General features: G+C 44.7%; 3 protein-coding genes and 2 long non-coding RNA genes across 7 annotated transcripts; 2 read left to right on the top strand and 3 right to left on the bottom strand.

Annotated features, from left to right (window-relative positions):
* Positions 1-20,185: 20,185 nt before the first annotated feature.
* Positions 20,186-24,049, bottom strand: LOC125108854 (uncharacterized). Its single transcript, XR_007130024.1, has 3 exons — positions 23,784-24,049; positions 22,247-22,415; positions 20,186-21,587 (listed from the first exon to the last, which is right to left on the bottom strand). It is a non-coding gene; the product is annotated as an uncharacterized LOC125108854 (long non-coding RNA).
* GAREM2 (GRB2 associated regulator of MAPK1 subtype 2) lies at positions 23,180-37,958 on the top strand. 2 transcript variants are annotated; one of them, XM_047745208.1, is made up of 6 exons: positions 23,180-23,397; positions 26,310-26,450; positions 31,948-32,078; positions 32,788-33,825; positions 34,948-35,117; positions 35,605-37,958. In XM_047745208.1, exons 1-6 carry the CDS (start codon positions 23,286-23,288, stop codon positions 36,617-36,619), a joined length of 2,607 nt encoding a protein of 868 aa, XP_047601164.1. In that variant the 5' UTR covers positions 23,180-23,285; the 3' UTR covers positions 36,620-37,958. The 2 variants fall into 2 exon arrangements, with proteins under 2 accessions (XP_047601164.1, XP_047601165.1); XM_047745209.1 differs by lacking the exon at positions 23,180-23,397 and adding an exon at positions 28,249-28,331 and having other exon boundaries at positions 26,348-26,450.
* Positions 37,959-39,167: 1,209 nt separating this feature from the next.
* On the bottom strand, positions 39,168-87,422 carry HADHA (hydroxyacyl-CoA dehydrogenase trifunctional multienzyme complex subunit alpha). The gene is made up of 20 exons (XM_047745210.1): positions 87,269-87,422; positions 77,726-77,767; positions 77,562-77,632; positions 75,164-75,297; positions 72,651-72,789; positions 71,562-71,681; positions 68,020-68,122; positions 57,123-57,245; positions 56,565-56,683; positions 55,077-55,133; positions 53,786-53,895; positions 50,395-50,529; positions 47,999-48,170; positions 45,430-45,516; positions 42,619-42,759; positions 42,141-42,209; positions 41,195-41,390; positions 40,417-40,531; positions 39,733-39,878; positions 39,168-39,649 (listed from the first exon to the last, which is right to left on the bottom strand). The coding sequence occupies exons 1-20, from the start codon at positions 87,333-87,335 to the stop codon at positions 39,504-39,506; spliced, it is 2,292 nt and encodes a 763-aa protein (XP_047601166.1). The 5' UTR covers positions 87,336-87,422; the 3' UTR covers positions 39,168-39,503.
* Positions 46,312-47,992, bottom strand: LOC125108853 (uncharacterized). Its single transcript, XR_007130023.1, has 2 exons — positions 47,818-47,992; positions 46,312-47,409 (listed from the first exon to the last, which is right to left on the bottom strand). It is a non-coding gene; the product is annotated as an uncharacterized LOC125108853 (long non-coding RNA).
* Positions 87,423-87,551: 129 nt separating the features above from the next.
* Positions 87,552-121,120, top strand: HADHB (hydroxyacyl-CoA dehydrogenase trifunctional multienzyme complex subunit beta). 2 transcript variants are annotated; one of them, XM_047745211.1, is made up of 17 exons: positions 87,552-87,709; positions 95,239-95,313; positions 95,422-95,466; positions 99,900-99,999; positions 103,013-103,057; positions 106,241-106,340; positions 109,381-109,476; positions 110,292-110,379; positions 111,914-112,101; positions 112,428-112,608; positions 113,725-113,846; positions 116,536-116,615; positions 116,693-116,740; positions 117,539-117,626; positions 117,950-118,024; positions 118,434-118,598; positions 120,571-121,120. In XM_047745211.1, the coding sequence occupies exons 2-17, from the start codon at positions 95,247-95,249 to the stop codon at positions 120,604-120,606; spliced, it is 1,524 nt and encodes a 507-aa protein (XP_047601167.1). In that variant the 5' UTR covers positions 87,552-87,709; positions 95,239-95,246; the 3' UTR covers positions 120,607-121,120. The 2 variants fall into 2 exon arrangements, with proteins under 2 accessions (XP_047601167.1, XP_047601168.1); XM_047745212.1 differs by lacking the exon at positions 109,381-109,476.
* Positions 121,121-131,473: the final 10,353 nt, after the last annotated feature.

Below are 131,473 nucleotides of genomic sequence, written 5' to 3' on the forward strand. Positions count from 1 at the left end.
AATTTCTGAAATCCCTTATCTGCTTAAGAGTTTAGCTTCCTGAATGAACTCACTTGTCCCTGAGGAGCAACTCTGAGCTCTCGGAGAGATTTGTACCGCACCCAAACACGGCGCCACAGGCCTCTTTTACCTCCCGTCCTCCTAAAGGTCCATTTATCCTGCCAAAAAGTCATGTAAACGCCCTTTCTTCCTCTCCTCGCGTAAGAAGTGCTTCTCTGCTCTTCCCTACGAAGGCATATAAGCCCTAAATTAGAAGACACGCAATCTTCTGTGACCGAGCAGATACAGAGTGGATAAAAATCTGCTTTTCTTTCACTAATCTGTCTTTTGTCAGTCTAATTTGCAAGCTTCCGAACAGGGCACCTAGGAGGATAGAGAAAGTTTTTCTTCCCAGTAAATAGTAAACAAGGTGCAGTGTGTCTGTAGAAGTATCCCACCAAAGAAAGAAGAAATGATAGAATATTGCTGTTTTGTAGTTGCTAATGAAGTAATGGGTTTAGGAGTGGTCAATGACTAACATCACAAAGGGAGATCCAACAAAATGGAGACAGCCAAACATTTACGGACCTCTGGACCTCTGACCGCTGACACACTACTCCCCACAGCGAGGCCGTGCCAAAAAAAAAAAAAAATCTCAAACATCAGTCAGATCAAAGTTTTGGTCTAGATCGAACTACCAATTTATAGGAAATGTGAGGACAGAGGAACATCATGAACTACATCAGTCAGCAAACTCCAGCCTGGTAAATGTGACAGGACAACTGAGCCAGTCTCTTCAATTAAATTTCAGTGGAGGGAGAGAGAGAGATTATAAATGAATCAAAGACTGAAAAAAAAAAAAAAAAAAAGGCAAAACTAGTGTATTTAGGGAACTACAGAAAATATAAAGAAAATTAAGGAAATGATTAAAAGTCATAATAGGGATATTCTTAGCAGGGAGGGAGGAGTTATAAATGGTAGGGGATTGGGCTCCTGGGTGGCTCAGTTGGGTAAGTGTTTCTGCTGAGGTCATGGGATCAAGCCCTGCGTCTGGCTCCAGGCTCAGCACGGAGTCTGCTTCAAGATTTTGTCTCTCGGGATCCTGCCTTTGGCTCTGGTCATGATCTCAGGGTTCTGGGATCTAGTCCGGCATGGGGCTTCTTGCTCAGCCGGGAGCCTGCTTCTCCCTCTGCATACTGCTTCGCTCTGCTCATGCTCTGACAAATAAATAAAATCTTTAATAATAAAAAAAAAAAAGATTATGTCTCTTGCTCTCTCTGCCCTTCCTCCCCAAAATAAATAAATAAGTCTTTTAAAAAATGGTAAAGGGCACATGGAGGGATATTCAGGGATAGCAAAATCTGGCATGGATGTTTACAAGGGGGTTTACCTTATAACCATTCATTCATCTGCACATTGGTGTTAGGGGTTTTACAGGGTGTATTATCTTTAATCATAAAGGACTCTGTGTGGGTTTCACATTACATTGGGTAGCTCACGACCTCTAGGGCCAAAGGACGAGTTTCAGAGGCTGTGCCGCCAAGACCACTATTCAAAATCAGGCTTAGCAGAATTGGCCCACTGAGGCTGGACGGCTCCTGCGGCTGGACATCGTGCCCCAGCAATGGTCACTGCCGCCTCTGAGAACAGTATGGCTGCCACCAATGCCAAACTCCTTGTCGAGGTCGGAACGGCGCAGCCCCAGCTTCTTTCAGTAGCTTTTGCTGCGACGTCTAAGATAGTTCAGTTGGTTGGTGACGCCCAGAGCGCATGCCCGTGCCCCAGAGGTGGGGGAAAGAGAGCCTTGCGTGCAGCTTCCATAGCGTGGGGTGGGCTGACTCTCGGTGGGGGCTTCAGGTGGTGGGTGGGGTGACACATGTTCCCCACGTCGGTGATGTTCGAACCTTACCGTGCATCAGAATCACCTGGGAAGCGCTTTAAAAACCCCAACGCCAAGGTTGCACCCAGCCCGATTAACGCAGTATGGGGTGAGACTGGAGTGCGAGCGGTTTTTTGTGGATGAACCAGTGCCTACACCCTTGCGCTGGTTCCGATAAGCCACAGCGGAGTCACCTGGGAGCTTGTTAGAAATGCAGAGTCTCGGCACCCACGCACAGCCCTCCTGAATCAGAACCTGCCTTTAAACCCAAGTCCCAGGCGATGCTTAGTGCGCATGTCCCAGTTTGAGGAGGGCTGAGTCCGACTGTCACTCCAAGGCCAGCCCCAGGAACCCCAGCAAGGGCATTCCTGCAGGGAAGGATTCCCGCTTCTCCCCACCGCCGAGAGCACTTTTGACCGACGTCTCCACCGGGCGTAACTGCCGACTTCCTTGGTTGCCATTAGTTGTCTTCTGCAGGCTCATGTCCTTCCCAGGGTGTACACTCTGGAGGGCAGGGACCCCGTCTCGTGCCCTTTGTGTCTCCACGGTGCTAAGTGCGCTCCTGCCCACGAGGAAAGCGTCGGGGACACGCGGTAAGTGCCGCGGTGACTTCCCTTCTGTTTCTTTCACTCCACTCCCTGAGCCGGAGCTGCACTGGCCTCCTGGTGCCCCCTGCCGCCTTCATGCACGCGCATGTGCATTACAATTTGAAGGCAACTTTGAATATGATTTTTAAAAGAATAAGAATTTTAAAATTCAAGGGGCACCTGGGTGGCTCAGTGGGTTAAGCCGCTGCCTTCGGCTCAGGTCATGATCCCAGGTCCTGGGTTCGAGCCCCACGTCGGGCTTTCTGCTCAGCAGGGAGCCTGCTTCCTCCTCTCTCTCTGCCTGCCTTTCTGCCTACTTGTGATTTCTCTCTGTCAAATAAATAAATAAAATCTTAAAAAAAAAAAAAAAGAATTTTAAAATTCAAGCCTAGGGCCTGTTCCGGATACAGGACAGATGGGTTGACTCCTGTGACTCTCAATTCCCTTTTCTCTAGAAGCGGGGCTAGAAAGCACTCCGAGCCTCAGTTCAGCAGAAATACCTACGCTGCCGGTTCCCCTCTGCTGGATTAACCAAGATCGAACACTTTTAACTCTTCCGGGTTGGCCCGGTAGCTGGGGGGAAATCTATAAATTAAATATAGAGTCACTGGGCCACCTTGTGACCATTTCTTAGAACTGCATGCCTTCATTGGGTCACAAGAAACTTCCTAGAGCTCGTCAGTCTGGAGATCCCATCCTGTAGGATTTTTTTTTTTATTATTAAGATTTTTATTTATTTGACAGAGAAAGATCACAAGTAGGCGGAGCAGCAGGCAGAGAGGGGGAAGCAGGTTCTCCGCTGAGCAGAGAGCCCGAGTAGGGGCTGGATTTCAGGACCCCGAGATCATGACCTGAGGGGAAGGCAGAGGCTTAATCCACTGAGCCACCCAGGCGCTCCATCCTATAGGATTTCTGGTAAGCAGAGCCACGCAAAATTAAGTGGGAGATACAGGCTTCCAGTTACAAGACGGTAAGTCTTGGGAATAAAAGGCACAGCATAGGGCATATAGTCAACGACATTGTCATAGCGCCGCATGGTGACAGATGGGAGCTGCGCACCTGCGGGGAGCATAGCATAACGTATAGATTGACAGAATCACCATGTTGTACCTCTGAAACTAATGTAACATTTTATGTCAACTATACTAAAAAAAATGTTAAAAGGCAGGCAATCTGTGAGAATTAAAAGATTTATGAATGCAAATATTGAACCTAAGTCTTCTAAAAACCGGAGATGGGCAACAGCTGGAGGGGAATCTCCTAGAGCGGAAGTTACAAACTCATCGTTTTCCAAGAGGAGCGCCGATAAGAAGTGAGCAGGCTTGCCCTGAATCCAAGAGTTCCAGGATGTAGGGGCGCCAGGTACCACTGAAATGGCAGGCGTGAGGCAGTAGACAAACGTGGGACCAGTAGGAAGTCTCTGTAAGAGATCCTGGGTGCCCCGGGTGTCCCTGATCATTGCTCGTAGCCAGGAGGTGCTGCCACCCCTCCTGAAGGTTTAGGAGCTGCACAAATGGAACAAGAGGGGCTCCACACTCAATGGCACCAGGCAGACGGAGGGAGAGGTGGGGTGAGGCACGGGGTCCACAGCAGCGGGTTCAGTGAACGGCCACTTCTTGAATGATGGGTTCCTCAGATTCTCTTCGCCTTCTCCCCTCCCTCCCCCCGGTTTTGGCCTCCAGACGTAGGTACCCAGGCAGAAGATTAGGAAGGTCTCTGGAAAACCTGGCCCAAGAGAAAAGAGTGACCAACCGTGTCACTTGGAGGTACACCAACTAAAAGTTCAGCTCCCTGCGGATGGTGCCGTGCTGAAGGTTTCTAGTAACCAAGTCAGACGCACATATGTCAAGTTTCCAAATCTACCTAAAACCTCTGTGAAATCAAACATGAGAAACGTAGACAGTAAAAATGCACATACGTGATACCCAGACTGTACAGATACCTGCCTTCAATCAGATACTCAGGTCTGTGTGGTGACGTAAAAGAAGAAAACAGCTAACAAAGAAACAAGAAAAGGAAATTTAAAAACTGCAAAAACCAAAGAGAAACCTCAAACACACTGTAACGAATATACTTGGGTACGACATGATATTGAATTCATAAAGCAAGAATACGATGCAGGGGCATCCGGCTGGCTCAGGCGGTAGAGCGTGCAAATCTTGATCTCGGGGCTGTTAAGTTCCATGCCAGGAGTGGGGGTAGAGGTCACTTAAGTAAAAAGAGGTGTACCTGGGTGGCTCAGTCGGGTAAACGTCTGCCTCCAGCTCAGGTCATGATCCTGGGGTCCTGGGATCGAGCCCTTTGTTGGGCTCCCTGCTCAGTGGGGAGTCTGCCTCTCCCTCCCCTTCTGCCCTTCTCCCAGCTCATGATCTCTCTCTCTCTGTCAAATAAATAGAATCTTCTAAAAAAATTTTTTTAATTGAATGCTATTAAAAAAGGAGATAGAATTTATTAAAATAAAAACAGTGAACTGAAATAAAAGATTCAAGAGAAGAATTAGAAGGTGAAAGTGAGGGGCGCCTGGTGGCTCAGTGGGTTAAAGCCTCTGCTTTCGGCTCGGGTCATGGTCCCAGAGTCCTGGGATCGAGCCCCACATCGGGCTCTCTGCTCGGCAGGGAGCCTGCTTCCCCCCCTCTCTCTCTGCCTGCCTCTCTGCCTACTTGTGATCGCTCTCTGTCAAATAAATAAATAAAATCATTAAAAAAAAAGTTTAAAAAAAAGAAGGTGAAAGTGAGGGAATCGCCTAGAAATAAAACACACAAACCAGCGGGGGGGGGGGGGGGCATGGAAAAGAGGAGTGGTAGGGAATTCAGAGGGCCAATCCAAAAGCCGAAATCTGATTAATTGGAAGTCCAGAAAAAGAAAGAGGAAGACAGATAGAAAGTGATTGTCGGGGGGCACCTGGGTGGCTCAGATGGTTAAGCATCTGCCTTCGGCTCAGGTCACAATCCTAGGGTCCTGGGATCGAGCCCCGCATCAGACTCCCTGCTCTTGGCGGGAAGCCTGGATCTCTCTCTCCAGCACCCCTGCTTGTGTTCCCTCTCTCACTGTCTCTCTCTGACAAATTAAAAAATCTTAAAAAAAAAATTTAAAAAAAAGTGATTGTTGGGAGAGAGAAGACAAGAAAACTGCCCAGAACTGAGGGATATTAGTCTCCAGATCGAAAGGGCCTAGCCCGGAAGAATGAAAAATTACTGCACCAAGTAATGTCATCAGAGCATTTCAGAACCCCAAGGATAAAAGAAAAGATTAAGAGAAAAAAGGAAAAAGCATCCAGGAGTGAGAAATAGGTCACCTGCAAAGAATTGAGAACCTGAATAATAGAAATTTTCCTGAATAATGTGGAGACTTAGGAAGCAATGGAGCAATCGTGTCCAAATTCTGAATGGAAGGGAAGTTCTGTGTAGAGTTCTCTATTCACTCAACTTTCTGGCAAATAGGAAATGATGTCTTCAGGTATGGAAAAGAGGTAAATTTTTTCTTCCCTTGTTCACCTTCTCAGGAATCTACAGAGGACATTCTTTTTTTTTTTTTTTTTTAAGATTTTATTTGTTGATTTGACAGACAGAGATCACAAGTAGGGAGAGAGGCAGGCAGAGAGAGAGGAGGAAGCAGGCTCACCGCTGAGCAGAGAGCCTCATTCGGCCCCAGTGTCTCCACATTCTCCCCACCACGTGTTATTTTCTGTTTCTTTGATAGTAGATATCATAATGTATGCAGTTGGTATCACAATGTAGTTTTGGTTTGCATTTCCCTAATGACGAGTGATGTTGAACAACTTTTCACATGCTTATTGGTCATCTGTATAACTTTTTTAGAAAAATTTCTATTTAAATTCTTTGCCCATTTTTAAAAAAGATTTTATTTATTTATTCGACAGACAGAGATCATAAGTACGCAGAGAGGCAGGCAGAGAGAGAGGAGGAAGCAGGCTCACCGCTGAGCAGAGAGCCCAATGTGGGGCTCCATCCCAGGACCCTGAGATCATGATCTGAGCCGAAGGCAGAGGCTTTAACCCACTGAGCCACCCAGGCGCCCCTCTCTCTTTTTTTTTTTAGTAAGATTTTATTTATTTGTCAGAGAGTGAGCACAAGCAGGGTAAGCAGCAGGCAGAGGCAGAGGGAAGAGCAGGTTCCCCCCAAGCAAGGAGCCCGATGTGGGACTCAATCCCAGGATCCTGGGATCATGACCCGAGCTGAAGGCAGACGCTTAACTGACTGAGCCTTCCAGGAGCCCCCATTAGAGGACATTCTGAGCACAATGAAAAGGTATGCAGAGAAACGGAGCCCTGAGTCCCAGGAAAGCAGGCCTGGGGGCTGTGCAGCCAGCCCAGGAAGCAAAAAACCTCCAGCAGAGGGGCGCCTGGGTGGCTCAGTGGGTTCTGCCTCTGCCTTCAGCTCAGGTCATGATCCTGGGATCGAGCCCCACTTCGGGCTTTCTGCTCGGCAGGGAGCCTGCCTCCCTCTCTCTGCCTGCCTCTCTGCCTACTTGTGATTTCTGTCAAATAAATAAAATCTTTAAAAAATTTTTTTAAAAAAGCCTCCAGCAGAACCAGGGGACATAGTCCCCATCTAAATGGTGGGTGTGTCACACAGCTAAAGGACTGTGGAGAGGAACTAGGGAAGCCAGGCAGCAGGCTCTCTGAGAGCAGGGATACAGTATGCCTCATATGCCCCTGGTTCCCCCAGGCCTACCTGTTCCTGGCACAGGGTAGGGACCCAGTCAATACTGTTAAATGAGCGAGCGAGAGAATGTATGAAAGTGACCTAGTCCAGCTTCCCACTTTTAGCCAGGCAAGCAAGCCGATCTGCTCCCCTTCCCATGCAGACACCTAGAAAGAGAGGATAAACATAATTAAAAATGCATAGCCAAATTATAAGAAAGCAAGGACAGTCTGAGGGACAAATAGGCCACTTAGAGATCTGGTGGCAGGGCTTTAACTTAGGCCCAGAGATGCCCCGTGACATGCTTGCGGTCACACAGCTGATGATCACTGGGGGAGAGGGGGCAGGTCATTGTCTCTTCCCCACCAGTGCCCTTTCCATTTTCTCCTGGAGCCTCTGCTTTTACTTGAGAACTAGCAGAACCAAGTGCGGGCGTGTGGTGACCTTAGACCTCCGTGTCCAGGCTGTGATTACTTCTCACACTGGGTAAGAGGCAGAAAGCTGCGGTGCAGAATTCCCAGCCCCGGAAATTTCCCCTTTGCAACTAGCTGCCGTAATTAAAGAGGAAGCTGTTACTTGGGGCAAATGTTCCGTGTTGAGAAAACTGACTAGAGAACTCAGAAAATGTTTCCTAGAGAAGTGGCTCCAGATCCTTTAGCGCAGGGGAGCTAGCTCTCTCCTGTGGGCACAGTGTTTCACACGCAAGTATGGACACAACTTGAAGCAAGTGGAAATATCTCTAATTCTTAGCAAAAGTATGCCGGGCTCCACAGCTCCGCTCCTACTCCCCCCACCATCTCTCTGCTCAGGTTTCTGCAAAAGTCCCCCCAAAAGAGCTGTGTATACTGGGCTTCAGCCCTTCTAGAACTTTCCTTGGAGCATCATCCCTTCCACCCCCATCAGGAGTGCTCTTGCCAAGGTCGGAGTGGCCACTAATTTCTTGAGATGTCGACTCAGTCTCCCTCCTTCCTGAAACACCTCCTTCTCGCGGTGTCCAGGTCACCTCTTGCGCCCTCCCTTCCTCGTCCTCCTCAGTCTTGCTGGTGTCGTCTTCATCTTCCTGACCTCTGAGTGTCGGAGTGGCTCAGAACTCAGTGCTCAGAGCACTTGTCTAACAAGCCACAGTCTGTCTTAGGACATCTGCATTCGCTGTTCCTTCCATTTGAAAGATGCATCCTTCATCTGTCAGAACCCCTCACACTGCCACTGCCTTCTGGTCTCTGCCCCAATGTCCCCTTATCATCCAGGCCCCCTTGGGCCGCTCCACGTAGGATAGGAGCCATGCCAGCCCTGACCTAGATTCCCTATCCTTTCCCCTTGCTTTCTTTTTTCCTCCAGTGCTTCCCACCATCTGCCATATTAAAATCTACGTGTTCAGTAGTTGATTGCCTGCCTCCCGTCTGGGATAGAAGCTCCGTGTGGACAGGGGCTCTGTCTGTCCTATTTGCTGCTGTGTCTCTGGCACGTAGAAGGGCCGTGGCACACAGAGAGTGTTCCGTGTCTCCTGAATGGATGAATCCCATCTCTTGCTCCTGCTTCCTGCTGGGAACTTCTCAGTGAGGAATGGGAAAAGCAAAGCAACATTCTGGAGGCATTTTTCTCAGCGTCATGGAGGGATTGGTGTCCCCAAAGATGCTTGTCTCCCTGCCAGAAGGGGCTAGACCCAATGCAGCAGAATTCTCTGCTCTGCAACCCACCTTTTATTATCTGACTTCAACTAATCCTGACTTAGGAGACATACTCCTTGACTTACGTGTTCCTGTCCCCATTTGGTTCATAAATAAATAAATATAAGCTCAAAAAGTTATGTAACTCACCACAATCACACAGCTAGCAGGCAGGAAAACTTGAGTTCAGTCCCGGGTGCGTCAGACTCCCAGATTTACCTCCCTCTGAAGTCCATGCCCTAATGAGGGCTATGTTCACTCCTTGATATTTGTAGTAAAAATAAAGCAGTACCTTACAAAATAATGTAAGAAGTGTATACACTATGATATTATCAAAATGGGAGTTGGTATCACACAGAAGTAAATTTATACAATTGATTAGTTTACAATTTCTTTTTTCAAAACTGATTTTTATTAATATTTAATTTCCCATAGTACTGTAATGATAAGTATTCACATAAAAAAGCAAATAGAGGGGTGCCTGGGTGGCTCAGTGGGTTAAAGCCTCTGCCTTCAGCTCGGGTCATGATCCCAGGGTCCTGGGATCAAGCCCCGCATCAGGCTCTCTGCTCAGTGGGGATCCTGCTTCCTCCTCTCTCTCTGCCTGCCTCTCCGCCTACTTGTGAGTGATCTCTGTCTGTCAAATAAATAAATAAATTTTTTAAAAAAGCAAATAGAACAGACTTGTGTTATTTATAAAATAGCATTATATATATTAAACAAGTCTCAATAAATTTAAAAATATTGAAGTCATAAAAAGCATTTTTTCGGGGCACCTGGGTGGCTCAGTCAGTTAAGCATCTGCCTTTGGCTCAGGTCATGATCTCAGGGTCATGGGGTCCATTCCCACATTGGGCTCCCTGCTCAGCGGGGAGTCTGCTTCTCCCTCTCTCCTCCTCTCTCTTCTCCCTGCCCCGGCTTGTTCTCTCTCTCTCTCTCTCCCTCTCTCACTCAAATAAATAAATAAAATCTTAAAAAAAAAACTTCTCTTTTCAAAATTACAATGAGATACCACTTCATACCCATTAGAATGGTTATAAGAAAAACAAGAAAAAAAAAACAACCCACAAAAAACCTACCGCAAGACAAGCGTCGGTTAGGTGCAGAAACTGGAACCCACGTCTGCTGCTGGTGGGAATGTCAAATGGTGCAGCCACCGTGGAAACCCAGTTTTGTGGCTGCTGAACACAGAATTGCCACAGGACCCAGCAAATCCGCTCCTAAGTATGTAACCAAACTACTTGAAGACAGGTGTTCAAACAAAAAATGTGTACAGGAATGGCCAAGGCAGCTCTGCCCACAATAGCCAAAAGGTACACACAACCCAATGTTCGTTAACTGAAGAATGGATGAACAAAATGTGGAATGTCTAGACACTGGAATATTATTATTATTATTTAAAGATTTTATTTATTTGACAGACAGAAATCACAAGTAGGCGGAGAGGCAGGCAGAGAGAGAGGAGGAAGCAGGCTCCCCGCTGAGCAGAGAGCCCGATGCGGGGCTCGATCCCAGGACCCTGGGATCATGACCTGAGCCAAAGGCAGAGGCTTTAACCCACTGAGCCACCCAGGCACCCCTAACACTGGAATATTATTCAGCCTGGAAAATGAAGTGTTGACACAGGCTACAAAAGGGATCAACCTAGAAAACACTGGTAAAACGCTGCAGTAAGTAAATGAAGCCAGACACAGAAGATCACATAGTGTATGATTCATTCGTATGATACGTTCAGAATAGAAGAATCCTGGAGACCCAAATTAGACTTCTCATTGCCAGGGCTGGGGAAGAGAAGGCCTGGGGAGTGACTGCTTAATGGATGTGGAGTTTCCTCGTGGGGTGATGAAAATGTTCTGGAATTAGATAATGGTGATGGTTACACAATGTTGTGAATGTACTAAATACCACTGAATTTTACACTTTAAAATGGTAAATTTTAGGGGCACCTGGGTGGCTCAGTGGATTAAAGCCTCTGCCTTTGGCTCAGGTCACGATCCTGGGGTCCTGGGATGGAGCGCCACATCGGGCTCTCTGCTCAACAGGAAGCCTGCTTCCCCCCCCACGCCGCCTACTTGTGATCTCTATCAAATTAATAAATAAAATCTTAAAAAAAATAAATAAAATGGTAAATTTTAGGGGTGCCTGGCTGACTCAGTGGAGTGTGTGACTCTTGATCTCAGGGTTGTGAGTTTGAAACAAACATTGGGTATTACTTAAAAACCAAAAAAAAATTTTAAGATTGTATTTATTTATTTGAGAGAAATAGAGATAGAACATAAGTGGGAGTGGGCTGGGAGGTGGTAGGGAAGGAGGAGAGGGGAAGCAGACCCCACCCTGAGCAGGAGCCCGATGCGGGGCTCCATCCCAGGACCCTGGGATCATGACCTGAGAGAAGGCAGACGCTTAACCCACTGAGCCACATAGATGCCCCAAAAACAAAATGGTAAAATTCTTTAAGACGATAAATTTTATGTTATGTATTACAATTTTTGTTACCATAGTTTTTAACAATAGCATTATATTACATTTAGTTTTGTCAGTGGTTCCGTAGTAAATTAAATGCTTTCCTCAGTAGAAGTCCACTTACAAATAAGTTGCAATATATAATTTGCTAAAAACCTTGAAATTCTCATGATCCATGTAACAGCCAGCGGTTTCCCAGCGAGTTTTGAGTTTCTGCATCGAATCTACTTGTGAAGCCAGGAGCATGACATCGAGGATCAATTCAACTTACCAAGAGGTAGGTGACCGGGCAGGAGCTCTCCCATAAGTTCTGGAAACTTCTTGGCTTGACTAGATCAGGAAGCTCAGGGCTCTCAGTGGTTGCCTTCCATCCCTGCTGCCAGCTGGTGAGAAGCCTGGTGCAAACAGGGGCAGAACATGGGAAAGGGTCAACTTGTGATTGGCTTCCCTGGTTAAAAAAGCATCAACCATGTTGTGCTTTTTTTGTGATGGGAATAATTTCATTTCCTACAGAAATGGGGAAGCTCTCCTTTTCCTGTCCTGATTCAGATATAAGCCAATATATTAGCTCCTAGAATTTGTTACCTTCTTCAAAATGTCAAGAGTTAGGGGTGCCTGGGTGGCTCAGGGGGTTGACCTCTGCCTCTGCTCAGGTCATGATCTCAGGGTCCTGGGATCGAGCCCCACGTTGGGCTCTCTGCTCGGCGGGGAGCCTACTTCCCCCTCTCTCTCTGCCTGCTTTTCTGCCTGCTTGTGACCTCTCTCTGTCAAATAAATAAATAAAATATTTTTTAAAAATTTGCAAAATGTCAAGAGTTAAATCTGGAGAAGGAAGCTGACACTCTGTGGTAGCCAAAAATATTGTTCAGGTTCCGTCTTCTGCTCAGATTGGTAGAGCAGATGTTTGTAATTTTACTGAAGTCCAATTGTTTTTTCATGAATTTTTTCTCTCATGAATGGCGCTTTTGGTGTTGTATCTAAAAAGTCATCACCCAACCCCAGGTCATTTATGTTTGCTCCTGTGTTAAAATATTTTTGTATTTTACATTTAGATCTATAATCCATTTTGAATTAATTTTTGTGAAGGGTATAAGGTCTGTGTCTAGATGCTTTTTTTTTTTTCAAGATTTTTTTTTTTTAAAGCAATGTCTATACCCCAAGTGGGGCTTGAACCTACAACCCCAAGATCGAGAGTCACATGCTCCACCAACTGAGCCAGCCAGGTGCCCCCTAGACTCCTCCGCCACCCCCTTTTTTCTTGCCCCCTTTTTTCTTTTCGTGGCTGTCCCGTTGTTCCAGCACCATTTGTTGAAAAGACTTCTTTCTTTCACCATTGATTGCCTTTGGTCTTCTGTCAGAGATCAGCTGACTCTATTTGGATATGTCTATTTCTGGCTCTCTGTTCTCTCCCATCGATCTAGTTGTCTTATTGCTCAGATGGGAATTTCACTGGAATTATTGGACAATCTGTCTCAGCAGACAAAGGCAAAGCTGTTAGATTCTCAGCAAATCAACTCGATTCACACAAAAGATGTTGGACAATTTCTACAGTTTTGCTTCCTCATTTGCTGTCACTTGGGCCCAGATGACACAGAGTCCATCCAAAATGTCTATTCAGGCAAATGTGGTTCTGGATGGTATGAAAGGCAAGTAGCACAAAAATCTTTCTTTTTAGAAAACAATTTGAGTAAAGTCATTTTTAAAGGATTCTGAAACTTGTCATGTTGAGAAAGTAAAAACATTTAAAAACAAGAGATGAAAAGAATAATGAAGCTTCAGATTCAAGAATGCCTTGGGGCGCCTCGGTGGCTCAGTGGGTTAAGCCGCTGCCTTCGGCTCAGGTCATGATCTCAGGGTCCTGGGATCGAGCCCCGCGTCGGGCTCTCTGCTTGGCAGGGAGCCTGCTTTCTCCTCTCTCTCTGCCTGCCTCTCTGCCTGCTTATGATATCTCTCTGTCAAATAAATAAATAAAATCTTTAAAAAAAAAAAAAAAAGAATGCCTTAGTTGGGGGGGCACTTGGCTGGCTCAGTTGGTAGACAGGAGGACTCGGGGCTGTGAGTTCAAGCCCCATGCTGCGTGAAGAGCTTACTTAAAAAAAAAAAAAAAAAGAAAAGTCTTAGAGAGAGTGAAGTTTAATTAGAAGAAATTTTATAAAATAAAAAAATAGGTGATGAGGAAAATAATGAAACATGTTGATTGTTTTTGACTTTTCTAAGCTTAAAATACTATTTAGAGTCAAAACTGTTTTGGATAAACATGTATTATTTAGTTAAAAATAAAACATATTCACTTAAAAAATATACAATTTGGGATGCCTGCGTGGCTCACTCGGTTAAGCCTCTATCTTTGGCTCAGGTCACGATTCTGGGGTCCTAGGATGGAGTCCCGCAAAAGGCTCCCGGCTCAGTGGGGAGCCTACTTCTCCCTCTGCCTGCTGCTCTCCTGCTTGTACACTCTCTCCCTCTCTCTCTCTCTCTGATAAATAAATAAATAATAAATAAATAATATCTTTAAAAAAAAACCATAAGAGGTATGGTTTGATTTACTGTGCTCAACACTACTGAGCAAAACTTAAAGTTCTAGTTTCCTGAAGCAAATATTTCATGAGTTATTTATTTTTAGGAAGGAGCATTTCAGGAACAACCTATAGACAAGGATTAGGCCTCCGTTCCTTTTTGTCCTTACAGTACTCTCTTTTTATGATAAAATAGAAACATGCCAAGAAATTGCCTTGAAAAGTCTCCTTTCCACATTTTCTTTTTATTTATTTTTTCAGTGAGCTCTATGTCCACTGTCGGCTTGAACTCATGACCCTGAGATCAAGAGTCACATGCTCTACCAACTGAGCCAGCGGGTTACCCCTCTACATTTTCTTTTGCAATAACAAGCTATATTTGGTAAATTGCAAAAGCCAATCATATTGTGGTTCTTTCAGATCTTGTGGTGTTCTAAGCGATCCCATAATTCACACCACAGAAATAAGAAGGAAAATCTTAAGTGAACTCTTCTCAATTGTCGAGGACATATAAAAATGAAACTATCACAGTGTTATACCCTGATTTGAATGAGGGCTGAGAGTCAACACATGGAATTCAGTTTTTTTTTTTTAAGATTTTATTTTTATTATTTATTTGACAGACAGAGATCACAAGTAGGCAGAGAGGCAGGCAGAGAGAAAGGGAGACACAGGCTGGTCTATGCCACCTGCCAGCAAGGAGGGCAGTGATTATGGCGTTCCCTCCACAGAGGTGTGCAGCAGGTGGACAGGATTGTGGGCACATTTCCCCCAGATGACAACACGAGCTTCTTACTTGTTTTCAACTCTAATGATCGTCTCTCCCCCAGACTGGACAGATAGAGCTGCCTGGAGCACAGCTGACAAATCACACTAAGGAAACAGTAGTCCTGGAAGAAATGGCCGATTCCATTCTTGGGCTGGGCAGGGATTGTGCAGGATGGCCCTGGAAACATTCGAATGTTCCAGAAAGTTAGAAAGATTCCAAAGAACTATGGAATCCTGACAGTGGACCAGAAGAACTAGCTGCAAGGTGCTCCCATTGTCAAATAAAGGACAGTGTGTCACAAAAAATGAAGAATGTAGAAGAATTCATGAATTGTTAATCGATAAAGGGAGGGGGAGGGCAAGCGCCTCGTTACAGTGGAATGCTGACTGGTAAATGTGGAAATGATAGATGTAGAAAATCCGCATTTGGCAGCCATCACAGTAATAATTCACTCAGGCAGGAATCAGCAACGGATGCTATCATGGGATACACGTGCGCTGGGAATAGGATGCTTGACCCAGCCAAACGTCTTCCCACCAATTCTTCATTAATCACAAAGCGGGGAAAAAAGTGCCTTTACAGTGGGGACACCTGGCGAACATCACCTTAACCAAGTGGTCCGCGTCAACATCACAAAAAAATGGGACAAACGGACATCACCTGTCTCCTAACGCGATGCGCCGAGTCTTCCTGACAGTGATGCAGCCGCCAAAGCTGATCATTCTACAGAGCAAATGCGTGGTCCATAGTCTTCAGAACTGTGTCCATTTCTTAAAAGTTCAACAAAGGCTGACAAACTGTTCTAGATGAGACCAAAGACGTAACAACTAAACACAACACATGGTCCTAGATCCTAGATTTATTCACCTTGGGAAACAAAACAAAACTCTGTAAAGTATAATGGACAATACTGGGATAATAAACATTAGATATGAACTGAATCGTATGTACTAATATTAAATTTCCTGAGTTTAAGGATTGAATTCTAGCTGTGTAAGAAAATGTCCCAGTTCTTAGGAAAAACACACTGAAGAATTTATGAGCAAAGTGGCATGATATCTGGAACTTACTTTCAAAGGTTGAGAAAAAAAGGAATAATAGATATTATATTGTGAATCCAGGAAAGGACATAGGGGAGTTTGTTGTAATATCCTTGCAACTTTCCTACAGGTTTAACTTTTAAAAAAAAAAAAAGTCTAATTGGAAAATAAAGTTGTGACACATCCGCTTCTGGTAATAGTTGAGTAAGATCCCGCCAGAGCAACTTTACACAGAAAAAACAAAACAAAACAAACACCTCTGTATTTAACACACAAACGTAAAAACCGTTAAAGTAAGCCCCTAGAGAGTGGGCTATAAATACCAAATAAAGTAAAAGGATCTCGGGTGCATGGGCGGCTTACCTGGTTAAGCAACTGCCTTCAGTTCAGGTCATGATCCTGGAGTTCCAGGATCGAGTCCTGCAGGGACCCTGCTCATCGGGGAGTCTGCTTCTCCCTCTGACCCTCCCCTTCTCGTGCTCTCTCTCTCACTTTCTCTCTCTCTCGAATAAATAAATACAATCTAAAAAAAAAAAAAGTAAAAGGATCTCTTTAAATGCTGGAAAAAAGGTAACAACTAGGAATTCTGTATCCAGTGAAAACATCCTTCAAGAATAAGTAAAAGAGGCATTCTCAGATAGAAGAAAATTCACAGCTAGCAGATTCTCACTACAATAATTGCTAAAGAAATTCCTACCGGCTGAAGGGATATAATACCGGATGGAATCTTAGATCCTCAGAGAGGAATAAAGACCATCAGTGGGTAACTGCAAAGGGTCTGTTATTTTCCTCTTAATTTCATTATTATATTTATGACTCTTTAAAGTAAAGGTGATGACGCTGTCGGGTGCCTGGTTGGCTCAGCTCATTAAGTGTCTGCCTTCAGCTCAGGTCATGATCCCGGGGTCCTGGGATTGAGCCCCATGTTGGGCTCCTTGCTGAGCAAGGAGCCCACTTCTCTCTTTCCCTCTGCGCCTCCCCCCACTTGTGCTCTCTCAAATATATAAATAAAATGTTAAAAAAAAGTGACAATACTGTCTTTGGGGTTAATAAGATATAGGTAGTTGGAATCCATTTCACACTATAGTATATTGGAGAGGGGATAGATGGATTTATACATTTCACGTTTTCCTACATTTAGTATGAAGCAGTACTGGGAAAACATGAGTGAATAATAATGTAATCCCTAGAACAACCACACACACACCGTGGAAAGAAGTATAGCTAAAAAAAGAAAAAAAATAGTTAAAATAAAATAGATCAAAAGGGAAAAAAAAAAAAAAGAATGCAGGAAAGGAAGGACCAGAGGAACAGAAAATAGAGACAAACAGAAAACAATAAAATGGTAGGAATAAGAACAAACTTCCTCATCCCAATTAAAGTCACCTACAAAATCCCCACATTTAACATCCTACTCAATCGTAAAAGATGAAAGACTTTCCTAGAAAATCAGGAACAAGACAAAGATGTCTGCGTTTACCTCTCCGATTCAACACAGGACTGGAGGTCCTCACCAGTGTAGTTAGGCACAAATAAAAGGAATACAGATTGAAGACGATGAAATAAAATGTTTTTTGTTTTTTTTTTTTTTTTTTATAGAGACAACATGATCATGGGCATAGAAAATTCCTAGGATGGGGCACCTGGGTGGCTCAGTCATTAAGCATCTGCCTTTGGCTCAGGTCATGATCCTGGGGTCCTGGGATCGAGGCCCCAGATCGCCTGCTTCTCCTCTCCCTCTGCCCCTGCTTGTGCTCCCTCTCTCACTGTGTCTCTCTCTCTCTCTCTGTCAAATAAACAAATAATCTTTAAGAAAAAAGGAGGTTCCTAGGACTCTACAAAAATAGATACGAAAACTGGTAAGTGAATTTAAGAGGGTTGAAGGACAACAATATATACAAATCAAATGTATTTCTATACAGTAGCAACGAACAATTGAAAAAATTGCCAGCTGACAGACATCTGAGGACAGTCACAATTTTGAATATGATGGCATAGCTGGAGTCACTCATTGGGACTGCTATATTTTTATTATTTTTTTTAAAGATTTTTAATAAAAGTAATCTCTACACCCAACATGGGACTCGAACTCACGACCCAAGATCAAGAGTCATGTGTCCTACCAACTGAACCAGCCAGGCGTCCCAAATATTGTTTGTTTAAAGTTTTTATTTAAATTTTTATGTGTTGGGATGCCTGTGTGGCTCAGTCGGTTAAGCCACTGCCTTCGGCTCAGGTCATGATGCCAGGGTCCTGGGATTGAGTCCCGCATCGGGCTTCTTGCTCGGCAGGGAGCCTGCTTCTCTTTCCGCCTCTGCCTGCTTGTGCGCATGCTCTCTCTCTCTGATAAATAAATAAAATTTTTGAAAAAAAATTCTTATGTGTTAGTTAATACTATATGTCCGTGGAAATTACTTAGTAATTGTGAGTGAAATGAAAGATAATTCCAGGGGTGCCTGGGTGGCTCAGTGGGTTAAGCCTCTGCCTTCAGTTCAGGTCATGACCCCAGGGTCGTGGGATTGGGCTCTCTCCTCATCGGGGAGACTGCTTCCCTCTCTCTCTCTCTCTCTCTGCCTGCCTCTCTGCCTACTTGTGATCTCTGCCTGTCAAATAAATAAATAAAATCTTTAAAAAAAAAAGACAATTCCAAATAAATTGTCGAAAAGTTATGAGTGTTGAGTGCAAGTAATAAATGCCTAAATTTGCAATAAAGAGGTAATGAACGAATGTCTTTTTTTTTTTTTGAAAGAATTTATTTTATTAAAGAAAACTGATGGAATGAGGCACAAGAAGGTGATCTCCCTGGGTGCCCCGTGAGGAAGCAAGCTGGCTGTGTCCTGCTTTGGAGGCCTTGCTATGCCCAGAACCCTCTCTCCCAGCAGGCAGGCCTTCACCCACCCCCCAGGGGACGGGCCGGCTTCTCTGCTGGGCAGCGGGCTGACTGCTTGGAGAATATTCAAACTCCAGAATCTTGGAGGCAGGCAGGGCCTCAGATTCCATCATGTTCTACTCCCTCATTTGCAAAGTTTAAACTGGCTTCTACTTACCAGATAAATGCCTCTTCACTATATAAAATTTTGGATAATATTTTAAAATTAGAGAAACAGTATCATTTATTCCATGACCCAGACACAAACACTTCAAACATTAGGGCAGGATGCCTGGGTGGCTCAGTCGGTTAAATCTGCCTTCAGCTCAGGTCATGATCTTGGGGTCCTGGGTTCAAGCCCTGCATCGGGCTCCCTGCTCAGTGGGAAGTCAGCTTTTCCCTCTGCCCCTCCCCTCCTCTTGTGGCCAAGCTCGCTTTCTCTTTCTCTCTTGCAAAAATAAATAAATGATATTTAAAAAAAAAAATTAGAGCATGTTCCCTTTGACTGTTTCTTTTTTTTAGTTCATTTATTCTTGAAATGCTATCGTGACTTTTATTTATTTATTTTTTATTATTTATTATATATTTATTATTATATATATTATTTATTATATATTATTTTTATTTATTATTATTTATTTGACAGACAGAGATCACAAGTAGGCAGAGAGGCAGGCAGAGAGAGAGGGGGAAGCAGGCTCCCTGCTGAGCAGAGAGCCTGACACGGGGCTCGATCCCAGGACCCTGGATCACGACCCGAGCCGAAGGCAGAGGCCTCAACCCACTGGGCCACCCAGGCGCCCCTATCCTGACTTTTTTACATTAACCCTATACAATGAGGATTTCCCCAAATCAATACGATTTTTCATAAGCATTATTTCTAATGGGTATGTGGCATGCCGTGGTACATTTGCCTTAGAAACACCTAACAACAGGACAGTTTGCCTCTGTTGCCCAGGCCAGATACAAATCATATTTATGGCACAATATGGCAAATACACTAAAAACACTGAATTTTATTTTTAAAGATTTTACTCATTTCCTGTCAGCAAGAACACAAGCAGGGGGAGCGGCAGGCAGAGCAGGCAGAGGGAAAAGCAGGCTCCTCACGGAGCAGGGAGCCCGATGTGGGGCTCGATCCCAGGACCCCAAGATCATGACCTGAGCTGAAGGCAGATTTAACCGACTGAGCCCTCCGGCTCACTACCCGAGTCAAAGGCAGACACCTAACCAGCTGAGCCACCCAGGTGTCCCTAAATTGTGTACTTTAAGTAGGTGAATTGCACAGTATGTGAATTATATCTCAATAAAATCTTTTCCCCCAAAGATTTTATTTATTTGAGATAGAGCACGAGTGAGTGAGAGAGAGAGAGAGAGCATGGGGGGGGGGCGGTAAGTAGGCTCTCCACTGCGTAGGGAGCCCAACACAGAGCCTGACCCCAGGACCCTGGCATCATGACCTGAACCGAAAGCAGATGCTTAACCGACTGAACCACCCAGGCGCCTGAGTGGGTTAAACCTGTTTAAAAAATTAAGAAGAGGGGACGCCTGGGTGGCTCAGTTGGTTAAGCAGCTGCCTTCGGCTCAGGTCATGATCCCAGCGTCCTGGGATCGAGTCCCACATCGGGCTCCTTGCTCGGCGGGGAGCCTGCTTCTCCCTCTGCCTCTGCCTGCCATTCTGTCTGCCTGTGCTCGCTCTCTCTCACTCTCTCTCTGACAAATAAATTAAAAAAAAATCTTAAAAAAAAATTAAGAAGAGGAGTAAGCAGGGGCACAGAACTACATGGAGGATTCATAAGAGTCTTACCTCTGCTTTTGTGTACATTTTGAATTTTCTAGAATAAAATGTTGGATACAGTATTTCCTAGAATTCTCAGAGGTGCTTATCTTGGTGTTCTCTGGCCCCCTGCAGTTCATGGACTCAGAGTAGACTCTGTCCTCTAGATGGGGTGGGGCGGGGTTGTTTCACACACAGTGCTGGCCACTTTCGCCATCTTTCTACTCCACTGACCACTCTGCCCCACTCATGGGCTGCTGGTCTAAACTCTGCCACTGCGCCAAAAGTGGGCTTCTGCCAGGGCTATGAGCCCCTCCCCGCCCCCTCCTCCACACCACTGACATCTCACGTGTCCTCCCCTCCACCCAGTAGGGAGTCACCTTCTACCTGCCGCCACCAGAGAGCAGCTGGGATCCCAGTGCCGCAGCCCTGGCCTCTCCGTCTCAGCCCATCCCACACTCTCCATTGGGGAGAGCTCAGACACGGCTTCATACAGCACCCAGGCCCCCTGGCTCTCTCACTTCCTGATCCAGCGGCTTTTTCTACCGGCCCATCTTCCCACCTCACCGTGCTTTCTGGCTCTCTGTCCCGCCAGCCATCTTCCAGAAACTTCTGCCTAAGCTCTAAGAAGTTCAGGCTCTAAGTGACACTGAATTCCTTCCCACGTGGCACCTGAGCCCCAAGCAAATCCAGGGACCGCTGTATCTGGGCACTTGTGTCCAGTCCCTGGAGGTTTGCCAAGCCCTAAAAAGCCCTGGAGAGGTTCTGGAACTCGACAACATTTAGGAAGTGGGTCCAGCCAGTTAGGTGGTTTTGCCTGATGTCTCACACCTGTGTGGTCCCTGACTCAGCCCCCACCCAGAGCTGTAGACGGGGCTTTTGGCGTCAGGGAGAGAAGACTGGAGGAGGAACCGAAGTCAGGTGGGGACAAACAGGGCTGGAGAGGGGGAAGGGCTCCATAGGACACATAACAGAAGCAGACTCGCCAGGACTTGGGGACCAGGTGGATTTAAGTAAGGGTTAAGGAGACTTCCAGGTTGGGGCACCAGGTGAAAGGTAATTTCCTTAGCCGGGGTAAAAGGTAAAAGAAGAGCAAATGCAGGTGTGATTGCGGAAACGGAAGGCCTGCGGGGGGGGTGGAGGCCCAGAGCTGGAAACAGGCCTGGAGCTGGGGTGAGTCGGGGGAGCTCCTGCTGAGCCAGAGAAACCTTGCTCAGAGGCGTCCTTCTGAGACAGGGTGACCATAGGGCCCAGTCCTGGTTTGCACCCGCTGTCCTAGAGTCTGGTTTATGTTTATTGCTCTGCGAAGCCCCTTCTACACTCTCAGAGTGTCCTCCTTTGGATCACAGCTGATGGGGTCACTCTACTCCGGAGAGCCTGCGGGGCAGGGAAAGACAAAGGGACTCAGGCTCCTTTCAGCCACTGGCTTCTTTCCACCTCCTCATCCTCCTGCCTCCCACCCTCCATGCCTGCCTTAGACACCTATATTTTCTCTTTGCTCTGCCTTCCTCTTGGCCACTGCCCAGGGAGAAAACTCATCCCCACCCCCACAGACCATCTGGGTTACCCCAAGTCACAACTGCAGGCGCTGAAGGAAGAGCAAGGCCAAGGGCCAGCTGCTCAGGTCCTTGGGTGGAAACGGGCTCAGCGGGCTAGTGGCGGGTCTGGTTATGGAATCAGGACTAGAGGGCCGGGCCTCCCAGTCACTTTCCTGCTTTGCTATCTTGGAGCCGGGCCCTTCTGCACTTGGAGTTGCCCCTGCTGTCCTCTGCAAAAGATGGAACAGGTGACCTGAAATCTCTGCACTGCGAAGTTGTTATCTTCCCTGGTGCCACCGCTCACGGGGTTCAGGTCACACGATGTGGGAGGTCAGTCCCCTGGAAGAGAGGGCTTGCATGCACGTGTGTGGGGCTCTCCCTGGCTTGGGAGGCTTAAGACTAGAGTCCGTGGAGCCCTTTAAGGACCCACCTAGGGGCTAAGGCCTGCTTCTCCGCGGCCCACAGACCCTCGGCAGGCGTGCACGGGTCCCTGCTCACCTGCAGGAGGCGCCGCAGACACACGGAGGGCCAAGGAGGTCCTCCCGCAGCGCCACCCCGCTGAAGACACCGCGGCTTCTGGGAAGGACTTCTTCCCACGAGGAGCTCCTGCGCGGGAGTCACGTGGGGTCGGAAGCAGGAGGCGCGGACAGCAAAAAAGGAAGAGCCCCTTAAGGGAATGGGAAAGAGGACCATGAGAGCGAGACCTGAAGCTCCGCTCCCCAGCTCGAACCTCGGTCGGCTCACGCGGAGAACCGGAGCGGGTGTGCGTGGCGTGCTGTGTGTGTGCCGGAGCCCCCCGGCCCACGGGACTCGGGAGAATCGGTTACAGGGCGCTGGGAGCTCGCAAGTGTCCCTTAGTGGGGGCTTAGGGGGCGAGTACCGGGGAAGGCGGTAGGTTTTGTCGTCAAACCGGGGTACAAGCCGAGCTGCCACTTGACCTCTCTGAGCCTCAGTCTGCTCATCAGTAAAATGGGGTTAACGAGGTGGCCTCGTCGTGTGAAGCTGGAGGTGATGGAGGCCAGGGAGGCCGAGAGCGCAGCTGCCCTATTCCGGGCAGAAGCTTCGGGAAGCCGAGCAGGACCGGGGCGGGGTAGGCGGCGGCGGCGGCACGAGGGGGCGAGGAGAGGCGCGGCTCCCGGAGAGGAAAGGGGGTCCAGACGCACTCGGTGTGATAGAGGAGGCTGCCCCCCGCCCCGGAGATGCCGCCGAGAGTTTTCCTGTTCGTTCTGGGCGTCCGCCTGGGTCCTCGGTCCTGAGCTGTCACCTGGACGCCCGGGGAGGGGGCCTGGCGCGCCCCCTCCGGGCGGAGAGGCGGGACTTGGCGGCGGGCGCGGGCCGGGGGGGTGGGGCGAGGGCCGGGGGGCGGGGGCAGGCGCCCCGCGGGGAGGCCGGCCACGTGACTCCCGCTGCCCGGGTCGGGCCGCCAGGCGGGGAGCGCCGCGGCGGCCCCAGGAGGTGGCGGCGGGCGCGCGAGCCCGGGCCGCGCGGGACTGGCCGTCGGGGGTCCCGGGACGGCGGCCCCGGGGGCTCCCATGCCATGGAGAAGCTGGCGGCCGGGCTGGCCGGCCTGCGCTGGAGCATGGGCGCCTTCCCGCTCGACCTCATCGTCAGCCGCTGCCGCCTGCCCACGCTCGCCTGCCTCGGGCCAGGTACCGGGGCGCTGGGAAGGGCGGCCGGGGGTCCGCGGGGACATCGGAGACTCTCCGGACAGGTGCGGGGGAGGGAACCGTGAGGATGTGGCCCCTGCCCTCCCGCTCTCGGCGCCGGTCCCGCGCAGCTCCCGGTGCTCCTTCCCTGGAGACCCGGAGCCCGAGAGCCGAGGGTCCGCCGCCTTCTGGGCCCCGCGCACGGGCACCGGGACAGAAAACCAGGACAGGCACTGAGGCCGGGCCGGGACAGAGTTTTCTGGGCCAGATAGAACCCGAAGCGTGGCGGAGGCCCCGTGCCCGCCCCGTCGGTGCATCCCTTTCGCTGCTGCTCTCAGACCCCCCGCCCGGGCCGCGCCCCCTCTGTCCCTTTGTCTCCCGTCTCTCACCTCTATCCTCCTGCATCCCTTGGGCCTCGGTCTCTGTCTTCCCACCGCCGCCGCCCCCAGCCCTGCTTGGCCCCTCTTGGGTCCCTTCTTGCACCTTCCTTTCGTGTCCTGGGGAGCTGTGTGCGGCCCCAGGCGGCAGGCCACCTCGGGGAGAGACCCGAATGATTGGCCCTCCCGCCGGGCGTGCCCCTGGGTCCCCGGCCCTCCCCCACGTCTTGCTCCACTTCCCAGAGGCCCGGGTGCTCCGCTGATGGGACTGTGCGTGGGGGCCCGAAAGGGGACTCCTGGAGGCTGCACGGAATGAGGGGACCGTTTGGAGGAAGGGGAGCTGCTCGGCTGGAGGAGGGGCGGGAGCCGGGGCTGGCAGCCAGGCCGGGGGTTTTGTGTGTGAGAAGAATAGGGGTTTGGCCCGCGTTGGCACACTCGCTTCCCTGAATGCTAATGGGGCCCGCGGCCACAGGCTCCTCTCCTCTCCATGGGGCCCGCAGCCCCTCCTCCGACCCACGGCCGCAAGGAGTAGGCACTGTGAGCAGTGCTCCGTGGCGGCGTCGGGGCTGGGGCCGTCGCCGTTGGACAGAGGTGCTCAGCAGCCCAAAGTCTTGTTCTCTGGGTGGTCAACGTGTGATCCCAAGACCCTCCGTGTCAGCATCAAGGCTGTATGTGTCTGCCTGTGAATGGGCTAAGCGGGCCCTCGGTTCTGCCTGGCCACTTCCCACACATCCTCTTTAGCACAACTCCCTCCTGGGGGTCTTTCTGAGCTCCCCAGTCTGGGCAGGCCTCTTTGGGACTCCCATGACCCCTCTGGCACCCTTGCCTTGAGTCCTGTACTCTGGTTGTCATAGTTTATTGTCCTAAGGCTGGGCTGCAGCCTCCTGGAAGGAAGACATCCTACCGAGTAAAGATTATGGATTTACCCAATGGATGAGTGAATGGTCTGGGTGTCTGTGACCGTGGTGGCTGTCGCTGTGGTCACCATGAGTGTGACTATGTGAACAAAAGTGTGTCTTGAAGTCTTAAAGGTCCTTGAATGCCTATGCATTTGGGAAAGTCCCCTTTGTGGGGCTGGGGGACTGAGTTGGGTCAGTGGGGTGACGAGCTCCTGTCACTGGCCCAAGTGGCTGCACTGGCTCAACTGTTGGGGACCATGACCCATGGCTGCTGGTGTGTGCCCTGTGTGGCTGTGGCCCGTGTCCCTGTGGAAGGGGGGTGGGGGCGGCTGGGGCATAGGAGAGCTTTCTCTGCCCCAGGAGGGGAGGGGTTGGGGAGGAAGGCTCAGACACCCACCAACACAATGGGAGTCAGGCCCTCCCCCAAGGACCTGAACACATCCTCCGTTTCCCCCCCCCCCCCCCCCCCCCCCCCCCCCCGCCCCGCCCATGTCCGGAGCCCTCTAGCATCAGGATCAACCACTTCCCATTTGGTTGGGTGGTAGCAGTTTAGTAAGTTGTGTCTGAGAAGGCTGGGAAGGAGGCATCCCCCTCCCCCTCTCTGCCCACCAGCTGCAGCCAGGAGACCGCTCCACGGGCCTCCTGGAAGCTGGGCCAGCCCCTCCGGCTCCCCTGGAAACCGTTGCTGGGATTGGAGCCTCCTGGGCCCAGGCCCCTCCCAACACCTCTGCCCCAGTGCAGCTCTCCCCAGAACTAGGTCCCCCCTCGAAGTATCACCCCCCAACCTCATCACTGTGTTCCAGAGCCTGGGAGGGTGAAGGGCTGACAAAGGGAGAGCCAAGAAACAGCTTCTCTGAGAGAGGCCAGCAGGTATCTGAGACGCTCCTCTCTCTCCTTTGAGGTCCCCTTAGTGTTGGAGGCTCCTGGGGCAGTGGGTGAAAAGGAGCTGCCCGTGGGAGAGGCAGGAATCCGTTCCTCTAAGCCCTGCTCTTCTGACTCGAGTGATGGTATGGCTCTGGGGGAGCCCTCAGCTGGGACCCACAGCAGACAGCCCTGTCTCAGCCCTGTCTGTGCTTCCAACAAGACCCTCCTCACCTGGCTTGGACACTGACTAGGGGGCTGAGAATCCTGCTGGTGGGCCCGTGGGCCAGCTCTAGTGTCTGCTGCTCCATAAGTCTCCACTCCGCCCCCAGCTAGTTTGCTGCTCCCCTCTGGGAGTGCCCAGACACTCTCCCTCAACGTCAAAGGTGGTCTGTTGTCTCAGTTCCTCACAGGTCTAAGTGCTCCTGGAGGGCAGGGCTGGCTCATCTGCTGGGAGGGGCTCCTCCCACTTCCCCCCTTGCCAGGGCCCCATGTGGAACTGGACCTGGGACAGCTGGTAAAGGACTCAGGGCTATGGCTGGGTTGGTTGCTTGGGGCCCTGTCAGGAGACGGAGCTGGGGGCCCTGGGAGACGGGGCATGACTCATAGCCCTGAGGCCACAGCTGGCAAACTGCCTGTCCCCTGAGCATTGACCTAGACAGGATCATGGGGAGCTGTCCCCAGTCAGGGTCGTCAGGAAGAAGTGTGTCTTCTTACTCTCTCTGCCTGTCCTGATGTTGGCTTTACCTTTCTTTCCTCTTTACCCCTTGTCTCCCAGGGGAGTATGCCGAGGGTGTCAGTGAGAGAGATATCCTGCTCATTCACTCCTGCCGCCAGTGGACAACCGTGACAGCCCATACTCTGGAGGAGGGCCACTACGTCATCGGGCCCAAGATTGACATCCCCCTGCAGTACCCAGGTGTGCCCAGCCAGGGACAGATGACCTAGAGCCACTGGGGGGTAGAGGCAGGAGAGTATGGGGGTGGGGCTTGGGAGAAGCTGTTGCTGATCCCCCTTTGCTTGGAGTCACAGGGCAGAGCGAGAGCCTGGCTGGAATGGGGCAGTTAGGGTCCAGTGGTTTTCATACTGTTCTGGGGAGTCCTGGTTTTCTTGTTGCAAACCTTTGAGTCACATTTTATTTGAAAATAGATTTTAAATGACTGATTAAAAAAATACCCACACTCTCAAATTGCTGTGAATCAAATCTTAACCCCAGTGAGTGATGTGGGGTGTGTACCGCGAGCCGCCTCATGAAGCCTCTTTTGTACAGACCCTCGGAGAGATTGTGGCCAGGATCTTCTCAGTAGCGTGTAACCGAAGTGCTTCAGAAACGAAGGGATGCCTGGGCTGATTATCTGCTGCCTCTGGCCACTGTAATCCTGATCTACCCAATTTTTGTGTTAAATTCATTGCTTTCATTGACTGACTTTATAAGTGTTAAAATTTTAGGCTTTTAATTAAGATTATGCTCATGAACTACTTTTGTCTTTTATATATATGATATTGATATCCTCCATCAGATTTTGTTTGAAAAAAGGATTCTGCTGGGAAAGGAAAGCATCGCCCTTGTATTTTACACACGATAAAACGGAGGGTTTAAGAGGGAAGTGACTTGCCCAGGGTCACCTGGCTAGCGGGCAGCAGAGTGTGGGCTAGAACCCAGGAAGATTTGCTCCTGGGCTGGTGCTTCCTTGCACCACCCTGGCAATGCAGGGTCATTGTCACCTGGGTGGGAAGGATGGGAATCTGGCCCCCTCCCAGTGAAGCCCCTGTGGGAGCCCACGATCTCACAGATCCTGTGTGTTAACCCCATGGCTGCCTTCTAGACACCGAGCTGAACATTTCCTCATGGTCACCCTGTGAGAAAGTCTTATTCCATTTTAAACTCACATGAGGCTCCAGGAGCTCCAGGAGCTTGCCCCCCACCCCCAGCCCTTCCTGGGTCTCCTCTGAACCAGGGAGATAGGACTAAGACAAAGGCTTCTGCTCTTTACAACAACCCTGAGAAGTTGGTAACCTTCAGAGCCCTCACATCCCATTTAAAAGATGAGAAAACTCTCTCAAGTGTCTTTCTGACCTGGGGTTCTGTCCTGAGCCCTTGAGAAGGCCTGCTTAGAAGCTAGAAACTTCCCAGGCTAGGGATCTATCTGCTGTTCGTCTAGGAAGAGGTCCCCAGTCGTCTTCTTGAGAGAAAAAACAAAAATTGGAAAAAGCCCTCACTATCAGAAGAGTGAATTTACTGTCCTATTTCATTTGTGTGATTAAAAATCTGGGAAACCAAGGCACAGCCTCCTAGGGAAGAGGCTTCTAGTGTGGGAGGCTTCTAGCCCTTCCCCTATGTCTTTTGGTGTTTCTGAGTGCATGTGGACGGTGTGGTCATGGGGTGACAGCTGGCCTGCAGGAGAGGCACAACTCCATCAGCATCTTTCCAGTGGGTGGCTCAGTGGGGGAGGGGAGGCCAGGCCCCTTAGGAGCAGGTGGAGTAATGAGGAAGCTGAGTGCACAGCCCAGTTCCTCCTAATGAATTAATAATGGGCTGGGCTGGGGCAGTGGCTGTGGACCTGGGAGGGGCAGGAGGGGTGGTGGCAGGGAGGGGAGGGCAGCCCAGCATGGGGGGAGTCAGGGGGAACCTGGCTGCTCTAAGGTAGCCCCCGCTTCGAAGCTGGGTGGCTCTGGTCAGCACTCTGGGAGCTAAGCCGTATGCTTCCATTTCACAGATGGGAAAACTGAAGCCTACAGAGATTAAATTGTTTGCCTAAGGTCACACAGCTGGTTGGTGCCAGGGATGGGATACAACCAGGTCTGTCCGCCCCCAAGTGTGTGCATTTACCCATCATTATTGAGGGAACGGCTGCCAGGCTCGGGTGCTGGGAGGAGGGGGAGACGAGCAGGGCTGCTTTGGGCTGGATGGGGCGCTGGGCAGCCGCATGCATGTGTTCTAGGAGGGGAGGGCAGGGAGCAAGGGCAGGCTTGCGGGGGTGGGGGGGGTAGAGGGGCAGGTCCCTGGGCCTGAGGGGCCTGCAGGGGGGCGGGGCGTCTCAGGCAGGGGAAGGCTGGAGAGTAGGCTGCAGGGGGAGTAAAGGCTTCCAGGGGCTAGCGCCTGAGTCCCGGGAGGGCTCCCTTCCTTCCTTCCTCCTGAAGTAATGACCGGTGCTGGGCCCAGGCTGCGGTGGAGGGTGGGGGGTGCTGGCTACCATGGTTACATCGATCCACCAGCCACATCCTCCCCGGGGCTGCAGCCCTGACTTGGCTCCAGCTCTCACCACAGCGGGCAGTGGGCATTTGGCCCCACATGGCTGCTTGGGGTGGGGAGGCTTGTGTGTGTGTGTGGGGGGGATGGAGTCCCAGTGAGGGAGGGGCAGCACTCCCCCAACTCCCACCACCTGACCCCTGACCTTCTTTGCCAGGCCGGTCCCCACGACACCCCTGCTGCCCTCAAGGGCTGTGGCACATCTTAGGAGAGCCTCAGAGTGGTTAGGGCAGGACTCCCTTCCCAGCTTTCTCCTGGGTACTCGCCCTTCTCTTTCTCCGCTCTCCCTTCTTTCCTGCTTCTAGATGCTCACGGACTCTGTGCTTGGCCCTCTGTGCTTCCTACCCAGCCCTGGGGAGGTCTGGGATTCCGGCTGGGTTTTGGGGAATCCAGGATCCCCCACACTGTATACAGAATGGTGTTTGTGTTCGTGCCAGGAGTACAGCTGTGGGCATTTTTCTGCGAAGAGGGTTCCCAGGGGGTTAAGATCTCTGCTCTTCCTCTTTGAGCCGTCTTCCCTCCTCCCGTGGGCTGGTGACCTTCAGTCTGTACTTCTGACCGGGAGTCCTCAAGCCCTGCCCCGGAATGCTCACCGCACCCCCCAACACCCCTGGAGGGCCTCCCTTGGTCCCAGGACTGGCTCCGCCCCACAACATGTCACTTCTGGGTTCCGGGTTTCAGGTAGCAGCTCTGCCAGCTCCATTTTTTTTTTCTTTTTCTTTCTTGTAGTTTCAAGTTGTGACTTAAATTTCAGTTTACATACAGTATAATACTCATTTCAGGCGTAGTATTTAGGGATTCATCACTTACATACAACCCCTGGTGCTCAGGACAAGTGTCCTCCTTCATCCCCGTCACCTGTCTGACCCATTCCCTGCCCACCTCCCTCCAGCAACCCTCCGTTTGTTGTCTGGCATGAAGCATCTGTTTTGCCAGCTCCGTTTGTGCTGCGGCTGGTGGCCCGAGTCCTTTCCTCCCCTGCCTCCTCCTCATCCGCCACCAGTCTTCCTTCTGCAGACCTCGATGCAGTCTGCTCGATTTCGCTCTTCCCCCAGCTGCTGTCCCGGCCCCCCTGCAGCACGGACACTGGCTGGTTTACGTGACCGGCTGCCCCACTTTATTTACAGAGCTCAACTTGGATCTTGGCATTTCCTTGCTCAAAACACTATAATTACTTTCATTTATTTTTCTTCCTTCCTTTTCTTTCTTTCCTTCTTTTTGTTCCTTCCTTTCCTTCCTTCCTTCCCTTCCTTCCTTTCGGAGGCTCAGATGACCCTTTATCGAAATACTTTCCTTTCTGGTTCTTAGTGGGGTATTCTCCTGCACCCCTGTTGTTGCCATCTATGATGTCACAAAGGTGGCAACCATCAACATTGCCACCTACAGACTGGGCAGATCCCAGGATCTCTTAAATGGTTCCAGAGAGTTCTCTGGCTAAAGACGTGTGCCACTTCTGTGAGGCAGTGTTGACAACTCCTCAAAAGTGATGTTTCCACTGTGATTCTGGTCATTCTGCTTCTGTCTCTTCACGGTTCATTGAGGACTTTGATGATCAGAGCAGAGGCACGAGTTCAATCTGGGCCTTTCTGTCCTGAATGGTCAGTGTCACTGTCTTCCTCACCACTGGCCTGGGCAAAGTCCTCACTCACCTTGTTTGGAGACAGAACCAGGGGCCCATCTTGGGGGCCCAGCGCACGTGGCCCCAACTTCCCCACTGGTGCTCTTCAGATATAAAACTTTGATCTCATTGGGGTTGAACTTAGGCGAAAAGCCAAAAAGCCAAGAGCTCATTTTTTCCTGAGTGGAATCCTTCCGCCTTAATCTGGCATTCAGAGCTCTTCATCACGTGGGTTCTACGTCCCCTGCTGTCTTCCCCTTAAGTCCAGGCCACAGGGACTCCCCGCATCGGGCAGCAGTCTGCCCTTGCGACTTGGTCTGGTTCATGCCAGTCCTTCTGTGTGCATGGTCTGTTCCATTAAACTCTTCTCATTCCCACGCTCCCCTCGGGCTGCCAGGCAGGTTGCCTCTAATAAGTCCGTGGTCCTCTGGCTCTCTAGTTCCAGGTCCCCGCTCGCCAGCCCTGGGTGCTCACCGTCATGCCCACTCTGTCAGAGTCCCTAGGTTTGCACCCTCTGTCGGGTCTAGCCCAACGTCTGGCACACAGAGGGTGCTCCATAGCTGTTGGTAGAACAAATACGTGCTTGGGCCATGATGGTGGCAACCCCCAGGAAGACTGTGGAAGCTAAAGAGCCACCTCGTCTCCCCTTGGCCTATTGTCCCCTCACCTGAGATCCCCCTCTGTCTGTGGAAGGTCTGAGAAGGTCATCTGTCCGCATGTCCGGGAGTTTCACAGCCTGTCTTTGTGCTCAAGTAGGTGGGCACATAACACGTGCGTGGCCAGTGAGGTGTGACCGTTTACACAAGGCTGTCAGCTTCATGGATTAGCCTCCTCCTTTGAAAGTCCGTGTCTACTGGGGGCCTCCGCCGAGCCAGCCAAAGCCGCCCTGGACTTCAGGCTTGGATTTTGGATTTTGCTGGGCTCAGTTCAGAGGCCTCTGGGACAGTGCGGCTGGATGTTGGACCAGGGCAGGATCTGGGAACAGAGCTGGGGCCTGAGCAGTGATTCTGGGGCCTCCAAGGCCTACGGCTGAGCCCCTGGTCTGCCCAATGCAGCGGTGTGCATGCATTGGCCACCCAAGGTACTGCATACCAGATTGAGACAGGGCCCCAAATTTCCTGCTCCAGCACCCTCAGATGAGGGCTTAGAGAAGGGAAGGGACTCGTGTAGGGTCAGAGCAAGTCAGAGTGGAGCTGGGACAAAGCCAGAAGCCAGTGTCTCCAGTGCCACAGTGATGCTGGGCTAGAGGTCAGCTCTGTGTGCAAGTGCTCTGCTGCCTCTCTGCATTTGGATTTCTCTGGGCAGGCAGCCGCTAACCTCCTCATCCACCCGCAAGCCCTCCCTGGGGTGCTAGATGCTAAGTCTGTGCTCGCGTTCGCCCTTGAGCCAGCCGACCAGCATCTCCCGCCTCCTGCTAGTGCAAAGCTGCCTTCTTGCCTGCTGGAGTTCCAGTGGGACTGGCTGAGATGAGTGTGGCAGGAAGGGACTAGCAGGCAGGCCTGCCCTAGCAGGCAGGCCTGCCCTAGCAGCCTGTGTTCTCCTTTGCAGGAAAGTTCAAGCTCCTGGAGCAGGCCCGGGATGTGCGGGAGCCAGTGAGGTACTTCAGCAGCGTGGAGGAGGTGGCCAGCGTCTTCCCTGACCGCATCTTTGTGATGGAAGCCATTACCTTCAGTGTCAAGGTCAGTCCTTGCCACACCAGGCAGGGTGCCCCGACGCTGGTTGGAGGGTTGCCCTTAGGCAGAAGGTGTCAGTGTGGCTTCTGGCAGCTCCTTGACAGCATTTGGCCTGATAGGACCGTATCAGGAGAGCTAGGTGAATGACCCTGGCCTGCAGAACTTTCTGGAAAGGGGGTGAGGCAGGAGTAAGTGTGTGTGAAGCATCATGCCCTGACTTGGAGGCCTTCAGGGCAGCCTGTCCTAGCATCCACTGGTGTAGGGGTAGTGGTTGTTGGGGGGGATGAGGGGGACACAGTACTGACAGTCCCCCGCTTGTGTACAGATCACCCTTTACTGTTTACCAACCCTTATCCGTCAACTCATTTCTCTTCACAGTAGCCTTGTTGAGTGAGTGGATGGAGCATTATTACTGCCCAAATTGTAAAGATAACGATAATACAAGTTCTCAGTTATTGGATATTTTCCCAGTATGTCACTTTACATACAGCAGACCTTTCAAGTGAGAGCTACTACGGGAGGCAGTGAAGGCCCCAGAGGTAGCTTATTCAAGGCTGCACAGCTGCTCTGGGGCTTCTCCAGGAGGGAAGGCGCATCCCTGACCCCCCAGTCCAGTGGTCTTGATCAGGTTTCAGCCCGGAGAATGCTCGCTCCGCAAAGGGCGGCTTTCCCTGGGGCTCTGGCTAAGGCCTCCCCGCGTCTCTGGGCTCCGCAGGTGGTGTCGGGCGAATTCAGCGAGGACAGCGAGGTGTACAACTTCACGCTGCACGCGGGCGACGAGCTCACCCTCATGGGCCAGGCGGAGATCCTGTGCGCCAAGACCACCAAGGAGCGCTCGCGCTTCACCACGCTGCTGCGCAAGCTGGGCCGGGCCGGGGCGCTGGCCGGGGTGGGCGGTGGCGGCGGTGGCCCCGGGGGTGCGGGGGCCACGGGCGGCAGCACCAGGGCCATCAAGGGCAAGATGCCCTGCCTCATCTGCATGAACCACCGCACCAACGAGAGCCTGAGCCTGCCCTTCCAGTGCCAGGGCCGCTTCAGCACGCGCAGCCCGCTCGAGCTGCAGATGCAGGAGGGAGAGCACACCGTGCGCGCCATCATCGAGCGCGTGCGGCTCCCGGTGAACGTGCTGGTGCCCAGCCGGCCGCCGCGCAACCCCTACGACCTGCACCCGGTGCGGGAGGGCCACTGCTACAAGCTGGTCAGCATCATCTCCAAGACCGTGGTGCTGGGGCTGGCGCTGCGCCGCGAGGGCCCGGCGCCGCTGCACTTCCTGCTGCTCACCGACACGCCGCGCTTCGCGCTGCCGCAGGGCCTGCTGGCCGGGGACCCGCGCGTGGAGCGCCTGGTGCGCGACAGCGCCTCCTACTGCCGCGAGCGCTTTGACCCCGACGAGTACTCCACGGCCGTGCGCGAGGCCCCGGCCGAACTCACTGACGACTGCGCCAGCCCGCGCCGCGCGCGCCTCTGCCTGCCCGCGCCCCCGCGCGCCCCACCCCTTGCGCGCGCCCCCGGCCCGCCCGGCGACGGCGACCAGGAGTACGTGAGCCCGGACTGGGCTGGCGCCCCGGATCCCACCGCTCCGCTCGCGGAGATCCCCTACGAGGAGTTGTGGACGCACCAGGCTGCCGAAGGCCTCTCTGAGGGCCGGGTGCGACCCGCCCCGGGGCCCGACCTTATCTCCTTCGCGGCCCCGGGGCCATCCCGCCTGGAGCCTGAGGCACCGCCGCCTCCCGTCCCCCCCAAGTCCGAGGCGGTGAGTGGCCGCGATGTAGGCGGGAAGGGTGGGAGGCAAGGAGCCGAGCTGGGGGCTCGCTCTCCTCGGGGACGGAGGTGGCCAGCCAGAGGCAAGTTCTCCTGAGCCCCAGGCTCCAGCCCCTGGAGTGTGTGACGGGATGGGGGGTGGGCAGAAGGGGAGAAGAACAAGGGGAAAGACATAGGAGCATATTTGTAGTAAAGGATGCTAGAGACTGTGGCACTGGAAATTCTGGAGACAAAGATGCTAGTAGGTCTCTAGCTTGAAAGAATTTGGGATGGGCCCTGAAGGTCCCACAGAACAGGAATCCTTTAAGTTGTCCAGTGAAAAGACTGGTCCCATGATGGAATAAATTTAGAAATATGTAGTGATGATTCCTAGCTCACCCCCTCCTCACTTTGGAGCCACAGAACTTTGGTTTATTAAAGGCTCTGAGAAGTCCTGCACCAAGGAACCCTGTTTATGCCTAATGCAGAACTTCCCAACCATACTTGTCCACAGAAATGGACTATAGCTATTAACAGCCCTGAGAGTCCACTTTGAGTATTTGACCTATAAAAAAGGGGTACAGATGGCAGATACTTGTCTTTCCCTTTCTTCTCCCTGTCAATAACACTTTCCTTTCCTTTTTTTTTTTTTTTAAGATTTTATTTATTTACTTGATAGACATCACAAGTAGGCAGAGAGACAGGCAGAGAGAGAGGGGGAAGCAGGCTCCCCACCAAGCAGAGATCCCGAAGCGGGGCTCAATCCCAGGACCCTGGGATCATGACCCGAGCCGAAGGCAGAGGCTTCAACCCGCTGAGCCACCCAGGCACCCCCCACTTTCCTTTTCCTTAAGGGACTAGGTTGACTAACCTGTTTTGATCTACTTCTGTATTCTCTTACACTCACGATGGATTTCCAAGGCCGTGGGAGATGGTGTATGTGGGCTCTCTCAGAGTGACACAGGCTGGAGAGGCTACCAGGGGTGGGGTGGGTGAGTAGTTGGAGGTAAGGTAAAGGCAGTCTCGTGGCAGTGTCAGGCCCAGACACCCTTCTCGCCCAGCTGCTTGGGAAAGGGAGGATTAGGAGAGTCCACTGCTTGGGACAGGGCGTGGAGTCATGGCCTTCTGCTTGCAGGTGAAGGAGGAGTGCCGCCTGCTCAATGCCCCCCCTGTGCCTCCCCGGGGCGGCAATGGTAGCGGCCGGCTCTCGGGCAGCCCCCCGGTGCCCCCGAGGTTCCCCAAGCTGCAGCCTGTCCACTCACCTAGCTCCAGCCTCTCCTACTACTCATCTGGCCTCCAGGATGGGTGAGCCCCTGCCTTCTCTTGGTGCTGGGTCCTCCTGAGGGGGACTGAGGAGGGGAAGGGCCGGGAGAGGGGAGCCAGAGCCAAGGGAGGAAGAGTTCAGGCCTGCCACTCAGAGCAGATGGGCCGCTGCTTTGCTTTCCACCTTCCTGCTTCAGCTTGTTCCTGACGAGTGGATGGGAACCCTGCTCAGGTTCCCTCCAGCCCGGGATCGGCCACAGGGACTGCTCCTTGTTCTATTAAAGTGTTTATGTAATTCAGTTTAGTCTAATTTTTCCTGGAGTGGGAGAGGCTGGAAGACAGACACGGGCAGTCCCGGGGTGGGGTGGGGGGGTCTTGGGCCTTGGGGGCTGGGGCGCGAGCAGGCATTCCTGAGATCCGAGTGGCAGTCTCTGGCCCGGCAGAGTGGTGTGCTGTGTCCTAGGAGCCTGTGGCGTTTCCCTCTTGCACTGGCTTACCTTTCCGCGTGTGTCTCACTCTCTGCCCACAGGACAGGTTCCCGCAGCGGCAGCGGCTCTCCGTCCCCGGACGCCTACTCCCTTTATTGCTACCCGTGCACCTGGGGAGACTGCAAGGCGGGCGACTCGTCCAGCCGCCCACCCCCGGGACCCCCGCCCTCAACCACGCAGCCCAGCCAGGCCGCCCGGGCCCTTGCAGAGCCTCTGAGCAGTCGAGCCACCTCCCTCCTGGGGGCTGACCCCCCCATTCAGGCGTACCACAGCTGTCCGCCTCTGCTCAAGCCCTCTCATCCCCAGAAACGCTTTGCTCCATTCGGAGCTCTCAACCCCTTTTCGGGGCCTGTCTACTCCTCAGGCCCTTCAGCGGCCTCCTCTTCTGGGCCCACCACCAACTCGGGTCCCCTGGCTACCTCCAGCCCTGCCTTTTCTCCAGGCCCAGGATCCCCAGGCCAGGCCTATTCAGCTGCTCCTCCCTCGTGCCCCACCTCTTCGTCCTCTTCCTCTGAGTGGCAGGAGCCAGCCCAGGAGTCCTTTGATCCCTTTGAGCTGCACCAGGGCAGTTCCCCAGAGCCCGAGCTGTTGCGCTGTCAGGAGCCCAGAGCGGTGGGGGCTCCCTGTCTTTTGCCACTTGGACCCCCCAAGACCTTTGAACCGGAAGGCTTGGTGCTGCGGCAGGTCCCCACCCCGCTGTCACCGGTGGGCCTGCAGGGGCCTGAGGCAGGCGGAGCACGGCTCCTTCTGCCCCAAGGGCGCCTGGAAGGGCCTCCTGCCAGTCCCCGGGAGGGGGCTGCAAGCTGGGGAGGCCGGGATGCCTCCCCCTGGCAGCCCCCTGCTGACCTGTCTGCGCTCTCCCTGGAAGAAGTCTCTCGAAGTCTGCGTTTCATCGGTCTCTCGGAGGATGTGGTGAGCTTCTTTGCCCGAGAACGCATTGATGGCAGCATCTTTGTGCAGCTCAGCGAGGACATCCTGGCCGATGACTTCCATCTCACGAAGCTGCAGGTCAAGAAGATCATGCAGTTCATCAAAGGCTGGCGGCCCAAGATCTGAGCATCCCAGCTCGCGGCTGCACAGCTGGGGACGCTGGTGTGGAGGCCATGGGGGTTAGCCACGGGTCCGCGGGGGGGAACAGTGGGCCCAGAGCAGGTCCTCCTGCAAGGAGATCCGTGCCAAGACTAAGGCAGCCAGGCGGCCCCTCTGAGGGAATCCAGGGGAGACACACTTGGAAATGGGGGCATCTGGCCTTTGTGCTGAGAGGCACCGGTGTGCAGCTGGGCCCAGGGATACATTGCTGAGATTCTCACGGTGGCAGGATGGGGTGTCCGAAGCTGGCCGGCATGGTGACCTGACATCCTCCCCCGCCCTTGTGGAGAGTGTCAGACATCTTGCACTTCTCAAGCTTGTAGGTTCAGGTTAGAGACAAGGGCAGACGGGCCATCATTTAAGCACAAATTCCCCAAGTGCCCCCCTCCCCCACCGTGCTCTGTGGGCTTTTGGCCTTGGTCGCCCCAGAGTCTGGGGGCCCTTCCTTTCCCCTTGTATGAACTCGGGCCCTGGCCCCGAGCACAGGTGTGTCAAGCCTGTGCCACTGTGCCTCAAGGCTCTGGCTCAGGGCGCCGGTTGGCGGGGAGGACTCCGGAAGAGCACAGCTCTGCCGCTGACCCACTCACCTAGCTGGGGAGGCCGATGTTCCAGACTTCTCTAGCGCCCCCGCTGCTGCCTTCCGTCCTGTGAGTTCTCACTCCCTGGAGAAGCGGGTAGGTTGAGGTCAGCGGCTCCTGGATTGAAGCGGCAAGTGGCCTCCAAGCACTCCCACTTCTGCCCAGCTCCTGCCCCCTTCGCTGGACTCCTGCAAACATCTGGTGTCCTTCTCTGGTCTGTCACTGGCACAGGTGGGATGGTTGGGAAAGAGAAAGCACCGTGGTTTGGGAAAACCGGCTTTCTCCCTGCTCCTGGAGCCCAGGCCTCCTGCGCTTGTGCCTATGCCTGTCAGGTCTCTGGGGCCTGGATCCGGGCATGGCAATCTGCTGGCACCGGGAGCAGGCTGGCCGCTGTGTCCAACCATCCGGCCCCCCCACCCCCCACTCTCTTGGTCCCCCTCCCACACACCCTCGGGGCTGCACTAACTCTCCTCACGCCACTAGCGGCCGGCCCCAGCCGACCAGCCTTCTCTTCTGCCTTACCTAGCCTACCTACCTAGATATTTATTTGCTCCATTTTCCTCTGAAGTATAGTGAGGCCACGCTGGTGCTCGCGCCCCCAGCAGTCGCCTCCGCTCCGGGCCAAGGGGAGTCCGGAAGTAGAGCACACACGCTGTTGCTGAAGCATCGGGCTTCCCTGCCGATCACTCTGTGAATCCTCAAGGACTCTTGAAATAAATGCTAGAGCACAGAACGGGAGTCGGGGGACAACTCTGGGTGTCGACCCTCTTCCTCTGGAGGGCCCAGGGGACCGGCAGGTACAAGGCATGGGCCTCCAGGCAGGGGAGGACTTTGGAGTGGGGTGTGCACATGGCCCACTCCTGGGTTCCCTTCCGAAAGCCCCTCCTCAGCCCCTCCCCTACAAGAACCTTCCATCTCCCACCAGCGTTTCAACGGAATTCCTAGTGCTGCTGAGTGGAAAGCTCCCTGTCCTCAGCCCGGGCCCAAGTTTAAGTTCCTGCACTGACCAAATGCCCACCCGACGCCCTCCCAGAGCCCCCATTTATAATCCCGTTAATGGCTCTGCGGAGAGCATCCGTTCCCTATTTCCTACTGGTCATCTGAAAATCCCAGCACACAGGTGACTCGGGTTTTGGGTCTGGCTTCGCAGCACCCGTGAGTGGTCCGTGGAATCGGCGCGAGGCTCTCTGTCCAAGGGTCCCAGCAAAGCTGGTGCCAGGGGTCGGTGAGGCGCCGGCACGTGGAGCAGAGGCAGGAGCAGTGGGTCACGGCGTGCTGGGACTTCGGTTCTGCACATGTGCAGCGTGGGCCCCTCCACCGGACTGGGTAGGAGCCCCAAGGCTGCTTCCATACAGTGGGGGCTGCTGCCGCCGGCACAGGAACAGAGGGACTTCCCGGCCCAGAGGGCACCGGGAGGGCGGAGCGCCGGTGGGTTGGCTCAGCACTCCTTGAACAGCTCACCATGTGGTCTCTGGTGATCCATTCATCCCTCCGTGCTCCAGGCCAGCCAAGACGAGCAGGATCTACTGGCCGGGAAAATAGTCCCTCCTCTGCTTCACTCCAGTGTTAACATCCCGAGAGCACATGAGTTCCACTGTGAAAAGCACTGGGTGCCATGGTGCTACGAGGCATTACAGTTTGGGGAAGGAGGTCTCTTACACCCTGGCCTCTGAGCCTGTGGCACTTCGCCTGCTCTGTTCAGTAAGGCCTGTCTCCCACAGCAAGCAGAAGCCTGCTGGAGCAGGTCTATACAGCCAGGTTCCGAAGGCTTTAGTGTGTTAAGTCCCCCTTTATCATCACGGTTGCTCTCTCAAGGTGCTGCTAGAACTCTCCCAACACATTCACACCCCAAAAGCCCAGGGCTTTATTCTAGATCCTTGAAGGAAGGGGCTTAACCCAGAAAGACAAAAGAAGAAAAAGGAGCAGGGAGGCAGAGAGGCTGTTAAGAGTTGGCTTTTATTGTTCTCGTGTATGTGGCTGGGTGCAGAACTGCCCGGCTCACCCCCGGCCACCCCCGGCCCTGGCGGAGCCGGCAGCAGGATGGCTCTGGAGACACCAGCCCTCGGGGTGGCTCACGGGCTCCTCCTGGCATGAAGTGCAAACATTCACAGCCAGACTTCACCGGGAGGGAGACTCGGTCCTAGCTGAAGGCACTTTAATCAGGGCGCACACCCAGGGCCAGAGCTCGCCTGCCTTCTGGTGACGCCGACGCAGCCAGATGCCGCTCTGCTGGCAGCTGGGTGAGGGGCCGGGGAGCAGGGCCGAGGGCCCGCTCACTGGTAGAACTTCTTGTTAGGGCTGTTAGCGTGGTCGATGAGCAGCTGGCACGGGGTGAACTGTTTTCCGTAGGCGGCCTCATACCTCCTGAGCCGGTCCACTACCTTCTGAGCACCGTACAGATCCACGAAGCGGAAGGGCCCTAAAAGGAAAACAGGACCTGCTGCAGGAGACAGGACGAGCTCTCGGATGGAACAAGCTGCCTGCCCAACCCGCAAGACCAACCTCCGAGACACGGGGGAAAGCCGAGCCCGAAGACCGCGCCGATGTCTCCCTCTGTGGGTGTGGCCAGGATCCCTTCCTGCAGGCACAGGACCGCCTCGTTCACAAATCTGGTCACCAGGCGGTACTGGATGTCTTCGTCAGAGGAGCTGCCGACAGGGAGAGACACTCAGGTAGATGAAGTACATGAAGCGTCCCGGGGAGGGACGCAGGAGCTGCGGCTGCAGAAGCGAATGGCGCTCCCAGGGCCAGGCAGTCCGCAGCTCGCAACGGCGCAGAGACGAGCCCGCGGGAAGCCAGCTCTGCTCCTGGAAAAGGTGGTTCAGAGCTCTTTGGCCTAAGTAACCAGAGGCTGGCAGCTAGCGCAGGGCTGGGCAGAGCAGACAGAATCTCCTGCCACCAGCAGCTGTCAGTTACAATGACAGAGAGGGTCTGGCGGGGTGAGAGGGCCCAGGATGCCAGGTTTTCTAGTTGCCCTCCAGACCTTCAGAGGGAAGGCTGGAGCAGGGGTCTTTCCAAGGCTCAGCTGTAGTCCTGACCTGATGCTGGGCAGAAAACGAGATGGCATGTGGAAGGGCAAAAGGAGCCTGGTCAGTTAAGGGGATTAGCACAGGAAAGCTGGAAGAGGGCTGAGCAGCTCTGGGCTGAAGAGAAACAGGTTTCCGCACTATTAGCTACTGAACTCACACTTCAGACTTCGGGGGCACCTTCAGACTTGCTAAAATGCCGTCCATGTCAGAATTCACATTCTTGTTCTTCACACCCTCCTGGTAGATGTAAAAGCCCTTCCCAGACTTGCGACCTAAAAGAAGCCAGAGAGGGTAGAATGATGGAATCTCAGAGCCCAGGCCTGCGGATTCTCTTCTCTTCTCTCCTAGTCTGATGTACGGCTCCAGCCTCTCAACTGTATCCCTGAATGTGTCTGTCTAGCTAACCCTAGAAATTTTGCATTTGTCCGCAAAGCTGGCAAAGAAAGAAAAATGATCTTGTGCTTCTTGGGGCTTGCAAGTCTGTGGATGCGGGTGGGAAAGGGCACTTGGGTGAGCTTTCCTTCCAGCCATTATGCAACACCAGAGCCTAGTAGACGCCCCGGTCCTAGGGTTGCTTCTGCTGCTCCTTTGCTGAGACAGAAAGCCACCTCTGGCAGGCCTCAACCACGTTCTCTGTGCTCAGAAGGGTCATCTCCTCCGCACAGGTGGCCAGACAGCACGGTAAAGCCTGGGGGCCGAGTCTGCTCCTGCAGGATTGCAGGTGTGTGAGAGGCCTTGGGCCAGATGAAAATGCCTGGCTTGCACACCCTGGGCAATGGTAGGGCCTCAGGCCAGGGTTGTCATGCAAATCATTTAAAAAACTCCCCCTGATGTGGGCTCTGTGTTTAGGAAAGACTCTTGCCCACGGGCCTTCTGTAACTGTGTGTCTCAGGAAACTCTGCTCTCGGGTGTTAGTTTTCTCTGAGGCTACTCACCCAGGAAGCCCCTGGACACCATCTGCTTCAGCAGTTCTACGCTCCCACCTCCAAACCGCTCCCCGAAGGCTTTGCCCAGATCTTCTGACACATGTTTTGCTACATCCACACCCACTTCATCGACCAGTGTGGCAGCACCCACAGGAAAGCCAAAGCTTGTGGTGAGGGAATCCAGCTTCTTAGGCTCAACTCCTTCCTGAGTGGGAGGTAAGCAGGGACCTCAGAGGAGGAAGGCATTCCAGACCCTCCCCCAAGGGCTCCCCACGCTGGCCCTCTGGCACAGGGCCGGTCCCGACACCTGCTTCTCTCCAGGGTGCCACCTGGCCGGGCCCAGGACTAGGGCCGTCCCACTCAGGGAAAGCAAAGGAGGTTTGGGAGCCACCGGGGGAAAGTCCGGGCCTTCCCTAACCCACAGCACTTTAAGGCCTGAACAACTTCATTCAGAGGTGAACACACTATTCATTTCCTTCTTGTCTGCAATTCGGACCCTCAGCAGTGATGAGATTCCACGGCAGACGGGGCGAGGTTTCCCCACAGCTGGGAGCAGAGATCGCCCCCCGGAGCCTGTGCTTGAGAAGGCACCCCCAGAGGGGTGTGTGCAGAAGCTGCTCCGGGACCAACCAGAACAAGCGGACCTGTCTGTTCCAGGTGGTTCCCGCCTCTAAGGGAGGCAGACGCTGTGCAGAGGAGCACTGTCAGGAGGCGTTTGGTCCTAGGGAGCAGCGAGGGGAGTGAGGGAGCAGAGCTCAAGTTCTGCCCACTGTAGGGCAGCAAAGGCCGTGATTTTCCACCACGGTGTGGAAGGATCGGGTACAAAAGGGCCTTCTTGGAGAAGAGCCTGGACTTAAATGTATTAGAAAGAAGCCTGTTCATCTTAATAGTACCAGTGTGGAGGACTGGTTTAAGAAGTGGAAGACGCCTCTGACATTCCACGAGCAGCACTGACCTGTAGGATTCTGAGGACTTCAGACATCATGGGTGCAAGACACCTGGTGGTGTAGAAGCCAGGTCCATCCTGCCAAGGGAGAGAACATGAGCTTGCTGGCCCCTCCACTGTAGGTACGATGCAAGGCCAAAAGAAGGTTCTCTTCCCCACGTGTCCTCTCAAATACAAGGCAATTTATATTCCCAAACAGAATTGTCAAAATTACATGGCAGGGGAAGCCACAGCCAAGGCAGCATGGCTTGAACCAAAGAGCACAGCAAAGGGTTTCACAGCCACCCGCAAGGTCTGGAAGGGCTGGGAGAACCTGCCACATCCCAGCCACTCCCCCTCTCAGACACTGACTCAGCAGCCCAGTCCACACCGCACACAACCAAGGGGAAATCCTACTAAAAGGTGACCTATTTGCCCTAGAATAGTCATAAGCCTAAAGGTATAAGGAATCTTAACAGATCTGCCGCTCTGTTACACAACTCCTTACTTTAACCACAATGATGACCTTCCCCTGCTTGAGCCCAACGGCTACGGCCGAAGCCGTTGTGTCCTTAGACGTCTTGTCAGTAGTGATGATCTCTAGCAGCTGCATCTTGTCCACAGGAGAGAAGTAGTGCATGCCGATCACCTGCACAGGGAACACAAAGCCACCGGGTCTAAGACCACGGGGAGGGAAGCGGACAGCACTCCTTGTTTTGGTAGGAAAGCAAGGGAGGTCATCTGAGTAGTTTGGCTCTGTGGTTCTTTCATAAAAAGTTCAGTATTCTCAGAGGGCTCACTGGAATCTTCTTCCAACTGCTTCTAGGGCAACATATCCTACTAACAATTAGTGCCAAAATCACAGCTAACAACCCAGTTAGACTCATCAGGGAAGAATGAATGAAGGTTCCACTCCCATTACTGACACTGATGGTTTAGAGGGCCCACTGTTTTTGAGATGGGGGAGGCAGAGGTAGGCAGAGGAACCCAGTAATATGCTGGACTGTCAGAGATGTATCTACTTTTTACACACATGGGTTTAAATAACAACAACATTCAGGGATGCCTGGCTCAGTTGGTTCAATGTCCAACTCCTGATTTTGGCTCAGGTTATGGTCTCGGGGTCATGAGATCAAGCCCCGTGTCGGGGTCTGCGCTCAACGGAGAGTTTGGGATTCTCTCTCTCCCTCTGTCCCTCTCCCCAATTCCCGCACTCTCTCTTTTTCAAATAAATTAATCTTAAAATTATCAACATTCAAATGCACCCAAAGATTCATTAAACCAATGATTCTCAAAGTGAAGTAATGGGACCAGCAACATGAGCATCGCCTGGCAAATTTAGAACTAGACATTCTCCGGTCCACCCCAGACCCAGATCTACTGAATGAGAGGCTAGGGGCAGGGCCCAGTACTGTGTTTAAGAAGCCTTCCAGGTAATTCTGATATATGCCGAAGTTCAGAACCTCCTCCTCAAGTTAACTAGACAGTCCTCCCAACTGAACTGCTGTGGGAAAGAATGATTTAATCCTAAAACTGATAGTTTTGCTCCTCCTACTCTTGCGTTAGCTGTAAGATACAACTAATGATAACTACCATTTGCTGACTGCTGGCTACCCACTGTTCTTTAATGCCTTTGCCATTTATTCCTTACATTTAATCCATCACTCTGTGAACTAGTCAGTCTTATCTAGATGAGGGGAAAAGAGTCATCAGGAGGTTAAGACTGGGAGCTCAGGGTCCCTTAGTGAATGGCAGTGGGATTCCATCGCAGCTGGCCTGTTCCAAAGCCTGCCTACTCTCCATTACGTAATGCACAGGTCACTTAAATGTTCCATGAACTTACCAAACCTAAAGTTGCTTCTAAACCCTAAACTATTCCTTAACTTGTATCTAAACTATTTAAAAAAGACAGGACCTGATTCAGACTCAGTACTTGTGAGCAAAAGGAATTAGCCTTTATGACATATACTTAGACACAGTAAAATGCACAGAACTTGAAAAGTTCATTTCGATGATTCTGACAACTGTACAAACACTCATGGAATCGCTACCCCAAGCAAAATCTGTAGCAGTCAAGAAAGCTATGCCAAAGGTGACCAACTTGTTCTGCGTAAGCAGATGGCTGGTCACCCTCCCTGTACCCCTGTCACCTTAATTTTATATAACACAGGAAAAGCAGGTGACGGAAACTATCCAAGGTCCCTGGAGGCCAGGACTACAAAGCATGATGCTTTTTCTGCTCCACTGGGAAAATGGGAAGTTAGCATCAAAGATTCTCCGTCATGGACTTAAATGCTGCTATGGTGCTCTGACTGAGGTGACACGGCTGGACCGTCTGCCTTTATAGTGTTCTTGTGTCTTTCCTCAGCATCATTCTTCTCCCTGTGACCGTTTCCTGACATCCCTGAACTTGCCTGTCAGGCCCCGCATCGCTTCCAACCCGAGGTGCACGAGGAAACAAGCATACCTGCATTCGCGAGCTATTAGAATAGGAACAAACAGACTTTTGTGTTTTTAATATAAGCACCTGTCTGAACAATTTCGGCTGCTTATGAGTCTTCTATGTTTCCTTCCTACTTCCGGCTGGCTCTGCTTAGCTGAGGCGAATTGCTATCCTCCAGGGAGGTGAGGTGTTTAATTTCTCTTCGAGTGATTTCACTTTCCCTGGGTGACTGGCAGACAGCAGAAGCCCAAAGACACACTTCCAGGCATCATTCCAAACACTCACTGAAAGTGCTACCCTGGGTAGAAGTTCTAAGTGAACCTACAGGTGGACACACCTCACCACCCTGCCTGATCTATTCCTGGATGTGGAACTGGAACCAAGCCTGTCTTAGATCGTCACCAGTGTCTGCTCTGTAGCTGAACTGATATTTTGGAGTATCTCCTCTTATTTTAAGGGCCTGTCTTTATTTTTTAAAATTTAAAGATTTTATTTTTTTTAAGTAATCTCTACACCCAACATGGGGCTCAATCACAACCCCGAGACCATGAGTCACATGCTCTACTGACTGGGCCAGCCAGGTGCCCCTTGGGCCTATCTTTAAATACCTAATTGTAAAAAAGGTCCATTTTATAGTCTGAACCTAAAATATAAGAGCTGTTAAGGATGCAAATCACCTATTAAAGTATATTTTGGTTGTACTTCACCCCGTATCTCACAGCGGTCACAGTGTTAGCTGCTCTGTGCCCAGTTTTGGGGAAAACATCATCACCCCTCCACCCCACAATCCACGCCAGGCCCTGCTCATGCTCTAAGCCTTTCTCAGGGAGCCCACGCAGGAAAAGATTTCAGGGTCTTCCCTCTGCTCAGATTTACCTTCTCAGGTCTTTTGCTGACAGCAGCTATTTCATTGATTGGGAGAGCGGATGTGTTACTGGCAAAGACACAGTGATCTGGAATCACCTGCAGGGGAAAAGCATTGAAGAATGTGCCCCGTAGGCCTGGGAGAAGACTGGAGCCCCGAGCAGAGCTAAAACGTGAAACCTGGGCCCTGCCCTGCTCCCCCCACAACCACTCAGACTGTAGATACTATCTGGTCGACATTTACAACCGCCCAGCGCTTCCGTGATGGGAAGGGTGTCGGCCTTGTTCTCTTTCCCATTCAGCCGCCTACTAGTTCTGGCTCAGTGTCCTAACCTGGCGACTGCATCTTAGCAGTTTGGTAAATGAGACCTCAAATAAATACTGAAAAGATAACCTTGAGTCAACTCTCGATTGTCTCAAGATTCAGCATGCATATCAGTCCCTCTTCTTGTTTGGATCTGCTCTGGAATCTGAAAGCTGACAATCCTCTTAGGCTTTACCTTTATAAGAACCAGCCACAGCATGCATGCCCAGCTCATTTTATGCCCAGCTCATTTTATACCGGGTGCTATTAGAAAACTGCACCACTGTCATTAATCTAGGCACACTAATCCTATTAACTGTTCTCTCTATCATCCTGGAGAACAGTCTCTAATGTAGAAAGTCTCAGCATTCTGTTCACGATCCCAAACTACTCATGTTTTTATTCAGCTGCGTGCACAAAGAACATGGGAAGGCACACCTGTCAGATCTGTGCATACCGGGACAGGCAAAATCCTAACACGGGAGATGGAGTCAAGGTTCAAGATACATGCAACACCCTGAAAAGCTGAGTGTAAAGTGACAGCAATTGTAATGGGGACAAAGGTAGAATACTGCATTAAGATTTTTTTAAAAAAGAAAACCAGGAAAAACCTAAAGAGGCTCCTGCTGGACAAAACCCGGCTCGGAGGCGCCTGGGTGGCTCAGTGGGTTAAGCCTCTGCCTTCAGCTCAGGTCATGATCCCAGGGTCCTGGGATCGAGCCCTGCATTAGGCTCTCTGCTCAGCGGGAAGCTTGCTCTCTACCCCCACTTCTGCCTGCCTCTCTGCCTACTAGTGATCTCTGTTAAATAAATAAAATCTTTAAAACAAAAAACAAAAAACACCTGGCTCGGCAGTCAGCTTGTGTAAAGGCCCCGGGATTTTAGCTTGTCAGAAGTGTGAACTGAGAGCAGAGCATGACTGCAAGGAAGTCGGGAGCCTCAAGCGGCAGGTCTGCGCGGTGGGGCGTCTCACGCCGGTGAGGACATCGGGAAGAGCAAGCCAATGTCTCCAAAGGCAGCTGGACTGCCGGCTCCAATACCTCCCCTCCTGATTCACGTGGGGCTTTCCTGCCATCCAGACGCAGAGCCTAGTTCCGCGCTCCTGAATCTCGTGACTTGCCTTTACCAATGGAAAGCAGGAGCGACGCTCTGAGGTCCAGACCTTAAGAAGCCCTGATTTTTTGTCCTTCTGGAAGCCAGAGGTCAACACTGTAGCGTTTGCTCAGAGTCTGCACTTCTCTTCATCTGACCCTTCTTTCTCTTTCCCCTGATCACTAGTTTCCCCGCTGCTAGAACTAATACACCCTTCTCCATGCCGGGAGTCCCAAACCCAGATTTTCCAAATGCAAAGACCATCAGCTTGTCAGCTGGTCAGTGGTCTTCTCACCACGCTCTGTCTGCTTTTACTTCTCACCAGGATCTACCCGCCACCGGCTCAGCAGCGCCCCCCAAGCCCTGGGAACACCACCTACCTCTCTGCGCCGCAATGCCACTCGGCACAGATGGGATACAAATCCACGCGGCTCTTCTGAACGCTCCCCCCAGCTGAATCTACGTTACCCTCTGTCAAAAGATTTCCCAGGGCATGGATTCCAAAGCGGAGGCTGTCCCAAGCACAGCTGCTTGTCGGTAGTGTCTCTGCAGGCTGAGCGCATGGCAGAGCAGGGCCCGCCCTCACACAGAGGCCTCTGTAAGAGTACGGCCACTACTCAGAACACCGGGAGAGCTGCCGAGCCAGTGGCATTTCGTGTGTACCGTCAGGCTCCGGTTCTACCTCGTACTCATTCCTATCTTTGTTCTCCTCTGGGCTCACTCTTTACACCATCCCTGACAGGCACCTGTTTTGCACACAGCATGCAGAGCACTCGCGATCAAGACCAAGGCACCATTTCCACAAAGGAAGCATCCGAAACCTGCCCGGGGAGAGAATTTCTTCCCTACGTCCTGTGCCGGCTAGACCTGCAGGAGTTTAGTTACGGCTTGTAGCTGACCCTGAGTGTCAAGACAGCTGGCTACACTCCAAGAGGTCATCTGTATGTCCAGTGACCCAACTCCCACAGAACGCTAACGAGCCTTGTGGTACTTGATTTTCTTACCTCAGGACTCAGATTTGACCTTTGTAACCTATGTACTGTGCATGGGTTCACAGAAAAACTGACACGTCTGGACATGAACAGCCCTATAAAAAGAACCATGAGTTTCCTTTGAAAAAACCTGTCTCTGTGTCCTCCACTGCTAGGCTACGATTGATTCAAGTACAACAGGCCTCTGACTTACCGCTTCCACTTCCTTTAGCACTCGGTGCTTAAGACTAAGGTCCTCAAAAACAGCTTCAATCACCATGTCAGCCTTTTCAAAACCCTGGTAATCGAGCTGCCCAGTCAAGTTGCTGAAAATGGAGTCCCTTTCAAATGATGTTAGAGCTTTCTTCTTCACTTTATCATTTAATCTAGAAAAAACACAGTCCGAGTCAGAAGGGAAGACAGGAAACTTAACATTTGTGGAGCATCCACGGGCCAGACAGACACTGTGCTGTGTTTTTCATCAGCTCTGCAAGGCAGTTCTGTCACTCTGCTCTGAGGGAGAAGAGTTGCTCAAACAGGCTCAGAGGGACACGTGGTCAAATGGCGGGGTACCAGGCCAAAGGCAGGTTGGCCCCAAGCCCATGTTCTTTCTCCAGTGAGAGACTTCTACATGTGAAACTTACCTAAACTCTATCACTCATCAAGCATTTAAATTTGCCAAGAGGAGTAATCACAAAGACTGGAATGGCAAGACAGAGAAGCAGCTCTGGTAACTCTCTACCTGTAACAGAGGAAACACCCAACACGTGTCCTAGACCACAGGGACGTGCACCTTATTACACACCATCCTGTTACTCTGTAACTGTAATCTTCTGGAAAAGAGAGAGCGAGCACTGTTTCTTATATTCTTAATCTACTTTCCAGTCGGCGTATATTAAGTAGCATATATATTGACTACATAAAATATTGATTCAAGGTTTCTTCCTGCCCATAGGGAGATAATAAAAAGGATTCCTGCTACTCAGACGTTTAACGGATTACTTTTCAGTGCCAAGAAAAACAGGCTCTCTTGGGTTATAATCTGACCACACTTTCAGAATGACTGACCTAGAATTTTCCTCTGAATGAAGAATGGAGCTAAATCTCATTCACTAATAAAAGAAAAATTAAAGCCACAAGGTAAGTTCAAAGTATTCAAAGTCTTAAAAGTCCAATCTCTTGGTTTCTGACAACGATGTCAGGAGTTAGCAAACCTGATGCTCGTCGGAGTTCAGAACATTATTAGTCTCTCTAAGGCCTAATGAAACTGTTACCAAGAGAGGATAGGAAACGTGTAGGCCACAAGTCAGCGGTGTGGTTAGGGGCAGTCGCCTGAGCCTGAGGCTTCTGAGGCACAAAGGGAAAGCTGGGGCACCTAAATCCCAAAGAGACAGGGGGTGGAACCCATTCTAGAGCAGCAATTTCCCATTTCGGTGACCGTATGAGAGGATGTTTGGGGGTGCTTACAGGCTAGTCTCCGGGCAGTGCTGTTAGCGAGCACAGGCCCATTTTTTTTTCTTTTGGTCACAAATCTTTTACTCAACTCCTTGCTATTTTACAATAATCTGCCAAAATGATTAAACCTGCCACATCTTGTATAGCATTACAGTAGCAACATTAAGAGCCTCCCTGCAGAAAAGAGGTCAAAATGGGCTGAAGTTACATAACCCATTTGAGAAACAGCAACAAAAAAGCTCACTGAAGGTGCCTCAAAAAGCCTCTGTCTTTGGCTTGTGTCCTGATCCCAGCTACTGGGATCGAACCCTGCACTGGGCTCTCTGCTCAGTGGGCGGTCTGCTTCTCCCTCTGCCCCACCCCATCCCCGCTTGTGTTCTCTCTCTCTCTCTCAAATAAGTAAATAAATCTAAAACAAACAAAAAACAAAACAAAAAAACCTCATTCAACTGGAAGTCACACGTAGGACAGTCCACACACAGCCAGCTTGTCCGCTACCCTGAAGCACAGACCTGAGCTGGAACCAGTTTCTAGTCTGGCTAAGCGGCTGCTCAGTTTCTCCCCCTCTGTAAAACAGGCAGCGTGTGGGAGGAGGGAAGGGGAAGGTGGGGAGGAGGGAGAGTAATATTCAGTTTTTATTAATTCAGAGGTAAGATGGAGACACAGTCCGTAAAGCCTCAGACATGGTGGAACCAAATTTGTTTCCTCCTTCTCTACAGTATTGCCAGCCAAGAAACAGAAGGCTCAAAAGTTTTGACCCCAGCCCCACCTTCAACGTGCAGTCACAGCCATTTCCTCACATCCTCGTCTTCCTCAGGGTCGTGCTGTTTCAGTGTTCCATAACAGTATGACAGTGAGATGGAAACCATCAAAACTCACAAACATGAGAATTTCTAGTCCTGATACCAAAGCATAAAATAAATGGCATTTAAAAATATCTGATGGTTTTCTCTTCCGCAGACATTACAGATTCCAATGATGTTAATGGTTTCTAATATGCGCAATAAAATGAAGGTGAAGGAACTAGTGTCTCTAAAAATCAAAGGCAAGAGCTTAACTACGGAGCATCCAGTACTCACCACATTCAGGAAAAAGGAATATGTAATGGCAAAAAACTAATAGCGTTCTGCTGACAGAGGCAGACAGCGGGCTTACCCTTTGAACACCTGTTGCTGTCCTCGGCCCAGCCCGGCTAGTGTAGCATCTTTAAGTATGGTCCTCAGGCCCTTATCCACAGAGACCTGGGCAATGCCGGCTCCCATCAGCCCTGCACCAAGAATGGCTAGGTGCCTGGAAGGAAAGCATGAATTACTTTTGGTAAACTAATCATTTCAGTAAAAGTGGGAGATCGCCCAAGTTATTCAATAAACCACTGAAAGTGAGCATAATAATAAGGTATTTTAAATAATATTTATCTGTAAAAATCTATACCTACCTATAGATTTTCTCTATTAAAGAAATCTAAAGATTTTTATCTATAAATAAGGTTTTAAAAATCATTTATATTCTGTAAAAAATTTAAATAATTTTTATTTTTAAAAATTGACTTTCAGGGGTGCCTGGGTGGCTCAGTGGGTTGAGCCTCTGCCTTCAGCTTGGGTCATGATCCCAGGGTCCTGGGATCGAACCCCGCATCAGGCTCTCTGCTCGGTGGGGAGCCTGCTTCCCCCTCTTTCTCTGCCTGCCTCTCTGCCTACCTGTGATCTCTGTCAAATAAACAAATAAAATCTTAAAAGAAAAACTGACTTTCAAATTTATTTATTTATTTATTTATTTATTTGAGAGGGAAAGCAAGAGAGAGCATGCAAGCACTTGAACAGTGTGGGGGCAGGGAATCTCAGCCAGGCTCCATGTCTAGTGCAGAGTCCAACACCCGGATGAATAAAATCTTAAAAAAAAAAAAAAAAGAGCAAACAAATAAGGAATTTAAATGGTTATCGAAGGTGAGGGGAAGAGCCTAGAGACAGAAGTGGAGGAAGCAGAGGCATTACTGGCAGTAGGGAAAGCAGGAGAAAGGATACCTTTTCTTCATTTCGTTAAGGTGTTTTTTTTTTTGTTTTTAAGTAATCTTACACCTAACATGGAGCTCAAGCTCGACCCAGAGATCAAGAGTCACACACTCTTCCTACTGAGGCAGCCAGGCCCCAGTTCTTCAAGTTTCCTTAGTCAATCTTCCGTTCAACCTATCCTGCCTTGGGTACCCTATAGTTAATTCATCGCCTTTTTCCTCAACTTATTTCCCAAGTGAGGTCAACTCTTAGATCACCCTTATCTGTAAATGCTTACTTAAGGATATCTCATTCAAGCTTGGAAGTGTTCTGTTACAGTTTTCTTCTGTATTGTGGCTGTTTTGGGGGGAGGGGAGGAGAATTTTCACAAGCTTAAGTACTTTGTCCTCATTTTCTTATTTCTTATATGAGACTCATGTGGATGTTGCCTGTCTTTTTTATGTATTTGGTATAATAACACCCTACCCAAATGGCATTATATGCTAGCTGCCTATGACAGGAAGAGGTATATGCAGACAGGAGTAGGAGTCTGGAATGGCTCATTAGGTTCTGTAATTTAAGAGGCCTCTCTTCAGCTGCAAAGGTAGTCTCTTTAACTGATGCCATTTTTTTCATAGATGGCGGGACAGGGGTAAAGGGGAAGGCTGGTGGAGAGGTAGAAGTTGGGGTGTGTTTTATAGTTTTGTAATTTTGCAGGATCCAGTATTCTTCTCTCTTGCTTCCTTTTCTTTCTTTTTTTTTTTTTTTAAAGATTTATTTAACAGAGGGATGCCTGGGTGGCTCAGTTGTTAAGCAGCTGCCTTCGGCTCAGGTCAAGATCCCAGCGTCCTGGGATCGAGTCCCACATCGGGCTCCTTGCTCATCAGGGAACCTGCTTCTCCCTCTGCCTCTGCCTGCCATTCTGTCTGCCAGTGCTCGCTCTCTCTCCCTCTCTCTCTCTGACAAATAAATAAATAAAATCTTTAAAAAAAAAAAAGATTTATTTAACAGAGATCACAGGTAGGTAGAGAGGCAGGCAGAGAGAGAGAGAGAGGAGGAAGCAGGCTCCCTGCTGAGCAGAGAGCCTGATTCGGGGCTCGATCCCAGGACCCTGGGATCATGACCTGAGCAGAGGGGAGAGGCTTTAAACCACTGAGCCACTGAGGCGCCCCCTCTTGCTTCCTTTTCTTTCCTGTTGTAATAAAGTTTCCCTCTTACATAATTAGAAGTTGGCAGCATATTCGTCTTCTATTTGTCCCGCCCGTGGGGAAAGGGTGGCGGTGCTGTCCTTGTTTATGTCTGATTATCGTAGAATGTGTGCAGAGACGGCGACTTAGGGGCTATCTGTTCTACTGCAGCATGAAGCGGTTAACCTCACCCATTGAATGCGACATACTGCCATGCTGGTGGAACAAATGCCACGGACAGGTACTGACCGCCCTGATCAACATGCGTCCTGGAGAAGCAGTTACGGTCACAGTTCATATTCTATTTGGAAATAAGCCCTCTGGCCTTGCATCGTATCTGCCTCACCCAAATTTCTTATCGGTTCTACTATTTTGGATTGTAATTTCATTAAAGATGAAGGGTGGAGAAGGCAGTAATATCAGCTGCTCCGAAAGCCCTCACAGTACTTCATACAGAGCAGTGTGACTCAACCTTGGCGTTACCGACATTCTGGATTAGATTACTGTAATTCTTACACGGACTGTAGGATGTTTAGCAGCACCCCTGATTTGCTCACTAGATGCCAGAGGCACCTGTGACAACCAAAAATGCTTCCAGACATCATCAAGTGATCCTTCGGGGGTAACATGGCCCAGGGTGAGAACCACTGAGCTAGAAGGTGAATTCAGGGGCATTATGAAATTAAAATGCTGAAGAGCTTTTGGGCAGCACAGCACTGAAAGGCTTGCTGCAAAGAATGACATGAAACAGGCAAGTAGAACCTTAAGTGTTTAGGTTGTAAGCTAGAAGGACAAGCTTTAACAGTCAGAATGAGACTTTTATTTTTTATTATTTTTTAAAGATTTTATTTATTTATTTGACAGATATCACAAGTAGAGAGGCAGGCAGAGAGAGGGAGGGAAGCAGGCTCCCTGCTGAGCAGAGAGCCCGATGTGGGACTCGATCCCAGGACCCTGAGATCACGACCTGAGCTGAAGGCAGCGGCTTAACCCACTGAGCCACCCAGGTGCCCGAGACTTTTATTTTTTTTAGGGAGGAAGAAGTGTGAGTCCTCAGAGATGGTTTCTCAAGTCACAGGGAGACACAAGATCATTAAACAGTGCATAGTGTGTGTGTTTGGTGTGGGAACAGGGGCTATAAGCCAGATTTCTAGGGGACATCAATAGCAGACAAGAAAGCCTCTGTAGGAGGCATTGGACAGGCCTGGAGAAAACTCAGCACAGGCAGAACTTTGAAAGCCAGTAAGTTCTTAGTAGGAAAAGGGAGCTAAGGTGCTCAGGAGAGAAGAGGTACATGGAGGCAAGAAGGAAGGTATGAATTTAGCTCTGTAGTGAAACCTACAAGCGCTCCCTACGTGGAGTTTAACTTACTTTGCTTCCTTCTGTGGTGCTCCAAATTTATTCTTCTTACACAGGACCTGACCATGATAAAGTCCCACCAAGGCCTTTGATTCTCTGGTCATTGCAAGCTCTCCAAATTTCTGAAAAGCAAAGGAGAACAAGAAAAGGTAGAACTTCAGAGTCTCAGTGATGGGGGTTCCTTCGGTCGGGTGTCCCTACAGAGCAGAGGTAACACACGCGGAGCCCTGGGTGCCCCGGGAGCCCGGGTGTCTTCTCACCGGCAGTACGTTCGCACTACTGCTTTGGAAAGGGTCTGGACACATCTGAGCTCTTGGATACTCTGCAGCAGAGGTGGCGGTAACCAACCTTCTTCGTGGAACTAGAGTGTCAGGGCCAAAATGGACCCTTCACAGTCCTCTGAATCAACTCTCATTTTGAAGACTGGGAAGAGGAAGCCCAGAGAAATTAAGTCACCACGCCACCTCAAGTGGCAGAAACGGAACTCACACCGGGGGGGTAGGGCTCCCAACTCTGGATCTCTTTCGCTAAAGCAGGCTGCCTGCAGGACACCTGCCACTTTGAAAACTACCCTAATGCTTACAAAGGGCATCGCTTAAGAACCCGAGATTTAGAGTCTGGGTTTGACAGACCGGATTTGAATCCTGGCTCTGCCATTTCCCAGTTGTGAAGCGTAAGCAACCCAGTACAAGAAAGGTTTTCTCTTCAACTTGTCCCTGAGCTCTTGAGACACCTTCTGTCTTATTATCAACGAACAGTCATTCTTCAATGATGGCTTAAAACTTAAAAACAACCCAAACCTCTTAAATCCACAATACCACCAACTCGTTGGAAAAGTGGGAAGAGGTGAGGCTGGTTCATAGGCCCCTCTGTGTCCTTTAAGTGGCTACACAACATTTCCTTCCACTCTCTGATTCAGCAGAGAGAGGCTGGTCTTCAATGTCTTAAAGCTAGGCACTAACAAGAAACCTATTTTTCTATCAATATATTGATTTTATTACAACAAAATCAGCCCAGCCCAACTGCGGAACATAAACATCCCAGTGATTCATTTTGAAAGGATTAGAACTCTGGCCCCTCTCTTCCTAGTTAAGCCCTCATTACTGAGTGCAAGTTCAAACAGCTGAGACCACTAAGGTGTTCTTAACATCCACTCACGGAGATTAACCCTAAGAAATTATAATCACTGAAGAAAAACATTTCAGGTAGGCTTTGGGTACTTTTTCTTTACTTAGCTTTACACAGGGTTTTAGATCTTGAGTTTCTTGAATCTATAGTAACAAATGGAAAGGAAGAACTTTACCTGAGATTCAGAGAGATAGCCAGCTTCGTTCCCTTGCTCAATTCCAGTCTTGACTACCTAAAAAACACATAAAGCACTTGTTCATTTATTGCAAGGGACTGGCCAGACAGATGTGGACTAACACTTAGTAAAACTGCTAGTTTGTGAATCTTTTTTTTAGAAGACTGTTTGACAGAGAGAGAGAGAGACAGCGAGAGAAGGAACACAAGTAGGAGAGGGAGAAGCCGGCTTCCTGCTGAGCAGGGAGCCAGATGTGGGGCTCGATCCCAGCATGACCTGAGCCAAAGGCAGACGCTTGGCAACTGAGGTACCCAGGTGCCCCTCGTTCATCAGTCTTCAAAGATTAAGTCAAAAGTCTGGAAGTGAAATAAGAAAGGTGACCAGACTGAGTGGCTGCTTCCTTGAAGAGGCTCATGCTTTCCGGCCTCCGGAACTGTGCTCAAAATGCCTGCCCTACCTGGTACTACTCTGTCTTCATCTATTCTCTACCACTTTCCAGGGCTCAGGTCAAATTCTATGAGGCTCTTCCTCATTTCTCTGCCTTACAGTGACTGTTCCCTCCTCTGTACATTTAGCAATCTTCCTCTGTCCCAATTACCTGGCAGTCTCATGCTGGTGTCTAGTAGCTCTTACACTGCAGTCACCTGTCTCACCACAGATACATGGCGAATCTCCTCGGCCCACACTGGGAGATGGGTGAGGGAAGGGACTCATGCGTCCTATTTTATGCATTTTGCTGGCTGATTTATTCTCCATATTCAAAATCTTAGATTATATGCTCTCTTGATCTTTGACTTTCCAGACTGAAGACTGAAGACTTTCTAAGTTTTAAGGTCTACCTTTAGACGGAAGTTCTTAACCCTGTGATCATTGTACTTGTCCTCCCTGATCTTTTTCAGAACTTCACTGTACCTTTTTTTTTTTATAATTCTGACAATGGGGAAGTCAAGGAGACATTTTCGGTACTGGCAATGGTTTCAAACTAATTTGTTTCAACTACCTCTTAACTAATGCCCAATATTTTACTGGTTTTGTTATACTGATGTAACTTTTTTCCTGGCTTGTAACTGGTACTTTAAAACTCATTATGCCCGGCACTCATTATTCTTAAAATATCATTTTATAAGCCATCACAGCTTGCTTTATTTTTAGTGAGTACTATAACAGAATTAAAAACTTTAGTATAGGGGAGCCTGGGTGGCTCGGTGGGTTAAGCCTCTGCCTTCAGCTCAGGTCATGATTTCAGGGTCCTGGAATCGAGCCCCACATCGGGCTCTCTGCTCAGCAGGGAGCCTGCTTTCCCCTGCTCTCTGCCTGCCTCTCTGTCTACCTGTGATCTCTGTCAAATAAATAAATAAAATCTTAAAAAGAAAACAAACCCAAAAAACTTCAGTAGCAGCAGATACAGTTCAGAACGGCAATAAAGAATACTGCTCTACACAAAGGGAGGAAACATGAGGAATGTGGGACTATGGGGTGGAGACTCACATCGATTATTTTCAGAGGTGCAGGATAGAGGCCTTTAGTCTGTTTTCGTACTTTTTCTTCCACCTTTTTGTAAATCTGTTGCCTGACAAATGGAATACTCATGGCATATGATATCAATTCTGTAAAAGAAAACGCTTTTAGGAACTTACTGGAAAAGGCGTAGCCTCCCTTATTAGTTTGTTCTATAAACTCCATAAAAAGGCATTAATTGTAGCTATCTGAAAGAACTTTACTTTGATATACAAAATCCAAATTGCAACCCAAGGCACTTCTATACACCTGGTTTAATTAGCTGATAAATGCTAAGCATTATGCTATTCCACTTTCATATTAATGCTTCAAATTTTCCAAGATAAAAAGTTAAAAATAGATGGCTGTAACCAACCAGTGTAAGGCTTAGGACTTGATCACAGAGCAGAGCTGCTGTACTCCTTCAGAATGACTCTATGCTTGGTGTAAATAATGCATTTACCTCTTCCCCACTTCTTATTTCACAGCAAATAAAATTAAACTCTCTGGAGAGAACCTCTGCCTTTGTTCTTTAATAATGACACTCACTGTCTACTAATCCCTTGTCTCTCTTTATAGAGATTTTCTTATCAGACAGTCCTTTGGCAAAAGTAACTGCAACTTCTTCTAAGTATTCAATTGTCCGCTCCTCCGGAGGTTTTAATCCTGGTCCTGTAAAAATGAACAGAACAGACTGGAGTGTAAATCACTTTCAGCACAGCTTTCCATGCTGGACTAGAAACTGGTAGGTGGCAAGTCATCAACTACGGACTCAAAGAAGGGAAGTAACGCTGAGCAAAGGTGCAGCAATGTGCTCTGGATAGAAACAAGGTCTTAGGTCCTAGCAGTCTGGCTTCTATTTCTGAGTAGGATGTAGAATATCTCATGCGGCCTGTATTCTTACTGCAAAACTGTGGACAAAAACGAACAACTTGTAAAATTACACATTTGTAGAGCTATGAGAGAGTGGTGGAAGCACCGAGGACCCTAGGAACTAAAATTCCAGAGCAGGAAGAGCCTATCTCAGGTGACCTGACGATTGCTGGGTATTTTCTTTCCTGAGGATATGTGTTGCTTCTGGGCATGGGCTAAAGATTAGACTACTTGGCTTAAGCAGAAGGATGCTCCTCTGGGCAAGTGAAATGATCAGTTTTTGGAGGTCAAAGACAATAGATCAGAAGCTAGAAGAAACCAAATGCAAAGCTAGTCTTCCTCATGGAATAGTCATGAAATTCTAGGGTGGTGTAGAGGGTTAGAAGGGCTAGGTCAAAAAGCTAGAGGGCGATCCCTCACACTGTCATAACAACCAGCACATAAAGTACTTCTACAGAGAAAGGAGCGTGCCAAGAATATGCAACTCACCTTCTACTCTAATGAGAGCATCTGCTCTTATCTAACTTGCTTGAGGCAAGAAACTAAAGAGCTAGGCTCCAAAAATCCAAAGCTATTTTTACAGGGTCATGAGAGCCTCTAGGAGGCTCTCAATCAAAAGCCTGGAAGGAAGTGGTGGCTGGGGGTTGAAAAGGCAATTTTGTACCATCTTGTGGTATGTAGGAAACAAAATAATGGGAGGAGGCTGAAGAAAACAGGTAACCACTTTCTCCCTTAAGACATGTACTCTCTTGGGAAAGTCTGTGAAAGAGGATGAGAAAGAACTGAGCCCCAAACTGCCACGGGCTGAGAGTGCACAGGGCCCACAGAAGTCACAATGAGCCCGTAGGGAGGCCAATGCCACTGGAATTTGTGAAGCGGAATCCTGGAGGGTACTTGCTCCGTGAAAGGAGAGCTCCAGAGATCTACAGAGGGCCCCCTGGCTGAGTACTGTTCTGCACATGCACAAGATGAAACTACCTGAGGCTTCTTTTCATAAATGCGTGCTTCATAAAAGCAGCAAGGAAAAAATGGCCTAAAGACAAGAGGCAAACTGACTGTTAGAAACAGATGCAGAAATGAAGACAGAACTAGCAGATACAATGTTAGAAAGGCTATTATAAATTCATGTCATATGTTCAAGAAGGTAGAGGGAAACAGAAACATAATGAAGAGGAACTGAATACATAAAAGAGAATCAAATGTTACTTCTAGATATGAAAAAAAAATTGACACCTGAAATGAAAAATACACAGGATTGGATTAATAGTAGATTATATAGCAAAGAAGAAAAGATCAGGAAACTTGTATTCGTGGCAACAGAAAATACAGACTGAAAAATTGCTTCATTTTGGGACAATATCAAGTAATCTAACATATGTGAAGTTGGAGCCCCAGAAAAGGGGGTGGGGGAGATGGGAAAATATTGGAAGAAATGGCCAGAAAGTTTCTAATTTTTATAAAAACTGTCAGTCCACTATCCAAGAAGCTAAATGAATCCCATGCCCAGTGAACATAAAAAAAAAACAAGAGTAACCACAACAAACCAAGGCGTGTCATAAACAAAGAACAGCTGGGGAGGTGGGGGATAAGGGGGAAGACACATTACATACAAAAGAACAAAGATAAAAATGAGAACAGACTATCAGACATTATGTAAGCCACAACATGATGTAGACATCTATAAAGTACCAAAAGAAAATATGAGAAACCTGGAATTTGATAGCCATCAAGAGTATCTCTGGGGGTGCCTGGGTGGCTCAGTGGCTTAAAGCCTCTGCCTTTCGCTCGCTCAGGTCATGATCTCAGGGTCCTGGGATCCAGCCCCGAGTTGGGCTCTCTGCTCAGCAGAGAGCCTGCTTCCTCTCCCTACTTGTGATCTCTGTCTGTCAAATAAATAAATAAAATCTTAAAAAAAAAAAAAAAAAAGGGTATCTCTGAAAAATGAAATGGAAATGAAGACTTTGTCAAATAAATCAAAAGGTCAGAGATTTAACTGCCAGCAGACCTATGCTACAGAATATGTCAGTGAAATTCTTCAAGTTAGAGGAAAATCAAACCAGATGGGAACTTGCCAGCTATACAAAGAGAGAGTACCCCAAATGGCAAATATGTGGGTAAATTTAAAAGATGCCTTTGTCATTTTAATCTCTTTGAAAGATAACTGTTTAAAACAAAAATAGCAATATGCTGAGGAATGTTGAATATATTTAGAAATAAAATGTTTAACAACAATAGCACAAAAAATGGGAAAAATGAAACTAGTTGATTCTTGAACAATGCAGGGGTTAGAGACATTGATCCCATTTGCAGCAGAAAATCTATGCGTAACTTTTGACTCCCCCAAAACTTAACTACTAACAGCGTACTACTGCCCAGAAGCCTTACCAATAACACAGCTGATTAGCACATATTTTGTATATGTATTATGTACTGTATCCTTATAATAAAGTAAGCTGGGGGAAATGTTATTAAGCAAATAAGGAGCAGCACCTGGGTGGCTCAGTAAGTTAAGCTTCTGCGTCTGGCTCAGCTCATGATCCCAGAGTTAGTTCTGGGATCAAGTCCCAAGTTGGGCTCCCTGATTGGCCTGCCCTCTCCCTTTGCCCCTTCCCCTGCTTGTGCGCATTCTCTCCCTCTGTCTCTCTCAAATAAATAAAAAAAATCTTTATTTTTTATTATTTTTAAATTTTTATTTATTTTTTTTAAAAAGGATTTTATTTATTTGAGAGAGAGAGAGTGTGTGAAAGAGGGAACGCAAGCAAGGGGAGTGTGAGAGGGAGAAGCAGGCTTCCTGCTGAGTAAGGAGCCTGATGTGGGGCTCAATCCCAAGACCCTAGGATCATGCCCTGAGCCGAAGACAGACGCTTAACTGATTGAGCCACCCAGGCGCCCTAAATAAAGTCTTAAGAAAAATACATTTACATTTACAGTACTGTATAAAAATGTGTATAAGTGGACCTGCACAGTTCAAACCTATGTTGTGCAAAGGTCTACTCTTTTAAGGTTCTTACCCTATATGTAAAATGATACATCATTTCCAGATAGACCATATATTAAAGATGTATAATTTAAACCTCAGAGCAACCATTAAAAGGGTAAAGCAAGGGGCGCCTGGGTGGCTCAGTGGGTTAAGCCGCTGCCTTCGGCTCAGGTCATGATCCCAGGTCCTGGGTTCGAGCCCCACATCGGGCTTTCTGCTCAGCAGGGAGCCTGCTTCCTCCTCTCTCTCTGCCTGCCTCTCTGCCTACTTGTGATTTCTCTCTGTCAAATAAATAAATAAAAAATCTTTAAAAAAAAAAAAAAAAGGGTAAAGCAAAGTAAAAGCCCAATAGTGAGGGTAAGAAATGACTAATCCAAAGGAAAGGAGGAAAAAAAAAGGAACAAAGAACAGGGAGGACAAATAGAAAATAAGCAGCATTAAATGATGCTGAAATGCTAGAACTGTGCTGGTAAGCAGTAGAGGAAGTTAATGAAAGGTTTAAAGAAATTTCAATGTTAACATGGATTTATCATGTTGGACCTGCTCAGCCAATTTGGAAGGGCTTGAGGCCATATCTTTCACCATGACTCTAAGAAATCAATTTGGGAGAAGAGGCCTGGGATCCTTGAAGGGCTCTGTCATTGCTCTTGTCTATAGGTCAGAAACTACAGTAGAAACCACTACCATCAACTGGGATCCCTAAATACGATGGAGATACTGGGATCCTACGGTGGCCAAGGTCAAAGAGCAACACTTCACCACCAAAGGCAAACTAAGTATGGTTATCATAATGGACAGTGGAACCAAAGAAGTAATCAGAATAGTCTGACTTACAGAGGCCTACAGCACTGGCTAGTTGACCAAAGTGTCCCTAGAAAAGAAACAGATTGGTAAGTCTATTATATTTTTACTTGATCTGTGTAAGTGAAAGAATTCTAGTTCTAGTAAATAGAATAATCTAAATCACCAAAGACAGTCACGGCACCTCAATCAATTCCTAGAAATGAGCCAGTTTACAGACTTAGAACCTCCTGCAATCAGGGGAGGCTGCATCTCCATAAGGAGATTACACTGTTAATCTTTCTCCCAGCCTCCCCCAAAGGGACGCTATAAGGTCATTCACCTTGGGGAATGGGAAATACAATACTCAGACTTTTGGGGGGATTACTAGACACTGGCTCTGAACTGACACTAATTTCAGAAGACCCAAAATATCTCTGTGGTCCACCAGTCAGAGTTGGGGGCTTCATGTAATTAATGAACAAGTAATTCATGGAGTTATAGTTCAGTTCTATCTTAGAGTGGACCTACTGGGTCCCTGAACCCATCCTGTGGTTATTTCTGGAATGCGTAATTTGAATACTCATACTCAGCAACTAGCAATCTCCCTTTATTAGCTCCCTGACCTGTGGAGTGAGAGCTATTAAAATGGAAGGGCCAAATGTAAGCCATTAGAACGGCCTCTACTCAGAAGAACAGTGAACCAAGTAATACTGCATTCCCGGATGGACTGCAGAGATTAGTGCCACCAGCAAGGATTTGAAAGATAGTGATTTCCACTCATTCAACTTGCCTGCTGTGGCTTGTGCATAAAATAAATGGACCTTTGTAGAACAACAGTGGATTTAAACTTAAACTTAATCAGGTAGTAAGTGCAATTGCTGCTGGTGTGCCAGATGTGGTTTCATTGCTTGAACAAATTAACACATCTTTTTCCTGCTATGCATATACTGATCTAGAAAATGCTTTTTTCCTCAATAGCTCTTGGTAAGGACTACCTGGAGCAGTTTGCTTTCACCTGGCAATGTCTGCAATATACTATTACTGTCTTAACCCTAGAGGTATATCAATTCTCCAGCCAAATATCATAATTTAGTCCACAGGGACCTTAATTGTCTTTCCCTTCTACAAGATACCATGCTGGTTCATTACACTGATGATATTATGCTGAAGTTGTTGCATCTGGCCCCTCCTGCCAAAGAAAAACAGGCACAAGCATAGTGGGCCTCTCTGGATGTTAGAACCAACATTTCATTTGGGTGTGCTACTCTAGCACCTTTACTAAGTTGAAGGCTGCTAGTTTTAAGTGGGGCCCAGGAAGAAAAGCTACTTGGACCATATGATTCAGACCTGATGGTGCATGAAGTTCAGTGGTAGACAGGGAGGCTGTTTGGCGTCCTTGAGAGGACCCTACAGGCAAATCATAGTATAGACACTGAGGAATTTGGAGCAAAGCCCATTAACTACTCTCCAGCTGAGAAACAGCTTTTGGCCTACTAGTGGGCCTCGGCAGGAACTCAAAATTTAATTAACCATAGGCTATCAGGTTACCATGTGACCTAAGCTGCCCATCGTGAAATGAAGGTTGTCTGGCCCACTAAACCATAAAGTTCATGGTGTGCAATAGCACTCCACTCCATGATCAAAAGGAATTGGTGTATGTGAGAAAGGGCTTGAGCAGACCCTAAAGGCACATGTTGTATGAGAAAGTGACCAAAGTTTCCTTACTCCCCCTTCTCTGTCCCAGTTTGCCCCTATAGACTCATGGGGAGTTCCTTACGACCAGATGATTGGGGAAGAGAAAACTCGGGCCTGGTCTGTAGATAGTTCAGTACGACATTCAGGCGACATCTGAAAGTACACTGCTGTAGCACAGCAATCCCTTTCCAGGACTATTCATCCTGATTACCAACTACACTGATTCTATACCGATTCCAGCTACAATCCTGATTCTCCTACTATACAACTGGAATAAGGAAGAGTAGGTCTTGAATACGACAGATCTCTTAGGGGATCCTCTTAGTGCTACTGGGGCCTGTAATTAGTTAATGGAAAATTACAACTCAATCCATGCAGGACTGCTAGTGGCCCAGACCTTCTAGGAATGAAGGTCACCCCACTAGGCAAAGAACCATGACCAGCTGAGGTACTTGCTAAGGGAATGGGAAGTAGAAATAGGTATGGCTGTGGCCACATGACTATTTGTAGAAACTGAGGAGCCCAGCTCCAGGCCAAAAACCTATGTGTGATTTTTCAGGCCCAACCACAGGCAATTAGAAAGGCTTTTACCCAGAAGGCCTCACAGGGAAAGCTGTCCTTCCCACAGCAGACTTGGTGCACAGCCAATGCACTGCAGACTTTAATAGGAGTTCCAGTCAATAACTCAGATATCCCTTGCTGGCTATGCTCTGATACACATTTGCATTCTTACTCCAAGTGCCTCAATCCCCTCTCTTTGGGACCTCCAACCAAAGTCTAATTCAGGTGCCTCTCATGAGGCCTCCTTATTAGGGGAAGAAAGAGAAACCTTAAAGACACCACTTCTACTCTGACTCAGTACTTTTCCACTCCTAGGTTTTCCCATTTTAAACCGTGAAATCACAACCAAAAAGCACAAAAAATGAAAAGAATATGGCACTAAATAGGCACTAAAAGGATACTCGTTGGCTATATGAGAGCTGAAATAAGAAAGCAGAATGCTGCCTTGTTTGCCCTCAGCTGGAACATTTGCACTGGGAAATATGAATTTTTCACCACTCTGTACATGTCTACTAATGACTGCAAAAGCATCATACATATTATTTTTTGGGGTCACAACAAATTTTAGCGAGTAGGTGAATTCGCACATAAGGAGCTTACAAATAATAAGGATCAACCACACTCTGATCATAACAGCATTAAAAAGGAAATCAGTAACAGAAAGATTCTGAAACATCTGCACTTACTTAGACATTAAATAACACACTTCCAAATTACACATGGGTCAAAGAAGAAATCATGGGAAATCTGAAAATATTCTGACCTTCATGGAACTGAAAACATAGTATTATAACACGCAGATAAAGCAATGCTAAAAGAGAAATTGACAGCTTTAAATGCTTATGTCAGAAAAAGAAAAGGCTTAAAACAATGATCTTAGCTTCTACCTTGAGAAACTAGAAAAGAACAAATTAAACCCAAAAGCAAGCAGAAGTAAAGAATAGCTAAAATCAATAAATAGCAAACACACAAACAACAGAGGAAAATCAATGAAACTAAAAGCTGGTATTTGATAAATTTCTAGCCAGACTCATCAGGGACAAAATAGACACAAATTATCAATATCAGGAATTAAAGAGTATAAATGATATATACCTTTGCAGAGTATAAAGACATTGAAAGAATAATAATGAAGTATTATGAAAAACTTTATTGCAATAAATTTAACAAGTTAAATAAAATGGACAAAATCTTTGAGAAACAAACTACTATAAGCTTGCTCAAAAAAATGGAGAACCTGAATAGCCTTATTATCTATGAAGGAAATTGAATTCATATATAAAAACTTGCCCAACAAAGAAAACTCCAAGTCCATATATGACTTCACTGATGAATTCTATTAAGCATTTAAAGAAAAAAATACCAATTTTATGCAGAATCTTCCAGAAAATAGGGAAAAAGAACCCTCTTTCCAATTCATTTCATGAAGCCAGCATTATTCTGATACCAAACACCAAGCAAAGTTATCACAAGAATATTATCTCTGAGATCATTATCTCTCATGACCAGACATAAAAATTCCTTACAAAACTTTAGATGATCCAGTCACTTTAAACAAAGAATAATACATTATGACCAAGTAGAGTTTATTCCAGGAATGCAAGTCTGGTTCAATAAACAAAATTCAATGTAATTGATACTACTAATAGACTAAAAAAGACAAAAAACACATAATCACCTCATTAAATCCAGAAAGAACATTTGACAAAATTCAGTATCTATTTTCAGCACACTATAGATAAAAAGAAATGTCTGCAGTCTGATAAAGGCATATATAAAAATGCTACAGCTAACACCATCCACCCTACAACATCAGACAGAATGCTCTTCCCTTAAGATGGGCAACAGGTTAACACTATCTGCTTTCACCAACTCTATCCAATACTGTACTTAAGGATCTCAGCCACTGCAGTAGGTCGAGAAAAAAAAATGCCAACGAGATGAGAAAAGAAAAAGCCAAATGTCTTTATTTATAGACATTACTATTTAAATAAAAACTCCTTAGAAATCTATAGAAAAAACTACCGGAATAAATAAATTTAGCAATCCCAGAATACAAGGTCCATGTACAAAAATCAATTTGTGTGTATATGTAAACACACTTAGATAAAAGTGGTTAATAATGAGAAATTGAAGTTAAAAAAGTATAATGTCCTAGAAGTATAAAGTACCAAAGTATAAATTTAACAAATTTTGTGCAAGGTATGTTCAAAGGAAAGCATAAAACACCGTGGAAATTAAAGATGACCTAAATAAACAGAGTTATACCCTATTCATGATGAAAACACTCAGTATGTTAAAGATGTCAATTCTCCCCAACAGTGCAATTCCAATCAAAATCCTAGCATGTACTTTTGCAGTTATAGATGAGATGATTATAAAATTTATATGTAAATGCAAAGAAGCCAGTATAGGCAAAATAAATTTTGAAAGAGAACCAAAATAAAAGGGGTCATACTGCACGATTTCAAGATTTACTAAAACACAATAATCAAGACAGTATAATACTGACTTAAGATATGTAGATAACTGAGATAGGAAATCCAGAAATAGACTCAAACATATAGAGTCAATTGGTTTGTGACCAAGGTGTCAAGGTAGTTCAATGGGGAAAGGAGTCTTTTCAACAAATTGTGCCAGGACATTGGATATTCATTTGCAAAAAAGCCCAAAAAACAAAACAAAAAACCCCCAAAACTCTATCTACCTCATACCACATACAAAAGTTAACTTGAAATGAATCACAGATAAAAATGGAAGCTCAAAACCACAAAACTTCCAGAAATAAATATAGGAGAAAATCTTTGTGGTCTTGTAAAGAAAAGATTCCCCGCCCCCCCTTTTTAAATGATTTTATTTATCTATTTGTCAGACAGAGCGGCAGGAAGGAGGAGAAGCAGGCTCCCTGCTGAGCAAGGCCCAACTCGGGACTGATCCCAGACATGACCTGAGCCGAAGGCAGAATGCAGGCAACCTAGGAAAAGATTTCTTAGCTACAACAACAGCATGACCCATAAAAGATCCTGATACAATGGACTTCATCAAAATTAAGAATTTCTTCATTTAGATAATGAAAAGACAAGCCACAGACAAGAAGAAAATACTTGTAAATCACAAATCTCACAAAGGACTTGTATTCTGATATAAAGAACTCTGAGAACTCAGTAGTAAGAAAAACTCAAACAAAATGGGCCAAACAGCTGAACAGACACTTTACCAGAAGATATACAGAAGGAAAATCGACATATAAAAAAAACTTTATATCTCTGGTCATTAGGGAAATATAAATTAAAACTACAATGAGATACTACTACACTTCTGGTAGAAGGTCTAAAATTAAAAAGACTGACCATGTAAAGCAGTTGAAGAGCTCTCAACTAGATTAAGCTTTCATACACTGCTGGTAGGAATGCACAACGGTAAAGCCACTTTGAGAAAACAACTTCACAGTTTCTTAAAAGCTACATACAAATCTATCATATGAGCCAGCCAATCTACTCTCTGGTTATTTGTTTAAGAGAAATGAAATCTATGTCCACATAAAGACTTGTGGATGGGGATGCCTGGGTGGCTCAGTTGGTTAAGCGGCTGCCTTCAGCTCAGGTCATGATCCCAGCGTCCTGGGATCGAGTCCCACATCGGGCTCCTTGCTCAGCGGGGAGCCTGCTTCTCCCTCTGCCTCTGCCTACCACTCTGTCTGCCTGTGCTCATGCTCGCTCCCTCTCTCTAACAAATAAATAAAAAAAAAAAAAAAAAAAAAAGACTTGTGGATGAATGTTCATAGCAGCTTTATTCTGAACAGCCCCAAACTGGAAACAACTCAAACTTCCATCATTTGGTGAATGGATAAACAAATTATGGTGTATCAGTATGATGGAATAACACTCAGCATTAAGAAGAAACAAACTGTTGAAATATGCAATAACATGAATGAATCTCAAAAGCATTAGCTAAAATGAAAGAAAACACAAAAAGCTATAAACTAAAAATGTCCTATTACATGATTATGGTGGTGCTTACATAGCTATACATATTTGTCAAAACTGAGACTGTACATTAAAAATTGGTAAATTTGTTAGTATATAACGAACATCTCAATAATGCTGATTTTTAAGAAATACAAGAGGATAATGAACATACAATCTGGAATAGAGGTTTCCTTGGGTGAGGGGAGGCAAGGAAGTTGTTTGGAGGGAAGCAGCCCATCAGTAGATGTCAACTATTGTTGACATTCTCAGGTTGTTTCATATATGTTTATTGTATTATTAAAACAGACACAAAAAATTGAAGGAGGGTTATCATGAATAACGATACAGGTAATTTAAGAACCAAAAATAAGAATTTGATTCAATTCTGTACTCTTGATGTCCAATTTATAAAATAAAAGTTGGGGTGATTAATGTTAGGATTTAGTATTAGCTATATTCAGAAAACTTCACTCTTCAGAATGACTCATTTCTTTAGAGTCTGATTTCACTCTAACCAATATTAACTTTAAAAAAAACAAACAAACAAACTTCATAAGGCCCAATTCTGAGGCATGCTACCACTTACCCAGGGGATCCACCAATTGGTCAACCAGTCCCATTTTCTTTGCTCTGTCTGCACGAATGTTTCTACCCGTCAACATCATGTCAAAGGCAGCAGGCACACCCACCTACCAAGCAAGCAAGGATCAGAGTACAGGGGAGAATACCAGAATGACAATTACTAATCATTCAACAGAGCAAAATAAATAAATGAGGAAAGTCAAACCAGATTTTTATGCTATTTATCAATCAGTTAAATTTTACATACAAAGTACACATTTAGGTAACTTTTGGGATTAGACACTTCCCGTTGAAGCAAAAATGTCTGTATCTCTTCTTTTAATTCAATATGTAAGATTTCTGTCTTATGGAACTGATACGGTAGAGAAATAATTGTTTCCTAAAACTGTGCATTTATATATTATGTCATTTATATAATACTTAAAATTCCTTTGGTGGAGCTAGTGGAGATTGAGAAACCTGATGATTTTGACAATGTCATTATTTATGTATTTTTAATTTTTAAAAAAGATTTTATTTATTTACTTGACATAGAGAGAGATCATAAGTAGGCAGAGAGGGAGGCAGAGAGAGAGGGAGAAGCAGGCTCCCCATTGAGCAGAGAGCCCAATGTGGGGCTCGATCCCAGGACCCTGGGATCATGACCTGAGCTGAAGGCAGAGGCTTAACCCACTAAGCCACCCAGGCACCCCATGTATTTTTAAAAATTTTTTTTTGAAAAAGATTTATTTATTTGAGAGAGAGAGGGAGAGCCTAGGGTTGGGGGGTGGGGGATAGGGCTTGATCCCAGGATCCTGAGACCATGACCTGAGCTGAAATCAAGAGCCGGATGCTTAACTGACTGAGCCACCCAGGTGCCCAACAATATTTTAAATAAGAATTTTGGACTTAAAAATAGAACTCAGGGGGCGCCTGGGTGGCTCAGTGGGTTGGGCCGCTGCCTTTGGCTCGGGTCATGATCCCGGGGTCCTGGGATCGAGTCCCGCGTCGGGCTCACTGCTCAGCGGGAAGCCTGCTTCTCTTCCTCTCTCTCTGCCTGCCTCTCTGCCTACTTGTGATCTCTCTCTGTCAAATAAATAAATAAAATCTAAAAAAAAAAAAAAAAAAAAAAAAAAAATAGAACTCAGCTAGAGCTTCTTATGTAAGTACCTGAAGAATAGTTTCTAACAACATTCAAATACCAAATACCAACTATTGCAAGACAATGAAAGAAACACAGGAATATCTTCTACACCATATAGGCTTATTTATGCTTTCAATAAATCCTCCTGACAATTTCTATGAAGGAATGCACACTATTTATTATCAGAAAACTAATATCATAAATCTTCCTATTTTTCTATGCCCAGGTCATATCAACTTCCCTCCAAAGAGTATTTCGGCTGAGCCCTATTTTCATTGAGGAACTAACAGTGCCTGAAGCTGTAGGGAGTCAGTGGGTATTAACATTGCTCTGGGGGTGCCTGGGTGGCTCAGTGGGTTAAAGCCTCTGCCTTTGGCTCAGGTCATGATCTCAGAGTCCTGGGATCAAGCCCTGTGTCGGGCTCTCTGCTCAGCAGGGAGCCTGCTTCCCTTCCTCTCTCTCTGCCTACTTGTGATCTCTGTCTTCAAATGAGTAAATAAAATCTTAAAAAAAAAAAAAGATAACAACAAAAAAACATTGCTCTGTAGCCTCTAAGTCTGACTGTCCTTCTCTTCTCCTTATGAATTCAAAAGCCTGACTGGTCTCTTTTGGTTCTATAGAATACAGCAGTTGAGATGATCCAAATCAAGAGAAAGACCTGGCTCACAGTTATCATGAAATATGACCCATGGATTTGAAAAACTCGTAAGATGGTACTGTGCACAGAAGGAACAAATTAAACTATAAGGTCAAGGGACACCTGGCTGGTTCCGTTGGAACGCATGCAACTCTTGATCTCAGGGTTGTTAAGCTTGAGCCCCATGCTGGGGTAGAGATTACTTAAAGATAAAATCTTTTAAAAAAAGTAAACAAACAACCCCCCCACACACAAAAAACAAACCCCCCAAAACTATTATGTTCCAGAAAGGTAAATATTTACCTTTATACTTCTTCAGGGATTAGTAATTAATCGTAATTTTGATCAAGGACTTAGGATGCCTGGGTGGCTCAGTCGGTTAAGCAGCCAACTCTTGATTTCAGCTCAGGTCATGATTCCAGGGTTGTGGGATCAAGACCTGCATGGGGCTCTCCTTCTTCCTTTGTCCCCCCACCCTCCATGTACATGCTCTCTCTAAATAAAATCTTTAAAAAATTCATTTTGATCAAGGAATTTAAAAAAGTAGAATTGAGAAAATAAACCAAACACCAGTAATAAAATTTGTTACTGATCCTATAAACCCATATTTTATTTTGTTTCTAAATTATACAATGAATATCCATATTATGCCTTTTGTATCGGAGGAAATAGATCTAAAGGACCAGTGATGTAATGAGCACTGGGTGTTACATAAGACTGATGAATCACTGAACTCTATCTCTGAAACTATGTAATAGAGAAGTTAATTAATTGAATTTAAATAAGTTAAAAAAAAAAGAAACAGCATCACAGTTACATTTTTTTCTCTTATAGAAAAGTAAAGTCATTATGTCTGTCAATACAAAGCGAGGACCATTTCCCACAGATTTTTCAGTTCCTGCTACCTGGGAAACACCTTCTGTGAAATACTGATTCAACTCTTAATGTTCCTGTGATTGTATAAAGAATTACAAGAGCATGGAGTGCCTAGGTGGCTATTCAGTTAGGCATCTGCCTTTAGCTCAAGCCGTGATCTCAGGGTTCTGGGATGGAGCCCTGCACTGGGCTCCCTGCTCAGCAGGGAGTCTGCTTCTCCCTCTCCCTCTGCCTCCTCCTCCCCTGCTCATGCTCATTCTCTATCTCTCTCTCTCAAATGAATAAAATCCTAAAAAAAAGAATTATAAGAGCAATTCATATTTATTTCTATGATGTTAAGTATCCAAGGCAGTTTTGGTAGACTCATTCCAAATCTAAGATAAGTTGAAATCAGATGTCTTAAAAGAACTACGTCTTCGGTAAAGATGAGCATAACTTGAGGTTACATTTCTCTTGCTTAACAAATAGGTCTGTGTTCTATTTGAATCTCCAGTTCTGTGTTATGTATTTTCATGTGTTCTCAAAATAGCAGCTTAGTCTAGAAAATTGTCTGATAGCCAAAACTAGAGGATGTATGAAGAAGAGACCTGTTATCCCTGTGAACTTGAATGTAATCATCTCCTCTTAACACACGATAACAATTTTAGCATACTCACCTTTCCCATCCAACTTCCCTGTCATTTGAAATGTTAAGACTTTTTAAATACTATCAAAGGAGCTCTCTTTATTACTGTAACTTAACTCTTAATCTTTGCTTTAAAAATAAACTATGCTTTTTTTCCGATGCCAACCTAAATAAACCAAATGCTGCAAAAACAAAATAAAACCAAACCATAATTGAATAAAAAGAACAGATAAAGGGACCCATAGGTACTGAGGTTCTAAAGGTCACAAGGGGGCTTAAACTCACCATTTTGGGCAGCCTTTGTGTGCCTCCTGCTCCTGGTAAGATTCCCAGCAAGACTTCAGGTGTACCTAATACTGTTTTTCTATCTTTGGTTGCTATTCTATATTGGCAGGAAATGGCAAGCTTCAAACAAAAGAAAATTAGAATGTTAGAAAATGTAACTTTATAAATATCTTCAGATATGCGAAGGTCTAAAGATTACTTACAAAGCAGGAATGTATTTTATGCTTTCTATAATTTAGCTTCCCAGGCTTATTTCATACTTTCCCCCTAATGAACCTTTCCTGGGGTTCTGGATCTCCTTAAAAACCTGCTGAAAGCTAGGTCTAAACAGAAAAATACACGTACATCACTGTACATTGCACACCAAGTTAAGAAGGCCTGTATCCTACAGAGACCCTCCTTTTCAACCAAACAGGCCTACTTACAGTGATCGAATAGGCTTTGCCTACTGTTGTCTTTGCTCACTGTTGTCTTTGCTCATACCATGCCATATGTGAAATGATCTTTTTCCCCATTATTTTCTGATTAATCAATTTCTGCTGATTTCTTAGGACCAGGCATAGGTTTCCTTAATTAATATATGTGAAAGTGTCTAGCATAGAGCCCAGTATGTGAAAAATGCTCATTAAATGTTATTTTATTTTCTCCTCTCCTTTCCTACATGCTCCAGTCTAGCAAGCATCTCTCCTCTCAAATCTTAAATTATTCACCATCTTTACTGCTCACAAAGCACTTAAACACATATTACGCTCTGTGAGTCTCATCTAGACTTAAGTAGCTTGAAAGCATGGACCACACTTCTGAATCTTTGTCCTGCAAACCTGAACCAGGTTTTGGGAATTGAAGACGACCTTGGAGATGTAGTTCAAATCTTCTCAATTTATAAAAATGAAAACATCACACTTTTGGTTACTTGCTCTGTGCCATGAAACAAGGATTGAAACCTATCCAGAAGTTTGACAACTAAAAAGAAAGCTGATCCTCCTCTGAGAACTTTTTGCAGGCAAAACCGTAGCCTACAGGTTTGCAGCTTGTAATTCCCATCAATATGCTGAACAACATCTCAATGACTTTGAAAGAAATCAATACCTCAAGTCCTCCTCCTAAGCAGGCTCCACTGATGGCAGCCACAATAGGCTTTGTGGACTTCTCAAGTTTCTCAAATGTTCTCTGTCCTTCCCGTGATATTTGTGTTACCTCTTCAGAGGTCTTGCAAGAGGCTAACATGCTGTAGTAAACATGAAAGCAGAGAAGAGAGGAAAAAAAAAAAAAGATGAAATTATACCCGACTTTGTTCAATACCTCATTCATTGTATCCCTGCCCTATCATCTACCAATATTTGATAGTGTATCTTCAAATACTCAAGAGTTTAAGAATGGTTTTGCCTCAGCACTAATATCAGCAACATCATCTCTCCATAAAGCCACATCATCTCTCCATAAAAAGTGTTAGATTTCTGGATCCAGAGAACATGAAACAAAACATGTTGTGTAATTTTATTTTCTATTAAAAAAAAAAAAAAAACCACATTAGATCACAAGGCCTTCTGTACATGAGAAAATCATCTTCTGGTAAATATTTTCACTATCACATTAACCATTTTTACTATCAAGTGACTCCCAGATTGAACAGCAATCAAAATAACCGTGGGAAAAAAAGCTTTCAAGTTATTTATCTCCTATGAGTATAAAAGAACAACAGTAATGTACTTCATGTCCTTTAGTTTCAGTTTGTTTCATTTGCTACTTTGTTCTTTAACGCATTTAAAGTAGCTTTTGTAAGTTTGACCAAAGATAACTAATTTTTAGCATTTTACATACTGGGAGTTGCTCAGCTAGCCTCACAGAAGCTGCTAAGTATTTTCCTCTGGATATAGGAAGCTAGTGCTAGGTATGTCAGTGCCTTGCTAGGCTCAAATAACTGAGCTAGAAGAAAAAGCACTTGATACAGGTAATTTTGCTTTTTCTAAAAAAAAAAAAAAAAACCCAAAATATTTATAAATTCCTAATTACTATACACAGAAAAAGAGTACACAATGTGGAGCAAGATTTAAAACTATACAAACACCTTAACAACAAATTACTACGCCTCTAATGCTGGCTATCATTGCCTAAGGTACAAAGAATAATAAAACGAATGCTTGTATTTGACAGAATTAACAACTGGTAACATTTTAGCCCATTAAACTAACACTATGATAGAATTTCACCTCCTTATAAATGCTTTAAAAAACTATAAGCACGTTACATACACATAAATTCCACCATTAAGGGGCACCTGGGTGGCTCAGTGGGTTAATCCTCTGCCTTCAGCTCAGGTCATGATCTCAGGGTCCTGGGGTCCTGGGATCGAGCCCCACATCAGGCTCTCTGCTCAGTGGGGAGCCTGCTTCCCCCTCTTTCTCTGCCTGCCTCTCTGCCTACTTGTGATCTCTATCTGTCAAATAAATAAAATCTTTAAAAAAAAAAAATTCCACCATTAAAAAAAATATTAGCTGCATCACTAAAGTTCCCTTTGACAACCTCAGAGTCCTACCAGCTACTTCATTTTCCCTGAAGCAACCATTTTCAAATATTTGTAGTGTATCCTTCCAGACCAACTACATATTTGTATCTATAAATAACAGAGGCATCTCACTATGATTTTAAAATGTTTACATAAACTACATGCTATACAGAATGTTCTATAACTTGCTTTTTTTTTAAGGGGCACCTGGGTGGCTCAGTCACTGGGCGTCTGCCTTAGGCTTGGGTCATGGGGGCCCTGCATCAGGCTCCCTGCTTAGGTGGGAGGCCTGCTTCTCCCTCTCCCATCCCCCCTACTTGTGTTCCCTCTCTTGCTGTGTCTCACTGTCAAATAAATAAATAAAATCTTTTAAAAAAAGTCTATAAAAGTCTATAAAACTTAACATTACATTTTTGAGCTCTAACATTATGTTGTGGATCTAGTTAATTCCTTTGAGCCGTTTTGTAGTATTTTATCATATGAAAGTTTGTTTACTTTCCCATTTCCCTAATGACTGACATTTAATTGCTTCAAATTCTTCATTATTTTAAATTACACAGGGCTGAACATCCTTATACACATGTCTTTAAAAACAAAGGGTGGATTTCTTTAGTACATATATAGCTAGATGAGGTATCACTGAATTAGACGATACGTGCATTTTCAATTTCATTAAAGGCTGTCAAAATGTTTTCCAAAGGTGCTGTAGCAATTGGCATTCCTATTAGTAATATATTAACTTTCTTATTTTTCCAAGTCCTTGCTAACACGGTATTTTCAAACTTTTAAATATCTGTTGGTCTGTTGGGTTTAAAAAAAAAAAAAAGGGGCACCTCATAGTTTCATTGTACAGTAGTTTTTATTCTATGCCAATATTCTTAGAACTGCTTTCAACTTCTTTAAGGAAGATTAGTCTTACATGGTTTAAGCAACAAGCTCCTCTTTTATCAACTTTATTACACTTGTGAAAATAACTTGAAAAAAGAAAACGTTCAGAGAATTTACTTCTACCTTCTTTTAAGAGAAGGAATGATTAGGCCTGAGAAACATACTATTAGCCAAGAAGAAATGTGACTTCTAATCTTTGAAAACTTACTTGATGTCAGCACCTGCAATAAAGCAGCCTGGCTTTGATGAGATAAGGACAGCACTTCTGACTTGATCACTAGCCCAGATTTCATTCATTACTTCCATGAACTCAGACTGCAGTTCTTTATTCAGTGTGTTCACCTGCCAAAGGGAAATACACACACATCTAAGGCTTTAAATCAGAAGTACATACACTCTGACGTAATACACTGTAAGTTAATTAATTGAGTTTAAATTAAAAAAAAAAAAAAGAACCAGTGACACACACAAAAAAGATACCAATCTTTTCATGAGGGCTCCACCCTCGTGACTACATGTAAACCTAATTAACTCCAAAAGTTCCACCTCCAAATACCATCACACTGGGGCTTACAGCTTCAACCTATGAATTTTAAGAGGACAACTTCCACCTGTAACATTATTTAGATAGGGGAAATTTTGTTTTTCAAAGAAACTGCATTATCTATAGCACACCTGTCTGTGTTATCTTTTTTCCGCTTCTTTGGAATTATGTTAAATCTCTGTGTAGATAACTGAAAGCAATTAAAAAATATTGTCTACAGGCATGCAAATGAATTGTCCCAGAAGATACAACCAGCTCCATGTGGAAAAATCAGTTTGTCTCCATTTGCACATTTATTTCAATATTCCTGATCTATAAATTTGTAGGTACTGTGGATGCTTCTTTGAACTGGCTGTAGTATTTCATCAGTGTCTTCATTAATGACTCAAAATCTTTAACATACACACAAAATACATCTACAAAGGAGAAATTCAGGGTCACACTCCTAAGAATCTGAATCACATGTGAGCTACAAATAAGTCTACACATGCTTGTTGGTAAGGAAAAATTCATATAACATTAAGAAAAAAAGGAATCAAAGTTAGACATATAGTATGATCTTATTTTGTAAATATTATTTGTTGAAACTGGATTAAATGTTAAAAGTCAGGGCACCTGGGTAGCTCAGTTAGTTGGGTGTCTGCCTCTGGCTCAGGTCATGGTCCCAGGGTCCTGGAATCTAGCGCCGAATCGGGCTCTCTGCCTAGCAGGGAGCCTGCTTCTCCTCTCCCTCTCCCTGCTGCTCTGCCTACTTGTGCATGCTCTCTCTCTCTCCAAAGAATAAAACTGAAAAAAAAAAAAAAAAAGTTGAAGGTATTTGCCTTTGCGTTTGTAGTATGAATGACTTGTTATTTTCCTCTGTATAGCTTTCAAACTTCCCACTATAGGGATGTGTTGAGTCTGTGCTCAGAAAAAATGCTCAACTTAGAAAATTCTGAAAAAATATCTTAAGTTTGAATCATTGGTCAGTGGGCACCAAAATTCATCCTAGTGAGGGGGACTGGTTATTTTCCTTAATTTGTGATAGTTGTTAATTGCTTCCATCTACGTCCTCCTATTCCATCTAGGCCTTTAGTAACAGGATTCCTGAAATATGAAAACTTGACACCAATTTTATTTGTTTTCTTAAGTAGGCTCTAAGCCTAGTGTGGAGTCCAATGTGGGGCTTGAACTCACAACCGTGAGATCCAGACCTGAGCTGAGATCAAGTCAGACACTTAATCAACTGAACCATCCAGGTGTCCTAACACCAACCATTTTTTTTTTTAAGATTTTATTTATTTACTTGATAGCGAGAGAGGGAACACAAGCGGGGGGGGGGGGGTGCGTGGGAGAGAGAGCGGAAGAAGCAGGCTTCCCGCTGAGCAGGGAGCCAGATGTGGGGATCGATTCCAGGTCCCTGAGATCATGACCCGAGCCAAAGGCAGAGGCTTAACAACTGAGCCACCCAGGCGCCCCTTCCTAACATCAATTTTAGATGGGGGGAAAAGCATGAGCTCCTGCAATAAAGGTCTTCTTGGCAAAGACTGGATTAATGCCCCAAGTTTTCCTGAATCTGCCAAAAACAAATGAGGCTTCACTTAGAACAGAACCTCACTTCCAATATGTGAACTACACTCAGTCATTCATTCAAGTTCCTCAGGAAGCTTAACAACCACATTTAACCCAGACAATCTTCTACAGATAACGACATCAGGCAGGTAATGAGGAAAGCATGTGTAACAACCTTGTAGTTCAGATGAACAGGTGACTTCTCTTATAAAACAAAGCTTGCACTTTGGTTCTTATCTAATAAGTCACCTCAGCATGTGACACAGCAATCGAAGGCTAATTTCATTAATCTGGGATGTTAACCTGACACCTACGGTCATCTAGAAGGAATTCTTAAACAAGGACCTCTGCTCCAGAAAGTTGCACTCCTTGAACAATTTGTGAAACTATCAAAACTACAAATTCATGTGAGATTACTGCCAAATTGGTGGATTTCTTTCCCTCCTATTCAGCGCTGGATTCATGAATGTATTAGGAGAAAGAGACTCTGCAGCAAGTTAAAATTCGGTACCTTTGAATTGGGTGAGTTAATTCGAACAACAGCCACATCCCCTTTGACTCCATAGTTAATATGGGTTCTGGCTAAAAAGGGAAAGACAATTTATTTGTAAACACGTTTATTGCTAAACAAATTTAAAAAGCAGTGTAAGCATGTCAGTAAGAAATTAAACTTACTTCTCAAAGCAGAGGACCCTGAAAAGTTGCGGCAAATATAACCTACAAGAAAAAGGCATTCAAAATTAATTACTTTGTAAAACATAACTGCTGTAGTACTTGCTAAATATAACAAAGCTGGAATTTATAACAATAGCAAAACCCCCCAAATGAGAATAATGTATTCTAGGCCATTTTTGTGACTACTACCATATCTGTTTCATTTAAAAGATCAGCTTATGAGATTATTTAAATAGTACATGTGGTTGGTGGAAGAATTGCCCTCTCAAAGATGTCCAGGTCTCCAGAAACTGTGAATATGTTAGGTTACATGGCTAAGGGAATTAAGGTGCTAATTAGCTGAACACAGAGAGAGAGAGAAAGAGTAGCCTGGATTATGCAAGTGGGCCCATTGTAATCATGAAGAAGAGAGAGTCAAGGAGGACCAGAGAGATGGCAGCATAAGGACTTAGCCCCACTTTGCTGGCTTTGAAGAAGTCAAGAAAAGCAGGCAGCCTCCACCTGGAAAGCTAGAAAAGGTAAGGAAATGAATTCTCCCTTAAGTCACCCAGAATGAACACAGCCCTGCCAACACTTTAAAAAAAAAAAAATTTTATTTATTTATTTGACAGAGATCACAAGTAGACAGAGAGTGGGTGGGAAGCAGGCTCCCTGCTGAGCAGAGAGCCCGATGCAGGGCTTGATCCCAGGACTCTGGGATCATGACCTGAGCCGAAGGCAGAGGCTTTAACCCACTGAGCCACCCAGGCGCCCTCAACACTTCCGGTTTTAGCTCAGTGAGACTCATTTCTGACATCCATAACTGTAAGATAATAAATTTTTATTGTTTCAGACACTAAATTTGTGGAAATTTGTTACAGCAGCAATAATAGGAAATGAACACAGTAGCAAATAAGAAATCTACAAAGCAATCTATATTGTCAGTCCCAGGTATATAACAAATATACTCAACCATGTTCTCTAGCCACATCCTCTTGTATTTTTATGGAGATGGACTTTCCAGTGTTATCAAAAGTAAAATAACTTACAATGGATTTTTACTTAGACATAAGGAACGAAATCTTGCCATTTGCAACCTCATGGATAGAGCTAGAGAGTATTATGCTAAGCAAAGTAAGTCAGAGAAAGACAAATACCATATGATTACACTCATATGTGGAATTTAAGAAAACAAAGAGGAAAAAAAAGAGAGAAACAAACCAAGAAACACTCTTTTTTTTAAATTTATTTTTTTTTAAAGATTTTATTTATTTGACAGAGAGAGATCACCATTAGGCAGAGAGGCAGGCAGAGAGAGAGAAGGAAGCAGGCTCCCCGCTGAGCAGAGAGCCGGATGTGGGACTCGATCCCAGGACCCTGAATCATGACCCGAGCTGAATGAAAGCAGAGGCTTTAACCCACTGAGCCACCCAGGCGCCCCAAGAAACAGACTCTTAACTATAGAGAACAAACTGATGGTTACCAGAAAGTCGGGGGGGGGGGGGTGTCTTAAATAGGTGATGGGGATTAAAGGAGTGCACTTGTGATGAGCACCGGGTGTTGTATGGAAGGGCTGAATCACTATATTCTATACCTGAAACTAACATTACGCTGTATGTTAACTGAAATTCAAATAAAAACTTTAAAAAAAGGTGACATCAACAGGCACTAGTGGCCATTTATGAAATAGTCCAGTCACACTCTGCTATTTTAAGAATTTCTAACTGAACAGGACTCTATTGCCCTCTACCAAGAATATTCCTACCCTGGGGAGGACCAAAGACCCACTACACTTCTCCCTCCTCCTAATCACTTCACTACTTGAGGCTCTCCTGGATAATAATAAGATGATGTTTTGAGCACAAGCCATCACAAGAGAAGTCTGAACTTGGACTGTGGACAGAAGGTAGGGAACACTGAAATTCTTAGGCAAAAATTCAAAGTTTGTTCTGGGAATTACTCTACCTCCTTACTACCATTAAAGCATCACCTCTGTCTTGCTCTAATCTAAACATCTTGCTCTAGGTAGAAACCAAGTTACTGTGGAGGCCAGCACAGGGTCCACATCCCTTAGTTACAACTTCCAAGCTTCTTTTTTTTTTTTTTTTTTTTTTAGATTTTATTTATTTGACAGAGAGAGATCACAGGTAGATGGAGAGGCAGGCAGAGAGAGAGAGAGAGAGGGAAGCAGGCTCCCCGCCGAGCAAAGAGCCCGACACGGGACTCGATTCCAAGACCCTGAGATCATGACCTGAGCCGAAGGCAGTGGCTTAACCCACTGAGCCACCCAGGCGCCCCCCCAAGCTTCTTTAAAAACACCCTGCTCTGGGACGCCTGGGTGGCTCAGTTGGTTAAGCGGCTGCCTTCGGCTCAGGTCATGATCCCAGCGTCCTGGGATGGAGTCCCGCATCGGGCTCCTTGCTTGGCGGGGAGCCTGCTTCTCCCTCTGCCTCTGCCTGCCATTCTGTCTGCCTGTGCTCGCTCGCTCTCCTCTCTCTCTGACAAATAAATAAAATCTAAAAAACAAACAAACAAACAAAAAAACCACCCTGCTCTTTCTTCCTTTGTCTTTCATGTTCATGGTTCACTTCAAACCCTATCTCCTAGGTATCTTTCTTTCTTTTTACAATTTTTTTTTTTTTAAAGTAGGTTCCATTCCCAACACAGGGCTTGAACTCAAGTCCCTGAGATCAAGAGTTGCATACTCCACCTACGGAGACAGCCAGGTGCCCCTCCTATACACCTCTTTAATCCTTTACTCCTTATTCCAAACCTTGTCCAATATCCTAGAACAAAGTTTACTTTTTCTTTAGCAATAAAAATAAAAACAAATCATCCCTTAATAATTAGTGAGCATAGTAGCAATACACATGAACACCTGTACCCGGGAATTAGTGCTTTAATAATATCCAGTGGTTCCTTCATTATCTCTACTATTAGCTACTTGTACTAGCTTTCCCTCAGTATTTGTTTTATTCCTTTTAAAATAAATTATGTGCATGTACCTCTATCAATTCATATATTAAATATCAGCAAATTTAATATTTCCTTTTATTATTTTACTTTTTATCATGGTAAGTGTACTCTTCAATCCCCATCACCTCTTTCACCCATCCCTCTCTCCCACTTCCCCTTTGGTAACCATCAGTTTGTTTTCTCTAGTTAAGAGTCTGCTTCTTGGTTTCTCTTTTTTCCCCCTTTGCTCACTGTTCTTTCTTAAATTACACATATTAATGACTTCATATGGTATTTGTCTTTCTGACGGACTTATTTTGCTTAGCATAATATGCTCTAGTTCTACCCATGGTGTTATAAGTGGCAACTTTTCATTCTTTATGGTTGAATAATATTCCACCATTATTTTATTCTGAATTATTAGTATTAAAACATTTTTATATCTGATTTTCATTGAAATATACTGCATTGGGGTTGCATACAGTCTTGGAATGCACAATATAATGCAAAAGAGTGGAGTGCCTGCCTAATTTAGGAGCACTATTTAAAAAAAAAAAAAGGTTAAAATCCCTAGCAACCTTGGGGGGCCTGGGTGGCCAGTGGGTTAAAGCCTCTGCCTTCGGCTCAGGTCATGATCCCAGGGTCCTGGGATTGAGCCCCACATCGGGCTCTCTGCTCAGCGGGGAGTCTGCTTTCTCCTCTCTCTCTGCCTGTCTTTCTGTCTACTTGTGATCTCTGTCAAATAAATAAATAAAATCTTAAAAAAAAAAATCCCTAGCAACCTCTCAGCAGCTAAACCTTCCCACTAGCCTGTGAGCATCTGTCTCTCTTTCTGCCTAGTCTCTCATTCTCCAAAGCCCCTACCTTCATCTGGCTCAGAATTGAGGGATGTCAAACAAGAGTCTTAGACTGCCTTAGCATGCAGTGATAATCAAAGGTAATGGACAAAAAATTAAACCACACTGGCCATTTTATGTCATGGTAGTAGTCTAAATGAAATTTTTAAACATCACCTCTATCAAAAACACTCTCTACATGATTTAGAAACAAACTTTAGAACTATACCCATTTTTAAGTTGATCATGGTCTATGTCTGACCAGGAGGCATGGACCCTTCTGGATTGGGGAACTATTACACATGGCCAAAGCAGGACCCAAAAGACTTCCCAACATATCCAGCTGGACTGCGATTTCCATAGCAGTATTGAGAAGTGATTTCAGAGCTAGGTTAGGCATTAAAATCAGTGGGGGAGGCTCAAATACACTCACAAATGTTTGGGTGACATATAACCTAGAACTACAGAATCAGAATTTACAGGGCGCTGGGCCTCAGAGTCCCTTTTTTTGTTTTGGGTGCAAAAAGGTGGTTTTATTTAAAGCATGAGGACAGTACCATGGGCAGAAAGAGCTGCACTGAGGTCCTGAGGAGTGGTGGCCCGTTAGATATTTTCAAGTTGAGAGGGGTTAGGGATAGTGCAAGCCTCCCAGGTATTTTGGAAACAAGGATCCTGAGGGGGCTAGCTATTGACAGGAAATGTCATTTATTACTGTTCAGTAGAAACTCAGTCATGAGACTCTTCAGATGCATATCGGTGGGTCATATGCTTGGGGGAGGATCGCTAACATGTCTCTTGGGGAATAGAGCTAAAGGAAGTTTCCAAAGGAATTTTTATATGTTAAAGGAGACTTATAGGATCCTGGGAGGGGGAGGTGAGGGTAGGATTTAGAATTGTCTTTTGCCCTAAGCAAAGTAATTGGGGCTGATAACATTGGGCCTATGATAAAATTGGGCCTAATAACATTGAGGCAGTTGAATCTCTAGAGGAATGTCACTCTGCCTGTTTCAAGGACTTGTCAATGGGCTACAGGTAGTATGGAAATTTAATAGTTTCTCTTCTGCCTTTGTTTCCCACATCATCCCCCTCTGAACAGTTTTGACCCTTAAATCTTTAAGGTTGCTGAGGGTGGAAGGACTCATCTTCTGTAACTTCTTCCTGCTGAATAGGGGCATAGAGATGGCTCTATCTATAGGTCAGCATAGATATCATATAGGTCAGTTGGGGCTTATACAGATAATAGGAGTCACAAAGGGCAGAGGCAGCTGAATCCAAGGGGGACTGCATGTGTGGATCTTCCCGGGTGAAAGAGTCCATATTTTTTAAAAAGGAGACTGAAGCAGACAGCAAACAAGTGGGCATGTGAGAGCCACTGACTTGGAGAACCCACTAATTCAGTGGATTCGGAGAGGGACCATTAGCAATAGCTCTTGCTTCCTCCTTCTTTCCCTCTATCCTGCAGTTTTACTTGAGAGAGAGAGAGAGGGAAAGCATGCACAGGGCCCGGGGGGGTGGGGAGGGAGTGGGCAGAGGGAGAGAAATAATCTCAAGCAAATTCCTTATTGAGCGTGGAGCCTGACACAAGGCTGGATCGCATAACCCTGAGATCACGACCTGAGCCAAAAGCAAGCTGGATGCTTAACCAACTAAGCCACCCAGGAACCCCGATTATTTTTTTTAAAGTCTTATTTATTTAAGTAACCTCTATACCCAATGTGGGACTGGAACTTACAACCCTGAGATCAAGAGTCTCATGCTCTTCGACTGAGCCAACCAGGTGCCCATATCCTGCAGGTCCTTAAAGAGAGGGGAAAAGATGGCACAGAAAATAGCAGCTTTACACTAGTTTGAAAGGCAAGCAACATATTAAAAGAAAGCTGTGTAGATGACGCAAGTACCAGAGTGAGGTGATCTGTTTCTGTCTGCATTTTTTTCTTTAAGCTAATCCAAATCAGCCATCTGACTGCAAAGAGAAAGGACCCGAGAGTCAAGACTTAGGTTCAACCATCATGTTTTTCAACCATCATGTTTATCATTTATAAGCTGTATAACCATGAACAAGTCTCTTAGTGCACTTCAGTGTTCTTATAAAGACAGAAATAAAAGTGATGTAATGATTATAAAAGTATCTGTAAGTCACAGTGCTAGACACAAGTAAATGAAGATAGAAGTCAGCCATATCCTCAATCGTCATGCCTCTACCTCTCTAAGGACACACTTCCTTTCTCTGCTTTGCCATCATTTAAAATTTGAATCATCTGTATTTATCACTCCTTTTTATCTTTGTATCATGGATCTACCCTCTTTTACAAGGCCTTATCATGAGATTCCATCTACAGCGATCTTTCCCCTCCCTTCAAAATCCCTTTTGATTTTTACTATTTACTATTTTATTCTCTAATCACTGCATCCATAGCAGGTGTTTCCTCCAACTAATGCGTAACTCTTTCAACATCAGCTCGCACTCCCTCATTCAACAACAACAAATCCTTGTGGCCTACCATGTGCCATGCCCTGTTCTAGGCACATGGAGTGAACAAAAAGATAAAAATCCCTGACTCTGTGTAGCTTACATTCTATAGCAGCAGGGGATCTCTCTCTCTCTCTCTCTCTCTCTCACACACACACACACACACACACACACACACATATCATAGGAAGATTCAGTTCCTACCCAGTAGAGATACATGAAGAGGTGAAAACAGGCCTGGCATAAAAAGGAGTTTGCCTGTGAAATGGAAATTCCAGTGAGAGGCGAAGCAGGGAATAAGCAAGGAATAAGCAATTCTAGCTAGAACAGGGTAAAGTGGATGAGAGTAAGGATGGACTGACTGGGAATGCACGGTGGGAGAGATGGGGTGGGAAGACAGCCAAAAAAATATGTAAAGAAGTATGTTAGGAGATAAGTGCTAAGCAAAAACAAAAAACAAAACAAAACAAAAAAACAGAGCAGGTGCGAGGGCCTAGCATAGGTTGCACTTTTAAAGACCAACTATTTGAGACAGCAGGTTGGTGCTCGTTAGGTTATGGTTCAAATCATTTTAAACCCTTACCACTAATCTACCTCTGCTGCACAAACACACACACCCATATTCACATACACAAAACTTCCTCTAAATCAAGAGAAACAAACAAACAAAAAAGAGAAAATCAGTAAGTGTACAAACTTATCTTGAATTCAAACCACAGCCAGCTAAATCAAGTTAGTAGCTACAAGGTATCTTTGCTTTTGAAATCTAGCCCTTACCATTATGTAATCTGGAAAGTTAACTTCACAGCAGCTAGGTGAACTTTAGCCTAGATCAACTGTGCCAGCAAAAGAGAGAAACCTTTGTCCTACTTCTTAATCATCTGATAATTTAACTCAAGAAGATACTACAAGACCTAAAACTATAGCAGAGGAGAGAGTTGCATTAGGCTGACACAAATTTCAAATATAAAAATGTTACTTTGGTAGTAACAATCAACAACTTTTCTCAATATTCAACCCTGGGGGAAGAGATAGGATTAAGCAAGTGAGTCAAATTTAAACATACATTATTTACTATTTGCCTCTAATTCAATGAAATTATTTTTATCACTTACATAATTAGAAATTTAGATTTAGGAATGGGAATTAAGATATCTTGGTCAAGTTGTGACTGTCATTTGACAGTCATATTCAGAATTATAGCATTAGTGGGGGAGGAATGGGTTTGAACTATGAAAGAAACAAATCAGTTTCAAAAGAATTTATCCATCCGCCAGTAAATGTCATAATCTCATTAAACACTGGCCTTGGCACAGGTTTTCAGGGTAAAAGACCAATATGTTGAATTAAATGGCAATCCAGGTGTGCAGGTAATTTTGAACTCACTTTCCAGATATGTTCTCACAAAATTCATAAATTGTTATTCAAACGGACAAAAACTATAAGCCATATTTTCTTATTGGTGAAATATACATTTACGTGTGTATATATATTTCTATCCAAAAAAATATAGAAAAGCTAAGCTTGTTATTACATATATAAAATATAAAAATTATTTTAAAAAATTCTCAGGTATACAGAATCAGTTCTTCAGGACAGAAAAGAGTTAATAGCAGCATGTACTGAACATTTAGTCCATGAAAAATTGCTTTAAATTTAGAATAACTCCTTTGAAGTTCACAAAGTTTCCCCACTTCACAAATGAGAAAACAGAAGAAATTAACTGTCCAAGGTCACTAGAGAGTAAAAGGCCACGCGCCACGCCAGATTCAAGCACCAAAGTCAGACTCCAAATTTAATGCTTTGAATTGCTCTTTCATCCTATTTCTCCTGTCTAAGAAAATCCGAAGTCTCAATCATTTTACAGATGAGGAAAATAAAGATCCGTTAGACCAAGATATTTGTCCAAAGTTACACTAGTGACTGGAAACCACGTGACCTGACTCAACCAGCTCAGTGTTACAGCAGCTACTAATCCATAAGCGGTACCTTAAAACCAATGCATAGGCAAGTTCAAATATATACATGTGATTTTCATAAAGCCTTAAACCATAAACGTGGAAAACAACAACAACAAAAAAACTATAAGGTAAAATGACCAAATGCTAATAGTTACTATATGTGACTAATAATGCATGACTTTTTTCTTAACTTTCCCCAGTCTTTACGTATCAATTTTTTGTAATATTATGGTTGGTACACACACACACACACACATACACAGCAGTCCTGTGGAAACTACAAACATTGGTGGAGATTCAGAAAAAGTCTGAATCCAAAATTAATCCCTTACAGAAGCCTCCAGCTACCAGCTATCGTGTACAGAAGACTCCAGCTACCAGCTACCGTGTTCAGGAGAAAGACATATTACAAACGAAAATTCTGATTAGCAGCCAGTATTAAGTGTAACACGTAATAAAAGGTTACATTTCACCTGACAGATTTGAGATGGAAGGAAAACGCTTGATTTTCCATAATCACCCACTTTAACCCTTTCACTGCCAGTCTGAAGAGAAAAATACAGCTAATGTAAACCTAACCGGGTACCGTCAGAAACAAAATTAGATTAGTTTTTAAAATGATTTAACTTGAGGTACAGATATTTGCTCCCCCCCCCATCACCTTGCCCGCAGGGTGTCCACAGACAGGACAAGCGTATTTGTGTATTTAAAAAAATATTTCTTCTGGCAAGTTGCAGAACCTCCCCTTGAAATCTAACATACTATACCTTCATACTGGGATTACTGGAACTGCAACATTCGCGCTCCTTATTTAAACGTGGTAATAGGTACAGAATGGTTTTGAGGGAAAGGAGCTGGGAGTAGCAGTAATTCGCAAGGCTGGTCCATTACACCTAAGAAGGTTTTAAGACAGCTCTTGTCACGGGTAAGGTGATGTGGAGCCACAAAGATGTGACAGAGTGGACTGTCCCAGTCCTCCTGGAACTCCCCATCTAGTAGGGTCAGGTCCGAGGCCATCACAGAAGAAAATAAGAGGGGCGTGACGCCAGAAGTGCGCCGGGGACACTCGCGGAAGGGGCTAGACCGCGTGGGCAGCACCCAGAAACGTGAGGTTACGGAGCCTGAAATCGCTGCAGGACTCGGGAGCAGGGAGAGAGGAAGGGTCAGTCTGCGCAAGGGCACAGGAGACTGGGTCCCAGAGGGGCATCCTTCCCCCGACGCAGGGCTGCGTTCCCCGGCCGGGCGGGGAGGCGACAGCGAAAGGGAGACGCGGCTACGAGGCTACCTCAGGCTTCCCAACAGTTCTGCCCGGGGCTGCGGGGCGCTCCCAGCCAGGCCTCACCTGGGCAGCGGCGCATCCTGGAGGCAGTGGCGCGGCTCAGACTGCCTATTGCCCGCGAGGCCACCATCTTGAGCTGAAGAGGACGAAAGTGGAAAGGGCTCAGACGGGGGCTGCGGAGCGGAGGACTTTTCTGCTCAGCCTGGCCCCAGATAGGCGCCCGACGCACTGCCTGACTAAAACCCCTTTGGCTCCTCGCCCTGCCGTTCGCTTCCGGCTAACGGGACCGAGAGGTCGCTTTCTCTACTGGACGGCAGGGGGCCCAGAGAGGAGGCCCGGTGCCCGGATTTCCAGACAGGCGGCCGATGGGCAGCCTGCGGGGTTCGGGGGCGGGAGTGAAGGGGGTCCTTTGGGGAAGGACCCGCCCCTGGGTCAGGACTAGTCCCGGCACTTGAGGCTAAACCTTCCGTGTCGGCAGCTAGAGCTCGAGAGGACAGAGCTAAGGTGAGATGGACGGTGCGCTTGGCTCCCCGCCTGGCCTTTCCCTGCAGCGAGGGCCGCAGTTCCTTTCCTATCTCCTGCGCCAGTGCCCGCGGCATCCTCCCTTCTCCTCGGGGAGTGGAGTTCCAGGGAGCGGAGGGAGGCTCCATAGGACTGGATCTGCGGGACCACTGCCATCAGGGCCGTAACTGGGACTAGCTTTATGCGTGTAGCTCTGAGCTGCGGTGTCACCGTGTCTTTTAACTTATAACCTCGGGTTAACGACCTGTTTGCTCGGGTGTGTGTCGGCATAAAGCGCTGGGCTGAATTGCAGGGTGTGTGTTTCACCCGTTTTGCTTGTAGCCAGGTGAGCGGCTGTCGACATTTAGAGCGCGGAGTTGGGATTACCCGGTCGCAGCTGCTCGACTGGGACTCGGTCACGTGTCGCAGCTGCTCGACTGGGACTCGGTCACGTGACCATTCGGGCCTGGAGTGTGGCAGGAGTTGAGCTGTTTCTCCATCCTTGGGGGAGAATTAATGTTCCAGAGGATTTTCCAACCTAGAAGGGATCTGCCCATCATCATCTTGTCATTCATTCCTTTCACCTTGTAGATGAAGCCCATAAATCAGCTTGGGTGGGCATATCTATGGCCACAGGTGGTGGAAATAGGGATAGAGCCCACGTCTATTAAATTTTAGTCACGAGGGGCGCCTGGGTGGCTCAGTGGGTTAAGCCGCTGCCTTCGGCTCAGGTCATGATCTCAGAGTCCTGGGATCGAGCCCCGCATCGGGCTCTCTGCTCAGCAGGGAGCCTGCTTCTTCCTCTCTCTCTGCCTGCCTCTCTGCCTGCTTGTGACCTCTCTGTCAAATAAATAAATAAAATCTTAAAAAAAAAAATTAGTCACGAGTTCTCCGTTGGCATAATAGCTGGTTTTATGTTGGAAAGATGGGTAAGAGTCCTTGATTAATGCGATTGATTCCAAACGAAATAACGTTAACTTGCAAAAAGGATTCTTGATCTCCAGAGGCCCTCCCAACTCAGAAGATTTTTACAGTTAAAAGCTTGCCTTCTGCCCTCAAAATGCCCTCGTGCATATAATTATGTTCAGTGCTTACTATTTAGATAAGGGGTAGTAAACTTTTTGTTAAGGGCCAGATAGTAAATAGTTTAGGTTTAGCAAGCCCGTATTGATCTCATATATTTTTTGTTTTGTTTTCTACAACTCTTCAAAAGTGTAAAAACTCTTGTTAGCTAAAGGACATCCTGTCTTGGCTCATTTTTTTTGTTCCTGTACTCTCAACGAGATCATAAGCTCCATCAGGGCAGAAATGTTATTCTTATTGTGGCTTAGGAGAGGGGAACTAAGTAGATTTATACCACTGCTCCGTAATATATTAATAGCAAACATGTATGATCCTTGCTATGTATCAGGCACTGTCCTAAGTGTTTTGTGTGTATTAATTTAGTTATTCCTCACAGCAACCCTTTGATGTAGGTGCTGACATTATCTCCATTTTACAGATGAATTATCTACATCTTCCTCTAAAACAGAAAGATTAAGTAACTTGCTTAAGATCCTAAAACTAGGGTGGAGCTGGGATTTGGATTTGGACAGTCCGGTTTTAGACTCTGTGTCCTTCCATTGTGTCTTTTTTTTTTTTTTAAGATTTTATTTATTTATTTGACAGAGAGAGATCACAAGCAGGCAGAGAGGCAGGCAGAGAGAGAGAGGAGGAAGCAGGCTCCCTGCTGAGCAGAGAACCCGATGCGGGGCTCGATCCCAGGACCCTGAGATCATGACCTGAGCCGAAGACAGCGGCTTAACCCACTGAGCCACCCAGGCGCCCCCCATTGTGTCTTAATGATAGTGTTAACAGTAGGCTGTTAAGCCACTCCATTTTGCTTTTTTTTTTTTTTTTTTTTTTTTTTGGTCAAGATTTTGTTTATTTATGAGATAGAGCATGGGTGGGGGAAGAGGGAGAGGGCGAAGCAGTCTTTCCGGTGAGCAGGAAGGAGCCCGATGGGGAGCTCAATCCCAGAATCCTGGAATCATGATCTGAGCCAAAGGCAGACGCTTAACTGAGCCACCCAGGCAACCCTCGCCCCCATTTTGCTTTCATTACTTGCTGAGCACCTTCTTCCTTTCCCTTACTCCCAGGTGTCTGCAACTTCATGCATCTTTCCATAGTTCCACAGATTATGCCAGTTTACTCCGCTGGAGTTTCCATGCTTCCCAAATCCTTGAGTCAAAAAGGTCTATTTCCTAAAGCTTAGAGCAAATGACAATAAAAGTTAACCCTCCCACAAGGTAGTTTGCTTAGTCGCTCTTCCTTTTGAAATGTATTTTTAGTTAATTATTGAATTAGTAATAATTATTTTTCAGAAACGATAGAGAAAATAAATACACCCATAATTCCACCACCCAGAGATAACTACTGTTAACATGTTGCTTAAAAAAACAACAAAACCTATATGTTTAAAAAAAATAAAATTTATAAAAACAAAAACGAAAACAAAACAAAAAAAACCCTAAAACACTTTGCTGTGTATTTTTCTGGACATTTTGTATGCATTTGTATATTTTTATATATTTGTATAAATATTAATATACATAGATTTTTAAATGAAACTAGAATTACACCGTACATAAAAAATAAAATGCTCTAAAATCTTAAAAAAGTGAGGGGCACCTAGGTGCTCAGTGGGTTAAAGCCTCTCCCTTTAGCTCAGGTCATGATCCCAGGGTCCTGGGATCGAGCCCCACATCGAGCTCTCTGCTTAGCAGGGAGCCTGCTTCCTCCTCTCTCTCTGCCTGTCTCTCTGCCTATTTGTGATCTCTGTCTGTCAAATAAATAAATAAAATATTTTAAAAAATGCTCATTGTAACAGATTTTTTTGAGAAGAGAGAGGAATATAAAATGAAAGCTTCTTTAAAAAAAAAATGAAAAAAAGAAATGAAAGCTCCTCTTCATTCCTTCCATATATAGACTCTTAGCTTTATGGACTTTTTCTTTCTGTTATAAAAGTGGTGTCTTACTGTGCATATTGTTCTGCAGTTTGTTTTTTCATTTAATATATATTATGGACATTTCCTGTGTTAGAATATATATGTATATCATGTTTTTTATTTTTCTTTTCAAACTCCCGCGCAGTGTTCCATGGTATGTTTGTACTATAATTTATTTAACCATTTCTTACTGATGTGCAGTTAGATTAGTTCCAGTGTCTAGTGTGCTACAGTGAACATATATATCGAATATTTCTATAGGCCAGAGATCTGTGTATGCTACACACACATCTTGAGTATTTCTATAGGTTAAAGACCAATTTTAGAAATTATTGGGCTCAGAAATTCACAACTTAAATTTTGTTACATAAGTAAAAATTCCCTTCCAAAACCTTAACAGTTTACACTTTTATCAACTGTGTATGAAGTGCCTAAGTCTATTCTTACTAGAATTATGTGTTAACAGTGTTGTTACTTTTTGCCAGGTTTACAACCCCACAGTGATACCTTGTTTTAATTTTTAAAATGTTTTTATTGTTAGTAGGTTGAACACTTAAAATTTTGATACTTTGACATTTTTATTTCTGTGAATTGCTCATTTGCTTTTTTTTTCTTTTAGCATGTATCAGTAAGGAAACTTTCATTTGCAAATACAAAATTCAACTCAAATTCAAGGGGATTTATTTTCTAACAAGTAGAAAGCACAAAAGGAGAGTGGGTTTTGGATATGAGTCAGTTGGGGCTCTAGTTTCCTTTTTGGAGATTCTCAGCTTTGTCCTCTTTTGGGATTGATTGATTCTATGCTTAGACTAGCTTTTTTCCTGTTTGCAAATTGTGGTAGCTGTGTTAAGCCTCAGAAGGAAAGATTTATATTCCAGAATTCTAGCAGAATACTGACTAGAATGTCAGACTGACTAGATTATTATTCCTAAATCAAGTCAATACCACACACCATTGTTTTAGGCCTTGGTTACCTGAACCAATGATCTTGGCAAAGAGAATGAAATTATTCTGATTGGTTTAAATCCTGGAGCTGGGCTGGATTCTATCCCATGTAAACTACATATATGGCAATTGCATAATGGAGTCAAATGGATATTTGGGTGAAAACCACAGATTCCATTATAGATTATTTTTCTTTTTGCTATAATTTGTAATAGTTCTTTATGGGTTATGGATATTAACCCTTTGTCTGTTTTACATATTACAAATATTTTCTCTGAATCTGTTGTTTGCCTTTTAATTTTATTTTAGTATCTTTTTGCTGTGTAGATATTTTACATATTTATCTAATTAGAACCATTATTTACTCTTTTCCCTTTATGACCTCTGAGTTTTGTGCCATATGTTGGAAGTCTTTCCCGGTATAAGAATATGAAAATATTCTGATACCTTTTACTAGTGCTTTTATAGTTAAAATATGTATATATATAATTAGAGTAATCACCTCTGGAATTGATTTCTACATGTATGAGTTATGGACCTAAAGTTTTTTTCCAGATAATTAGGCATTTCCCCCCCAAATTTAGTGATAATTCATCTTTTTGCATTTGAAATGTTATCTTTTTTTGAGAGGGAGACCATTTTTTAAAAAGATTTATTTATGTATTTATTTTAGAGAGAGAGAGAGACAGTGGAAGGGACAGACAGAGAGTCCCAAACAGACTCCACTCTGAGCTTGGCCTGTTGGGCTCTGTCTCAGGACCCTACGATCATGACTGGAGCCGAAATGAAGAGTTGGACGCTTAACAGACTGTGCCACTCAGGCACCCTTACTTAAGGGAATTTGTATCCAAGACTGGTGTGGCATCATATGTAGCTTCTGGGAACTGGGGTTCTCATCTCATGGGCTTGTCTGTGTCTCCCTGGCTAGAGTCTTATGAATATCCCTAGGGCGATAAGCCTAGAGTTTGGATTCCTTCATCTCTTTTCAAACCACGTATTTGGAAAAATGTGATTTTTTTTTTTTTTAAGTCCTAGGGCATCCTCTTTTAGTCTATAAAGACCCAAGAGAAGTTAAATGAGCCTTTTATATTATTATTATTATTATTATTATTATTATTATTATTTTAGGATTCCACTCATTTACTTGGGGGAGAGGGAGAAGCAGACTCCCTGCTGAGCAGAGAGCCAGTGTGGGGCTTGATCCCATGGCCCTGAGATCATGACCTGAGCCGAAGGCAGACACTCAAGCAACTGAGCCACCCAGGCCCCCCTATATTATCTATCTTTTTAAGGCTTTTATATTATCTATTGTATTTGTGTAACAAATTACCCCCAAATTTAGCAGACCAAAACAATAAAAATTTACTGTTTCGTACAGCTTCTGGGGGTGACTTAGCTGGGTTGTTCTGACTTAATTTCTCATGAGGTTGCAGTCAGAATATTGGTCAGAGCACTCATCATCTGAGAATTTTCCTGTGCTTGAGGATCCACTTACAAGTTCAGGTGACTGTTGGCAGGAGGTGGCATGTGAGTCACTTCATAGGACTGTTTGAGTTGTGCCAGCTGGTTTCCCCCAGAATGAGTGAGTGATTGGAGAGAAAGAACAAGAGCAAAGCTGCAGTATTCCTTATAGCTTAATCTCAGAAGTGACATATCATCACTTCTGACATATTCTTGTGTTTACACAGACCAGCTGTGATACGCTGTTGGGGGCAACTGCACAAGGGTATGAATACCAAAAGGTGGAGATTATTGGGAGCCATCTTGGAGGCTGGCTGCCACCACCTTCATAGGCATATATAACCAGCTTATTCTTACCCTTTTTTTTTTTTTTTTAGGTTAAAACATATTTCAAAATTGAGAAATTATAAAACATGGACAATGACAAGTCTGCCTTACACCCTGTCCTATAGTTACTCAGTTTCCTTCCTTTTTAATGTCTTGTTTCTACTTTCAGAGATATTTTGTAAAGATACAAGGAAATATATTATTTTTCCTCTTTTTGACATGAACAGTAGTAGCTGTACACTATTTTACACGTTGCTTTTTTCACTTAATGCAGGTTAACAGTGGTTTCCTATCTGTGCATAACCATTCCCTTATCTTTCATAGCTGCATAATATGTCCTTTGGGTGGTTGTAGTGTGGTTTATTTAACCAGTTCCGTATTTTTGGTTCTTCTGATATTTTGCTATTACGAACAGTGATGACATGCTTCATGTCCCATGTGCGTTAGTAATGTCCTGGAAGTTGGATGCAGTTACAGTTTTTGTTTTTTTTTAGATTTTATTGGACACACAAAGAGAGATCACAAGTAGGCAGAGGGAGAAGCAGACTCCCCGCTGAGCAGGGAGCCTGATGTGGGGCTCGATCCCAGGACTCTGAGATCACGACCTGAGCCGAAGGCAGAGGCTTAACCCATTGAGCCACCCAGACGCCCCTGCAGTTATAGTTTTGACAGTCAACTGCCACATTGCCCTCCGTAGGGATTGCCCCAGCATGGCCTCTCAGCAGCGTGTTTGTGCATACTCTTAGCACAGAGTATGTCAAACCTTCCAGTCTGCCAGTGTCACAGGTCAAATATTGTATCTCTCTGTGTGGTTTCAGTTTGCATTTCTTTTAAGAGTAAGATGAACTTCTTTTCATGTATCCAAGAGCCATTCGTTATTTCTATTTCTGTGAACAGTGTGTTCATGTCCTTTGCCCATTTTTTTTTTTTCGTACTGATTTGTAGGAATTCATTTTTTAAGAATTTAGGGGAGCTTCTAATATATTTTAAATATTTTTTAATATGTAGGGTTTTAATGTTTTTTAAATTATTTTGAAACAATAGCAAGCTGATTAAAAAGTAGCAAGTGAGGGGATCCTGGGTGTCTCAGTTGGTTAAGCAGCCAACTCTTGGTTTCAGCTCAGGTCATGATCTTGGGATTGTGAGATCAAGTCCCCCGTTGCGCTCTATGCTCAGTGTGGAGTCTTCTTCAGATTCCCTCTCCCTCCAGCACGCAATCTCTCTCTCTTAAATAAATAAAATCTTTAAAAAAAAAGGTAGAAAGTGCAATACACAAAATTTATTTTCCTTACAGCATTAGGATATAAGTTGCTAACATGACCCTACACCAACCCTGAACACTTCAGTGTACATTCACCCACATATGAACATGCACAAGACACTAATCACAATACAGCCTTCAGAGTCAGCAGATTAACATTGGTGGCTTCATGGTCATGTCCAGCAACCTCTCTACTCCTTTGGCCCCAGAGAAGGACATAAACTCTGGAGCTAGACTGCCTGGCTTCAGATCCCAGCTCTGCCTCTTGCTAGCTCTGGATCTTTGGGAGAGTCCGTCAATCCCTGCATGCTTCAGTTTTCTCATCTCTTACAAAGGGTGTAATAATAGCAATGCCTAAAATTGTTGTTTGCATGCTATGAAAGCCCTGTCAGTGTAGCTATAAGAATATTATTAGAGGAAGGATAGTTACTTGGTAATACATTAAATTTTACAGTTCTTTATAGTTACCACGGATAAGATTATCAGAGATGATAGACTAGAAGCCACTAATTGCTCAAATAATCCAGGATATATTTTTGTTCTTTTTTCAGATTTCAGAATGACTTCCCTGTTGACTTACACATTTAAAAATCTTCCCAATACATCAAAATGGGCCGTCCAATTTTGTAAGTTTAATTTCTTCTTTCTTTTTTAAGATGAGATTTAGATTTTTAAGTATCTTCCACAGGTATTGATTGTGCTGCTTTATGTAAACCATTTATTTTATCCTCTAGTTGTGAGACCTCTGAGCTGTTCCTCCCAGCTGCGAGCTGCTCCAGGTACAGTAATTTGTAAAAGAAACGTTTCTGGTTTAAATGTTAGATTCTAGAGCTGTGAATTCTGAATAAAAACCAAGACTAATTTGCAAATTCTCCCTTTTCTCTGAGCAATAAGAACATCACTATTGCCTTCAAATTAGAACAGTATAGGGCTAACCAGTAATGATGTGGCATGGTGTAGAGTTGACAGGAGGCTGCTGCTGGTGTCTTGGCAGTACCATGAACCCTGCCGGTCAATTCATTCAGCTGTTAGTCCTGGAGATGATTACCATACAGACATTCTTAAGGCAAAGTCAGATTTTTAAATTTGCAATTAGTGATAGGCTTCTCTATTAATGAGCACATACAAGAGCATATATGTATTCCCGAAATGTGGGTGACTGGGGAACTAGTAAATAAAAGAATGTTGTTGGGAATGCCTGGATGGCTCAGTCAATAAAGTGTCTGCCTTCGGCTCAGATCACGATCCTGGGGTCCTAGGATCGAGGCTCACATCAGGCTTCCTGTTCGGTGGGGAGTCTGCTTCTCCCTCTCCATCTGCCGTACCCCCGCTTATGCTCGCTTGCTTACTCTCTCTCTCCCCCAAATAAATAAACAAAATCTTTAGAAAAAATAAAAGGATGTTATTTAGTCAATATGAAATGAGTAAGTAGGGAAATGTGGTGATTTTACATGGTCATATAGACCCTTGGTAAACCCAGTGTAGATCTGTATCTTGAAGGCATCTATACCCATTATAGGTATGTATCTTCACTGGTCAGAGCTAAAAATGTTCTTAGATGTTCATACCATTATTCTCTTTGCCTGGGTCCTCGAGTGACCTATGGCTTATGATTTTGGTTTTATTATGGTATTTCTACTTGGATAATAGTTGGATAGAAAAGCACTTTACCAGAATTTGGAAGACCTCTACTCTATTCCAGTTCTGTCTCTTTCTGGGCACTGTGGTCTTGAATTGGTCACTTTACTTCCCTGTGCTTTAATTTCTTTGTCTAAAAAAATAATTTAGGCTTGTTGGCTTCAAGTTATGAAGATATCTCAAAGTACTTTAAAAACTAAGCCCATGGGACGCCTGGGTGGCTCAGTTGGTTGGACGACTGTCTTCGGCTCAGGTCATGATCCCGGGGTTCTAGGATCGAGTCCCACATCGGGCTCCCAGCTCCATGGGGAGTCTGCTTCTCCCTCTGACCTTCTCCTTGCTCATGCTCTCTCTCACTGTCTCTCTCTCAAATAAATAAATAAAAAATCTTAAAAAAAAAAAAACTAAGCCCAATATGAATGTAAGATGATATTTTTATATTTTACATATAGTATATTGTCAGAAGTCTATTACTTAATCCCCCCCTAGCGAAGTTTCATTTTGTTATGTAACAATTATATTTCTTCTGGCTTCTAAATTCTAGCTAGAAAATGGATTTGTCTTAGCTTCATGAAGAATAATTCCTTTTTGTCTCATTTACCTTTTCTGTAATTCAGATGTTTGCCCACATGCTTTTGCTTTGCAGTCACACAAATGGACCTGATTCTTGACAACTGGGAGAAGGTCAAACTGAATACCAACAGAAGGAAAGCATTTATCTGGCATTTCAAGCATTTTTCTTTATACCATTCTTTAACTGTGTTTGTGTTTCTGTCTCCAACTATATTGCAAACCTTTGTGAGACTGGAGCCTTTTTATACCCCTGGTGTCTAACAGTGATTTGTGTTAGCGCTGCTGAAGATCATGTACAAGAAAGCACAGGATAAGAGAGGAATGTGACCACCTGATTTGTGGGGAGGGAGCAGGCTTATGCTGGACAGGTTTTAGGTTGTAGTAATTTTGTAACATATTCCTCTTGAAGCTCATGTGAATGTCCCTTCTTGACAGGACTCTTAGGGTGAAGGGTTTAGAAGAGAAGGATACAGAATTTATTGATGTTTTCAGTCTTTAGATGGGACTTAAGTGTCTGATGGAAATTTTGACCGATTCAATGGTTATATCTCTATTTGTTATGTATCTATGTCTATAAACACACCATATACATACACACACCACTGAAATAATACATGACACATATTTTATCTGCTTTGACTTCAATTATATGTGTAAAATACAGAATGTATATCAGCCATAGAATTCTAGGTTTTGGTTTAAATTTGCAATTAGTGATAGGCTTCTCTGTTAATGAGCATACACAAGAGGACCTATTCCTAAAATGTTGGTGACTGGGGAGGGGGTCATCTAGTCCAGCAAATAATAAAGTTTTGGCAGGGCAGGGACTAGAACCCAGATAGTTTTAACTCGCAACTCAGATTCTTACAGTACATTGCTATTGTGTGCCCATATACTGTGGGATACATAAAAAGGAACCTTTGAGAAAATTCTGATGTGGGTAGGAGCCATTGTGCACGAGAAACAGAATGAGAGTCCTTTGGGTGGCAGTTCAATACGTAATGAATAATGAATACTATTTTTAAATTTGGCTTGTAGTATTAGTGTAATTACTTTATAATATGCTATATTGTTTAGAATAGCTAATTTTTGCCCCAGAGGTTGCCACAGAAGTTCAGAGGCTAGAACCACAGGTAACCATAGTTAATCAGGGAAGGCTTTACTAGGAGGTGGAATGTGCACCAGGCCTTGCAGGATAAGTAGGAATTAGATGGACAGAAGAGGCCACTCAGATGGGAGGGTACATGAATAAAGGCAAGGACGCTGAAATGAGCAAATGAGCAGTGTGAGGGCTTGGGGACTCGCTCATCTTATTACATGTTGAGAAAGGGGAAATTCTTTGGGATGGTTAAGGTGGAACTAGTAAAGCAGGGAATTCATTGGAAGAGTCAGGAATTTGAATTTTATCTCTAAGTGTATAAAAGGGACATGAGCTCAGTGGAATGACATGATGGCATGTCATCTGACTTCCCCTTACTGCTTCATTCTCTCCAAGGTAAGTCACGAGTAATCTGCAGATCTTTTAATTCAGTGGCTTCTTTGCAGTCCTCGTTCTACTTAAGGATTGAAACACTTGACCATCTCTTGTGCTCCTTGATACCCTCCTGCTTTTGCTGTGATTCACTATTCTCTTCTGACTCTCCTGCTGCCTCTCGAGTTTACCTTTTGTCCCACATCTTCTCTCTGTCCTCTGAATGTAGGGAGGTCACAAAGCCAAGTGTCTTTAATTGTGATTAATGGACGCACTCAAGTGAAGGATAAGAGGGCCAGAGTGTACTACAGCTGGGGAGTGTTAGGAACCAAGCAGCTCTAGGGGCCAGGTCCTTTGTTTTTCTCATGGCCAGATAGTATGTCACTTTCCTGGCTTTGCTGCTTCTCTCTTTATATCCTTCACCCTCCCTGCTGGCTTCTCTGCTCACTCAAGCTTTTTGCTGCTGCATAACTGGCTTATAAATGACCTCAGTTTGCTGGTACCCTGGTTTTTCTTCATGGCATCCTTTTTGCCTCAACTAGTGTTTTTCTTTATGCTTTTTTGTGTAGATTCCTAAGAGAGAGAGCCTGTCTGGCATAGCATATCACTTACAGAAGATGACATAGGTTTTTTTTGTCTTTTTTTTAAGATTTTAATTTATTTTTATTTTTAAAAGATTTTATTTATCTATTTGACAGAGTGTGCGCACACTTGAGAGAGAGAGAGAGAGCACACAAGCAGGAGGACCAGTGGAAGGAGAGGGAGAGGCAGACTCTCCGCTGAGCAGAGACCCATGTGGGGCTCCATCCCAGGGCCCCGAGATCATGACCTGAGCCAAAGGCAGATGCTTAACCAATTGAGCCACCCAGGCACCCCAGATTTTTATTTTTTTTTAAGTAATCTCTACATCTAGCATGGGGCTTGAACTTATAACCCAGAGTCCAAGATTCGCGTGCTCTACTGACTGAGCCAGCCAGGTCCCCTTTGACTTTTTTTTTTTTTTTAAGATTTTATTTATTTATTAGAGAGAGAGATCACAAGTAGGCAGAGAGAGAGGGGGAAGCAGACTCCCTGCTGAGCAGAGAGCCCGATGCGGGGCTCGATCCCAGGACCGTGAGATCATGACCTGGGCCGAAGGCAGAGACTTAACCTACTGAGCCACCCAGGTGTCCCCTCCCCTTTGACTTCTAACATGAATGACAGGTGTCACATTGGTTGTTTTCAGTGTGATAGATTACCAAACATTTGATAGAAAGAAACAGTTTTCTTAATGGCACAAACACCCTCTTCATTAGGTATAATCTCTGTATTTACCTTAAATGTCGTTTGGAAACTTGTAAATGCTAGTCTGTTTCTTGGTGGTTTTTGTTTTGTTTTGTTTGTTTTTTTAGTTGAAGTGGTTTGGTAAATAGCAAATGCAACTTGGTGTTGAATGAGGTAATTCTGCTTAGAATGCCTGTCTTTAAAAATTTAAAAAGTCACCTGACTTCATATAGTTGTATTAACAGTTCTTTGAACTTTATCTTAAAGCCGCCCAGACCAAATCAAAGAAAACCTTAGCAAAACCCAACATAAGGAATGTCGTGGTGGTGGACGGTGTTCGCATTCCGTTCTTGCAGTCTGGCACTTCGTAAGTATGAAATGATTGTGCTCTTCTTTTTCTCTGTTTTTCTTCCCCCAGCTTTATTCGGGTATGATTGGCAAATGAGAATTGTAGATATTTAGATTGTACAACATGATTTTTAAAATTTTTATAACTGATGATTTAATATACATATACATTGTGAAATAATTACTACAACCAGATTAATTTACACATCCATCACCCCACATACTTTATTTACTTCTTTTAAGATACTTTCAGATGTGGTCTTTATACGGGTACTTGGGTGGATCAATCGGTTAAGCGTCTGCCTTTGGCTCAGGTCATAATCCCAGGGTCCTGGAATTGAGCCCCACATCAGGCTCTCTGCTCAGTGGAAAGTCTGCTTCTCCTTCTCTCTCTGATCCTCCTCCCCACTGGTGTGTGCTCACTCGCTCTCTTTCTCTCTCTCTCTCTCTCTCTCAAAAAATTGGTCTTTGTAAATGTAACCCAGTAGGTAATACTATTGTTAGTGGACTAATGTATGGGTAGCATTTTTATGAAATTAATACAGAATAAGTTAAGCTAGTGGTAAAATAATATGGAAAAATTTGTTTTTTACCCTTTCTCATGAATAAGCCCAGTGTAGTTTTAGACTGAACCAGCCCTATTTTGAAAACCTAGTGTGGGTCCAGATACCTTGGTTCTAACAGACATATGCTTTCTTTGTCTGGAGATACTTCCATTGTTTCTGTGCTTCTTCAGAAGTTTGAATACTGAGGCTATGGGCCTACAGGTATTTACAAGGGTCTTTAATTCATTGCTTTGGCCTCCTGGAAATGATCAGAATTGTGGTTGATAGGCTGGTCCAAATCCCAGCATAGCACAACCCCAAGTAAATGGAACCAGGGTGATCCTAGATGTGTACAAAAATTTCCCAGAACCAAACTGCTATTCTCCTTAGGCTTTTCCTCTCCTTTTTTGATCCCAAGTGAGGCCTGGTCTGTCCAAAAGCTGATAACGGACTTTGGTAACTAGATTGAAACTAAATGAAACAATAGTTCTATTCCGCTTAGGTTGTTTTGGTGTTCATATTTTGAATAAGCATTCACTACCTTAAAAATGCACTGGGGAATGTTAGGCATCTGCTAAAAATAGTGAGGCCTATCATTATGTACTAATATAGGAAGATCTTGAAGATATGTTAAGGGTAAAGAGCACGGTACAGAGCAGTATGTGTAATGCACATTGTTTGTGGAAGATACATGCATATACATCTACGCGTGCACACACACACACACACACAGAGTAAATGTTCTTTTTTAAACATATGGTTTAGGGGCATGTGGGTGGCTTAGTCGTTAAGCGTCTGCCTTCGGCTCAGGTCACGATCCCAGGGTCTGGGATTGAGCCCCACATCGGGCTCCCTGTTCAGTGGGTAGCCTGCTTCTCCCTCTCCCACTGCCCCTGCTTGTGTTCCCTCTCTTGCTGTCTATCAAATAAATAAATAAAATCTTATAAATAAATAAATAAACATATGGTTTAGAATCTAGAGAGTATTTTCTTATAGAAGTAATGCTGTAAGTGGTGGTGACAGAGTGTTACATCATAACCCAAAGAATAAATATTTGTATGAGTCCAATCTGATATAAGTAAGTGATTGAATAAATCCATACATGAGGAAGAAGGGACACATCGTATTTACCAAAGAATTTCAGCTAACAAATGTAGCAGGAACAAGGAAAATAAATAAATCACCATTAGAACACTATGGTAATAATTGCTGCAAGCAAGATCTGTGAATGAATGCTAAAATTAGCAGGTGGGAGATGTTGGAAAACAGGATATTTTGCATAGCCTCAAACTCTCTTCCCCCAAGTATTCATTAATAACTTTGATGCTTTTAATATATGTCCACAAATCCTTTGTTATTCCTTCTCCTCTGAAATGGAGCTACATTCTCCTCCCCTTGAGTGAGAGCAGGACTAGTGAGTCCTTCTCTACTCAAGTTGAGTACAGAAGGGGAAAGATAGTGGAGAAAACTGGCAGAGACTGTCATCACTAGGAATAAGTCATGTTGCTATCATGTATATTCTGATATGAAGCGATGAGAAGGGCACTTTACCTCTGTGGTATTCTTCCCCCAAACCCATTGACCCTAGTCTTCAATTGTCAAGGTCACAAAAGACACAGAAAGGCTGAGAAACTGTCACAGATCGGAGGAAACAGAGCATGACCACAAAATGCATGGATTTGGTCTTGGAACAGACAAGTAAGAAGGAATTAGTAGAAAAATTGGTGAGACCCAGATAAAGTTAGCAGCCCAGTGAGTAGTATTGTGCCAGTGTAATTTCTTAGTGTTGACTAGTGCATCATGGTGCCGTAAGATATTAGCATTAGGGGAAGCCACACAGAGGATATTCAGGAGCTCCGTTTTATCTTTCCAGTTCTGTCATAAATCTCAAATTACTTCAGAAAGTTTCTTTAAAAGTCATACAAATGCCAAAGTCCCTTTGGGCATTACAAAATAAATAATGTATTTTAAAAATGAAAGTAAAGAGAATTTAAAAGGTGGAATTTAGTTTTATTTTTTGTTTTATTTTTAGAGGGAGAGAGAATGAACAAGTGGGGAGGACGGTCAGAGGGGGAGAAGCAGACTCTGCTGAGCAGGGAGCCTGAGGTGGGGCTTGATCCCAGGACCCTGAGATCATGACCTGAGCCGAAGGCAGACGCTCAACTCAACGGACTAAGCCACCCAGGCACTCCTGGAGCTTAGTTTTAAAGAGCACGTAGCATATGTCGTGCTGAACAGTAAGATACTGTGCCACATCTTTGTTAACATTCTTAGCCAGCTCAGTAGGGGGTAAGGCTTGCCAGAACGTTCCCGCTGACGAATAGTAGTCACACTGTTGCTTCATTTGAGATGATGGACTGACTTAGATAGTAAAATGAAGGCATTTAGAGCAGCTTGTGTTAGTTGTTATCTCTACGGATTTCAAATAGAACGAATGTGTTTTTTATTAAAGTTCTAGGCTTTAGTTTGTTTCTTTTCTTTCCCCAGGTATAAGGACCTGATGCCTCATGATTTGGCTAGAGCAGCACTTTCGTAAGTAAATGCAGTTTTATTTTAGTTCTTATTTCATTAAAAGCATTTTCTCTAGTTTTTACATGTAAAACAACGTGTTTAATAGAATTTCCGTATCTAGGATATTCTAACACTTATGTGGTGAGAAACAAATACTGGCTTTTTAAGATTTATTTGTGCTTTCTTCCGGCCATAGGTACAGTACACATTCAAGCAGCTGTCAGAAATGTTTATTTTGAGGTCTTGGCAAATAATCTCTTGGCATGACAGTGTTCTTTAAGGAGTGCTGTAGCTGGCTAGCCAGTATAAACTGATCAGAGTAAATGCGATATATATATATTTACTCCAATATATATCTCTCTCTATATAGAGAGAGAGATTTTATTTTAGTAAAAAATTTTTTTAGTGATCTGGTGATTATTTTAGACAGCTGACATTTATCTAGAAAGAAGCCTAGAACGAGACCTAAAGATTAATGTGTAAAGCAAGTGAGAATATAAAATTAGGTGTGGTTACCTGAGATTGAGATGGATGCGGACTTTGAGGAAACTCCTACAATATGTGGCTGTTTGTGTGGTGGGAATAGCATGTAGAGCATTATCTCATTTTTTATTTTTTATTGATGCCCTGCCTCAGTCTCTTCAACCAGCCACAGGTCTTTTTTAGTCCTAAAAAAAAAAAAAAAACCTTTCAGTTGACCTTTCTGCCCATCTAGTTCTTTTTCTTCTCTTCCTGCCAGACTTTAAGAATGAGTGAAAGCAGCAGTTGCTTCTCTTTTCTTACTGTCCATCTCCTTAATCTCGTAATGATTATTTCCGTTCCTACTGTTCTTCAGTAACCGTACTTTGGAAGCTTCTCTTCATCATGGCTTTGTGGGCACTGAGTGCATGAGTCTTTCTCCTGGCTTGGGTCCTTTTGTATTCTGTAGCATTGACCTCTCAGCTGTACCTGATCCTGTCTTCCTTTGATTTCTTAATATTATGCCTTTAGGATTTTCCTTCCCTTTTCTGAATGACTCTTCTCTACTTTTTAAAAAACTGAATCTCTTCCTCTTTATCTTAAAAGTATTTCGCAAATTTTTATTCTTAAAGCATAGCATTTCTTTGTACGCATGCTTTTCCCTAAAAGAAAAATCTCGTCTAAGTATTTATTTTTTTTTATGTGGAAGACTCCCAAATCTCTGAATTTGACCTCTTTTCTTAGACACTTCAAGTGTAGCGTATCAAAAATAAAAATTAAGAGGGTTCCTGGCTAGTAGAACATGCGACTTTTGATCTCAGCATTGTGAGTTCAAGCCCCATGTTGGGTGTGGAGCCTACTGGAATGAATGAATGAATGAATGGGTGAAAGAAAGAAAGAATAGCCAGCTTGTTTTCCTATTTCTGATGTTGGCACCATTTCTGCTTATGATCCCAGACTGGTGCTTTGCAAGTTTTCCCACAACTTTTTTTTTTAAAAACTGTCAAATGTAAGATAAAATTGGGAGAATAATACAGTGAAAAAACCTAAATACCTCTTACCCAGATTTAATCATCATTAACCATTTTGCCATGTTTGTTGTATCTATGTGGTTTGAAGCTTTTGGCAGTAAGTTGCAGTCATCTTGAAGCAGACATCTTCAGCCCAAAATACTTCAGGGTTTATTTCCTAAGAATAAGGATCTTCTCAGCTATCTGGGATGTCATTATTGTGGCTAAGACAATAATGATGATTCCATTACTTGTAATATTCAGTTCATAGTCAGATCCCCCATAATTGTTCCAAGAATGTCTTTTCTTAGTAGTTTTTTTTTTTCCTTCAAATCAGGACCCAGTCGAGGTTCACATTACAAATGGATATGACTCTTTAGTCTCTTCGATTTAGAACTTTTTCTTTCTCCTACCAACTCTTTCCTGCCCCACATGATAATGACTTTTTGAAAACCCTAGGCCACCTGTCCCATAGAATGTCCCATATTCTAGATGTTTCTTCTTGATGATATTTAACTTCTCTTTTGAATTTCCTATAAACTGGAAATTAGTTCTACAGGCTTGGTTAGACTCAAACATTTTTTGGTAAGAATGCTTTATATGTAAAGCATGTGGTATTCTGTCATGTCAGGAGGCACATGGTACATGATGCTAAATCTAAGTCATGGTGGTCACACTACCAGGGCTGTTGGTTATAAAGGTGCACTCTTTTCTTTTGCAATTAGTAAGTAATCTGTAAAGTGATATGGTAGCACCATGTTCTCCAACAGTCTTTCACCAAGTGGTTTTAGCATTTGCTATCAACCTTAACTTGACAATGGCAAGGCCTCTGATATCCAGTAGGTGTTCTTTAGAATATGAAAGTTCTTTTGAAACTCCCCTTTTTCCTTCCCTCCCCCAACTCCCAAGTATATAATCAGCCACCCCTCTCAATCCCAGGGCAGCAGCTCTTTCTTCCCATGGGTCACCCCATGCTTTAATAAAACCACCATTTTGCACCCCAAAAAAGTCTGAGTTCAAGATACGCTCATTCTATTCCTACTGCAAACTGGAGTGTTACTGCTTCTAGTTTCTGTTGGTGGGCAGAGCTAGACAAGTGTATGTGTGTATAGACACACACGAATCGTGTTTATATTGAGACGCCAAATTTAAATTTAATATACCTGGTTTTACTTCAGTTCTTTGATTTTATAGCTTTTTTGTTTTTTTGTCTTTGATTTCATATCTCTCTTTTCTCTTTTGATTGAAACTTAGGTTTCTACTAATGTTACTATGTTTATGTATCTTTTATCTTTTTCTGGATTATTTTTTATCCTTCCTATTTAATTTCTCATTACCAATTGAACATCAAGTGTTGACTTTTTACTTATTTATTTTTAAGAAGATTTTATTTATTTATTTTGAGAGAGAGAGTGACACGTTCGTGAGCCAGGGGTAGGGGCAGGAGCAGAGGGAAAGAATCCCAAGCAGACTGAGCCAGAATCAAGAGTTGGACATGCAGTGTGCAACCGACCGAGCCGCCCTGTGCCCCTAAATGTTGACTTTTTAAATCACTTATTCATTCATTTCTTCTTTGATAAGGTGCCACATGCTTGTTGAATTAAGGAAAACATACGGTCTCTATTCTTTTAAATTCAAAGTTAACCTCTTAAAAGAAGTACAGTGTTTTATCTGATGACCTCTGGCAATATCTTGGTGTGTGAAATGTGTTTTTGCTCTGGATTTCTACTCTCAGGGGTTTGCTGACTCGGACCAATGTCCCAAAGGATGTTGTTGATTACATCATCTTTGGCACAGTTATACAGGAAGTGAAAACTAGCAATGTGGCTAGAGAGGTGAGTAAAACTCTGTATTGTTCGAAGAGATTGATAGGAGAATCACCTTGAATTTCAGTTAACAGAATTACTTTTTTAAATTATTAAAATTCATTAAGGCTATACATATATTTTAAATATTTAACTTATTTATTTGAGAGAGAGAAAGAGAGGGGGAGGGAGAGCATGAGCAGGGGGAGGGGCAGAGGGAGCAGAAGACGCAGACTCCCCACTGAGCAAGGAGCCTGCCTTGGGGCTCAATCCCAGGATCCTGAGATAGTGACCTAAGCCAAAGGTAGGTGCTTAACTGTGCCCTCTCATTAAAGCTATATGACTTTAAATGTGATTTTACAATTTGAATAACAAATGTTATTTAATATTTAAGAGTTATAGGGGTGCCTGGGTGGCTCAGTGGGTTAGGCCTCTGCCTTTGGCTCAGGTCATGATCTCAGGGTCCTGGGATGGAGCCCTGCTTCCCCCACCCCCTCCTTTCTCTCTGCCTGCCTCTCTGCCTGCTTGTGATCTCTTTCTCTCTCCCTCTGTCAAATAAATAAATAAATAAATCTTAAAAAAAAAAAGAGTTATAATATAAATCAAATAACATATACTATGCTAATATATTTATTCTATCCTATAAATCACATTGATTATTTAAGCTGCTTTCGGATATATGTTCATTTGTCCTATCTCTTAGGATAATAGAGATTATAGCAAAGTATGGCTAATGTGACTTTCAGTAATGTTACTGTGGCTACTAATTAACTTAAAATTTCAACATAGTCAAAGAACTTATTTCGTAATGTGGTTTTTGTTGGAGGTAGGTAGCCTTGCTTATTCATTTATTCCCATTAACTGGATGACACATGGGGTGTTGTTTTCTTAAAAGATTTCACAGGAGTTTACTTTTACCCTAGTTGGCACAGCTCCAGGTACTGTTTATTGGTGGCAACCAGGGTGATAACCGACCTTAAAACTTCCGTGATGTGTCATACAGGCATTTCATAGTGAACAGTCCAAACGCATCTTCTGGGCTTTGTTTCACATTGGAAGTGATTATTTGGATAAAGGTGACTCCACATTTCAGCGTGCCAATAAGCATTTTCTTTATCTTTAATTTTGTGCCTGCATATTACTGTGTTCATTATAGTTGTAGAGGCAAAGATTTCCCTCACTATCAGGTAGGAGGAAGGAAAATGAGCAGGACTGCAAGTACTGGTTCTACCCCACATCTTTCCCTAACAGTATATAATTACATTGCTGAAGGCCTGGCACACCTTAAGCCCACAGAATCAACTGTATAATATTAGAGAGGCAGGAAAGAAGAACAGAAAGGTGTTTTTTCTCCCTCTCTTGATTTTTTTTTTGGTTTTTCTTTGGGCTTTCACATTTCTAACTGTGTTGAATATGACAGTTTTAGGAGTGTGTCAAGCTATTCATAATACGTTTTCAACCTTTATATTCTGGAAAAAAAAAAAACTCTTATGAGAGCACTTAAAAAGTAAATACCGAGTGTTTTGATTTTCTTAGTATTTCTATTTTATCCTAATTCTTAAAGCCATAATATTTTTCCCTAAGTTTTGTCTGAAAATTCTATATCTCGTGCACATCTTAGGTATTAATTGACCAGCATTTGCTTCCCTCTCCCTGCCATATTGCATTGTAGTCCGGGTGATTTTTGTAGTGCTACAGGGAGAGGTGGTGTTGGGGGAATATGTTATGAAGAGATCTCTCTACAGTTGTATTTTAACCTAAAAGCTAGTGTGACCTCCAGCTAGAGAACTTTTTAAGGACTTGTTGTCTGTATTAATAATGTTCAAGGAAATCCTAAAGGTTCTGATGCAGAGTTCCATGAACCTGAATTTACTGAAAGACCTCTGTTTATTTCCCTGCTCTCCTATTTAACAACGTGGCATCTTCCTCCTTTTCCCTTAGTGTACTAAACAGGGCCTAGGCTTGCCTTGAGAGGTATTATTCAAGCTTTAAATAGAAGCACGTGGACAAGGTTCGCCAGAAACCACTTCTATTTAAAACTCTTTCAGTCCTAAGAGCCAGCTGGGGCCAAGGGTATAACACGTGCTACAGAGGACCTTGTGAGGATTAGGCTGTAAGGACCTCAATGCCCTTTCCACTTGACCCACTGGTGTGTGCTCCTTCTCTGCCCCCTGGAGATTGGCTGCTTTGCTCCTTTTGAATATGGTCTACATTGAGAGACTCACATACCATTGCCAGAGTGTAGTTTTCAGCAAAGTAGGTTGAGCACCTAGTATCAAGCCTACCTAGAAAAACCGGAGGAAGGTTATGTTGCATATACAGTATTGTGACACACTTGAATTTCTAGATGTTGGTTTATAGGGCGTGTAAGTATGATAGTAAAAATCAGTGAAGAAACGTGGAGTCTGGGGCTCAGTTCGTTAAGCGTCTGACTTTGGCCCAGGTCACGATCTCAGGGTCTTGGGAACAAGCCTGCATCAGACTTCCTGCTCAGTGGGGAGCCTGCTTCTCCCTCTCCCTCTGCCCCTCCCCATGTGTGTCCTCTTTCTGTCTCTCAAATAAAATCTTAAAAAAAAAAAAAAAAACGGAGCCTCCTTAATCTAGACTTTAGAAACATGTTTTTCTTTTTACCAAATTACAGGAGATCTTGTATTCTGAACACAGTTAAATAGTTTGAGAAAATGGCCAATAAAAAAGAATTCCCCTAGTGGGAGCCTGAAACTCATGGTAAATAGTGCGGGGGGGTGGTTGAGGGGGCAGTGAGAGCATTATTTTTAAAGTGTAACTTTAATATTATAAACATATTTTATTGTATCTATGCATTAATTCTTTACATATGCTAAAATGGAATCAGACGTTGATTTTTTTTAGCATCATAATTTTCCCAATTAATAGTACAATGAAGTAATAGATATCTTCACTTCATGTATAACTCTTACTGTGCCATCATGATGGAGGCCATTTTGCAAGCTTAATGGAGCTTCTCAGTTCTTGTCAAGACCCATCAAATTATTCTCTTTTAAAGCACCTGTTAATGTCATCATCTGGGATGGGTTTTCTCTTTTTCCAGTTGTTTACCTGGTCTCACCCTTATTTGTCGGAGGCTCACTCGGGGCTCAGGCAGTATTGCACAGGTTCTTTCATCAGCTTGACCTCCTGTGTATTGGCAAGTTTTCCAGCTTGACTTCGTGTTGGCTCTACTGTGTGCTGTGTGAAGTATGAGACGGTCGCTGAGGGAGATCAGCTGGCAGTGAGAGGAGTGAACTCAGAGAGGGGAGGGACCTGAGTGGGAATTTTGCTCATGAGTGGTCAGTTCTTTAGAAGTCTCTTTCTGGTTTGATGACTTGTGCTTTGCCACTAAGCCTTTCAGCTGTAGGAACAGAGGTCATGAGGCTTCTACTCCACAGTGTGTTTCATCATTCCATCAACTGTATTTAACAGGTTTACTCTATTGGAAAACTTAAAATCAAATTATGTGTTGATATTTTGTTTTTAAAGATTTTATTTATTTGAGAGAGAGAGAGAATGAGAGAGAGAGCATGAGAGGAGAGAGGTTAGCAGGAGAAGCAGACTCCCTGCTGAGCAGGGAGCCTGATGTGGGTCTCGATCCTGGGACTCCAGGATCATGACCTGAGCCGAAGGCAGTTGCTTAACCAACTGAGCCACCCAGGCACCCATGTGTTGATATTTTTGAAGGCTTGGAGCAAAGCTTGGCTAAGAAATTAGGTGACAGAAGAGTACCGTAGCCTGCTACCGCGCTCGGCACTGGCTATCAAGAATTTTGCCATGTTTGTCAATTAATGGCTAGATGAAAAATAAGTAAGCCATTTCTGTAATGGGCTTAATTTTATTCAAATATTATTCTAGAATATTAACTTCAGTGCTTTCCTGATTCACCATAGAGAGAAATGGTGCTCATAGCATCATTTCCAGGTAGTTCTTCCTGTAGAAGTGACCATTTCATTCATGTATTTCCTGAAGGCTGCCCTCGGAGCTGGCTTCTCGGACAAGACCCCTGCTCACACTGTCACCATGGCCTGCATCTCTGCCAACCAAGCCATGACCACAGGTATGTTTACTTGAAAACAGAAGGTACCTGTTAATTCTCCTTGATTTTTTTAAAGATTTACTTATTTATTTTAGAGAGAGAACACATGGCGGGTAGGGGCAGAGGGAGAGGGGGAGTCTCAAGTAGACGCCACGCCGAGCGCGGAGCCTGATGCAGAGCTCGATTCCAAGACTCTGAGATCACAACCTGAGCAGAAACCCAAGAGTTGGACACCCGACTGACTGTGCCACAGACACCCCATAGAAAAGTACTCTTAACAGATCTCTAAATTTGTCTTTTTTTTTTTTTTAGAAAAATAAGGTTACATCGAACATTTTTGATTTTTGACAGTAGTTCTCAGCTTTTTTCTTTCTCTCTGTACTTGAGGGACACAGCCATTCCTGTAGTTACTCCATCAGGAATGTGGCTGGCCACAGTAGGGATTATCAGCTAGAAAAGTATGTCTCTAGGAGGGTGCTTCTGAATTTAAGGCATAAACAATTTATAACCTGCTAGGTTTTAAAGTTAGGTGATTCTAATGTGATACTCTCCCATGAAGATTGTGGCATCAGTGATAAGTCACTGCTGTAATACAGCTCTTTCCTCCACTCTCTTCTCACACCTGTGGCATTTTTATAATTAGTTACAAGTTCTCCTAACAGACCTTAGCAAAATCCTGGGACATTTTGCAGCTTTGGCCATTATTATGAAAATTGAGGAAACCTGAAAGATGTCATCATTGTGACATCTTAATAGCATTCTTAATAACAATGACATTCTTAATAACATGAAGACCAGCTTGGGCATCCTGCCTCATGACTGGCACAGAATGATTCCAGAAGCAGTGATTGGGGGCAGTCACTATTCTGTGAAGCCTGTGACAACTTCTGGATAGAGCAACAGAATACTTGCCAGTGGTCATAAAGATGAAGGGGGCTGCCTTACATCTTCAAAGGCAGACTTTCTCAAGCTTAGAGCAGAAATTCCCATTGTAGGGGAAAAAAATCTTTCTGAAAACTGAAGCTGGGAGTTTATAAAATCTTCAGAATGTTCTAGTATAGAATATAATTTTTTTGAGGGTTGGTCCCATGGATATTTCCAGAAGTTCATGTCCATGAGGCCTGAATGAAACTTGTTTTCTCTAATGCAGTGAATATAGTTTTAGTCATTCAAAAAAATTATCTTAATCCCTTTCAAAAGGTGAGAAACAGGGCACCTGGGTGGCTCAGTCGGTTAAGCTTCCAACTCTTGGTTTCAGCTCAGGTCATGAGCTTTGGGTTGTGGAATTGAGCCCCAGGTCAGCCTCCATGCTCAGTGGGAGTCTGCTGAAGAGTCTCTGTCTCTCTCCTCTCCTCCCCCTGCTTACGTGCAAACGCGCGCTCTCTCTCAAATAAAAAAAAACTTAAAAAAAAAAAAGGGAAAAGATGAAAAGTTTAATTACAGATGTTATATAATGATAACTGTCATACAATTTTTTGATGAAGAAGTTTAAATTATCAGTGCTCTGTTAATTTCTACAAAAGATGTTCATCTATGTGTCACCTGTGCCCTGTAGGTATTGGCTTGATCGCTTCTGGGCAGTATGATGTGGTCGTGGCAGGTGGTGTAGAGTTAATGTCTGACGTCCCTATTCGTCATTCAAGGAAAATGAGGAAAATGATGCTTGAGCTCAATAAGGCCAAGACTCTGGGTCAGCGACTGTCTTTAATTTCAAAATTCAGATTGAATTTCCTATCACCTGAGGTAAGATTGTGAACTCTTATATGAACCTGTGTTTTTCTAAAGCATCCCGCTGCAAAGATTTAGAATTAGGTAAGACAACTTGGGGTCGATTATGCTCTAGTAGTTGTAGATTCTGTTAATTACAGGGTAGGGGTAATTATTTGCTCAAGATTAAAAAAAAAAAAAAGACTGTGGTTAGAAAATTTGAATTTGTGAGCCCTCCTCGGAGATGCCTTGCTCACAAAAAGCTTCTCCCATCTTGGTCTTGACTGAGTTCCCCAGACAACCCGAGGTGTGGCGGAATGTGTGGTAATGGCATACCTGATCCTCTGTGGCTCCTTTCCCAGCTCCCCGCAGTGGCTGAGTTCTCCACCAGTGAGACCATGGGTCACTCTGCGGACCGGCTGGCCGCTGCCTTCGCTGTCTCTCGACTGGACCAGGATGAGTATGCGCTGCGTTCGCACAGCCTGGCCAAGAAGGCGCAGGATGAAGGCCTGCTGTCTGATGTTGTACCCTTCAAAGTGCCAGGTCAGATGGTTTGCTCAGCTTTGTGAAGGAGAATGCTTTGTGCCACTTGTTGGGGAGTTCAGAGTTGCTTCTCAAACTGCAAAAGCCCCAAATGACTTTTCAAATAAGTATATTGGTTCTGTTTGCAGAATAGTCACTCTTTTTTTTTTTTTTAAAGATTTTATTTATTTGTCAGAGAGAGAGGGAGAGCGAGCGAGCACAGGCAGACAGAATGGCAGGCAGAGGCAGAGGGAGAAGCAGGCTCCCCGCCAAGTAAGGAGCCCGATGTGGTACTCGATCCCAGGACGCCGGGATCATGACCTGAGCCGAAAGCAGCTGCTTAACCAACTGAGCCACCCAGGCGTCCCCAGAATAGTCACTCTTTATTTATTTATTTTTATTTATTTATTTATTTATTTATTTATTTATTTATTTGACAGAGAGAGATCACAAGTAGACAGGCAGGCAGAGAGAGAGAGGGAAACAAGCTCCCTGCTGAGCAGAGAGCCTGATACGGGACTCAATCCCAGGACCCTGAGATCATGACCTGAGCCGAAGGCAGCGGCTTAACCCACTGAGCCACCCAGGCGCCCCAAAATAGTCACTCTTAAAAACAGACTCAAGTTTCAATTTACGTTGTAACAGTAGGTCAACATTTCAAAAAGTGAAGTTTTTCTAGGAGTTTGCTTTTAGGTCTTCCTGCTGTATTTTAGTTTTTTTGTATATACCTGTTTTAAAAACTTCATTCATGTGATTTCTGTATAAAATAGCCAAATGTGAATGAGTATCTTAAGGAAGTAAGGTATCCTTCTTTTATTAGACCATTTAGATGATTTCCCAGATGTCCTAAGGGTATACTTTAGGGGTGCCTGCCTGGCTCAGTTGATAGAGCGTGTGATTCTTGATCTCAGGGCTTTAGGTTCGAGCCTCTTATTGGGCATAGAGATTAGTTAAAAAGAATAAAATCTAAAAAAAAAAAAGTATAGTTTTAAATTTGGTATCTTGATGACTGTAACAGACATTTTAGTAAATAGGTGTGGTTTACATTTCATTTTACATAGTTTTTAGAACCTATTTCTCTAGCAAAGTTAGAGAAAGCTTGTAGTTCCCCAGAATTAAAAGCTCATGTTTTTACAGGAAGAGAAACAGTTACCAAAGATAATGGCATTCGTCCTTCCTCTCTGGAGCAGATGGCCAAACTAAAACCTGCATTCATCAAGCCCTATGGCACAGTGACAGCTGCAAATTCTTCTTTCCTGGTAACTGTGTGCTCTGCGTGTTTACTAGTGACTTTCCTATTTGTGGACTCTAAATAGAAAAACCTAAAGTAGATCAATTTTATGTATCATGAATAGAGGCGTAAAAATATAGTTATTCATTATAAAGATATTAAAATGGAATCATTAAAAAAAAAATTAGAATCCTAGTTTTAAGGCCCCTGGAGCCACCTGATCCAGCCACCATAATGATGCAAAAAGCTCTCTTTCAGTCATTTAAAGACTCAGAAGACTGCTGAGCTACGCCAGGCAGTGGGGTTAGCAAGTCAGTTACAGTGACTGTAGTGCAGCGAGAAGGTGCGGTGGCGGCTGTGAGCGTTGGTTAACGGAGAGGACACACAGGAGTCCAAGAGGCTCCTCAGAGGAGCTGGCATTTGAGCAGCAAATCTTGAAGGGTACAAGACAATTCAAGAATTCATTAAATACATTCTAGGCAAAGGGAATGGCAAGGGGGTATGAGAGCAAGGGTTTCTTTCAGGAAAAACTTGGCTAGAACATAGGATATGAATTTGAGGTGTGGTATAAGACGTGCAAAGTAGGCAGGGAAAGTGACGAGATAACCTCTTCTAGCTCTGATTGTTAGGAAATGATGCTTTCAGGCGCCTAGGTGGCACAGTTGGTTAAGTGTCTGACTCTTAGTTTCAGCTCAGGTCCTGATCTCAGGGTCGTAGGATCGAGTCCTGCATCAGGGTCTGTGCTCATTACAAAGTCTGCTTGAGATTCTCTCTCTTCCTCTCCCTATACCCCTCCCCCCATGCTTGCATGGTATCTGTGATCTCTCTCTCTCTCTCTCTCTCTCTCTAATGAATCTTTAAAAAAGGGGCGCCTGGGTAGCTCAGTGGGTTAAAGCCTCTGCCTTCGGCTCGGGTTATGATCCCAGGGTCCAAGGATCGGGCCCCGCATCAGGCTCTCTGTCAGCGAGGAGCCTGCTTCCCCCTCTCTTTGCCTGCCTCTCTGCCTTCTTGTGATCTCTGTCTGTCAAATAAATAAAAATCTTAAAAAAAAAAATTAAAACTATTAAAAAAAATGATGCTTTCTACTGGCCCTCAAGCTATTTTCCTGTAAGCAATTTCTATAAGCATCTTCCTATAAACATATGGAATACGTGTTTACCCTCATTTTTTGTTGTCATGGTTGTTTTGCTTATCAGCATATAGCTTTATATCCTTCCTTGTTTTTTGGCTCCTCAATTAAACCTCCCTATGGATTCTGTTTCTGCTCATAGGATGTGGTTTCTCTTCTCCTTCCACCTTGGGGTACAACTTTCTAAATGTGTCCGGCTGGTCAGTGTTTCTTTTATAGTGTATCTTCCCTACTTGGACACAAAGTCTGGAAGCATGGGAACGTGTTGACATTTTGGTGTTGTTAAGTGACTGCTGAATGCCCACTCTCGGGCTAGGGAAGAGGTGCCTGGAGTGGTTCCAGTAGGATGGTGCACCTGCCCGTTAAGCCTGAGTGGTGAAGGACTGAGAAGATAATCATTTCCAAAACCAAACTGAATGATAGGGCCATATGGGCTGGGCTCTCCTCTTGCCAGATCCGAATTCCCTTGTTCACTTCCGGGTGTGCAAACGGTGCAGGTTTATTCACTGAAAGTCAGAAACACAAACCATCAGAGGCAGCACATTGCAGTTAACATGGGTTATGGGAAATATGTTAATGCCCCACATTCCTTGCAGCTTTGCCCAGGGCCTCATTATATCAATGTAATGTCCGTAAACCATTTATTGTGTATAATTCTCTGTATTTCCAGGCTTTATGGCCCCTGTCTTGTGGTAGCTCCTTAGTTTCTTCAGAGTTACTAAGTTATAAAAATATTATAGAATGTGGTAGAAATTGTTTTGATATTACAGACTCTGAAATAGTAAATTTTTTTATTTTTATTTTTTTGAACTCTTTTCTTTTGCAGTCATGATGAAGGGCTTTTTTTCAATGGTAGCTCTTTATCTCTGAACTTCGTGATTGTCAGTTGGGAAAAAGCATGTGAGGTGTGTCCAAGGAGGGAAGACCATGGTTCTGATGTTCTCACCTGTTTCTTCCATATCACCTCGAAGTCTGTGTTTCCTTCTGGAGGCAGGAGGCAGCTTCAAAATAGTCAATAAAATGTAAAAACAAGCAAATAAATGAGAGATTGTTTTAATTCATAAGATTTCTTATATTCTGCGCCAAAATAAGAAATCTTTTAGCTTAAGTTTAGTATATATACATATTTTTTTTTTTTTATATTTTATTTATTTATTTGATAGAGATTACAAATAGAGAGGCAGGCAGGGAGAGAGGAGGAAGCAGGCTCCCTGCTGAGCAGAGAGCCTGATGTGGGGCTCGATCCCAGGACCCTGAGACCATGACCTGAGCCGAAGGCAGAGGCTTTAACCCACTGAGCCACCCAGGCACCCAGATACATATTTCTAAAGTTACCAGTTCTCTTTGTCCATTTTAATAATGTGGTACTTTTGAACAGGTTTGTCTACCCTTGTCCTTGAAAAACGGGTCAGTGTGGGTTTGAATTGTGAATTAATGATGGCTAAAATGGAAAGAAAGTTTGTTACATAAAATCTCTGCATGAGTGTGATTAGTTGGGAGATTTAGGAACATGACATAGAAGATGGTTGTACAGAGACTTCCAGAAAGGCTGAAGCATTTAACATTATTGTTCTGCTCAACACTTCAGACTGATGGTGCATCTGCAATGCTGATTATGGCAGAGGAAAAAGCTCTGGCCTTGGGTTATAAGCCGAAGGCATATTTGAGGTAAGGTACATGTTCAAATAAATTGCCTCAATTTCTTTATTTTATTACTGGAGCTAACCCCTCTGTTTTTCACCTAGGGATTTCGTATATGTGTCTCAGGATCCAAAAGATCAACTTTTACTTGGGTAGGTAGCCGTGTATATCCTTGGGCTATAATTGAAAGTATTTGATTATCCACGTTTGTTATATAGATTTTAAAGGACATTAAGAACAAACTGAGGGTTGCTGGAGGGAGGCGGGTGGGGGGATGGGCTAGACAGGTGATGGGGATCAAGGAGGGCACATATGATGAGCACAAGGGGTTATATGTAAGTCATGAAGTGCTGAATTCTCCAGAAATCAATATTGCACTATATGTTAATTAGCAAGATTTAAATCAAAATAATTAAAAGAAAATAAAGTACATTGAGTTCTGAGTTCATAATTGTTTTGTGTGTTGGATTTTTTTTTGGTGTGTGTCTGTGAGTGGGTGTGTGTGTGTGTGTGTTGGATTAAAAGGATTAAAAATAATCCTTTATGTGTTCTTTTTTTCATTAAGATGTCATAAGCATTTCTTCATATTGCTACACAGTCTTTGTAGTAGCCTTTTGTAAAAGCCTCCTAATATTTACATTGTGTCCCCCACCCTCACGGCTCTCCCCTCACTGGCCTCCATCATGTCCTTCAAACTAGGCTTACTCTTCCCTGTGCTCTGCCCTTTGCACTGTGTGTTTTTCTGGTTCTTCATGTTGTTTGTCCTTCTCTTTCATTGTTTGTTTATTAACTGTATCCCTGACTCTAGCATATACACTTAATATTTGTACAGTAGAATCAGTGAATGAGTGAAGGGCATTATAATACCTTATGTAAACTCAGCTTGGGGAATAAGGAGTTCTTAGGTGGAAAATTAAATTCCTAACGTATTACTTATTTTTTCTTTTTAGACCAACATATGCTACTCCAAAAGTTCTGGAAAAGGCAGGATTGACTATGAATGATATTGATGCTTTTGAATTTCATGAGGCATTCTCAGTAAGTCACTTAAAAGATACATATCAAAGGACTGTAACCATAAAAAATGTAATCGTGTTTGTGTGGGAAATGAGGTGTGGCTTAGGATGCGAGTGAAACACGAGGAGAGCTTTATATTTGAAGTACCGACTGCACTGTTGGAAGAGGTGTAAGAGGAGGGAATCCAATGGTACAGTTTGAAAACAACCTTTTGAGGCAGTCTCTTAGAGGCCCTTGAAAAGTAGCAAAATGTTTCCTTAGGAAAATTTTATGAAAAACTGCTCTAAAGATTTGCTCAACTTTAATGGCAAGGGACATTAATAACAAGGTCTTTTCCCTTGTAGGGACAGATTTTGGCTAATTTTAAAGCCATGGATTCTGATTGGTTTGCACAAAACTACATGGGTAGAAAAACCAAGGTAAGCGTTTGATTATAATTAGGCTTGAACTTCCAGGGCACTGTAGTATTTGGAGTTTAGTCAGCTGCTAATAAAAATATGAAAGGGAAGGCTTCTCCTGATGAAGAATTTTAAATTTCATTAAATGTATTTATTTCTTAGTTGAAAAATAGTTCTTGGAAATCTTTAGAAAAAATGGAAGTAAAATTCTAGGTTGTCTTTTGTTCTTCCAGTTCTGATGTTAGATGAAAAATAAATGGTCTGTGGCTTTCAGAATTGACCTAGAATTTCCTTTTTTATAGTAAAATAGTATGTGATGTTATTTAAGTTGGGCATGTTCTCAGTCTCTGTTACCTTCCTGTTGGTAAGAACCCGGCCTGATTCTTAAGTTAACTCCTCATTATATTTGTGTCTGTTCTGTGGGAGCCAGGTTGGGTCACCTCCCCTGGAGAAGTTTAACAACTGGGGTGGATCGCTGTCCCTGGGACACCCATTTGGAGCCACTGGCTGCCGGTTGGTCATGGCGGCTGCCAACAGACTGCGGAAGGATGGAGGCCAGTATGGCTTAGTGGCTGCCTGTGCGGCTGGCGGGCAGGTACGTCTCAGCAGCTCCACAGGTGCTTCTGGAAAGACATTTTCTTGGAAACAAAACAAGCTCATCTGAGAGTGTTTCATTTAACTTTGAAACATCCTTAGAACAGTATTTCTGATAACAGACGACCAGGAAAAAAACAGCCTCTTTTGAGGGGAAGAGGGTGCAACTTTAATTCTGATAGTATTTTGGAAGGAAATTGGTGTTTAAACCCAAGCTATTTCTATTCCTAAAATAATGTTTATATTAGTGATTTAAGATTTTATTTATTTATTTGAGGCGGGGTGCAGGGAGGAGCAGAGGGAGAGGGAGAGAGAATCCTAAGCAGACTCTGCGCTGCGCATGGAGCCTGACGTGGGACTCGATCTCATGACTCTGAGATCAGGACCTGAGCCAAAATCAAGAGTCGGATGCTTAACTGACTGAGGCAACCAGGAGCCCTTATATTTTTTATTTTTAAAAGGAATACATTGTCATTATAGAAAGTACAAAAAGTATATAGAAAAGAATTAGAATCACCTATAATCCCCTCAGCAGACACTATCATTAACATTTTGATATATTTTCTTCTTTTATAATAAAATTTACTCATTTATCTAGTCACCATGAGACCTTATCTATAAAATCTCTCCAAGAAGTAAATTATCTTTCTTGAAAACTGAACTATATCTTAATTGGAGAATTTATTTACATCTGGATAACTTATATTTGCTGTTTATTTGGGGGGAATTTGTATTCTCTGGATTTCTTTCTTTCTTTCATTGGCCTTACTTGCACTGCAGACACAGCTTACTACCTGCTGCAGCATTTCACTCTGGGAATAAAATCCAGAAGGAGGGCAGGCTAATTATCATCTTTTTTTTTCCCCCCAACCCTGATGGAAACAGATTTTGGTTTTCATCCAGATTACAGAAACTTCCTGATGCTAATCAAGATGAGTCGATAAGATATGTAAAAGTTTAAATATCTTACACTTAAAAACCTTTATTTATGGCTTGCCTCAGAAACTTTGAAGAAATAAGAGGTCAGTTATTTGTAGGTTGGAGCATTTCAGACTTCATGATGAAAAGCACTTTTTTGTCTGTGTAGCTTCAGCCACAGGAAACCATAGTCAGGACTGGAGCCCTCCCTCCTATCTTTCTGTGCCAGGCTTAATGGGGGGAGATAACCAGTGCATGGTACTGTGCAGAGTGGGTGGTCCGCATAGGTCAGTGTCCTGTGGTTTTGAGTGTGTGTTCCCTTATAGTTCTTCGAGCACACAGAGTATAGCACAATCCTGGATGCGTTTATGGAGGAACGAAGAATACCACCCAGTACCTTTCTTCTAGAAATTTATAGTATGGTGACAGAGAGAGGAGATGATGTGCCTTAGAAAGTAGATTAAACTTGGCATTGTTTCATCAAGAGCCGAATGCCTGCTACCAACACAACGAGGCGGTTAGTGGAGGAATTGGGCATTTTTGATTCAGAGTAGGATTTCTCAGTTTTGGCTCTGTTAATATTTTGGGCCAGATAATTCTTGGGGAGGGGTGGGTTGTATTCTGTGTTGTAGGATGGGTTTTTTGTTTGTTTTGTTTTGTATTAAGATTTACTGATTTATTTTTAGAGTGCAAGAGGGAGGGGGGGCAGAGGGAGAGAGAGAGAGGCAGACTCCCCAGCAAGTGCAGAGCCTGATGCAGGGCTCCATCTCACTACCCTGAGATCGTGACCTGAGCTGAAGTCAAGACTTGTCGGGCGCTCAACTGACTGAGCTAGCCGGGCGCCCCGGGTTGTAGAATGTTTAGCATGATTTCCACCCGCTAGATGCTAGGAGCAACACTCCCCCTTCCGCACATTGAGTCACACAGTGTTTGAAAGGCAGAGCAGGGATCAAACTCTATAGCCTGCACTTTTCCCATTGTTCTCTTTTGCCTAGGGACTGGCTGGATTTTTCATCTTCCTTTGCTCTAATTGAACTCTTTGTTTCCCTTTTCAGGGCCATGCTATGATTGTGGAAGCTTATCCAAAATAATAGATAATGAAGAGGTGACCTGGAGTTTCCGTGCACACTCGCACTAGGCAATGCCATTCCAATGCATTACTAAATGACATCCATAGTTCCTAGCTCCTCTTAGGAAAACACAGTCTGTGGCCTTCTGTTAAATACTTCGCAATGAAGCCTTGCTAGCACTCTGAGCTTTCCGGTAATCATGGCTTACTGCTCTTTCAGGGATTTCTTAGTCACCAGAGTCACACAGTGATAACGTTTAAGCAATTGTTTTTCGTCTCTATTTTCATTAAATACTAAGAGTGGTTGCAATTTGGGAAAGAGGTTGGCTGAGATTTGGAATCATCTTTGTAACATTTGCAAATTATACTCTTTCCTGTTTGTGACCTAAAGATGAGTGTTTTCTATAAATTACAAACCAATGTGCCTAAAAAAATTATGGAAAGATAATTCCGAGTTAAATGTTACTGACAACTTACAGTAAATGTTTAGATGTATAAGTACCCTGTTAACCTTAATAAACTGAGAAAATATTGAACAGTTTGCCTTATTTTTTTACTGGAGGTAAAGGGTGGTTCTCTGGGCTTGGGGGCAGATTTGCTTTTACTCATTTGTTAACTTGTCACAGTCTTAGTCAACTACGAGACTGCAAGGAATGTAAAGAGGGTGCTACTTTATTATTTTTTTTTCAAAGATTTTATTTATTTGACAGAGAGAAAGAGAGAGAGATCACAGGTAGGCAGAGAGGCAGGCAGAAAGGGGGACGCAGACTCCCCACTGAGCAGAGAGCCCAATGCAGGGCTCAATCCTGGGACCCTGAGACCATGACCCGAGCTGAAGGCAGACATCCAACAACTGAGCCACCCAGGCACCCCAGTGTCCTACTTTAGAATAACACCTTTTCCCCCATTGCTCCATGGAAGTAAATTTATTTCAATGGGGATGTCTCTGTTTGCCAGGATTTAAGTAAAGTGTAAAGAAATTTTAAAATTAAAAAATTAAAACTCTGTTTTTATTATGCACTAAATATGTACTAGTGCTTTGAAGAAGCTCAGGTCTCTCAGTTCTGGCCATTTTTGTGGATGTTGCTTACATCTATGAAGGTCACTGGCAGTCAGATCCTCCTCTAGTTCAGGACAGATTGGGCAAAGAAGGGAAGCACTATCTACTTAACAGGGTATTTAAGACTCCCAGCATCATTTCCCTATGATTTCATTGGTAAATTCAACATAATGGGAGTTTTTAATCCTGAAAACCAATATATTTACATAGATATAACAAAATTCAACTCTAGATAATTATGAAAGGTAAAAAAAAAAAAACCTTAAAATTTTAGGGAAAAAATAGGATTTTTAGAATAAATAAAAATACCACCATGGCCTTAGGTTGGGAAGAGAGGGAGGTTTCTTTTTTTTTTTTTTTTTTTTTTTTTTTAAAGATTTTATTTATTTATTTGACAGAGAGAGATCACAAGTAGATGGAGAGGCAGGAAGAGAGAGAGAGGGAAGCAGGATCTCCGCCGAGCAGAGAACCCGATGCGGGACTCGATCCCAGGACCCTGAGATCATGACCTGAGCCGAAGGCAGCGGCTTAACCCACTGAGCCACCCAGGTGCCCTTTTTTTTTTTTTTTTTTTAGATTTTATTTATTTGACAGAGATCACAAGTAGGCAGAGAGGCAGGCAGAGAGAGAGGGAAGCAGGCTCCCCGCTGAGCAGAGAGCCCGATGTGGGGCTTGATCCCAGGACCCTGAGATCATGACCTGAGCCGAAAGCAGAGGCTTTAACCCACTGAGCCACCCAGGCGCCCCGAGAGGGAGGTTTCTTAATTTAAAGTTCTAATCATGAAGGAATTGATCTATAAATTTATGTTGAAATAAGAACTTTTGATAGAGTTGAAAGACAAGCCACAAAAAGTTCAAAAATATAGATACATCTTACAAAAGAGATATGTATATCCTAGAGATATATCTGTGTCTTACTATATGATAGAGATGTGTCTTTCAAAGGATCCTGGATATATAAAGGATCTCTACAAATCACTAAGAAGAAAGATAACTCAGTAAAAAAAAAAGGGGCAAAAGTTATTAAGAATGTTTTAGAAAATAATGTAGAAATGGAGAATAAACATGAAAAGATGCTGATTAGTAAAGAAAAATTAGGGTCATAATGAGATATCATTTTACACCCACAGGAGAAATGAACACGACTCAGAATACCATGTGTTGTAAGGATGTGGATGAATAGGAACTATTATACACACCACTGGTGAGAATACAGATTGATAGAACCACTTTGGAAAACAGTCTGGTGTTATCTGGTACATTTGAAAATGACCCACAGTCTGTGACTCAGCACACAAGTACCAGGACATGTATAAGAGTGTTCATAGCACTATTGCCTTTTTTTTTTTTTTAATATTTATCTATTTTAGAGAGAGAATATGGGGGGATGGGGGAGAGAGAGAGGTAGAAACTCAAGCGGACTCTGTGCTATGTGAGAGTCAGACATCCAGCCTGATCTTGTGATCCTGAGATCACGACCTGAGTCGATCCCATTTACAATCGCACCCAAAACTGTAAGATACTTAAGAATCAACCTCACCAAAAAGGCAAAGGATCTATACTCAGAAATCTACAGAACACTCATGAAACAAATTGAGGAAGACACAAAGAAATGGAAAAACGTTCCATGCTCATGGATTGGAAGAACAAATATTGTTAACATGACTGTGCTACCCAGAACAATCTACATATTCAGTGCGACCCCTATCAAAATACCATCAACTGTTTTCACAGAGCTGGAACAAATAGTCTTAAAATTTGTAAGGAACCAGAAAAGACCCCAAATAGCCAAAGGAATGTTGAAAAAGAAAACCAAAGCTGGTGGTTTAAAATCCCAGACTTTAAACTCTACTACAAAGCTGTAATCATCAAGATGGTATGATACTGACACAAAAACAGACATAGATCAATGGAACAGAATAGAGAACCCAGAAATGGAACCTCAACACTATGGTCAACTAATATGTCAACTAATTGACAAAGCAGGAAAGAATGTCCAATGGAAAAAAGCCTCTTCAACAAATGGTGTTGGGAAAATTGGACAGCCACATACAAAAAAATGAAACTGGACCATTTCCTTACACCACACACAAAAATAGACTCAAGTGAATGAAAGACCTAAGTGCGAGATAGGAATCCAGCAAAATCCTAGAGGAGAACACAGGTCCACAACCTCTGTGACCTTGGCCACAGCAATTTGCTAGACAAGGGAAACAAAGGCAAAAATGAATTATTGGGACTTCATCAAGATAAAAAGCTTTTGCACAGCAAAGGCAACAGTCAACAAAACCAAAAGATAACCAACAGAATGGGAGAAGATATTTGCAAGTGATGTGTCAGATAATCTATATGTGTCCAAAATCTATAAAGAACACCCAAAGAACAAATAATCCAATCAGGAAATGGGCAGAGGACATGAATAGACATTTCTCCAAGGAAGACATCCGAATGGCCTACAGACACATGAAAAAATCCCCAACATCACTCAGCATCAGGGAAATACAAATCAAAACCACATGAATGAGAACCACCTCAAACCAGTCAGAATGGCTAAAATTAACAAGTCAGGAAACAACAGATGTTGGCAAGGATGCAGAGAAAGGGGAACCCTCTCACACCAACGCAAGCTGGTGCAGCCACTCTGGAAAACAGTGTGGAGGTTCTGCAAAAAGTTGAAAATAGAGCTACCCTACGACCAGCAATCGTACTAGGCCTTTACCCCAAAGACACAAATGTAGTGATCTGAAGGGGGACCTGTACCCCAATGTTTATAGCAGCAATGTCCACAATAGCCAGACTGTGGAAAGAGCCCAGATGTCCATTGACAGATGAATGGATAAAGAAGTGGCATATCTACACAATGGAATACTACACAGCCATCAAAAATGAAAGCTTGCCATTTTCAGCATTGTAGATGGTACTAGAGGGTATTATCTCAAGGGAAATAAGTCAACCAGAGAAAGACAATTATCATATGATCTCACTGATGTGTGGAGTTTAAGAAAGAAGGCAGAGGATCATAGGGGAAGACAGAAAAAAGTAAAGATGAAGCCAGAGAGGGAGACAAACCATAAGTGACTCTTAATCTTACAAAACAAACTGAGGGTTTCTGGAAGGGAGTGGGGAGATGGGGTAACTGGGTGATGTAAATTGGGGAGGGTATGTGTTGTAATGAGCACTGGGTATTACGTAAGACTGATGAATCACAGATGTGTACCCCTGAAACAATATATTATGTTAAATAAATAAAATTTTAAAAAGAAAAAAAATTCTATAGGTTATGAGGACCAGATAAGAGCTTAAAAATAGTTAAAGAAAATTTATTATTATTTTTTTTAGAGATTTTATGTATTTATTTGACAGAGAGTGACACAGAGAGAAAGGGAGCACAAGCAGGGGGAGTGGGACAGGGAGAAGCAGTCTCCCTGCTCCAGAGGCAGGCCTCAATTCCAGGACCCTGGGATCATGATCTGAGCCTAAGGCAGAAGCCTAATGACTGAGCCACCCAGGTGCCCTTATTTTTAAAGATTTTTAAGTAATTTCCACACCTAATGTGGGGCTCAAACTCATGACCCTAAGATCAAGAGTCACATGCTCCACCAGCTGAGCCACCCAGACACACCCCTGCCCCCAAGAATACTTCTCAAAAAAAAGGGGGGGGGGTTGTGAGGGAGAGGAATTCCCAATTTAATTTCAAATTACCATACCTAGCTTGCCATATCAAACATTTCAACTCTTAGCTAAATGAGTTACATAATATCCTTAAAGTTCAATGAGAGAAGAGAAAGATCTCATCTTCGTTATTGATGTAGAGTCAAAACTGAATCGTTCAAAGGAGTATTTTAACATCCTAATATGTCTCTTAAAAGTCTTTCCTAGAGGGCACCTGGGTGGCTCAGTGGGTTAAGCCTCTGCCTTCAGCTCAGGTCATGATCTTGGGGTCCTCGGATCGAGCCCCGCATCGGGCTCTCTGCTCAGCAGGGAGCCTGCTTCCCCCTCTCTCTCTGCCTGCCTCTCTGCCTACTTGTGATCTCTGTCTGTCAAATAAATAAAGTCTTTAAAAAAAAAAGTCTTTCCTAGAAAGGTGTCCTCTTTCATTCCTGAAAAGATACTTCATTTCTCTAGCAACTTAGAATTATTAGTGGAGTATTTTAATTATGATATACCAGCAAAAAATAAATTACGTCTTGTTTATGGTACCTATGAAACATTCCTATAGCCTTGCAAATGAAATTTTCTTTGACAAAAATTTACATGAATGAGAAGGTAGATGGGCAGTCTTTTTTTTTCTTTTTTTAAAGATTTTATTTATTTTGCAGAGAGCGAGAGAGAGAGAGAGAGAGAGAGAGATCACAAGTAGGCAGAGAGGCAGGCAGAGGTGGGGGGGGGAAGCAGGTTCCCTGCTGAGCAAAGAGCCCGATGTGGGGCTCGATCCGAGGACCCCAAGATCATGACCTGAGCTGAAGGCAGAGGCTTAACCCCCTGAGCCACCCAGGTGCCCCGATGGGCAGTCTTTTAAAGTTTAAAGTCTCCTGGCACAGAAGCTATTTATTTATTTATTAAATATTTTATTTGTTTGACAGAGAGCGTACCAGTAGGAGGAGTGACAGGTAGAAGGAGAGGGAGAAGCAGGCTTCTTGCTGAGCAGGGAGCTTGAAGCGGGGCTTGATTCCAGGACCTTGGGGTCATGACTTGAGCTGAAGGCAGATGCTTAACCGACTGAGCCACCCAGGTGGCTATTTATTAACTGCTATTTATTAACTGTCACCAAATAGGGAGAGTGTAAAATTTAGTATGAGTCTTCTGTTCACAAACATGGCAAAATGTGTATTTCAAAACTTGGATATAAAATAAAATAATATAATTTGGATAATTGTGTGAATTCCCATTTATTGGGAATATTCATGTTTATCCATATATCATCCAGAATGCTAACAGTACTGCTGGAAGCTTATGATAGGATCAGCAGTCGCTCAAAAAACCTTTAGTTTGGGGGCACCTGGGTGGCTCAGCGGTTAAGCCTCTGCCTTCAGCTCAGGTCATGATCTCAGGGTCCTGGTGATCGAGTCCCGCATCTGGCTCTCTGCTCTGCAGGGAGCCTGCTTCCTCCTCTCTCTCTGTCAGCCTCTCTGTCTACCTGTGATCTCTGTCTGTCAAATAAATAAATAAAATCTTTAAAAAAAAAAACAAAAAAAAAACAGGTTGGACTTCATCAAAATAAAAGATTTCTGTGCATCAGAGGACACAGTGAAAGGGCAACCAAGGGGAGAAAATATTTGCAAGTCATGTATCTGGTAATATCCAGAACATAGAATGAACTCTTAAAACTCCACAACCAGGGCGCCTGGGTGGCTCAGTGAGTTAAAGCCTCTGCCTTCGGCTCGGGTCGTGGTCCCAGGGTCCTGGGATCGAGCCCTGCGTGGGGCTCTCTGATCAGCAGGGAGCCTGCTTCCTCCTCTCTCTCTCTGCCTGCCTCCCTGCCTACTTGTGGTCTTTGTCTGTCAAATAACTAAATAAAATCTTTAAAAAAATAAATAAATAAAATAAAACTCAACAACCAAGAAACAGCCCAGTTTAAAATGGGCAAAGAGGGGCGTGTGGGTGGCTCAGTGAGTTAAAGCCTCTGCCTTCAGCTCAGGTCATGATCCCAGGTCCTGGGATCAAGCCCTGCATCGGGCGCTCTGCTTCCTCCTCTCTCTCTACCTGCCTCTCTGCCTACTTGTGATCTCTGTCTGTCGAATAAATAAATAAAATCTTTTTTAAAAATGGGCAAAGAATTTAAATAGACATTTTTCTAGAAAAGTTATACAGATGACCAATAAGAATGTGAAAAGTTATTCAACATCACTCGTCATTAGGGAAATGCAAACCAAAACTACACTGCGATACCACCTACATCCATTATGATATCTACTATCAGAAACAGAAAATAACACGTGGTGGGGAGAATGTGGAGACACTGGGGCCCCTGTACACGGCTGGTGAGAATATAAAATGGTGCAGCCTCTGTGGAAAATGGTATGACCGTTCCTCAAAAATTAAAAATAGAATTACTACATGATCTAGCAACTCTGTGTCTAGGTATATGCCCAATAGAATTGAAAGCAGGGTCTCAGAGGAATTTGTACGCATTCACAGCACCATTATTCCCAATAGCCAATAGGGGAAAGCAACCGAAATGTCCACTGGCCGCTGAATGTGTGTACACAAACAGTAGGACACCATGCAGCCTCAAAAATCCTGTCACGCCCTACAACATGGATGAACCTTGAGGACATTGTGCTGTGTGAAAGAAACCAGTCACAAAAGGACAAATGCTGTATGGTTCGAATTGCATAAGGTGTACAAAATCGTCACGTTCCTAGCGACAGAAAGTAGAATGATGGTTACCAGGGCTGGAGTAAGGGGAATGGAGAGTTAACGGGTACAGAGTTTCAGTTGAAAGATGAGTTCTGGAGATTGGTTGCCCAGCAATGTGTATGTACTTCTCACTACTGAACTGTACACTGAAAATGGTTAAAATGATAAATTTCCCCTCTCCCTCTGCCTGCTGCCCCCCCTGCTTGTGCTCTCTCTCTGTCAAAAAAAAAAAAAAAAGAATAAATAAAATCTTTTTAAAAAAGCTTAAAAATGATAAATTTCATGTGTTTCACCACACAAAAAAATTTTTAAATGCTATCTCAAAAACATTCAGAGCAGGGCAGGAGGCAGTGAGACTCGGTTTGTGTTGCTAAAGTTCTAGTTCCACAGTTGAGTCACGGGTTCACCCAGTTTTATGTAAGTTGTATGCTATTTCTAAACATTCTCTGTGTGTCAGAGAAAGCTGAGCTGTTTTCAGAGCGTGGCTGTTGCAGAAGACCCTCCCTTGGCTGTCCTGGGTTTAGGTGCCTCCATCTAAAGCAGACATTGCTCTTTGTCCTCAGGTCTCTCAAACTGGTTATGCTATTCTTAAAGATCCCAGCTTAAGTATCTCCCTTTTCATATAAAACTTTAATTAGACCCTCTGTTCCACCAAATAACCATTTTGGGATGGAGCCTTTATTTGCCTTCATCTTTCATTCAGACTTCAGAAGTGTGCTCCCCCACTCCACGCCTCCCTGCCGCCCCAGCTGTTTGCTTTTCGGGGGCTCTGACTCTGAGTAAAAGTCCACACTCTTCCTCTGCTCTGCAGAGTTCATTTGCTCAGTAAGTACTTACTGAGCACCTGTTATGTGTCGGACATATTTTAGATACCGAAACTACAGCAACCAGCAAAACAAAAATTCTTACCCTCTTTATATCCATCTTTCCGGAGAGAAGAATCCTAATTCTCAGCCAGTCTTCTCCCCCATCCCTTCTCGTTTATGTTTATTTTCTCTAGGCCTCTTCAATTCCGGTCTCTCTCGAGGACAGAAAAACAGCAGCCGGTCTCCAGTCTTCCTCTGGGATTTAATGGGTGACTTGGAGGTCCTCTGTCTGTGTCCGCTGCGGTTTTTCTGGGACTCTGATCTTTTTCAGTGAAGAGGGATCAGTGATTGGGAGGAAATGGGAGAGTGTAGGGGATGGAACAACAAACATACTGAGTAAAAATATTATTCTGAAAAGGAATGCATTGCTGTGAAAGAGACAAAGCATTTAGACATGTTGGCAATGTATCTGCCTGCCCTCAACTCAACTGGGAGCCCCTTTCCCCCTCCACACTTAAGGGACTGTCAGTGATCAGACAGAATTGATTTCCAAAACAGAACTCCAAAAAGGTGATTCAAACTTTCTCAAGAACCCCTAATGTTGCCCACCCTTCCATACAATCTAAATTCCAGGGCATACTTTGTGTTACTTTCCTTGTCGAGTTTCTATTTTTAAATATGCAAAATGTTCAGAAGAACTTTTTCTTTTTTTTTTTTAAGATTTTTTATTTATTTATTGGACAGACAGAGATCACAAGTAGGCCGAGAGGCAGGCAGAGAGAGGAGGAAGCAGGCTCCCTGCTGAGCAGAGAGCCCGATGTGGGGCTCGATCCCAGGACCCTGGGATCATGACCTGAGCCGAAGGCAGAGGCTTTAACCCACTGAGCCACCCAGGCGCCCCCAGAAGAACTTTTTCAAGATCACTTTCTTCTAACATAAAAATACATACTCATTGTAAAGAAGTAATTCAAATATTTATAGAGTAAGAAAAAAGAGAAAAATCCAGTAGAGATCCCCACTGTTAATATTTTGGTATGTTTCCTGCTCAATGCACACATATTCGTATGGACACTAATGGACCCAATTTTGGTATGGACCAGAATTGGCTAGTATAATGCTGTTCTTCAGGAACCCTTCTGTCTTACTTGGCTATATAGCCTAAACATTTTTCTGTATCAGTAGGTGTAGCTATACATCATCTTTTTAGATTTTATTTATTTACTTGAGAGAGCAAGTGTGAGAGAGCACAAGCAGGGTGGGGGGAGGAGGGAGGGAGAAGCAGATTCCCTGCTGAGCAGGGAGAGCAACATGGGGCTCAATCCCAGGACCCCAGGACCATGACCTGAGCCAAAGGCAGCTGCTTAACTGACTGAGCCACCCAGGCGCCCCTATACATCATCATTTGTGATGACCCTATAGCATTCCTTTGGTAGATATGTCCTAATTTGTTTTACCAAGTGCCTCTTTTTTGAGGATATAAACACCTAGAATGCACATCTTTTATACATTTGTCGGCTCACATGTCTACTTCTTTCTTTCTTTTTTTTTCTTTGATTTTATTTTATTTGGGAAAGAAAGAGTTCACACGGGGTGGGGGGGCAGTGGCAGAGGGAGAGGGAGAGAATCTCCAGCAGACTCCACACTGAGTGCAGACCCCAGTGCAGGGTTCCATCTCATGCCCCTGAGATCATGACCTGAGCCGAAACCAAGAGTTGGACACTCAACAGATTGAGCCAGCCAGGGGATCCTCTACTTACTCCTTTAAGTCATCTTTTTAGAAATGGAATTCCTGCTAAGCCTCACTTTCTTATATTTACCTGCAGAACCTTCTTTTCAGTCCCTTTTTATGTGAGAGTCAAGTGAACAAAGGTTTCCTGTCATTTCATTGATCAGTTCTAAAGTGTGTTTTCAGCAGCAGAGCGTGAACTACGTGCCATCATTTGAGAAAGAGAATAAGACATTGATTTCTACGGAAGCACACTCAGAGTCTCTGCTGCTTTTAAAATGAATGTGTATTAGTTGAAATATTCAAAAATAATCTTATAATTTAAAAAATTAAGACTGTAAATATTAATGAAGTACCAGGGCGATTGAGACAGGACTCTGTTGCCAGGGAAACCAGCAGGCAGAGCTCTAGCTGTTCCAGTGGCTGCCTGCCTCCCACCTCCCCTGGGGGCTGGGGCAGGTCTGAGGCTTAGAAATGTTGCAATCGTCCTGCTGAGTTGGTATCTTCTCTTTGAAAAAAAAAACAAAAAAAAACACCAAAAAACCCAATTGAATTCATTTAGAAAAATATTTGCGCTGGTTTATATACATTGAAAATATTCACACAGATCATGTTTGTAAGAAACTGTTTTCAACTGCATATCCATTTGATTTCAACAGAAAATGTTCCCATTGCATTTTATAAAAATAGCCATGGATTTTTTAATGAACAAAGACTCATTCATGAGAATTTTTTTTCATTTATCCTGTTGAAAAAATTTTCAGAACCCTTTCATCATCTTGTGGATTCCATGAGTTAATTCAGCTAGATGTCCTTGTGTCCTCTCAAGACTTCTCTTAAATATTTCTCTTCCATATCTAGTTTTATCTTGAGCCCATCACTTTTTTCAATATAATTTTTAAAAAGATTTTATTTATTATTTTAGAGAGCGAGAGCG

This window comes from Lutra lutra, chromosome 9, assembly GCF_902655055.1.
Source record: "Lutra lutra chromosome 9, mLutLut1.2, whole genome shotgun sequence".
Classification (NCBI taxonomy): Eukaryota; Metazoa; Chordata; class Mammalia; order Carnivora; family Mustelidae; genus Lutra; species Lutra lutra.

Coding starts and splice junctions, on each gene's coding strand:
- GAREM2 (XM_047745208.1), top strand. CDS start 23,286: ATGGAGAAGCTGGCGGCCGGGCTGGCCGGCCTGCGCTGGAGCATGGGC. Junction 33,826..34,947: donor TCCCCCCCAAGTCCGAGGCG/GTGAGTGGCCGC, acceptor TTCTGCTTGCAG/GTGAAGGAGGAGTGCCGCCT. Junction 35,118..35,604: donor TCATCTGGCCTCCAGGATGG/GTGAGCCCCTGC, acceptor CTCTGCCCACAG/GACAGGTTCCCGCAGCGGCA.
- HADHA (XM_047745210.1), bottom strand. CDS start 87,335: ATGGTGGCCTCGCGGGCAATAGGCAGTCTGAGCCGCGCCACTGCCTCC. Junction 55,134..56,564: donor CACCTCTGAAAATAATCGAT/GTGAGTCTCCAC, acceptor TGTGTTTTTTAG/GTAGTCAAGACTGGAATTGA. Junction 40,532..41,194: donor GGTGTCCAGGGGCTTCCTGG/GTGAGTAGCCTC, acceptor GGCTTCTTTTAG/GTCGCAAGTCTGGGAAGGGC.
- HADHB (XM_047745211.1), top strand. CDS start 95,247: ATGACTTCCCTGTTGACTTACACATTTAAAAATCTTCCCAATACATCA. Junction 110,380..111,913: donor CAACCAAGCCATGACCACAG/GTATGTTTACTT, acceptor TGTGCCCTGTAG/GTATTGGCTTGATCGCTTCT. Junction 112,609..113,724: donor TGTACCCTTCAAAGTGCCAG/GTCAGATGGTTT, acceptor ATGTTTTTACAG/GAAGAGAAACAGTTACCAAA.